The 105,621-nt window shown below is 35.4% G+C and overlaps 7 protein-coding genes across 11 annotated transcripts; 3 read left to right on the top strand and 4 right to left on the bottom strand.

Annotated features, from left to right (window-relative positions):
- The first annotated feature begins 29,891 nt into the window (after window positions 1–29,891).
- On the top strand, window positions 29,892–38,053 carry LOC108998188 (BEL1-like homeodomain protein 2). The gene is made up of 5 exons (XM_018974674.2): window positions 29,892–30,259; window positions 30,537–32,008; window positions 33,330–33,715; window positions 34,437–34,497; window positions 37,066–38,053. Exons 2-5 carry the CDS (start codon window positions 30,614–30,616, stop codon window positions 37,762–37,764), a joined length of 2,541 nt encoding a protein of 846 aa, XP_018830219.1. The 5' UTR covers window positions 29,892–30,259; window positions 30,537–30,613; the 3' UTR covers window positions 37,765–38,053.
- Window positions 38,054–39,173: 1,120 nt separating this feature from the next.
- Window positions 39,174–41,190, bottom strand: LOC108998171 (uncharacterized mitochondrial protein AtMg00820-like). Its single transcript, XM_018974646.1, has 2 exons — window positions 40,987–41,190; window positions 39,174–39,584 (listed from the first exon to the last, which is right to left on the bottom strand). The coding sequence occupies exons 1-2, from the start codon at window positions 41,188–41,190 to the stop codon at window positions 39,174–39,176; spliced, it is 615 nt and encodes a 204-aa protein (XP_018830191.1).
- An 8,085-nt stretch (window positions 41,191–49,275) lies between these two features.
- Window positions 49,276–53,954, bottom strand: LOC108998189 (BTB/POZ domain-containing protein At3g50780-like). 3 transcript variants are annotated; one of them, XM_018974679.2, is made up of 4 exons: window positions 53,784–53,954; window positions 53,588–53,657; window positions 52,239–53,203; window positions 49,276–50,615 (listed from the first exon to the last, which is right to left on the bottom strand). In XM_018974679.2, the coding sequence occupies exons 3-4, from the start codon at window positions 52,866–52,868 to the stop codon at window positions 49,626–49,628; spliced, it is 1,620 nt and encodes a 539-aa protein (XP_018830224.1). In that variant the 5' UTR covers window positions 52,869–53,203; window positions 53,588–53,657; window positions 53,784–53,954; the 3' UTR covers window positions 49,276–49,625. The 3 variants fall into 3 exon arrangements, with proteins under 3 accessions (XP_018830224.1, XP_018830221.1, XP_018830223.1); XM_018974676.2 differs by having other exon boundaries at window positions 53,588–53,954; XM_018974678.2 differs by having other exon boundaries at window positions 52,239–53,954.
- A 4,118-nt stretch (window positions 53,955–58,072) lies between these two features.
- On the top strand, window positions 58,073–59,107 carry LOC108998176. Its single transcript, XM_018974652.2, has 3 exons — window positions 58,073–58,294; window positions 58,400–58,726; window positions 58,923–59,107. Exons 1-3 carry the CDS (start codon window positions 58,204–58,206, stop codon window positions 59,000–59,002), a joined length of 498 nt encoding a protein of 165 aa, XP_018830197.1. The 5' UTR covers window positions 58,073–58,203; the 3' UTR covers window positions 59,003–59,107.
- A 418-nt stretch (window positions 59,108–59,525) lies between these two features.
- On the bottom strand, window positions 59,526–74,059 carry LOC108998182 (histone-lysine N-methyltransferase SUVR5). The gene is made up of 12 exons (XM_018974660.2): window positions 73,952–74,059; window positions 69,632–70,178; window positions 68,738–69,040; window positions 68,486–68,596; window positions 66,640–66,750; window positions 63,424–66,234; window positions 62,886–63,047; window positions 62,195–62,311; window positions 62,025–62,128; window positions 61,802–61,939; window positions 60,468–60,555; window positions 59,526–60,066 (listed from the first exon to the last, which is right to left on the bottom strand). Exons 2-12 carry the CDS (start codon window positions 70,109–70,111, stop codon window positions 59,959–59,961), a joined length of 4,533 nt encoding a protein of 1,510 aa, XP_018830205.1. The 5' UTR covers window positions 70,112–70,178; window positions 73,952–74,059; the 3' UTR covers window positions 59,526–59,958.
- A 12,510-nt stretch (window positions 74,060–86,569) lies between these two features.
- On the top strand, window positions 86,570–93,346 carry LOC108998196. 3 transcript variants are annotated; one of them, XM_018974690.2, is made up of 12 exons: window positions 86,570–87,188; window positions 87,290–87,365; window positions 88,007–88,079; window positions 88,364–88,444; window positions 88,617–88,733; window positions 89,288–89,716; window positions 90,037–90,440; window positions 90,593–90,692; window positions 90,784–90,843; window positions 90,917–91,003; window positions 91,179–91,307; window positions 92,784–93,346. In XM_018974690.2, exons 2-12 carry the CDS (start codon window positions 87,292–87,294, stop codon window positions 93,084–93,086), a joined length of 1,857 nt encoding a protein of 618 aa, XP_018830235.1. In that variant the 5' UTR covers window positions 86,570–87,188; window positions 87,290–87,291; the 3' UTR covers window positions 93,087–93,346. The 3 variants fall into 3 exon arrangements, with proteins under 3 accessions (XP_018830235.1, XP_018830234.1, XP_018830233.1); XM_018974689.2 differs by having other exon boundaries at window positions 86,570–87,194; window positions 92,784–93,345; XM_018974688.2 differs by having other exon boundaries at window positions 86,570–87,365.
- A 1,641-nt stretch (window positions 93,347–94,987) lies between these two features.
- On the bottom strand, window positions 94,988–95,838 carry LOC108998197. The gene has a single exon (XM_018974692.2). The coding sequence runs from the start codon at window positions 95,689–95,691 to the stop codon at window positions 95,200–95,202; it is 492 nt and encodes a 163-aa protein (XP_018830237.1). The 5' UTR covers window positions 95,692–95,838; the 3' UTR covers window positions 94,988–95,199.
- Between the last annotated feature and the right edge of the window lie 9,783 nt (window positions 95,839–105,621).

Genomic DNA, 105,621 nt, shown 5'->3' with positions numbered 1-105,621 from the left:
CTTTAAAATCGCTGAAAACAACTATTTCCGGCGATATATATCGCCACAAAAATATAATAAATCGCCGCAAATAACTTATTATTTTTTCAACGATTTAAAGTTATCGCCATTAGGAAGTATTTCCAGCGGGTAAGTTTCGCCGCAAAAAATTTTTTGTGGCGATTTTGTGTCGCCGCAAATAAATTTCTGCTATAAAAAAATATTTCCGGCGGTCAAAACTCGCCGCAAAAGATGTTTCACAAAATAAAAAAAAAATGCACAAAACAGTATAGAGAAAATATTATACACAGCCAAGTTTTGCAGGCTTCACAATTTTACCTTACACTATGAATTGCCCTAATATTCTTTTTACATGCTCAAAAAAAATCCAAAGTCTATAGTAACTTAAATAAAGAACCCAAGATCTATAGTAACTATACTTGTTGAAAGGGAAAAAATAGAGAAACGGACTCAATATTCCAGACGAATATACGACATTCAAATTGATTATAATGACAAAAACAAAGAAACATAATAACCCAATTTAGTGCACATTAATTGAAAAAGGAAAAAAATGACTTATTACCTGGCCTATGTTTCCATTGATGAAGATGTTACTACAATTGAGATATTTGTGAATAAAGCATGGCTCATGGGCATGCAGAAACTCCAATCCCTCAAGCACCTGCTTTGACCACTTCTTCAAGGCCTTAATGGAAACATGGCGATGCTTCTTCCTGTAATCCCTCAAGTTTCTGGATGTGCACACCTCAGTAATTGAGATCTTTTATTCGGCTGATTAAAAGACTATAACAACCATGATATGGCCTTTATCTCATTCGATTAGTAGTAAAACTTACAAAAACAAAAAACTTAAAATGGGCAATGTTCCCTTGGTGTCACTATGAAAAAAACAACACTAACTAATTGTAAGTAGTACATTACTGAATCCTCTTGCATAAACTATAAAGTGAAGGAAAACTTTGACAATCTAACCTTTTCATTAGCAGAAGCAGAAGTAGAAGATGCCCATCCATAGTCTGTTGACCAAGCCCATGCTTGTGGATCTCCATGTGCAACTCTGGTGCCTAAGAACAATAAACAATGGAATCAAATTAATAGCATGAAAAATCATGGCAAAAATCAATTGACACTTTGGTTTATGAGTTAAAGACTAGATTATTTGAAGTAGAAAGGATATTAGTAGGAGCAACGCAATCTCACACTCCACTGCACTTATGCATGGCCCAAAAACTAAAGAAGCACTAAATTATCTGCTAGATAATTAGTAGTACCGTACAAGCTCACAAAACTATATATAGTCCTTTTAATATTGCAACAATGCAATGTCATCATCTTAAAAAAAATTTGCCTTAACGAAAAAAATCATTTAAAAATGCAATGCAAGTCATTAGATTAAAATCATTTACAAGTAAGATAGCTAATTGATAATCCATTCAATCTTGAAACAGAGCAGGAACTAATATCACCCCCTCCCTTAAAAAAGGGCAACAAATACCTCAAGTTGCGCATTTTGTTTACCAGCAACAGGCCAAGGTAAACTTCTATTCAGCAACAAATACCTCATAATATTTAAAGTATGTGTTCAATGAAGTGAACCAAGTTGCTAATGAGGCAATATCTGTTCAACACTGAACTTAAAGTGAGTTGCAAAATCCATTCAGTAGCAATATTCAATCAGACAACATTAAAAAATAGACAAACAAGTAGTGCATAATAAGGGGTAGTATTAATACTACTCTGCCAAATCTTAAATTCAAAAGAAAACAAAACTAGAGATCCCTACAGCTATAGCAATGAATCCTAACCCAAAGAGAAGAAAAGATTATAATAAGGTTTATCATTATCAAAACTTGGGATATTTCTCAAAAAAAGATATTATTCTTAGAAAAATTTACATTTTAGAAACTTTATCTAATAAAGATGAAGAAAATAGAGAGAAAGAGGCAGACCCTGGAACAAATCCATAGAACTTCAACAAAAATATCCATGCAAACTATTTCCCAACACTTCATGATCAAGAAGCAAGAAAAGTTTCCCAGCTGGTGCAACATCGTTTATAGTATTTTACTTATCAAAAAAAGAAGCAAGAAACAATAACTATTTGGATAGAAATTTAAGAAATCTCTATTTACCAGATGTGAATACTAGTGAGTGAGGCATTATTCTTTAATGGAAGCACTAGGAACCAAGTGAAAAGTCATTTGGTTCTTAGTGACTATATGCAAGAGGCCTTAATCAGTATGGACTATGGAAACAAATGTCATTTTGATAAACTGGAACTTGCATCTTTAAAATCACTGAAAAGGAAAAGTGGGTGACACTATGATCATGTAAAATAAATGGGGCTCTTCTAGTAAGCAAAAGATGCTGGACAGGAAATCTTTAGAAAAGTTCTTAATTTTATAAACTAAACTTTCCACATCCAGATATCTTGTAAATAAACATCATTAAACTATTTGCATCCACCCACTGCAGAAAATTTTCCTGTCTGCCCAGTCAAAATATAAAGGACCACAAAATGGATGAAAAACTTCAGCCTGTACATAATATTGCTAGATCGACAAGAAAATATCCATCAAAGGACGAAAAAGAAGTTTCAAATCCTACTAGACTTTAAGGCTCTAGTCTAAAACTTTGACTAGAGCCTTAAAAGAACAAAGTTAATGCATTTGACTTAAAAGAACAGAGTTTCATCATTATAATCTAGAATGAGCCTTCATCTAAGAAATTGAATGGTGTATTTTTCTATGATATGAAACAAAGGGAAGCCGAATAATTACTTGATTTTATTTCTTCAATAATTATTCAGTTCATATACTAACCAAGTCTAACAAAATATTAGACGTCTTAAAATCACGATAGATGAAAACTAATTTTGATAAGAAGTTTATTATATATGTCTCGATTTTTCAGTACTCTAGCATGTCATAAAATGATAGATGTAACTAAATTGAATTTACAAAGGAAAGGGAAAGAACAGGGGCTAATTAGAGGCTAGAAATTGGAATGCTACGCTTGAAAGCAAACTTTTTCTTCACAAGTTGGACTTCTAAATATAACTAGCCTTAACCAATAAAAAATCATAAATAGCTTCTTTTTGGGAAGTTATAAAATAACTACAAAAGAAAGAGTCCCGTGGGAAGTACCTTTACTCAATTAAGGAGACTTAGATATGGTAACCATCAAATGATATTGAAAACTAGGTAACATAAGTATCCTCTGCATAAGCTCAAATAAACATATACAACTTATGACACAAAAGAAAGATATGAAAATCAATTCAACTAAAAATAGTTCACTAGTTATGCATTATGAACAAATGTTACATAAAGCAAAACGAAATCATAAGGAATAAAATAATTCACTATTAAAATAATAAACAAAAAAGACATTAATTTGAGAGCAACAAAGACAATTCTAGATTTCCATCTTCATCGAAATTACAAAGAATATTTCACCTCAGGTGAGATACTTTTCATTTATATGATACTTTTCATTTATAAGAGGTCATGTGAAGATGTTTGTTTACTCTCAGGTTTCAAACCCTCAGGTACTTTTCTCTAATTAAAGTAAGGATGACTTGTTAGCATCAAATGCTCTAATTGTAGGGCACAAGAGATTTTAGCAAATTACAAGGAAAAATAATCCCTCTATTATTACAAAAGTATAAAATGAGAATGAGGAAGACCCAATAATTGCCTTCTTTATCCAAGAGTAAATCCCACATTTGAACCTTCCATCTATCCTCACCGAGGTACAGATCCAAGTGTAGCACGGTAGACATTTTAACCACCAAAATAAATATAATTCAGAATCAAAATTAATGAAACCCCAAATAAAATGTTCACACAGGTATTTAGTGAGAAAAGGGTGTTCCCTTTGGAAACCCATGAAGATTAAGTAGATTTGGAACAACATCAACAAATTAAAACCCAGATAAAGAAGAAAACTGCATCTAACTAACGCTTGGAGAGAGAATAACCTTGGGAAGATTAATACAAAAGCACTATATTGGTACTCGGGGGTGGAAGCTATTTGGCCACATCATCGTGGGTCTAGATGCTTGAAGAGCAGCGAATGAAATAGAAGATGAAGACTTAGAAGACCATAAAATGGCAAGAAGAAGATGATTTGGAAATAAGGGTTTGGAAATCTTATCTCGGGGAAGTTCGAATATGTCGCAGTGAGTGGAAGGAGAGACGGAGAGGGCAGAAACAGGGCCTTCCCCGGCGTGGGTTGTGCTCGAGGTGAGGTGGCGGTGGCGTGGTGGGGTTGCGGGCGACGGACTGTGCTTACCGGCCTGGGTTGTGCTCGAGAAGGAAGAGTTGGGGAGAGAGAAGGGGAGGGAGAGGGGGGCAGGGGGAAAAGGCCTGGAGGGAAATGATAGGGGAACGAGCGGGATTTCAATTTTATCAGCTTTTTTCGGCGTCTCCATATCGCCGCAAATTACCACTTTCACAATCGCAACGATTTGGTAAGCGTCGCAAAATTTTTTTTAATATTCTGACGAATTTCTCGTCACAAAAATTAAAAAAGTCGCTATAAATAATTAATTTTGTATTTGCGGCGATTTTTTCCGTTGTAAAAATTATAAAAATCGCTGCAAAAGACTATTTTTCAACTTGAGGTAAAAAACACACGACGATGTGAAAAATCGCTGTAAATAGTGACTTTTTGCGGCGATTTTATTTGCAACAGACATAAAATCGCCGCAAAAAGCCTTATTTCTTGTAGTGTTTCCTATTTCATGAAAGTGAATATTTATGGTAGCAAGCAACTAAAATGGTGATTAATTATTCACTTGGTTGTTCTATTTTTCTAAAAACTCTATTAGATTAATTTAAGAATATTTCATCATCCACCACAGACTCTTCTTCATCTTTTGGTAAACGAAGTATGGGTCAACCATTATGATTCTGTGAAGTTGAAGTCCAAGTGAGATACTCATCTACTACAAGAAATCCAGGACGACCCTTTTTAGGGTGTCCTAAGTACAACACAAAGGTAACTACATTCATGTTTAATAAATTTTTAATATTATGTGCATCTAACATGTTTCCAAAATATGTTTAAAATGATTAGGGATTACCACATTGTAAGTATTTCAAGTGGGTAGAGGGGGGATCAATACAAAAAGTCCAATCTTCAAAAAATTCACAATGAACTGTTAAGAATCAAGAAAGAGCTAGAGAAGATACTCGACGATATCGAAAAGAGCAAGATTGATCTCTGTAAAAGAGCAGATGAGATTGAGATGAGAGAGATAGCGCTATCCAATAGAAATGAGGAGGTTGTGAATAAGGAGATGGCGCTTGTTATACGCAAAGCTGAATTAAGACGTTCATGCACATTACTCCGGGTGTATTGGTCTTTTGCATTTGTTGTAGCATGTTACTTGTCTTGTCTATAAGTGACTAAGGATTTGTGTTAGAAGTTAGTTGCTATGTGTATCTAAGTTGTTTATATGTTGGTGATGTTAGAACTTAGTCTGATTGTGTAGATTAGGAGACGTTTGGATTCGAAACAGATCTCAGCTCATCTCAACTCATCTCAACTCATCTCAACTCATCTCACTACTATTCATTACTATTCAGTAACTTTAACTCACAAATCTCACTACTATTCACAACTCATCTCATTACTATTCATAATCCATCTCAACTCATCTCAACTCATCTTCGAATCCAAACGTCTCCTAAGACACTCAAAATATTTTTGAAGTGATAGTCAGAACTTCATTTTTATTTTTATGTTAATGACTTGTGGAAGAAACTGGATGAATCTACCGTGTTTGACTTGTGTAGGCACATTCTTATTTTTATTTTATATTTTTATGTTAGTTACTTGTGTAGGCACGTTCTTAACCTGGGTGAATCTACTCTTGTTTGAAAAAAATCAGAAAATAAATCTTTCAAAGTGAAATAGTACTAAGACCGATGGAATTAAAAACAATTTTTTTTTTCTGCACCTGGGTGAAGTTTGTCCAGAAATGGATGCACCGGACTATAATATGCATTAATCTGTTGTAATTACATGGCTCATAAATGCACCTGGGTGAAATTTGTTCAGAAATGGATGCACCGAAATATAATCTGCATTAATCTGTTGTAATTACATGGCTCATAAATGCACCTGGGTGAAATCTGTTCAGAAATGGATGATCTGCATTAATCTGTCGTAAAACAAATCTACAAAAAGTGACATTTACAAAGTGACATTAATCTATGTAAAAATATAATCTGCATTAATCTGTCAACTTACAAAAAGTGACATTTACAACTTACAAAAAATCAACTTACAAGCTGTAATTACATGGCTTATAAACTGGAAATCCATCCAAGTCCCATTTTACAAAAAAGTGATTACAAAAAAACAACTTACATTCAGTGATTACATGGCTCAACAACCCCATATCCAATTTGATTTCAACAAAAATGTTTAAATACCCAACCACATAAACTATATATGAAAATTTTATGTAAATTAGTTCTCTGGGCCTTCCAACCACGGTTGAACCAGTTGTGATCCATCCAACCCAATTTGTACCGATTGTGATCCATCCAACTCAATTTACACCGGTTATGATCCATCCAATCCAAATTGCATCTGTAAGGATTAATATGCAAATATTATTGTCATGTCAATGTTACTATTTGAATCTAAAAAGTGCAGAAATATTACACTTTCTTGACTCCCAACCACTGTTTCTCAGAGATGGGCTCCAGCAATGACATTAACTGATCTGTCTTGAACATGCTGGTGATAAATAACAAAAATCAATATATAAATATAAGAACTCAAATATAAATATAAAAAAAAATATATATACTTGCACGTAACCAACATTGGACATATCTATCTCTAATGGGCCAAATAAATTCATGCACGTGTTCGATACTGGTGTATCTCCTCCATGTCTCTAATAAACAAGTAGCATTGGCCATTTGTAAGCTTTTGCATTAATAAAATAACCTGCCTAAACATGTATATTTAAAACTGAATAAAGTGCACCTGTTTACATTTCTGGTTTACTGGTGCTTTTTTCGTCTTTCTTTTAACTTTCCGCATGTCTTTTTCAATCCTGGATGCTCTCCTCAGAGATGGGGGTCTGCCTTTCCCTCTGACAATTATTGGACTGAGTACTTGATTTGAACTACCCATTGTGGTTGTCTCATTTGTCGAACAACCAACATAGGAACCAGTGAGGGTCATCGATGGGGGTTCTTCATTCTCACTCTAGAAGCCAATCATAACATATAACTTATGTGTGGCATCCTCAGTATGATATTTTGAACCCGCTGCATGAGTAATAATTTTATAACAAATTTTCAATAGACTTGAATATCTGCTAGCATCTGGCCACTGATCCCTGCGTCATAGCTGCTATGGATTAATGTATATTTCATTTTGATGTCTTTCCTCCATCAGTCTAAAATGTACTTCTTTGGCAGATATTTTATCCCGTTACATTTAAATACGGCCAAAATGTGCCTGCATAATATACCTCTCTTCTGAAATAAACCACATGAATACTTTGCATCTGCATCTTCCTGACTAAAGTCCACAAAAAACTTAACCAACTTAGTGAACTCTTCCACACGAACTTCATCTTCTACCATATAGGTCTTTACTGCACTATCCCTCTTAAGTGACTCTGGATCCAGATCGATAATGCCGATAAGTTGCTGCTGAACTTTCCTAAATTTAGCATTTGTGTACAACTCTTGAAATCTTTTTCCAATTGGAGATCTAGATATGCATGGAATGGTAACGCTAAATGAGTGGAAGTCGGTGCTATTTTCATTCTCAATTTTTTTTTTCAAGGCACTATCAAACTTGTCGACAAACTCTTTTAAGTTTGTCTTAGCATGAACATAACCTTAAAAAAAAGTATTCATGCTTTTGCTGCACTGCATTGTACTCATCCCTGCCCAAAAACACTCTTTCAATAAGGCTGACACCCAATGCTCACGCTCAGTGTATAAACTTTTTAGCCAGACATTCTCATGCAAGTTGTAAGTGGTGATTAATTGATCCCAAAACTTCTCAAACTCTTCAACACTTTGGACGTCATAAACACATTTTATCAATGTATTTTTCATCTCACTTTTGTAGGAAGCGTAGGAGGAAAGTTTTTCAAAGACTTTTTCCATATATGCCACAAACAAAGTCGATGTCGATTTTCTGGAAAGACAATAACAATTACATTTTTCATCGCTCTGTCCTGATCGGTGATAATAACTTTTGGAGCTATACCATCCATACACTTCAACCAGGTCTGGAATAACCACACAAACGTCTTCGTATCCTCACTGAAAATCAATCCTGCTCCCAACATAATTGACTGCCCATGGTGATTTACACCAACAAATGGTGCAAATGGAATCCCATATCTATTTATCAAGTATGTAATGTCGAATGTGACCACATCGCTGAAGTATTGGTAGGCTGCTCTACTACGGGGGTCTGCCCAGAAGATATTCTTCATCCTCCTGTCATCATCCAAATCCATCAGTGCAAAAAAATAGAGATTTTTGTACTGCATCCTACAAAAATACTCTTGAAGTGCTCTAGCACCACCTTTCCCAAGTCGTAGATGTTTTGCCTTGTCGATATAATTCTGACAATCTTTTTTCAAAAATGGAAGGTTCTCAAATCTACCAGCGCCAACGACGAGAGATCCGAAACTCTTATTTATTCAAATGCCAGCTTCATCATTGATATCTAAGACTCTTTTTATGAAGTCACTCACTTCTCTATTACATCGAAAGAAGCGAGATTTATTTGGACTGAGGCCGCGGTTATGGATATTATGAATTGTTGTCAATCGGAACTTTCCATCAACTTTTAAGGCATTAATCTTTACCTTACATTCTGTTTTTCCAGTCGAACATGGTCTAGCGACATTCAACGTCTTAGTCCGGGCCTTCCCACCACAAGCACAACCAAGAGTGACATATCGAACAGTCTCATCATCTCCCTTCTTAGTCCTTCTTGTCATCATCCCAAACCCACATTTATTAGCATATTGCTTATAATAATTCATTAATTCTTCAAAAGAATTAAACTCCATCCCCGACTTTGTCTCCTCAATCGTATCACCATTAACTACATCCTCTAACTGAGGTGTCCTGGCAATGCCATCCTCAGTTTCCCGTTAATCTGGTGTATCTTCTTTGCTTTTTTTAACTCTAGAAGAGGTACATGGAATATCACTGTGCCTACAATCAAGTGGTTCCTCTATATCAACTCTTCTGCTCGTAGTAGAGCTTGTAGTCATGAGAGGAGTTGGGTAACCAGCATTTTGCAAAAAGAACAAAACATCAATAACATTAAACTTAAAATAAAAAATAGGCCAACTTATAAAAACAAAAATACAAGAACACAATAGTAACCGTGCATGTAATTTTCAAAATTTGGACAAGTTGATGGTATGTCCTAACATGTTATTACACAAGTTATTCATGTATTTTGGAAATAAATATTAACTCAACACAGTTCTACAAATATAAATATAACATACCGCAATTGGGGGATTTGAGCTAGATGGTATTAGCGGAGATGGGTGTTCTTCCCCTTTTTCAATGTTGTATCAGGGATGAACTGCATGATTCCACAAGAGGAATTAAAACTGGCCCTACAGGTAGTCCATCCTAAATGAAAAACACTTTCCTATGCTTCCATTAAGCAACAAAATCATTTCTGGAATACCATGATTCCATGATTCCAGGACCAGATCATAGACCTACATTAAAAATATCTCCCCCTGCTTTCTTTCAAATAAATATGCTCAATATGTTATTTAATTGTTGTACAAGGGAAATAAGTTTGCTTCTGGTTTGTTGTTCTCTAGTAAATGTCAATTTGATGTGTGTTTAATAAAGAAAAATCATATTTATCTTGGAGAAATTTTATAATTTGTCATTAAGTGAAAACAATTTTAAAGGTCTTGTGTTTGTTCTGCTGGAGTGAATCGTGTGAGACACTTGGTTTTCATGTTGACTAGATGGTCATTTTGTCCTTATATATTTTCTTTTATAAATGCATATGACAATTAATTTCATTACTTGTTTCTATTTCCAAGCTAATATTTCAAATGTTATCAACACCATTCAAGCTAACAGGGTCGTTGAAGACAATTCACATGCAGTGCAGGCAAAATTGGTTAGATAGAATTCCTTTTCAATCAACTGTTTAAAGATCTTTCAGATAGGCTGATGTGGTGGTGAATCATGAGCTCATGGTTCCATTCTTTTTCCCCCAATTTTGGAACCTAGACCAAAATTTAATGAGATTTTTCATCTGAGCTTGTGGTTTCATTTAATGAAATTCAAGGTCTATTAACAAACTTACCTGCTGCGTTTGCTTTCTTCCTCTCCAAATCAACATGAAATATTTATATGCATCCCTTTACTTAGCTCAAAAGCACTAGATTGTAAGTGCAAAACATCACAAATAAAACAAAATAAAATGTGGCTCTCGCTTTTACTTTAAAATCCATAAAAGAAATTGTTTGTCCCTTCTCACTTTAATGTGAACTTTCGGATTTTTGCTTGCACCTCAGTGGGAAAAAGAACTGCAGTGGGAACAAAACCCACGACCAAAAGGGGGAAAAAGAAAATTAAAACTTCAATGCAAAGAACTACAGTGGGAACAAAACCCATCCATTTTGTTTCTATAAACAGTAATCTAGATTGAGAAACCTCGGTCAAGAATCAAAGAATGGGAAAATACAATCAAACATTGGTCTACCCTTTGTTCAAAGAATCAAAGATATAGAAAAATAGAAGCATAAAACAGAGGAAAATAGAATCAAACCTTGGTCTACCAACGACAGCATGACGACACTCTTTCTAACACAAACATTGACCATCGACGCAGATGAGGGTTTGACGGCACGATAGGGGTTCGACGGCACAGTGACGCAATTTCTTCTGGGATGGGTTCGACGCCACAATGGGGGATGGTTCGACCGAACCTGACAACGACATTAATTTCTAGGCATGAATTCAGGTCGAAGATTATCAATTAGCTTGAATATCTTAACTCATGGGCTTAAATATATATATATATATATATATATGATCTTTATATTGTTCGTGAATGTGGGAATTAATTAAGTGATACTTGATAATGATCAGTTCCTCAATGTTTCGATCGATAGCATATGTTTTGTTAGTTAATCATGGCATCAACAAATTAGGCGTGAGGTGACCTATGCATGTATATATGAAATTGGAAAAAAAGAAAGTAAGTAAAAAGTGTGTTCAAATTAAGTATGAGATTCCAACATATATTATTAATGCAAGAGACATGACCATTTCCGACGAAAACTTTTGCAACGATGGTAATTTCTTGTAAATAATAGATAAATAATTTTGCTTTAGGTAAGTTGGTTTAGAAGTTGTATTTATTAAGGGTGCAAAAAGAAGTCATGAACCTATCTAGATTTTTAATTAAGCATGTCTACTTGCCCAGCAAGTGTTTGTCTATGAAAAAGTGTACTCATCATCCCTTCACTATATACTTGTCTTTATTTTTTTATCTTTTTATTTAGCAAATATGTGGTGTAGGGATGATGAGTAGAAGAACTCAATTATTTTAGCAGAAATAAAAACAATTAAAACAAGTAAGATGTGTAGTGCAGACGCGCAGCTGGGGAGCAAATCTCGTTTGTCTATATTAACAAAATAGTAGTATAAATTCAATTAGTGATGAACAAACTCTTACATAATTCAAGCCATTATTTACTTCAATAAATTCAACGAACTTTGCCTTACTTAATTGGCTAAAGCTAGTTCATTACTATATATTTCTTTTAGACTTCTTTTTTCAATTAGGTGTAAGCTATTGCTTCGAGATTGTCGATTTGATAGAAAGCCTCTGCACTCCAAAGTTTACCAAAAACGGTCGTGGGATGATAGAGGTAATTTTTTCGTTTAGAGAGATGGGGATCAAAATGGTGATTTTCAAATAGAGGGAGCTTCGATTATATAATTAAGTTCCAACCATTAATGATACGGGGATTCATTATTGAAGGCCCTCTGATCTCTATACATTCTGACTCAGTATGGTACCAGTAGAAACTTTCAAGAGCATTTGGGTTGCCTATTAGAACTAGTTTAGTAGTTTTAGTTACAATCTAGTAGTTTTAGTTACAGTCTAGTTAGTTTATAGTTATGAGTTAGTTTTTAAACTTATTCTTTCCTGCCTCAATTGGCTTGTATATAAAGCACACATGTACTGGTTTGTAAGCAGGGTAATACAATACAGAAATCTTCCATACTTCTCAACTCAAGATTTAATATTGCCTTAGTTAGTTCGGACCTGCCACGGTATAGGTTGGCTCCGTTTGAGGCCCTCTGTCTTGTCCGACTTCAGACTTTGTATGATACAGGTAGCAACTTTTGAGAGCATCTAGGTCGTCTAAGTTAGTCTGGCCCTGCCATAGTACAAGGCGTCGTTCGAGGTCCTTGACTCCTCCGACTTCTCCAAGTTTGCACTTCGTAAGAGAGGATTAATGGCAATTAGATTTTAGTTGAGCAATGCATATTTTGCAATGAAAACTTCGTGACGTAAGAAAACAATAAGATTGTAACGAACATCTGTCAATTGGCACTAAATTCTAGCATTGTTTGAATATTATGATCCTTTGCAACAATTGGCAGATATTGGAAATGAGACTCTTGCAACGATCATAACTATTAGGATTGGGTTGCAAGGCATCACTATCCTGTCTAGCCTCCCATGGTTTATCTCGTCTGCATCTATACACACACGCAAGCACACACACACACACATTAAAAGAATAATTTTTCTTAATAAAACGACATCGTTTTAGGGTTAGGTTTTATTTAATACCTAACCCTCCCTCGTCTCTCTCTCTCTCTCTCTTTCCTCTCTTAGTCTCTCTTCCTCCCACCCCTTCCCTCCCCTCGTTGTTGTCTCTCTCTCTCCCTTAGTGGCACCCTCAGCTTCCCAGTCCCAAGTATGTCCCGCTCTCTTTGGCAGAGTTTGAAACTTTTGATGTTGGATTTCGATTTTTTTTTTTTTTCAGTTGGTTTTAGCCTTGGGGAGGTGGTTTGGGTAGGGTGGGTGGACAACCATGGGGGCCAATCCACCCCCTAGAGTCCCCAACGGGAGCATATACCCATGAGGAGCGGTGCCGAGGTTCGGGGGTCCAAATTGTCCCCTTGACCATGCGGGGTTGGAGGGCGGGACTAGCTAGGGTGGCCACCGTCAAGGAGATGTGGGTAGCACCTCTATAATTTGTAAGGAAAGCAACCATTAGTAACAACATAGAAGTTGTTGGAACTAGTTAGGATTAATACCAACGAGTCATGCCCATATTAAGACGACAATAAATTCTATTTGCGATGGATTGAAATCAGTACAAAAGATGAATTGGATTTTGCCCATGGGCTTTTTCAAAAAATCAAATTGTTGCAATTACACAATTGCATCCAGAAATAAATAGTCAGTACCAACACAAATGTTTGTTCTAAAAGTCCTACTCTGTTACAGTGTGCCTAGCTTTAATTTAATACCACATGTTAAGCTAGCGTACTTTGTACGTGGTGGCAATCTCCACCTATATCTACAAATACCGATCAATTTCAACACGTACATGATTGTACGTGGCATTAATGTACACGTACATGCCAGATAACATTGCAATTGATATCTTGTGCTCCAGACAGCATTGTAGATAGTCTCTCTCATCTTTAAGGCAGTCGTTCTCTTGCTTGGAAAAATAAGAGATCTTCCACCGCTCACAAACTTCCTCCTCCATGTGGGCCTTGTCATCCACTATCAAAGACGCCAAAGCATCCACATTCTACGCAAGCACAAAGGATTAACTAAACTCTGTAAAAGCAAAAGATATAAACAGCGCAAAGGATAACAAGTGCCACACAAGCAAAACGGTATAGGGAAAAGAGCCTTACCGAATACAACATTTTCCTCAGGCATTTGGCCATCTCCATAGCTGGCCCTGAAGGAGGCATGGAGCAGCGAGGGCCAGCATCTTCCACCCAACTGGCGTCCCCCACTACAACAGCTTCAACCCCCACTGGCTGCCCCAGGCTCAAGGTTGGGGCAATGGCGGCCCTAAGCTCGGGCACAGACACTCCCCTAAAGGGGCTACCATCATGCTAGGCGCCAACCTGCTCATCCATTGGCTCATCATGTTGGGCGCCAACCTGCTCATCCACTGGCACATCACACCGGGTGCCAACCTCCTCATCCACTCTTTCCTCAAAGGCGCCATCACCAACAACATCCTGGCTGCCCACCAAAACCTCACCTTCACGAGGGGTAGTGTCCCCATCTCCACCAAATGAAGAAAGGTTTGGTGAGGGAATTGACACCCTTTCTTGGACCGTAGGTGGGGTCTCACCACTTGAAGTAGTTGTAGGAAGAGAGTGTGGGGAAGAGTCTTGCCCCCCACGGTGGACAACGCCGACGCCTTCAGCTTCAATTGCAATGTTGCCGGTAGTAGGGGCAGAAACATCTGGCACGCCTTCCCCAGACACGCCCAAGGTGAAAGTGGCGTATATGTCGCTCAAGTCGCCTTCCCAAAAATAGTCGCATCCACATTCACTCCTTGTGCCACCTTCGTAGTAGAGTAAAAAATGCCACTAGACTTTGTGCCCTTTCAACGGGGATGTTTCACTTTTCGTCCACTGGTTTGGGGGGCACTCATTTTCGTCAAGGGTGGTACTACTTTGAGTTTGGCCCCCCTGACTTAGGCGCGACTGGGTACCACAAAAAACCTATCTATATTGGCAAGAGAAAGGAGGTCCTCCGATCACAAACCATGTGGTCATGTTCTTTGGCCCATTCATGAAAAAGGTCAATACGAGAGCGCTAACTATCAGTCAATTCCAACAACAGGCTTTAATCATCAGGGATTTGTCCCTAATTGGCTCTAACAGGGTAATTTTTTGCATGCATTTCATCAGCGGGGAATTCCCAACTGCTACCAGAGATGAAGAAAAACTTACTAGTCCATTGCTTGGTGTTGGAATAACGCCCTTCGAATTCGAAGGCAGCCAGGTGTTGCCCGCAAACGCGAAAACTGCAGATATTTCCTAGCAGAGATGCCACGCTGTAAAAGAAAAGAAATTCCTTCACCGTTTAGTCTAGATACTTCTCTCTGAGAGGCTCCAACCAGCACACACCACGCCTTACTGTGGAGCTGGGCAGCGGCAAGCTTCAAAAAGTGTAAAACTTCGCATACTGGGTGAATGAAAGGGAGGCGTAACTCATTAGTTAGGGCACAAACAGTCAGAGCTAAATCTCCGGCATAGCCCTCTTTGTCGACGCACCCCACTTCTGGAATGGTCATGTCCACCGATTCGAGGATATAGAAAGACTCCCTCCCTCAAATCAACGAGGTCCACCACGTTCAGGACCAAACACCACGAACGTCCATTGAAAGAAGCGGGGTTCCAAGCGAGGGATCATTCACCCTTCGATTGGGGAGAGGCTTTCACAAAACCACAGTTGGCCATTGCAAGAATGAGGAGTTCTTGAGGGTGACACGAAAAAAAAAATGCGAATGAGGCATGAACAGAGAAAATGCGAATGAGGTAGGGAAAGGAAGTATGAACAAGGAAAGGGAAGGAAATGCGAGAAGAGGAAGCACAAGCAGGAGTGAGTGGATTAGGGAGAATCATGGAAAGTAATCATGAGGGTTCTTGAGAATCCGAAAGGTTGGTTGCGCCGACAATTGCCATTTCTTTTGAGAACCATTTAATTAGCGGGAGCAGTTATTGTTGACGTAAGCCATGTCCTTTCAAAAAAAAACAAAAAGGTAAGGGCTCAAGCATACCAATTAGCATAGACCCCAACTAGGTAAGGGAAAAGCGCAGATGCACGCCCACATGAACCAATAGGGTAGGCAATGGGTATAAAGAATCTAAAAGTTTAATTTTTCATGTGCCAACACAAAGAAAATTAATGGGATAACTGGAGAAGATATTTGGATCTCCATGGGTAACCAAGCCCACGACTAGGAAACCGGCTCAAAGCTTTAGCTTCGGATTGAGAGGGCCACGAACGAAGAGCCGATAACCATGACCACGTGGCAGATAACTCCCAAGAAATTGGAGAGCTGATCAACAGTTGGATGCGATCATCTTAAGAGAGATAACTCTTACAAAATATGAGATATCCTCCCCGATTAATAAGGGATCATGAAGGATATGCACATGAGAATGGTGATTAGATCTAGTTGCCATCACGCTGCATCCATGTCCTTCTATAAATAACCTACGAGAGGTAATAAACATGATTTCACTTCATTTTTACATACATTTATTCTCATATTGTGTTACTGACTTAAACGTTAGAGTCTCCCCAGAACAACCAGTGTCACCTCTTTATTGTCACATGTCACTCGTATAGTTAATAGTGTGAAATACGTCCATTAGAAACTCAATTGCAAACTTGGGCCATCGACGTTACTTATTTCTTTTCTGTTTTTTTTTTTTGGTAACCCAATTGTAATAATAAATACTATAATAATATATACATGATAAAGCTCGATATATAGACTTCAGACTTTAATTAGAGACCCTAGCTAGGTCCTAAATCCAAAATATTAGAGAGAGAGAGAGAGAGAGAGAGTTCAGAGGACCGTTTACTTGTTTGATCTACATGATGTGTTTGCCCTAACGTCCGGCAATATATTCCTCGAAATATGATCTAGATAATATTGGAAAAAGAAATTGCGGCAAAATAGTTGCCACGTAGAACAAAATTAGATAGATGATGGCAACCACGTACCCTCATAAGTTAATTAATGTGATGCATAATTTGTTTCATCAATTGCTTTCGTACTGATCAATATATTGCAATCGAGAAAATGATCAGTGCACAAATTAACGATCGGAATATTAATTGTACACGCGCGTGACAATTCATGAGAGATCAGGATCAAGACATGTCACTTTGTGTTGATTAATATGATATTATAATATATATATATATATAATAGTTTACACACATATAATATTATTGATATGAGCACGATCAACTTAATTACTTGATGCTTAATTAGTCATGTTCATGCATGCATATGCATGATCATGATGAACTTGTTGAATAATAATTGAGATCAGATTGAGACAAGGCAGTCATAATATTATGTGCTCAAAATGGATCACACGTACATCAGCTTTTGGTCCGGTTTCTAAGTGGATCAAAACCTTTGATAATTAAGCCAACATCAACTTGTATGCATGGTAGCTAGCTGCAGCTTGCTATTCATGTCTGGTGGCCTGGCAATTTGATGATCATGATCAGCTAATTGATGCTGGCGTTTTTCCATACAACTTAATAACCAACTTATAATTATTAGGTGCATGGTTTTTTGCGGTGATCTTAAAATCATTGAAAATGACCTATTTTCTTGTAGTGTGATATTTTTCATGCACGTACGTAATTCTCCTAAGATAAGATTAAAAAAAACATAAAAAAAAAGGTTGAGTTTTGTTGTTGCTTGAAAAAAATAAAACGAAGCCATGCCAAAGCCAAACCTAGCTAGTTAGTTATCCTTTCACATGACCAGCACATGAAGTACTGTCATCATATTTCATATAATCATTACAATTTTTCTAAACTCTAACACAAAATATAATAAACAATTTAATTTTTTTAAATTTCAAAATAAAAATTATATAAAAATTTTATATTATAATAATAATTTTGAACAAAATATCTCATCTCATCTAAACTGCATAATCAAACGAGACCTAAACAAGCGCTTTCCCATATAAAATAAATTTGAATGTGAACTTGAACAACATTAACAACATGACGAAAACACAAAATTAATGAAAGGAAAAAGACGTTGAAGCTGAACTTTCCAAATTAAACAAAAGTAGTGCAACCATGCACAACATGCATGATGATCATAGGGCATGCATATATGGAAGTTAATCATGAATTGAAATTTGAAGGGACACGCGCAGAGAGCCAACTTTCGCACGTGAGGGAAAGATGGGATAATTAGGTTTTTATCAATGATCGATGAAGTCATGCGGCTAGCTTGGCTTATGCATACTTTGTGAAGCGTGTGAGAAGAGGGTGAGATTCATGTGACATCACCCAAAAAGACGATCGATGACAGATCATGGGGATGAGGAGTAGTAGAGACGTTGGGCTTTCAATTTTCTCAAGCCAAAAAAAAAAAAAGAACAAAGACTTTCTTTGGAAGTCAAGCACAATATTTTATATGTGATCATTTGGGTTAGGTTGATTAACTTCAATATGCATATATGCATGTATATATGATCAGTACGGCGGCTATTTACATACTATATATATATAATTACATTAAAAAAAAAAATCTCATCCTCGATTGGTACTTAATTAGCTATTTTTGTTTTTTAGAAAAAAAGCTCGTTAATCCATTTCTAAATTACTCTGTACACAAAGATATATAATTTTGCTTATAATAATTTTTCTCTTGATCATTATATATCTGTGTATCATGCGCGCGCGGGATGAAGAGAATATATGATATGGTGTCTTGAATATAAAATCATTTAGGAATACATAATGTAAAATGATCAAGATCATTAATTAAACAGCTTAATTAAATGCACTCAATTTGTTATAATTAGTAGTACTAGTACTAAAAAGTAAATAAACACGTACATAATAATATTCTTAATAGTACTACTACAAATTATATATTTTCAAAAATAGGTAAATTAATATTCTTACTTTTGAAGATTGAATTGCAAGTTGATGAATTAATTAAGATCATTTCACTACAAAAAATAAAGTTTCATCCCAAAAGACTAGAATTATATTTTGGGACGAAAAAAAAAGTGTCCCAAGGTCGTCTCAAAAGGCATTTTGGGATGAAAATCACAAATTCATCTCAAAAAATATATTTTCAGATGAAATTAAACTGGACCGTTCGATCACGATCGATCATAATTTTTTTTTCTGGGACAATTGAAATTCATCTCAAAACTTCGTCAAACGGCTGAAAAAGCATTCGAACAACATGTATGATCGAACAGGTACTTCATGGCCGGTCGATTGATATTAGTCCATTCGACCAAATACACATGAAGAAACATTCGAACAAACAAATTGATGACCGAACATAAATTAAGCTGGTCAAATGTGTTTGAGGTGGAAAGAGTGAATTGTCTATTCGAACAGGTTCAAACGGGGCGCAAATTTTTCTTTTTACCGTTCGAACTCTAACTTTTGAGGTTCGAACGGTTGTGTCTAGTGTATATATGTTCGAAAGTTTGATGAGAGTTCGAACGGTAAGTATTTTCATAGACAATACTAATTTAAAACAAAATAGATATTTATATTTCAAAAATACATTACAAATTGTTCAATATAAATAAAACTAATCTAATAAGTCATAACTAAATAAATAAAATAGTAATAATACTAATAATGTGATCAACACATATATAATTATTCAATATGCAAAACACGAAAATCAATTGCTTGGAGGCCTGAATTGTTGCATAAACATTTGCATTTGGAGTTGCATTTGTCTTTGTTGATCTTGCATTTGGAGTTGCATATCTTTTTGTTGATCTTTTTGTTGTTTTATGCACATCTCCATGTCTGATTGTTTCGTCAATTGAGCCTCTAACTCATGTTGTTTTTTAATCAATTCTTCGATCCTAGAATTTGTATTCTTTAATGCAATGACAGTAGTATTTGACGTTGATGAAGAGCCTATAGGCTTTACACAGCGACCCAAACTCCTCAAATATCTTGAACGTTGACCCAGAATTTGTGTAAAATTTTCAACATCACTTGTTGATGAATTCTGATCTGATGCAACTTCGCACGGAGGCAACCATTTTATCCTATACACAACATATACAATTAATATTGATACAATAATTAAAATATGTTTAATTAAAATAAATTATAATACTTACATAATTCTCACAAGCATCGGGATGAGTCCACACTCCATGACTTTTAGTATGTGATGCAATATATAATTTTGTCAGATCATAATTAGTGTCTGATTCTTTCTATAAGAAACATTGTTAAGATATAAAGTCAATATTAAAAACAAACTATATAAAATAAAATAAAAAGTACATTACCAACTTCTGAGAGAGGTGATAGAAAGATCTTGAACCTGTATGATGATGAATCTTCAACTTCGATCTATTTTTTTTGTTTATAAAATTCCGTTTATGCATAAAAGTTGTAAAAATTAGTAAGTGAAAATTACAAATAGGACACATAAAGAATTTATTTAATTTACCTTATATGATAGATCCTCAAACATGTTGCAAAAATTTTCCCAATTTCAGGTCCGACATCCTGAAAAGGATGCTGGCGTTCATCTTCATTGTTCTCCTACTTCTTGTAATGCTCGTGACATTTCGCCATATACTTGTAGAATGTATTACACTTAGCTCTTCGACAGTTTTACACTTATCTCTCATACCAAAATTTAGTTCGAAATCATCATTTAAAAAGTATATACACAAAAATACTATTATTTAGAATATTAAATAATATTAATATAAATTTATTATTTAAATATTACATACCAAACAACGCTTCTTTATAAGCTCTTTCACATTTTGTGGGACTTTATGTCATTAACTCGTAGCCAAGGGTACATAAGTTTCTTTAAGAGCACTCACATGCGATGCAAACCAAGCTACTTGTTGTCCCTTACCTCCGATATGTTCATCAGGATTGTTAACTTTAATCTTACCTATTTTACGATATTTCTCCAATGTCCTGCCTCTAGTAATGCCTCTTCCGTGACGAAATTGTACTGTTATCTCTATAAAATAATATTTAGTTATTAATCTTGTATCAATTATCAATTATCTTAATTGAAAAAATGAGTATTAGCTATTTACCTTATTTCGTAGAGTCAATTTCTAATGGTGAGTCAAACGAAGAGCTAGGAACAAGTAGATATGAGATGCGAACTTCCTTCCTGTTTGGTGGCATAATTGCAATATACTGTATAATATGAACACAAAACTGGCCAATCATCTGTATCAGTTTCATCTATAGATTTGCTCTCATCATCTGTAGATATTTCAGATAACTCAACACTTTAATCAACTGTCGCCTCAATTATTTCAGCCTCAATATCTTTCCTATGTAATGGAATCATCTCATACTGACTCAAATCCACAAATAAGTTAAAGACAGGTTGACTCTCTTGGTATGTTTCTTGAGTAGATTGATCATTTTCTTCTTCATTTTATCCCTCCGCCTCAGGGATAACATCATAAATATTTCTAGGAGAAAGCTTTTGTACTGTTTGCCATTGATTTTCTAACTGATGATCGTCTAAATAGAATACTTGAGATGCTTGGAAAGCCAAAATAAAATGATCATCTTCATACCATTTTTTTTATGTATTAATACTTAGAAAATATTCGTCATGGCATTTTCCCATTTGAGGATTGCTTAAATTCCACCAATCACACTTAAATATATAAACCACAAGCTCCCCCACATATCTCATTCCAATTATATCTACGATAACTCTAAAGAAATCAACGTTGTCTTCATCATGACTCCCTTCGACAAGGACACCACTTAAATATTAAGTGTATTTTAAGTATCCTAAATATTAAGTGTATTGTAAGTATCCTAGTTATTATGTTTAAATACTAAGTGTATTGTAGGTATTCTCATTATTATGTTTTTTAATATTAAGTGTATTTTAAGTATCCTTAGTATTTTGAATTTTAAGTGTATTTTAACTATCTTTGCAAAATCATATTCCAAGTATTACTCAATTTGATTAATTACACATTATAGTTATGAATATTTAATTACTTATTAGATTAATTATACATTATAGTTATTTAATATTAATTAAATTTTAATTTTATTATTTTTTAAGTTAGTCCTCATAGTTTTTAATTAATTATCTTTTAATTATTAATATGAGTTTAAGTATTAATAATTCTTATGTTTATTATTTTTAAATTATTTATAACTTAAGTATTACAACTCATGAGCACAACCGTTCAAACACTTAAATGACTGTTCGAACATGTTAATCCGTTCAAACGGAATATTATAGGGTTCGAACGGTCTCAACCCAAAATCCAAACACCAGTTAGTTCAGATGAAACATAATTTCACAAAACATTACAAACTCATATTCAGAAAACACTATAAACATACAATATATATATTTCGAATAGCAACTATATATACAAAACATATTTCGAATTTAATCTAATAAACACATTCACAATATATGTAAACTATAAAACCAATACACAACTATATTAAATTATAGATTTCTCCAATAAACACCTACACAATATATATATATATAAAATAGAATCAATAATAGATTTGGAAATAAAATGAAAAAGAAAGCCATACCTTTAAACAAAATAAGTGTGCAACCCTCTTTGTAAGATGATAGAATGAAGGATTATGTGAAGAAAATTGAAGATTTTGGAGAGAAAACGGAGAAGAGAGGAAAAGAGGATAGCAAAATGAGGGATTGATGGTGTGCGGAAATGATTTAAGTTTTCAATTACCATTCGAACGGAAATAATTAGCGGTCGAACACGAAAAATTTTCAGCGTTCTAGTTTTCCTGCCAGGAAAAATTTTCGTCGGCACGTTCGAACAGTTAAAAATACATTCGAATAGTAATCAACTTGTCATTAATTAGTAGAATATTTTCTCACCACTACAATAAACTATTGGAACGATGAAAAGTACATTCGAACGGTAATCCATGAGTTATTAATTGGCGGGATATTTTCCCACCACTACAATAAACTGTTCGAACTATAAAAATACATTCGAACGATAATCCACGAGTCATTAATTGGCGAGATATTTTCTCAACACTGCAATAAACCGTTCGAATGGTTTTTCATAAGTTCAAATGTCAATATAGCCTTCGAACGATTTATGGATACAGTTCGAACATATCACTTTAATGTTTAAATATATTTATTTTCATCATTATACATATTAAAGAAAAATATAAGATCATATGTATTAGTAATATATACTATCATATATATAGTAATATATACTATATCATATATATTATACTATACTAAAGTATAAATGAAAATATAAGATTATGTGTATTAGTAATATATACTATATATCATATATTTAGTATCATATATATTATACTATACTAATGTATAATGGAAAATGTAAGATGATATATATTAGTAATATATACTATCATATATATATTAATCTATACTATATATCATATATATAGTATCATATATATTATACTATACTAAAGTATAAAGGAAAATATAAGATTATATGTATTAGTAATATATACTCACATATATATAGCCTCAAATATACTAAGATCATATAGTAAAGTATAGAGAAATTTATAAGATCATATATAATATTAATCTATACTCTATGTTGTATAGTATCAGATATAACATATATAGTAAAGTAAAATAGAATAAATAGTATGATATATATTAGTCAAGTATAAATTCATATATATAGTACTACATACTATCATATATATATTATCATATATAATATACTATAATATTACATATATATTACATTATATATAATCTACTATAATAGTATATATATTATACTAAATTATAGTATTATAAATATATTATACTATAATATACATTTTTACAAAATTTGAAATAAATATCGTTCGAACGGTAAATACTAGAGTTCGAACAGTCATTTAAAACCGTTCGAATGGTTAAATATAACGTTTAAATGGTTCTGCACATATAAGTTATCTCAAGCAAAGCTTTCTCGAACGTTGTCGTCCCCACAATTTGAAAACGAGAGAAAACATTTGAACGCCCATCAATCGCTGCCGTCTGCCGCCGTAATCACCAACTACGTCGAACACTCTTCTTCCTAAGTGAAGGTATGTACTTTAAAAGTTATTTTACTGTTTATTTTTATGGTTTTATTCATTTTCTCTAGAAAAATTATATTTTTTTATCAATAGTCACCGTAGAACACCACAAATCCACTGTAGGATGTTTAGAAATGAAGAGTAGTATGTGTTTTGTCGAAGAAACCCATAGAATCGATGTATTTCATGTGTTTTCATGGCCGCTGAGTTGACTCAGCCATGGGCGAGCTCGATCTGTTTTCCATTCGAACGCATTCGAACGAGCTTGACCTATCCAATCGAATATTTTGTTGACGTTCGAATGGTTTGAACCATAGTTTTGAATTTCGTTCCGTATCGACCGGTACAGCCGAAATTTTTTGTACCGGCCGTCGGGCCGGTATAGGGACTATATCCATTTCGTACCGGCCAAAATACTGGCCGGTACTAGACGTACCGGCCTAAATTTCGGCTTGTACCAGCCTCAATTTCGGCTGGTACCAGCCGATATTTCGGCTAGTGTTTTTTTTTTCTCATTTTTTCAAACTACAAGTTTATTTTTCAACCCTCAATTCAGACTAGACTATTTATAATTTATATATATGTATTTATATATAATTTATTTATATATAGACTATTATTTTGAAATATAATTTTTATATATAATTTATTTATATATTGACTATTCCGAAATGTTATCCCGAAACGCTATTCCGAAACGGTACCGATACCGAAATATTTCGTTCCAGTGTCTTGACCGGTAGAGCGTCTGGTACGGTATTCAAAACATTAGTTTGAACCAAACAATATGTTTTCCGTTCAACCACTATAGATTCCGTTCAAACAAATTACTTTATATTAGCTTATTAAATTATTTTCATCATTTTATTAAATTGTTATATCAATTAATTTATTAAATTGCTATTAGTATATAATTTTGTGAATCATTTCTCATATTAGATTTTATCACTAATTCTAAATATATATTTTATTTTTTAAATTTCATGTTCATAATAATGTCTTATAAAGGTTGTAAACATGGTAGATCAGGATAACCTTTCATCCAAACAGTTCGAGAGCGGGCTGTTTTACTTGAGTGGCAGGTAAAACTATCTGATTTTGTGGTTTTTATATGGGAGGGTCATTCGCTCCCATGAGTATTCAACGATTGTGGTTGTGCACCAATTTTAGATCAGCGAGAAGAAGGAATTGAGCTCATTTACTATATTGACATTGTTGCTGAGTTCTATAAAGAGCTCAGTAGTGCCAGCCCAGACGATGGAAAGGCATATAGGATCTATGTCTGAGGAGGTCTTGTTATATTTTTAGCGGACAGACTCGCTGCATATCTCAGTATTCCTATACTGGTCAATACCTATCCGAACATGTTGCCTAGAGAGTCTGATCCTTCAGGTGATGTAGAGATCGCTTAGGACGAAGGACCAGTTTATACAGGTGAAGTCAATACACTCGCTGATCATGAGATCAGAGACCTAATTGTTGGTCCAGATGCTCCAGTGTATGATGGGACGAAGAACATTAGGTAGGTAGATTTATTTTCTTTCTTTAAGATTATGAATATGATAATCACCAATAATATTGACCCTCGGCAGCACAAGACCAAGTTTTGCATGGATCGAGCAAAATTTATGATACGGGTCACTCGTGGCATTCCGATCGACCTCGTGGGGTATATATTTGAGAGGATCTGATCAGAGACTCGATACATTACGACACAGATATACTGCCATTCGGGATCCTGATCACTCGATTTTTACTACATTTCAGGGTCATGCTAGAAGTTACCGAGTGTGCACGGGAGCCGATGGGACCGATCAAAAGCACCACCCTGTCATGAAGTACGGGACACTCGAGACTTCTTTGTCGTGAACCTGTTCCTAACAAGGCTGATATTCAGAGAGATGCACAGCCGAGAGATCTTAGAATATCGGCTGGTGAGGCATCTACACAGGCCGAGGCATCACACACATCAACTCGTGAGGAGATGGCCAGCATACTGCATGCTGAGATCGGCATACACACATCAGCAGTGCATACTGTCATGTCTGAGTTGCGTACAGAGATTACTACTAGCATCTTTGAGTTATGTACAGAGATTAATGCTAGCATCTCTGAGTTACGTACAGAAATTAATGCTAGCATCTCTGAGTTACGTACATAGATTCATACTAGTAATACAACTCAGGTCACGCTCAGTACTCGACTGACACAGGTAGAGAGACGATTAGTTGCAGTCGAGGATGTGTGCAGAGACCTCGCATCACAATAGTTTTTGTTTTTTATTTATATTTTTTTGTTATAGTTATGGACAGTATATATGGTATTTTGATAATTTGCTTTAGTAATAAATTAAATATTTTATCTTTTCTGGAGTAATTATTGATTTATATTATGTGGTGTATGACTGATAATATTTATTTAACTAAAAATCTTATTTAACATAAAAAGAAATTATTAAAATATTTTTAAATTAATTACATAAATTTAATTTATGAATTCTTATATATGATATATATATATATATGTTTTTATATTTTGAATTACGTACCGAGATTAATATTATACGTTCGAATGTATAAATGTGATGTTTGAATATGTTTAAACTAAATATGTTTCGTTCGAACGGTCTAGAAACCTTCCCGCCAGGTTTAGCCACCAAATCTTTTCCGTTCGAACAACAAAATTCCTCATTCGAACGGTTTTGAACTTTTTCCGACATAACAAATTACTTTCTCGCCAAGATTTTAATGTTTGAACGTTCTTGTCTGTTTGAATGGACAAAATTTTTTGGGATGATTTAATTCGTCACAGAAAATATTGTTCGAACTGATATTTATCCGATCGAACGGTTTTGTAAAGTCATCAAATTTTTGAGACGAAATTTAGATTTCATTTCAAAAAATTACTTTTAGAGATGAAATTTAGTTCGTCCCTAAATAATTTTGTCTCTAAATATCAAATTTGTTGTAGTGTTTATTCTTTAGCTACTTGAATTGGCTGAATTTTTTTGAGGGTACTGAAGGATCAGGAATCAGAAACTTATATGCGATTCCTAGACCTTTAATTGGATGGCACTTGAAGGGGAATTACCAGATATTAATGGATTTTATTAATTTTTAAGAAAATGAAAAGGCATGCAATTAGCAAGCAGCTGGGTGCGTGCCGACTAATAATAAGAAAAGCATGATCTCATGTTTTCTCACATGGAAAAACAGTATGCTCACCTACATGACTTGTTCCCTCATGTGTATATATATATATGACTTTCATTAATTCGTCTATTCATGATCATCAGAAAGATGAAAACATATAGAATTATTAATAACCTGCAGGGAAGGTACGTTATATGTAATTTTAGTACTTCATGTACATGCTGGAAGGAAAATAAAAGACCATCTTCATTTTATCAGTTAATCTTAATAATTCTTTAAACGGCTCTTACCAACATATGCCAAAGACATATGACCTGATGGCATAATACTCAAACTTTTAAAATGGAGGTCTTGAGTTCGACCCTCCTCCCTGAATAAATAAATAAATAAACATATCCATCATATAATACTTTATAAAATCTTGATAATCATGATGACCATTTCATGTTATAAATTGAATAATTCAGATTTCTTTTAGTTCAATATAATTTACAATCATGCACCTATAACATATATATATATATATAGGTAACGAATTAAAGGTAGAAGCTGCAAAAAATAAAATCTATCTATCACCTTTTTTTTCTAGCATCCTCTCAATTACATACATATAAATATTATATATAGCTAATTTTTAATAATTTAATATTATGTCATAAGATGATAGAAAGATGATGATAAAATAGACGGCTGTAACCAACGTCAATGTAGCGTTATCCATATATATATATATATATATATATATATATAAATACACATTATACCCTGAAAGGGGACATGGTCCCACCATTAATATATCACTTTTTTTTTATTATCTTGGGGATCGATAAGGTAATTAGTTTATATTAATCCAAAAGAATTTAATGAAATATAATAATAAAGATCTAATTTTGTGTACGAGCATTCAACAATATCCAAAATTCTAACTACTCCCATAATTGAATTTACGAAGTGCCTAATGATCAATCCCTTAAAAAGGAGACTCATGGAATTACGAATACTAGAGACCTTATTAATTATGCCTAATGCACCATTAAAACTAACTTCTTGTTTGGATGGAAGTATTCTAGGATTATCAGAAATACTTAAAACACCAATTGTTTAGATACATTTTGAAAGAAATATAAATAGATGTCCATCGATCGGGGGAAATATCCACATTCGATCCTGGCAAGCCATGATCACTATATTGAAATGGATAAAATTAATATCCTTGATTATCTTTTTTTTTTTAATTGTATGAGAAATTAGGGGTCGTTTTACATATGTTGGTTGGCTTGTGCTCGTTATTTGCACCGTATACTAAATAAATGTAGGTTTTTCTATATTTTCATTTGATCTTTTGTATTTTTAATTGTTGGAATATATTTTATGGGTGCATTAGAAAAGCATGAGAGTACCATGCATATTAATCCTAAAATCCTATCAAATATCGAGTCATTCACAAAAGTCATGCATGGTTTTAGTTCAGATTTTTTATCATCACATTTGTTTTAAAAAAAAAAAAAAAAATCGGATGTCGAATAAAATATCAGATTCTCAATCCTAACATCAATTTGAATGACCATGATTCCCCTCCAAGTTGAATGACCAACTACGTATTTTGCATACAATATTCCTTCAAACAACTCAACCTTAAACCTAGCACACAACTAGCTAGATTACGTACACAAACATGGATCATCTCGAGTGACAATATCCTACGTACATGATTTTCCAATCTCCATAGCATGCACTACCACGAGGCTCCTAGACATGAATATTCTTACATTATAAACCATACGCAGATCAGGACAAAACCACTGCACAAGCACAAACCGCGCGCAGCCTTTGTGGCCACATTACCGCGCGAGCCCTAGCTAATTTCTCACCACTTCTCTATCTAAGGGATTCCCAAGAAGCACACACGCATGACTGCTTTAAAAGCTTGCGCTCTCAATCCTCTATGCACATGTGTTTCTCTCCCTCATGACCTCAAAGATCAAACGTTTGTCTGTATGTTCAATATTGTTATATATATCTTGACATTGCCAAACCTTAAAGCGGTTATTTGTGCCTTTCATACAAACCTAAGTTGTCCAAGTCCCCCAACCCTCATCATGTCTAGCAATGTGGCTCCAGCCGCCGCTGGCCTTTCTTTAATTTGATTGTTTATACATATATATAGTTCCCTTAATACACAAGATTAACAATAAAAATGGCCAAAATGACCTAGCCAACCAACATAAAATTTGCCAATTCATGACAATTATTAGGTAGGGCATCAGGGTCATTCGAAGAAATCCGGCCAAAGGATATATGGTGATGGTTTGGATCATTGAGGGATGACTTTGTACTGACCTTATCTTTATTTTTATTCTGTAGTTTGCGTTGGTATCCAAGCTGGCCGGACGTATGGAAAATGACAATAATTGCGGACTTTTGAATGGTGTTCTCGTCATTTCACAGAAACCAAAATACATATTTACTTAAAATTGAGAAAAATATGTGAATGAGTTGTCATTGATAATAATTTTGTTGAAAAGGCCAGTTATTAATTGGTCACCTCAACTTGTAGATCAGTACTCATGTGTGGGACTTATCATATATATAATATATATATATATATATATATATATATATATAATGTGCTCATGATGATCTTTATGTACATGAAGGCCATTTTTGTCCATTAATTAGAACAAATAATAATAAATCAAAAGTCTTTTTTTTTTTTTTTTGTATTTATATGTTGTACGTTTGTCTTCTTTTACATGTTATAATATTTCCATTTAATATGAATCTTCTTTGACAAAATGAGCTCAACAAATAGAATAAATACAAGTTATAATAATTGGTGAGTAAAAAAGAGGTGAAGAAGAAGATCAAAAGCGACGGCCTCTCTTTCTCTCTCTCTCTCTCTCCGGCGTGAATTTCTTTTGAGAGAGATATGATCAGTCCCCAAAGCTTCCGTTTTCATTTTATATATAGCATATAAACTTCCATCTCTCTTTTTCCGGAAGGTGATTGCAAAAACACTTATACTGCAGAGAGCAGCTGAAGAGTGAGAAAGAAAAAGAAAAAGAAAAAGACGACAGACAAGGAGCAACATAAAGGGAGAGAGAGAGAGAGAGAGAAAAAAAAAAGAGGAGGAATTCAGGAAGCTTTCAATTACCGCAGAAGAGAGAACGATGTCTGAGAGCTTTACATCCTTTCACTCTCTGCAACTCTAAGAGGTACATACGCACACTCATATAAATACACACACACGATGAACAAAGCTGAAAATGATGATCAAGGGAAGTAAAAATAAAAATAAAAAAGCACCCCAACAAAGACACATCCTGTTCGCTCCCTTTGTTTGTTCCTTTCTTCTTTCTGTTTAGTACTAGTCTTTTTCCTTCTTATTTTTTTTCGTTATAGATGAATGACTCAAGATATATAGATGATGGGTATTGATCTTCCATTTGCTTGTCTGATCTCATGGCTGATCCGTTATCAATTAATGAACAGCAAGGGAAGACAGTACTGTGTGTTGTGCCTCAAGAGCAAAAGAAGGAGATGATGATGAAGAAGATCATGATTCTGATATGGAACTAGTAACACCACCACTTACACCAATTTTCTCGCACCTAAAGACCCACCATTCAATTTCAATCCCAGAAAAGTCCAATTCTGCCAGTTCTATGTCCCAAGACTACCACCACGGCATCTTCAGCTTCTCCAATGGATTTGAGAGATCCGCCGTGTCACACCATGAGCAACAACATCAGCAACATCATCATCATCACCATCATCAACAAGCGCAGCAACACCACATAGCCCAGCAGATCCGCAGGGACAAACTGAGAGTACAAGGCTTCGATCAGTCACCGCCACAACTGGTGGGGATTGATGAAGAAGAATCTGAGGGCCTTCCGGTGTATGAGACGGCGGGGATGTTATCAGAGATGTTCAATTTCCCTTCTGGGGGTGCTACCGCTGCAGACTTGTTAGAACAGCCGATGGCACCTAGCTTTCGGACCCCGCGGCCACAGCCGGTGGCAACAGGTGTGGCCAACGAGTGGTACGGATCAAACAGACAAGGGATGGTGGTGGGGCTCGGACCCTTGGGAGATGCAAAAAATCAGAATAGTGTGAATAGCCGTGATAATCTAGCACATCAGCCTCCTCCTCCTCATCATCATCATCATGCTCAGATTTCAAGCATTAATGCCGCGGAATCAGCCGCTGCCATGCAGCTTTTTCTAATGAATCCACAGCCCAGATCTCCATCTCCTCCACCTCCTTCAACTTCTTCTACTCTCCACATGTTGCTCCCAAACCCATCCACTTCTCTTCATCAAGGGTTTGCAGCCTCTGGGGCTGCTGGAGGAGCATTTGGACAATTCACTTGGGTACCCGATCATAGCAGTCATGATGGAGGTAACACTGGTGCCCAACTCAACAACGCCAGTGAAATTGGAGGGGTTGTGGAAAGCCAAGGCCTTTCATTGTCTCTATCGTCTTCGCTGCAACATCTGGAAGCGGCTAAAGCTGAGGAATTGAGGATGGGGGATGGTGGGTCGATATTTTATTACAATCAAGGAGCTGGAGGCTCATCGTCGAGTACTGCTCAGTATTATAAGAATTTGGGTGGCCATAACCAGACATTGCATTTACAAGGAGTGGCTCATAATAACCATCAGGTTCATGCTGGGATTGGGTCCTCATCATTAGGTATGGTGAACGTGCTAAGGAATTCAAAATATGTTAAAGCCGCCCAAGAATTGTTGGAAGAGTTCTGCAGTGTTGGTAGGGGGCAATTCAAGAAGAACAAATTTGGAAAGCACAACGCAAACCCTAACTCCATTAATCCAGGTAACAGTACTACTTCTGGTGCAGCTGGTTCTTCATCGTCCTCAAAGGATCTCCCTCCATTGTCAGCAGCTGACAGGATTGAGCATCAAAGAAGGAAGGTCAAACTTCTTTCCATGCTTGATGAGGCATGTAATCTTACTCTCCTCACCTTCGATCTCTCTCCTCAAAAGTTAGGAGTCAATTATCATTTGGCATATTTATTTAGTTCAATATTATCTTTTAAAAACCACCGGGACAAAATCAAAGTTCTACCCAGTTTTCATATAATTCATGACACTATAAAGTATCCTATATATACATATATATATATATGTATATATACACACACACATCCGTATCTACAAGCTGCCGGCTGGTGAAATATAGGATCGTTTGCGTGTGATTACACACTTCAATTCTTTTTAATTTTATATTTTATATACATTACTGAATGGATTGGGGGTGTGTGTTAATTATATAAGAAAACCGGGTGTTTTGGTTAGGTGAAAACCTACGACTACTATAATGGGAATATTAATTATTGCATCCGCCAGTTATAAGGTGGATGTTCCTAATTGTGATTGGAGATGGAGATCATGGCCAATATATCTAAGCCACAAGCCACAATATCACGTAGGAAGTTAAATTAATTTCATGAATGCAATTGCCTCTAGAATATATATATATATGTATATATAGCAGGGAAAGCCAGTACTGATGATATTCCTTATAATTAGTTGACTGGCCGGCCGGAAGTGGATGTTTTCTTTTCTTGTTCTTTTCCTTGCTCTTTTTTCCCTGCTTTGTGCACAAATTAACGGGGGCTGTGTATTGGGAAAAGAAGATATCATACATGGGGATATTCTATCTTCTTTAATTAACCATCGTGTCACTACTGTATATAGCAGGCTTTGGTGCATGCAATAAGCTGCATTTATTTCTCAGCTTTGGGTTTCCTTCATGAGCAATGAATTAGTCGTCTTATAGAGGTTATTCGAGGTCTGTATATATTTATATAAAACTAGATCATCTGCCAATGGCATGGGGATTCGTCTTTGATCTCATTCCATTTTCTACTGATCCCTAATTCTTTTTGTTTCTTCTTTGGCTCAACTACTGATCATTTTTCGCTATACGTGTGTTTTTTGTTGACTTTCTTTATTCCAAGTCGTTGATTGATTCTTAATTGAATTTACGTGTAGTACTTATCTTAATTGGTGGGTGGGCGATCGATCGAGCTAAATCAGCGCTGAAATTGATAGACTTTGTGCGGGTATCCATATTCATGTAGTCTTAAAGGGATAGGACGCCATCATAACATATGCAATTTCGCAATTTATTTATTTAAAAAAAAAAAAAAAAAGAGCACCTTAATTTCTTATAATGTTTAACAGCTAGGACTCCAAAATCTTGAGGAAATTGACTAATTTGCTTATTATTTATCCGATCGACGTCATTTATGTGCAGGTGGATCGAAGATACAACCACTACTGTGAACAAATGCAAATGGTGATGAACTCATTCGATCTGGTTATGGGTTTTGGTGCGGCAGTCCCTTATACAGCTCTTGCACAGAAGGCAATGTCACGGCATTTCAGGTGTCTAAAAGACGCAATTTCAGCACAACTGAAGCATAGTTGTGAGCTTCTCGGAGACAAAGATGGTGCGGGGACTTCAGGAATAACCAAGGGAGAGACTCCAAGGCTGAAACTGCTGGAGCAAAGCCTAAGACAGCAAAGAGCCTTTCATCAAATGGGGATGATGGAACAAGAAGCTTGGAGACCCCAACGTGGGTTGCCTGAGCGTTCGGTGAACATTTTGAGAGCCTGGCTTTTCGAGCATTTCCTTCACCCGTATGTTACCTTTACCTTATATATATCAGCATACCTAATAATTATCAAAACCATGAAAGTTGAAACATCAAGCAATCATAGATAATAAAATCATGAGTAGTGTTACAATTACTTATAATTTTACTTACACTTTTACTTACAAGATTCATTTTGTTAGTTTTCTTTTAAAATTTAAATTTTGAATTTTGAATTTCAAATTTCATGATTTTAGCATATCAATAATTGACATGTAGAGAAATAATTTTGTTTATAAATTTTTCTTAATTACATTTAACATTTTCCTAAAACCATATATACTGCATGCTTTTTCATTAATTTCTCAGTTAAAATTAAGGCTGTTTGATTAGTGTTTAGAGCACCAGTAATTAATGCTGTGCCCTTTATTAATAATGAATTTGCTCGACATCAAAAGGCTGTAAAAAGAGTTCCATTAATTAAGCTATATCAACTCTCTCTCTCTCTCTCTCTCTCTCTCTCAAAACTGATAATATAAAGACGCATCAGTAGTGCTGAGGAGAGTAGTGGTCTGCTTTACTTGAGCTGCAGCAAGCAGCTACCTGCTGCTGGATGTCTCTTTCTTTTGTCTTAGATTCTCACGCCCATGCCGGCAAACAAGGAAAGGGTTCAATCCCGTCTAGGGGAACAGAAAGCTCGGTGTTTCTTTGTACGTACGTCATGGGCAAGAACTCTAATGTCATTTTCTGGCCTCTTTAATTCTCAGGTATCCAAGCGATGCAGATAAACACCTGTTGGCACGGCAGACTGGCTTATCGAGAAATCAGGTTCGTCCTCTCTACTTCTCCTTTATCTCTATATATATATATAAAACAGTACTAAAATCTTCAGATTACATTAATGAATGAGAGAATCTTTTCTGGATGCTGCGTGGCCGTGCATTGAGAAGTCCAGTAATGCTTACAATAACCATTTTTCACAAAACTTTAGAGAATATATTGGAATATTTAAATAACTTATTTCATATTTAAATAACTTATTATGGAATGACAAAGGTTTGAACTTAATTAGGACTACCGTTTTAATAGTATCGTGGCAATTAAATCACCAACTATCCTATATATATAAAAACATAAGTTTTGGGAAATACGAGTTGTTACTCCAATTGTCTCAAAAGAAGTTAATAGAAAAATTAATCATGATGAGTTTAATAATTTAAATTATATATATATATATATTATGTAACACTTATTTCATCTACATGCATGTGAGCCAAATTCTCCTTAACAAGTGAATTGAACGTGTTAAATTTTTATTTGAAAGAAGGTAAAATGTGGACTAATTAGTTTTCGAACTCAATCAAGACCTCCACACACACACACACACATATACATATATTATCATATATCATATACTAATTATTTCAAGAGGTTAAGGCCAGCTTGTTTGTGTAATAAGCTATTTTAATATCAAAAACTCTATGTATAGTTACTTTTGCGTACTTTTTATGTACTTTTTGCATACTTCACTAATGTGATTGATTGCATCACTTTTTTTTAATATAAAATAACTATTTTGACCAATCAAATCAGTAGAGTGCGCAAACAATACGCAAAAGTGATTGTATATAACAGAACTATTTTCATATATTCTTTTATATTTCCTTCCCATACATCACTCAAACACAAAACGCTTTTCAAATTCAAATTTTTAACTTTTTTTATCTAATCATTACCTAATTATTATCTAAACACAAAACCTTATACAATTTTTTCAAATTTCCAAACAAAACACAACAAATAATACAACTTTTTCAAATTAAAAAAAAAAAGTAATATATATTCAAATTATTTTTTAACTTTATAATATTGTTATTCAACTTTTCTCTCTCCTTTCTTAAAATTCAATCAAACATATTAACTCAAATAATCTCACTAATATTCACAAACATTTCACTACTATTTACAGATATTCTAAAATATTTTAAGTTTCCAAACAAGCCTTGAATTGGTTAGAAATTAAAAAAAAAAAAAATTAATAATTTGAATTATACTCACTAACAAGAAAGAAAAGGACTGATCATTGTAATTAATTAAGGAAGGAAACGGCAGCAACTTCGGTCAGATTTGCATGGTTTGAGTTATATTTGTCTGGTTAATTAATTAGTTGTCTTTCTCTTACTGTGTTTCTTCCCCTATTAATTTATTTTTTTTCATTTACATTTGCTCTTTTCCATCACGACAGAAATTCTGAGGATAATTAGAAAGGAACGGACTAATTAAAGTACATGCAGTAGAGGGTAGACGTGAGAGTTTAATTTGCAGATGAGACGTGCATGCAGAGAGTTTGCAGCTTTGACTCTCTCTCTCTCTCACACACAGACACAGTACATGCACACACATCTCCAATGTCACCATCCAACCACACGGTGCAGAAATGGGCCAATTGCGTCCTTAACATGATCATTTAATATACAAAACAATAGAACTATTATGAATTGTTCGTGGTTTAACTGTCGTGCACAACACATCATGACTACTAAGGGTACCATATATAGTAAGAAAGAAGTTCTTTATGTTCCCAAGTCTTCTTGTAGTACTAACTCGATCGGCTTAATAATTACAAAAGTAAGTTATCCAGGCTCATTAATGGAGCGACCTTTGTATAAATAAGCTAGCTAGGTTGACTGTTGTGTTTCACCAAGCTAATTAGGGTTGTCATTTCAAGGCCTTTTCAGATCTTTGAGTATCAAATTTGGTTGCATGATTGTTCATTGTTTAATATATATATAAGCTTGCAAAGTTTTTGCAAACGAGTCATTTACATATACATATAATATATATATATATATATATATATATATATACAATTCATATTTGACCTAACCACATATGAATTTGGAATGCGTAACATATTATATGCAACCATGCAATCGTACGTATAGTTTAATTCTTCACCAATATTACAAAAGAAAATGCAAATGATTTTTTTTTTGTTTGTACTTTGTCGTGTAGTCATTATAATATGCCTAGCAATACATATTTTCAGTGGGAACGTACACATTTGAAGTGGTTGAAAGCAGCTCTAGTAATAAATTATTTATCTGCCAGGCCAGAAACAAGAACAAAAAGATATATAATTTGTCACTGATCATGCATATAGCTAGGAATGATGATTATTTAGGGTCGAAATAATTATATATATGCATAGATCGAAGTATTAATACTACTTGATCATCACTTCATGATGATGACCGGCCATTTCATCACTTACCTTCCATGCCAGTATTCTTAATTAATTGTTCTAATGAGCTAGCAGGCCAGACATGTTGATTTGGAGTGTAAATTATTTAATAATCTTGTAAATGATGATCATGATCATGTGTGTTGTTTCAGGTTTCAAACTGGTTTATTAATGCCAGGGTTCGGTTGTGGAAACCCATGGTGGAAGAGATGTACCAGCAAGAAGCGAAAGATGTGGATCAGGAGGATACAGATCAGGAGGGATCAGAAGGAGAAATTATTAGGAATCAAAACAGCAATATTATTGGCCTCAGTACTACTACTACACAAACTCCAATGCCCACAACGATAGCTACAACACCAACATCAACAACAACAGCAGCAGCATCAATATTACCAACAGCAACAACAATATTAACAACTACCACGCCAACAGGCAAAAGATCCGATGTCAATGCGTCTGAAAACGACCCTTCACTTATCGCAATCAATAGACATTGCTTCTCGGAAAACCAAGCAAAGCTGAAGGGAAACTCTATCACCATCACCACCACCGCCGAGGTGTCACCGCCTGTGTCACTCTGTTTCCCGGCGACCCAGGACTTGAGCTCGGAAGGCCTGCACCAGCACAGATCATCGAATATGGCTACCGAAGACACGTGTCGCCGTGGCAGCGTGCTTGCAGCTGACTTTGGGACCATCTCTGGGAATGCTGACAATAATATTGGGTCTGGTTCTCTCATTAGGTTTGGGACCACGGCTGGTGATGTGTCACTCACTCTAGGGCTACGCCATGCAGGAAACATGCCAGAGAAAAGTTCTTTCTCAGTTAGGGACTTTGGAGGATGCTAAAGTTCAATAGCAGCTTAAAGGAAAACCTAAAAAAAAAAAAAAAACTTTTTCTTTATGATTTTTTAATTTTCTTGTCCCAACCCATTACGAAACACGTACGTACGGGTCTATTATATATAATTGTATAGTAGATTGTTTCTCTGCATATTTTTCTTTTTGTATTTAAGGTTTAATTTTGTACCTTCGATCAGTACTATATATATATATATATATATATAGGACAGCTAGGATCATCAGTACTTAATTACTAGATTAATATCATGCATGGAACCATTTGTTGAGAGAGATAGATCAGTTATAATTAGCAATATTATATAGATCTTAATTCGTGGACATTAATTAAATAATGATATTATCTTCTCTCTCTCTGATCTTTTTTAAATAAAAAAAATAGATTTATGATATTATTTCTCATGATATATATCTTGAATGATGACAAACCATACACACGGACTATTAATTATCTCCTAGATGTCTGCATCACGACTTCTTTTTGTCTTTAACAACAACATGCTAATTCATTATATAGATAGATAGATTTAAAAAAAAAATCGCAGTGGGAACGATTCCCTTGATATACGTACGTACAAATAATAAAAAGAAAAATCCAAATGAGGTTGGATATGATACTCATCATCTCACACCACACACTTTACATGTTTTAAAATTATCTTTTATTTTATTTTATTTTATTTTTGTTAAACTAATTGAGACGTTGTTCTACTTATCATCCATACACCACATACTTGTTATAAGAAAAATGAAATAAAATAAAATAGGCATAGTGTGTGATGTGTTATATGTGAGGATGATAAGTAGAATTATTCATTAGTACTCATGTGTGATAGTAAAAAAGTTGATCGAACATTAAACCATCATCTGTGTGGATCTTCAGAAGTGTTGTCACAATGGATGCTCAGTTTTTCTGAGGTTGCCATTGGTGTTTTGACAGGTTTTGAAGCAGTCATGTTGGTCTTGTGGAGCAGCTCGGCAATATACTTTTTTTGGGTAAGTATTAAACCATCATCTGTGTGGGTTGCCTTGATGCCTAGGATGTAATGGAGCCAACCAAGGTCTATAATTGGAAACTCAGAACGTAAAGCATGAACTAATTCAGTGATGCAAGCCATACTTGAACCAGTGACAAGTAAATCATCAACATAAACTAACACAAACAGAGTTGAGCCTTGATGAATTCGAACAAACAAAGATGAATTGGTAGTGGAGATATTAAAACCAAGATCAAGTAATTTTTCACTTAACCGAGCGTGCCATGCACGAGGCGATTGTTTGAGGCCATAGATGTCCTTACGAAGCTTGCAAACATGAGTAGGGTACTGAGGGTGAGCAAAACCTGATGGCTGTGTCATGTACACTGTCTTAGAGAAGGGACCGTGTAAGAAGGCATTTTACACATCATATTGTTGGATGTGCCATCTGTTGGTCACATCAAGGGAAAGAACAAGTCGAATTATTGTGGCTTTTACCACTGGACTGAAGGTTTGATCATAATCTAGACCTTCATGTTGATGAAACCCCTTTGCAACCAACCGTGCTTTTCTCCTTTCAATTGTTCCATCTGCAAGTTTCTTTGTTCTAAAAACCCACTTACATGACACAACGTTAGTAGCCTCAGAGGCAGGGACCAAAGTCCAAGTATCATTGACTAGAAGGGCGTTAAACTCTTTTGACATGGCTTGCCTCCATTCTGGGAAATTCTGGGCAGCAGACAAGCATGATGAGATCTCAGGTATGGTTGAGGAAATGGAGATGTGGGCATGTGGTGGTGGTGGTGGTGGTGGTGGTGGTGGTGGTGGCCACTGAACGGTGCCATTAGTAAACTGACGCGGTCAAGAGGAGTGAGTTTGGGAGCGAGTAACAATGGGATGTGGTGTCTGTGTATCTGTTGGCATGCTTGACATAGGGGATGGTTTAGAGGTTGAAGACGATGGAGGTGGGCCAAGGATGGATTGGGCTTGATTTTTATGATGTTGAATTGAATTAAAGAGGGAGAGGGGTACGGTTTTAAGCTCAATTATGGGCCTAGTTACTTGTTTGTTAGTTTGTATAAAGGGAAACGTGGCCTCATCATGTCTAATGTCTTTTGAATGTAGATTCTTTTGGTGGGTATATGGTAGCATATGGAGCCTTTGTGGCTGGGCTAATGCTAAGGTAGACATATTGCAAAGCCTTATAATCAAATTTGTGGGTGTTATACGGTCTTGTGAGAGGCTAGCAGGCTGAGCCGAAGACATGGATGTTTATAAGGCCTGGTTCTTTTTTATGAAGTAGGAGAAATGAAGATGATTGATGAAGTGAGAATGAAGGGATTATGTTGATTAATCTAACAGTATGTTGGAAGGCATATGGCCAAAAATTTAAAGGTATGGATGCATGTGCAAGTAAGGCCAATCCGGAATCAACAATGTGTCAATGCTTTCTCTCTGCTATGTCATTTTGTGTATGTGCATGGGGGCATGTTATTCGATGAACAATGCCAGAGTTGGACAGTAATTCTTTGAATGATCTGAACTCCCCTCCGCAATCTGTTTGGAGTTGTTTAATTTTAGTATTGAATTGTAATTTCACAAATGGTTTGAGATATTTAATAAAAATGGATAAAGCTTGAGATTTGGTTTGCATGGAAAAGAGCCAAGTAAACCTAAAATAATCATCTACAAAGGAGATGTAAAACCGAAAACCATCGTCAGAAACATGAGGAAATGGTCCCCACAAGTCACTAAACAAAAGTTGAAAAGGTGCAACAGACTTTGTTTTTCTAGTAGGTGCTGATATGCTATGGTGTTTTGCCATTGCACATGCATTACAAAAATTCATAGATGAAAGATGATCAAAAGGTAGGCCATGATGCAGACACACATTTCGAACAAACTTGAATGATGGGTGTCCTAGACGTGAGTGCCACAAAGATATAGATAAGAGTGCACTTGAATGGGCTTGAGCTGACTCAGAGAATATGTAGAGGCCATTATTTGTTGTCCTTTTGAGTAGAAGTGTCCCCGTGGTGTAGTCCTTTACACATTAATGATTGGAAAAGAATTGAAAATAAACACTATTATCATAACATAATTATTTGATAGAAATTAGGTTCTTGGTGAAAGATGGAACACAAAGCATTTTAGAGAAGATGAACTTAGATGAAGGTAAAGGAAAACTAGTTGAACCAGTATGTGCGATTGGCATAGAGGAACCATCACCAACTCGCAATTGATCCAAGCCTTGGTATTCGTCAGACTGGAGGTTGAGGTTGGCAATGTCACTAGTTATGTGATTTGTGGCTGTCGTGTCAAGGTACCAGGCACCGTCAATGGCATAGGTTGAGGCAGTATAGTGGGCAGAGGCAGAAGCAACAGATGTATATGCTTGGTCAAAGCGATAAATGCATGTGAGCACAATATGACCCATTATGTTGCAAACTTGGCACACAGGGAGAGGTTCAGAGGAGCTAGTAGAAAAGGAACCAGTCGAGGGGTTACCTGAGAAATTGATAGGGCCACGACCACGATCGTTTTGACGTCCCCCTCGATTACGCCCAGAATTCTGCCTACCGTGCGGGGATGAACCTCATCCACGACCAAAAACTGGGCTGCGAGCAGTGTAGTTAGCTGAAGGCTCCGAGAAAATTGTAGAGTTAACAGCATGATGTTGCATCCATGCTTCGTGGGCAAGAAGATGACCCAACAAAGAGTCAGTAGAAATGGGCTCTAATCTGGTGGTGACTGAAGACACCAGAGGATCATAGTTTGGACCTAGTCCATCCAAGAGATAGGGTACGAATTCATTTGCGGGCAGTGGACGGCCAGCCATAGCCATGGTATCGACAAGAGATTTGGGACGTCGAAAGTATTACGAGATGGAGTTAGAACCTTTCTTTAGAGAGGCAGGTTTAAGTTGTGTTTGGATAAGTCTGGTTTGGGAAGAAGAAGCATAAGATGATTCAAGGGACAACCAAAAAGCTTAGGCAGAGCTACAGCTAACTACTTGGGCAATGAGAGACTCTGATAATGAGGAGATAAGTGCCGACATAACAAGTTGATCTTGCTGGAACCATTGTTCATATTTTGGGTTAAAGGAGTTGTCAGGAAGGATTTCAAGAGGAGGGGGAGAGGTTCTATCAACATTTTTGTATAGTCTTTGGCCTCGAGGTAGGGGTGATTTGTACCTTCCATAGAAGGTAGTTTTCTGGGGTGAGTTTTACAGAGAGAATGCGTGAGAAGTTAGGCAAGGGAAGGGAGGTTGGAGTATTGGCTGAAATGGCTCCTGAAGAATTAGACATGGTTGGACGACTAGTCCTTAGTATGCTCTGATACCATGTTAGAATTCTAAAACTTAGTGAAAACTATAGAGAATTCCTCTGTATATTTCTCTTATTAAACATTACAGTGAAATGAAACAAGTGTATATATACACGTTCAAGAGTGCATTGGTTGAATATTCCCTCAATACAGCTAATACAAACAAAATGAAAAATGATGTTATAACGGGTGGTTTGTTGATAGCATCTTTGTGAGTGGAATTCGTTTGGAGGATGTTGTTGTGCAGTGCAACGTGGCTTGGACAGAGCCTGCATTTTGTACGTCTGCATGTTTTGCATTAGGGACGTGATCCTTTGCATGGTCTGCTGTAGGCTCTGTTTTATCATATTGTTGCATGTCATTCCTTACATGACTTGCATGCTGTGAGTGTGGTGCTTTGACACAAGAATATAATATAAATAATTAAATTTATCTGTTTCTATTAATTTAAACTTTTAGAATAAATGTTAATTCAACATAATATCAAAACAAAGCTACTGAATTTGAATCTTAACTCTATAATTGAAGAGTCTAACCTATGTACACTTGAGGGATGTTGTTAATTAAGGATGCTATACAAACAATTCAATCTATACTTCTCTATTAGCTTAAACTTTTTGGCAGCATTTGAGAGATGGTCGATCCATGGAGAGAAGAGGAGAGGCTTATCCCCCTCAGAGTAGCATAAGGTTGAGATAGGGGGAGTTCACAGGATGAGACCAGAGACCAGACCGAAAAGAGAAGATCAAAAGTTAGATGACCTAAAAGGTGAAGGTCTCAAGTCTGATGTTAACATGATTCTACTGAAAGCTAAAAGTTAAATTATCAGTACTGTTGATTGGTCATAAAAAAAACCATAGGTTGAAAATAGAAACAGATCAGCAGGGTGCATTGGAATTTTAAGGTATGTGTCTAATATTCGTCTTTCTTTTATTAGGTATAAATATAAGGTGTTTTAAAGGTTTCAATTTTTGGGGATGATCTTTATAATTTCTTGTTCAATATGGTTAATGTACGAACCTTATATATTTAGAAACAACAGGTTTCTTGCCTAGAAAACGATCAACCATTACTACTCCCACCAATGCCTTCATTGTTGGCAAATCCTTTTGTACTTTTATTGACCATATGACAATATATAGCCCACATGAAAGATAATAAAACAATTTCATTTAAAGGGAGTTTTATCCTTCCAAAACCTAATTAGCCCACTTATGTGTATTGCAATATCAAGATAGTTGTTTCTAATTAACCATTGAGCTAGAAAATTGGCCCAATATATCATGGAGAAATGATACTTGCAGTCGTGAGCGTGTCTAAATGTCATGCATGCAATCACTTTTAAAAAAATAAATAAATATAAGACCCACATGAAAAATCAATTATTTTTTTAATAGTAGACCTTACTCTTTTTCAAAACAACTGCACGGTGCTTGCACACTTCATGACTGCATGTAGCATTACTGGATATACTTACACTTAAACTCACCAAAACTTTATTTTAATTGCAAAAATATTATTAACACACTTCATGTACTAGACTATGTGCAGATAGATCAGCACGCGGCTGAAATTTATGTTTTCAAATAATTTCATGGCGTTAAGGTTTGCTTAATAATTAGTTAGCGTAGAGATTCATGGGTGGTTTTTGGGACGCGCGTACGTTATAAGTTTTCTATAAAAAGTTCACTAATAGTTCTCAAAATCAATTGCCAAAACTTTCTGAGTCAAGTGCAAGTGGAGAACTTAAAACTCTAAGTCTTAACACATTTGTTTTGATCTCTCGCAACATTTTATATAGACATAAATATTTAACATGTTTAGAACTTTGGGACTCTGAGATCATGTATCTCGGGCGTCCTGCTAGGTGCATATATATATGGCAACGTAGGGATATATGATGTCAAATATGTTTGTTGCATATAGAAAAGATAGGTTTTATCCACAAGAACGTTATTGATTTTTCATTTTTGTGGTTGCATGATCCAAATGCGCTAGCTCGGACATGGTACGTAGTTGCTCATTGTGGTTCATGTATTTCGTAAAGCGTCGTAGAATCATATAGGATTCATGTCTCAATTAGTTTGATATATATAAAGCAACTGTTTGGTCTGATTTTTGAAGATTCTTTGGTATTTCCATGCTTGACAAGAAACAGCTTATTGATGGATGATAAACGTCTCGAGATAATAATTAGTTACTATGAAAAGTGCCAAAATAGTAAGTACTTTATATGGCCTGCAAAATGCAAATATGGAACTCAACAGCGCTATTTATATATATATATATATAAATATAAATATATATTTATATAATCCACATAAAATTTAATTAAGCACTTCTTATAACTAGTTGCCTCATATATATATATACAAATATGAAATGTACTATCCAATTGAAAATTAAAGAAAATGGAACATATTTGCTAACGTCGTGTTTCGCACACCTTTGGGCCAAGTTCCAGCAACTTGGGTCTTCGGGCTTTCACCAGCACATTTAAGCAAACACAAAGAATGGGGAGCCTTGGTCGGGGAGTCTTCGATGCCAAAGTCAATATATCTCCTTAGTAGTTTATGCGTAAGCTTAGAAGGATCAGAGCCCATTCTTCGTACTTGGGGATCGACTTTTATACTAAGTTTTGGGTGGAGACAGCCAATCCTTGACTTTGAGGAACCCATATCCTTTCCACTGTTCATTTGTCAGAATCATTTAATATAGCGTAGCTTCTAGGGCGGCATCATTAATGCGGCGTGGAGTCCGGGTACTGGTGTCATTAATGCAGCGTGGCTTCCTGACTCACTTTATCCTGCGGGCATTCGCTGTTAAGCCTCTTCATGCCTGCTGTCAGGAGATCGAGGATTCTCCATATTTCCCGCCTACCTAACTGCACATGCTCCAGAGAGTAAGGTATCATCAGGATGGTGTCAAGGCTGCGAGTCTCATCTGCCCCTACCATCAGCTTTCTCTGTGTGTGGATTACTTCAGGAGTGGGTTTTGCTCGTGGGCCGAATACTCTGTAGAGGCCCACTGATTCCTTTAGGTGAGGGTTGTTGGCTTCGATTAGGCTTGGCTGGGCTCTCTAACTTACTTTCCCAGTGGTCCCTCGTGGACTTGCTTTAAAGGCCAATAGGGGGGAAACCTCCCTTACAATATTGATCAATTTGCTTTAAACAATTATTTGATTTAATTTTGATAATAAATATGAGGAAGGACCGAATTAAATATCCCGATCAGGTGCTACCTAGCTAGACAAATTAATTGTCTAAACACAGAAAGGTTGATGTTATATATGGTACAAACACCAGCTTGTTCTAAACACCAATATTATATATATAGCTGGTCAATATTTATGTCTCTATTAATTAGTCACGTTACAGGTAGAATTAATAGTAGGTTTTCATATATATATATATATATATGTTACTTTCAAACCAATGCAGCCAGGATGCTTCTGTATAAGATCAATCCCAAACAATTTTGATCTGCAAATTAAGCAACAACTACTCTTTACCAAATACATTGCTTTTCCTTTCAGACACTCCATAACCGAAACAACTTGTCCTATATATAGGATTTACGTACAAAGTTGTTCTGCTACAAACATCACGTTCGCTAGCTTGCTTTTGTACTCGTGTTGTGATCTAGACACAACTGAGCAATTTTTCTTATAATTAATCCGCTCAAAACCACATGCATGCATAATAATATTGTAAATGAACTGACCAGCGAACTCTTCTTAATTAATTTATAAGATAGCAGTAGTACGGCCATGCATTAATGTACTGAAAGGAGAAGAAAACCTCCCTTGGAATATATATAGCTAGCAGTGCAAAATGTGCCGAAAAGAGGGAAGAAAAAACACCTCATTTTGGTGATCTGATATGAATCTGAATGCGGTTTTTTTAGTGATCATGACTTTTACATTAAATGCACGTGGGTATGAATTAATGTTTGCTTTTTGGCCTCAGTCTGAGACACTGTTCATTGTCACCTGGACGGACGGACAGGCTTTAAAGTCCTAGTTGGCTGGCTACTTAATTAATTACTACAAGTGTAAAAATTTGCTGTATCACACGTCAGAATGATTTGTTTGTCTTGTTTGGTAGCATGACTTGCAGATTCTAACGTGATCATGATACAGACTCAGATTCTCAAATTTCTCATTTAAATCATCGATCCGGCCCTGGCCCACGCCACACCCAACACAATTGCAAGACAAGAACTACTTAGGAGGGTGGACCCCACCTTATCTTGTGATTATAGAAAGGTACCCGTCGGATTGCATCCGACTCGTGTCCCTTCTTTTTTGGGTCAGGAACCCCAAAGGAAAGGACTGTCTAATGATCTGACCCTAAGAAGAGATACCTGTACGTGGGCCCTAAAACATTGGAAACATAGAGTTGGGACACATAAATGGTGCTGGTGTTTTGGGCCTGGGTCCATCTAGAGCCTGTGGAAGTATTGTGTCGACAAATAAATGGAACAGATTGATTAATGCACAGAGGGTAGTAGGAGAGTAGGACGGGGTCAGCTCAGCTGTGAATAGCTTGCTTTACTCCACCACCACGTGGGCTACTAGTCTTGTACTGTGGTTACAGTTGGCTTACATATACTTATGAATTTTAGCTTGCTTTACTCCAGTCTCCAGATACCTAAAATTCAAAGGCGCCGCTGATTCTTCTGTTTTATGAATTATGATAAAAAGGGGTGTGATATTTATCCAAAGTTATGAAGTTGGTCATGAATTGTGAAAGTGTTGGATGGTTCCAATGGTGGTGAAGGTTCTCTTCCTTTGATTCATTGGCTCTCACTATGATGCTCTTCCAGAGGGATGGATGGTGGGCGATTCAGGCACTGTGAGGATGAGTTGGGGCCAAAATGGTCACGAGATTGTTTGGTATGTGCTGCTCTAAAGATGGAGGTAGCTGGTATGTTGCTTGTTATTTCCGTGATGGAGAGATGTGAGGGGCTTTGAGGTGGTTGGGCTAAGGGGAAGAAAGAGTGCTAGAGGATTGGTGGGATAGATGAAAGGCTATGCAGGTTTAGGAAAATAGATGAAAGGATGTTTGAGACTTGGGCTTGGTTGATTGCATTAATACGTGCTTCCTGACTGTGAGCTGGGCTGTGGGAAAAGGATTTGGGTTGGGAACAAGGGTGATATATGTATGTGCAGGAGACAGAATTTTTTACTTTTGAGTGGGGACATGTTGGGGGGTTTTTTGCCTGACTTCCTAAAGAAGTGGACTAAGCCAACTGTAGTGGCGTTAATGATGGGATGTGGTCTGTCTTGAGAGAAAATATTAGGACTGGTTTAGTTACATAAAATCAAATTATTTAATCTTATTTTAAATAATTATTATAATTTTTTTAAATTCTCACACAACCTTATCCTGATGTACCAAATGTCTTGTTTGCTTTGGAGGTGTGTGCTAGCAAATTAAAAAAAAAATTAAAAATTAAAAAAAAAATTGTGCGCTAGCAAATTATTGCTGATATTAATGTGAGGAGAAAGATGACTAACTGGTAGGAGGAGAGAGAATCGAGTTGGGCAGCGGGCTCAGTCATGATTGGCTCGTCTACTTCCCTCTGGTCTTCTCCAACGGTGGCTCTTGCTTCCCTGACGTACGATTTTTGCTTTGTTCATTGATGGGGGCATCCTTTGCATCTGGCATGCTAGGACTCAGTTCCAACAGCAGATTCTCTAGGTTCAACGTTGACAAAAGGTTTATTTTCTTATCAGTCAGGCTTGTGTTGCACCGAAGGGTTGGAGGATGCAGCAAAGTGGCTATGGTGATTTGATTTTGTACCAGATCTTTCTACTCTCATCCATGGCCTAAGTTCACCTTCAGTTGTAGGGAATGATTCTTTCATGCAAGTGTTGGACGCATGCCTTAAACAGCTAGCTACAGTTTAAGCAAAAGTCAAAGAGCCTTTCATATTTAAATTCAACCCAGGTTGGGAGTTTTTCAGATCTTGGTAGCAAAAATCCTGACTTTAGCGGTTGGGCTATACTTCGACTCTAAGGTAGGGCTTGCTATACATTCCGAGGGGGTCCATGCTTCCATCTACCACCACTGTTGTGCCCATACAGCTACCAAACAGTGGGGCGTTTTCTGGAGTCATTTTTCCCGAGGGTAGTCATGGATTTGTACCCGGAGTTGTATTGTGGAAAAATCAAGCTCATTTAGCGTGGAATTAGGGGGCCATTCTCGCAAGATCAAGGGGTAGCATTTGATATTCCATGTGAAGATGGAGAGGATTTTTTCCTTGTCTTTATCTGAGGCAAAGTGGAACAGAAGTTTGTTGGCATTTATTTCTTCAATGTGCAAATTTTCCGCAAAACACCAAGATGATCTGATGGTGTTGTAAACCGTAGATTTTGGAGGTATTTTTTGTGGGATGATCTTGCCTACAAGTTTCCTGTTATAGGCGATGGTGGCTTTTTCTCTGTTGGTTTCTAATTTGAGAGGGAGGTCTACCCAGGATAGAGATTGTCTTTTTCTGTGATGATGTCTATATCCATGTTTGTATCATGAGATTAAAACCAGGAGGGGGTTGGTTAGGGGAGGAGACAAGATGGTGAGGAAGAAGGTGACAGTTGATGAGGATTTATGAGTAGAGGGAGGTGAAAGGGGTTTGGGAATTGGGATAGAGACCTGGCGTCTCGAGGAGGCTGTAGAGAGAGAGAGAGAGTGGATTTTTTTGTGGAGACACTTTCGTAGTAGTGTAGCATAATGACTTTCACGGTTATAACTACATAAATTTTATGCAGAGGTCATTCTATAGAGTCCGACAGTTTCCTAGACAAAATTCCTTTGATTACATTGATGTTTTAGTTCTATGAAGAAATTTTACCAAAACAACTTACAAACTTATGCGACTTAAAAGGGATACATCATATTATAAAAATTAAAAATTAAAAAAAAAATAAATATTATAAAATAGATCTAACGTATCCCATTAAATCACATTAATTTGTAAATTTCATTTTGTATAAGATACCTATGTAAACTAAACATTTCTCTTGATTATAATACCATCACGCAGATTAAGAAATACAATTAAATCAGCATTTGAATCAAGCATCAAGCAACCACAAACATAGCAAGGGAATGATCAGTTTCATGGGTGTGTAAGTCATCATGTGCCAGTAGTCATGACATCATCGATGATTTCCAAATAAAGTGAATATCTACACTTAAAAGAAACATGTATTGTGAGAAAAAGAAACGCATTACTGAAATCAAATCCATTCAGATAAACAAACTCACATGAAGCAACTACTTTTGATTACATATTTCCTCAATAATTCATAGATCAAGCAGTCAACCCATACCCATCAAACTGAGTAAGCAATTTCATTAATCAAACGGTTCTGCATGAAGCATGGCAAACCCACGTCATGGTGCCAGTTTTCCTAAGGGATCTGCAACATCTTCCCTTGATGAAGAGAGAGTTTCAATCGTGACTTTCAGTTCTTATAAAGTTTTAGCTGGTGTTAACAGTAGATTGCGAAAGATAATCTCAGTATAGTCAAGTATTCTCTCATTCATGCGGATGTTTTTTTAGGTCTATTACTGGTGATGTTGTTGAACTATCTTGGAAAATATTACCTTGTGCTTCAGAGTAAGGCCGAATGAATGTCCTCCGCCACCAGACCTCAAAGGCTCTCTGAAGATTTGGGCACTTATCACCAGCCTTCAAAAAACTTCCCAACCAAGAAAGCAAAATACTCTGCTGCTCCTCTAGAGGCAGGGTAAGGATTGTCCTACCAATTCCTTCTTCCACAACCTTTCTATCAAATGACCTGCAACCATTTTGCAACCAGCTGTAGTCATTCATCAATGGTTCTAACCAGGTTTGTAATAGCAATTGACGGGTGTCCTTTGATGGCAGGAGCTCGCTTCTTCCAATGCCAACAAATAGCCTTGCTGTAATGCCGCTAACATGATAACGAGACACGATAGGTAGCTTTGAATGTAGGGAAGCCAACTCTAGCTGGCCAGCCCACGATAGTGCAAATTCTTCTGCCGCCTGCCTGTCAGCTAAAATCTCAACCAACCACAAGAGGTTATCAGCCTCTAGAGGTATTTGCTTCACCACAGGTTCTTTGCTGTTCATCGGTTTATCAGCAAACCCTGGTTCAGCAGCCTGCCTAAACAAAGACAAAAGCGAATTCAAGCAGCTTTTGCATGAACTATAAAGAGCTTCATTGCAGATGTCAGTTGAACCGGCATAGCTTGGGAGATCGTTATTCTCTCTAAGGAGCTTCAGCACTGTTGATTTCATTTCTCTTCGGCCTCGTTCCTCATTGCTTTTGAGAACAAGATCAATTATTTGTGGAAGTGTGTCTTTGTGGGGTTTGGAGATATCAGAAGATACTCGTTTCAATACTGGGGGGACACCGATGCCCTCACCCTGGAGTCGCAGGACCGACGAAACCACCTTTTCTTCTTCTTCACCAACCCACGGGACTGCTTCCAAGTATTCTAAACATGACTGCATGCAAGAGTTGAAACCAAATAGTTCTGCAACCTGCAAAATAGCTCCCATCAGATGAGATTTAGCGCAAGATATATTATAAAAAAAAAAAATCATACAGTAAATGCTAAAGGCTGAACTAAAACCCAACGACTGGAAAGTATACACGAAAAGAAAGGCCACTACTCAACTAGTATATGTCAATGTTCATGAGGAAACAACAGCAACTACAAATGAAGCAGCCAATCAGCTTACAATAAACCTACTCAGAGACATGACAACTACATACTCTGCAGGAAGCTCCATTATCCTAATGATAACTACTAGCTTCATTGACATATAACAATTATCACCTTTGGCAGATAGGAAAAGGTTCTCAAGAGCTCCAAACATCAGTAACATGAAATCAAAGGAACATCCGCAGGGGGGGAGGGGATAATAACTAATATAGTTTCCCAATACTTCACAATGCTTTTCTTAGCCGATAAGAAGTTGTTAATAGAAAAAATAAACACATTGTTCACAATTTGGTTTTTCCACCGACGATGAGATAGCTCATACATCTACACATTGTGGTTCAGCATATTCGGAGCAGTAAAGTTCCAAAAATTTGAAATGCTTTTTATGTTAAACTTACAGGAGCCTATTTAGTATTCATAATTGTTTTATGTAAGAGATGAGAAAAACGATTGTTACAAGCAATATCTTGATTACAACAAGAGTTGTCAAACATTATCCCTGCTCATCAGATACTACATGTTTATCCTCATCGGCTTGCTGATCTTTTTTAGCTTGTTGATCTTTATCTAGTAGGCTTTTATCGTTAACACAGACATGTTGCGATCAAGTTTGGTGAGGACAGTATGGTACTGTGGTTGGGTGTTTTGATTTGTGATTTAGGTTAGCTAAGTTGACTGCCATCAACAGCCAAACCAAACCATACTGACCTCCTTGGGCCAGCTTTTAGGGGTGCTTGACTCAGCCATGGCAGTGGATTCTGTCTACCAACTCTATTGTTTCAGCCATCATAATCCAGCCTCATAGGCTAGAGTTGGGAAATCATAATTTGAGATCCCACAAAAAACAAACAGTTGCATACATGAGTAAAACAATAACAAGGTAATGCTAGTTCAAAACAAGGGGATTCGCTTTTCCATTACAAGGATCGCCATGCTTATATCCCGAAAGGCAGGAAACACAAAGGACATATACAAACTACATTAGAATAATCAAACAACAGTTCAGTGATGAATCATTTGGATGGAAACATTTGAAGAAAGAATTAGATTTTTGTTCTTAGTTCAAATGGCTTGAATAGAGTAAGAAGGGTACAAATGTTTTCTACTGATCAAATTTATGGATGGATGCAAACCTCAATAACATAGGGATTTGAAATGATTACCAGTAAGATTTTGTTTTAAATTCATAACACTGTTTTTTTATTGGAGTAAAACGCTCAAAACTCAAAAGTATTATGGGTTGTTAAAGTTCGTATTAAGCAATTTATACTAGCATTTATTCTTTAGATCCCTTGATCATAAATCCTCAAATACAAATGCAACCAAAGCTAATTGTCTTATATAGTCACAAAACATTTTACCCACAAGATAATATATACATCCCAATCAGTCAGCGCAGGTAACAAGGAGAGATCCATTGCATATTCATGCAAATTACCTTGAGAATGCGGAGTACGCGCGAGACATTTTGCTTGATCAATCGTTGCTTAATTTCTTTGCAATACATCAGGCCTACAATCTCAACATATATCTCAACATCCTCACAATCCTCAATTTCTAGAGAGGAAGAACCAGACTGTTGTTCAGAAAGCTTATCAGCAATATAACGGCTATTCTCCACCAGAACATTCTTATGCACACTCAATTTCACACAAAATCCCTGCCTTCCAAGTAGAATCACCTTCATATCACTGGTTCCAGGCTCACCAAACTCAATTGCCACCTTCCTCGGCAAATTTTCAATTTTGGGTCTCGGGGCTCTTTCAGCAGCAACAGGTGCACTATGGCCGGGTGTATCAGAGCCAAAATCTCTTTGGTCATCAGAAACAATTCCTGGTCTTGATTGGATGTGTGTTGGCTTTCTTTCGGTTATTGGGGCCTGTTCCTTCTGAACTGTGAACTTGGGTGGTGGTGAGGAGGGTTTTGGTTTGTTTAGAGGGTTTTGAGCTTTGAGGGTCTTTTGGAACGCGACAGGAGAAGGACAACACCAAAAACCTTCCGGGGTCACAGCAATTGGAACATTTCTGGTCTTGGTCTGGTTTACTCTAGGTGGTCTAATTTCAGCCATATTTAACAAGAATTTACAGCAATATTCACTCAAGAGATGTGAAAAACGAAAGATATACCGTAGACCCCTTAGGATTATTAGAGTCACTCAACGTGTCTAGAAGAGAGTAAAATTCCCAGAAATGATGGCCTGCTACTCCGACAACAAAACTCTACTTTTCCAACATTGCATTGGTACTCTATAAACACAAATAGGAAAACTGGAAAAGCTGGGTTTTTAGGTGAACCCTAAACTCATATATAACTTCCTTCAGGAAAAGAACTGCCTTTTATTCAAAATGGTATGAAACAGTGCGAGAAGTTTTGTGTGAAAACTGAAAACCACTCACTGCCCACCTAAAATTCAAAAAACACAAAATCAAAGTTTCTCTGAAATAAGAAAAATAAATTGTAATCTACAGCTAGCAAATATCAGAAAGGTAAGGACACGGGTAAAGAGAAAGAACAAAATGTCTTAAAAAAGTGATCTTTGCAGAGATTAAAGTAACTATCAAAGCAAACTACAAAAAGCATTATCAAGAGCAACTACAGAACCACTCCCAGTAAAAACCCATCAAATAAGTACCCTCAGAAATCAGAAACAAGCACAAACGTGCCTTTCCAATACTCGATAGAGGTGCCAAGAGAGAAAAATAAAAAAATAAAAAAACACTACTCGACAGAGGGAATCCCGGAAAACCAGAACAGCTAAGGAAAAAAAGTACAGAAAAAATTACTCACCAAGAAGTGTTTATACGAGAGCTCGCTGAAAACTCATCTCTGATCTCATATTCTTTTTAAGCCCACATGCCTAAAATGATTGAAAGGGAGTTCCAGTGTCAAGCATCAAGGGAACCACCGAACAGAGACTTGCAGCTGGGTGGGATAATAATTAGAGTAGTAGTGGTTCTTTAATTTGTAAAGTTCAGGAATTTACCGAAATGATCCCCCACAAAAAAAGTGAAAAAAAGTAAAGAGATGATGACTCCTGGTCTTCTGTTTCCTACTTTAGCAGTTTTGTCTGCCTCTGCTTCTGGTGATGGTATGTGTGGGTCTCAGAATTTGCATGCCTTTGCCCGTGCAAACTACACTCTCTTTCCTCGGGGATGCTTCTTTCTTTTATAATACTACTCTTAATCTCTGGTACTTAAAGTTAATCGTGGGGCTCGCTGAATTTTCTTGGCAAAACCAGACTATCGCTGTCATGGAGAGTGCTGACTTAAGCATGCACTCATTCAATCACTGGAATGATCTCTTACTGTATTCCTAAACCAGAGACGGAGGATTGGCGCAGAAACAAATACATGAATTTAAAGATAAACATGCTCGATATATAGACATAATTAAATTTATTAAATAGGAGCAATTCAGTTTATTAAGTATCAATATTAAGTACTAACATCTAAATTAATATTCTTTTAAGAGAAATGTTGATCTTCAAGTAAAATTTTCCATCTCCACTACCACTTTTGACTTTAGTGTCATATTTTAAGTTGTTTTTCATATAAATAGTTGACAATAAACACCATTTAAAATCTTCATATTAATCTAGTGCTGTGCATAAAAACCATAAACCATATAACAGTTCTTGTCATGAATGGCTCCAAATCTGGAAATGCATGAACAACGAAAGAAAGTGGGAAGATAGAAAATTAAGCTAGGAAGACTTTTTACAGGTATGAATACACAAATACACAAAAGAATACATAGTATGTCCTCATATTTAACAGAGGGATACTTTTTACAGGTATGATTTTGAGAGTTAAAAAAAAATCCCAAAATCATCACTCTAGCTGATCTTATAAAACTAAAATATTAAAGGTGGTTGGGATTTATTGATTTTATTCTCCTCCTTGTTGTGCACAACACACACCAATAATAATAAACAAAGTAAAAGCAAGCACATGATACACAATATACGTGGTTCGACAAATTACCTACGTCTATAGAACTATAGAAATCTTAATAATCAGAAGAGATTATAATCACTCAATCTTAATTCACACTCTTTAAGGTTTTTTGCTCTCTCACATAATATACACTTATTTAACAATTGTTCTCTCTCAAAATATGTTAAAAATCGTACAAAACAAGTCAAATATAACATATTTATAATAAATGGTGCTGAATATCTTAATATGGCAAAAAATACGTTCTCGCGCACAATTAATAAATATTGACTCAAGCAGAGTGTTGAGCGTGGTTCGAGCAAACACTAAGGTTTGTGTCTCGCTCGAGTCCACTATTGTGCGAGACTCGAGCGAACTCACAGGTTGAGTTTTACTCAAGCGATATCACGGGTTGAGCTTCGCTCGAGCGACATCGAGCAAACTCTCTGTTTCTCAAATTTCTGCTCACAAATCAACCTCCACATACAACTCAACACTCCTCTCAGTCAGTCAAGACTCAAGATAATTCTTTATTTCGTATATTGTTTGAAATTATTTGAATAAATTCACGGGATTTGTCATGGAGGATTTTCACTATATGTGATTTGTTTCGGAACGAATTTATTTGCAGCCCTCAATTAAAGTTGACCACTAATTGCCCATTAATTGTTGGTGCGAAAGCAGGTACAAAATGAGAGAGAGAGAGGTCCTCGACTGCCACAAAATGTTGAGGTATCCTATCCAGTTTTTAGTTGATACATTCACCAAGGTTTTAAAAGACTGTTCCAAGAGTCAAGGTTGGTTATCCAACAATTAACTACCACCAGTCTACCATATACCATTAATTTTAGGATAATGCTGGGAGCTCCCACTGGAGCTCTAGTGTATTTTATCATGTATATTTTTTAATTTTTTTTTTATATAGATGTTTTTAATGATTTTAAATATTTTTAAAAAATAAAAAATATTATAATATTATTAAATAATACTTGTTTAATCACGAAATAAAATATAAAATATTTTTTTATAATTTTTTATTTTATTTCGTGATTAAGGAAGTATTTTTTAATAACTTTTTTTTAACTTCTTGATTAAGAAAGTGTTTTTAATGATGTTCTAAATTTATTTTATTTTTTAAAAAATATTAAAAAAATATTAAAAAAAATTATATAAAAAACAATTTAAAAAAAAACACATATAATATATGCTACAGCCCCCAGCGGGAGCCCCCAGCGGGGGCTGTAGCACGATCCTTAATTTTATCCTATACTTAAATATTATAGTTTTTTTTGGGGCTCCATCTTTAATAAATTGTAAAGGGAGCATCGTTCAAATTTTGCTCAAAAGGAACACCACAATCTTTCTTTTTTCTTTCATCTTCTTTTTGTAAATGCAAGATTTTAGCTAGGACTAGATGACTAAATGGATAAATATTATTTGATATTTGTGTAAGTTAGATGAATGTAAAACACTTTGATTTTATCTATAAACATTTGTAGTATATCTATAAATTATTAGATAATATTTTAGATAAGTCAAGAGTGTATGTATCTGAGTGATAAGGAGTCTAAAATTATCCTGTGAAGAATTTGAATGGAAATTACAACTGACGCGTTAGCAGAATTTTTTACTGCAAAGTCCTTATGTTAGTAGAGTCCTACTGCAGATTAAATTCCTACCAGACTCATTCTGTCAACAGAGTCCTACTATAAATCAAATACTGATCAGAATATTAATGATGTGGACTCCGACTGGATGATGACTTTTGATGATTATTCTCATAACTTGGAGTGGTTGAGGAGAGATTCAAGTACTTGAGTTTGAGAAATTTTCTAGTTCATTGTTCTTCATTCTCTTACTGAATGCATGCTTACTCCATGTTGGAGATTGACTAATCGAGTTGCCACTGGAGTTTTAGTAGAGAAATCAATATTTGAAAATTGTATGAAGTTTTGGCTGCTATTGCGGTAGAGGCGAACGAGTCGTTTATCGGGTCAAGTAAGAGAGTCAATTAGCAAAGATTTTATAATTGAGAATTACTTATAACTAATCTTCAAATAATAAAACTGACTTTGATTATCCCGTAGAGTTTTATCTTTGAGGAATTTTTCAAAAGGTTTCCCTTCGTAATCAAATTTGATGTAACGCACTTTATTTACTTTATATATTTGATTGATTATCAAATTATTTCATTATTAATCACTAACCAATTTGTTGATTAAATTGGTTAAACGTGATAATACAAAACAAGGGTAGTGGGGGGTAATTTCACTTTTTCTCCCTAACATTTCTATGAACTTTCTTCCCTGATCAGTTGCTGTTTGCTTTAGAAAAAGAATGGACAACATCACCATCCAATGGCACAATCTCACAGGAAGAGAGTGACAGTTTGTTGACCAAACAGTATCTAATCTGAGAAGTTTTAGCAACCTTTTCGACTTTCTACTTTCTTTCTTATTATTTCTTTAAGGTTTTTGTGCATCATTAATTAAGAGCGCCTAGGCATGATCTCATTAATATGTCAAAACTGTGATATGTAGAATATTGCAGATGCAATAATAGAGCTTGCAAATGATGAAAGAGTGGAAAAGCAAGAGCACGTCTTCATCATCAATGGCACCAAAAAGAAAAAACAGAATGCATAGCTAATTTGTCATATGGCCGTGCTGGGCCACCATGACGTACATCTCTGCATATTCATATGGTGGTTAAGCAATGTTTAATCTTGACTCGTAAATCATCAGAGCCCTAAGGAATCATTAACATTGGAGAAGATCTTCCATGCATGGCGTTTTATTTCTCATCAGTACTTATATTTCTACACTGTGTAAGCCCGATCGATACAGATACCAGCTCAGCCTTAAACACGGCTGACATGATGATAACAGACATTTTTCTTTGGATGAACGTTCATCTCCCCCGTTTAAAAAAGGTTAATTCTCGGTAAATGTCGCTCTTCCAGATTGAAATACTCTGTGAGAATTAATGAAAGTCCATAAGCATTGCTTCTGCACGTTTAGAGGCATGCATGAGCTTATAATAATAGTCTGACCTTTGTTCACGACAAACACAATGAGTTGCATCACAATTTTAACACTGGTCATCAATGATAGCTAGTGGACAAAATTCCCCTCCGACCTTCACCAAACTCAGTATATCATATTGGTTTGAGATTTTTCTTTTTTCAGTGATTTGACCATTTGTATACTGTTCTGGCCAAATTTTAAGACCAAGATCCCTTAATATTTGTCTGAATTTTAAGGAATTTTTAAGTAGAAAAGAGTGACGCATAAAATAAATTTAAGAGTAGATAGAATGGAGTACTGGGGAATTAAAAGGAACAACTTGGAACTTCTGAAGACGTTGACTAACAAAATTTCATTTCCATCCCGATCTGTTCTTTGAATTATCATCTCCAAGTAAACATACAGCTCCAATTAATAATATGATTCTTTGAACGAGAAGAAAATGGCAAATCCCTCAAAGCTATACAGCTTATGCTCTGTGCTAATGGCTTCCCTCTTCGCTTACTCGGCCTCTGTGCAGTTGAATGACCATGGTACGTACTCCAAATCTCAAGGTCCCTTTTTCACCTCATCATCATCCATGACTGTTTCTCATTTATCTTTGCTCAAATTCTGCTTGTTTTGTTGGTTTTTTGCAGATTGGTATTTCTGGTTTCCGCTCTATGCATGTGGGTGTGTGATGAATATGGTAAACTGGGCCATCTCCTTGAGAACAACAACAATCAGGCATATTGCCAGGCTATCATTGTTGCTTGGAATATTTTTGTTCATCAAGGTTGTAACAGAAGACTTTGTGAATGGCATAGCTGGGTTTTGGTCCCTGGATTTGAGTCAGAGAGTGGTTAGAGAGAAAACTGGAAGTGGGTTGGTTGTCATTTCCTTGATTTTGCAGCTGGAAGCATCATTAGTCCCAGAGGACCCCTTGCCAAGAAAGAAAAAGGAGTTTCCAAAACTTGTCGAATATGGTGAGACAGATTAATTACTGTTAATCTACTTATTTTCTTTTGTTTAAAGTTATTTACTTTGAATTCATGATATGAACTCATATGCATGAAGATTTCTTTTAAATTATTATCCGAATTTGAAAATACAAAGCAAAAAAGAGAAGATACAGGAAGTGAGTCTTATCGCATTTATAATGATAGTAAAATCTGATGACAGGGATGGCTATATTGGTGGTTTTCGGTTATGGACTCCCGTTTGTATTCTTTGTGAGCCAAAAAGGAGAAATGAAGTTCTAAGTTGCCATCAATCTTTCACGAACAGAGTAGAGCACAGCTGTGGATTCACATAGACATGAAATGGAATGAGATGACCAGGAACAATAAATACATGTGCCCCCTTCCTTTTTTGTGCATTTTTCTAAACAAATTTATTAGGACCATACATTTAGTAATGAAAAATGCTAGTGGAATCCCTCAAACTTACCACTCATGTATTTTAATTTTTTACTTAATGGTTAAGAAAATGATTAATAATGAAATTTTATATATATATACATATATATATATATATACTGCATTCATTAATAACGGACATTACAACAGCAACTGCAACGATTATATTACTGCAAGTTCTAACCATTTTAAAGTTGTAGTCTTACTTCAACGCTATCTTATCTTAAGGGTAGATGATCTCAAATGCTGTTGGATATGCAATTAATGGTGAAGCAAGTGATTGAGGCGCAAATATAATGGTGATTACTTATATCTTGAAATGGAAATAGAAATAACAATAATTAAAACATATAAGATTTCCCACAAATAACTTAAAATTAAGAACTTTCACCATCTATGCATTCCCATGAGACAACTGTTGAATATTGAAACCACCACCTACAATTCGCTAACCCAAGCCACTTTGGCATTGGAGAAAAAGGGGAAAAACTCCACTAAAAGAATGAAAAACAAAATGAGGTTTCATACTCGTTTCTTCAAAGTAAGATATCTAGAATATAGTGCAGGACCAGTTGGACAAAAAATTAGCCTAGGTAAATATCTACAAAAGGGTAAAGTTGGACACTAAGGGTGCAGGATCAGAAGTTAAGAGGGAACCTAACAAAGATTGGTAGGGGACTGGGCCATTTGAAAACTGGCTTGATGCTTCCCATCCCAGCTTCTCCATTCTCCAGCAGTAAAATTATAAGCACGGATTGTCTAGACTGGTCAGGCAGAGAGCGGTAGGTCCGATGGAAGTTTTAACAAAGGCGTCCTCGGCAATTGGAAGCTCCACAGTTACACGGATATCCTTCTCCAGGCAGCAGTTCATACCGATAGTTAAACGTCAGTTCTTCGCCCAAAGCTATCTGCTCATAGTAAACAAAAACTTAAAAATTGGCGGGTCACTACAAGCACACTACTTTTTTTTTTATAGGTACTACAAGCACACTACTTCAATGGTACAAGAGTGGTATAAAGTTTTCATTTGAGTGCCATCATCCAAGGGAAGGCACATAGCACACATGTCCATCAAGGCTTGGGAACGTTGAAATTGCACTGCATCTTGGCGAAAGTTAGGCCAAGAGTCAGGATAGGACCACATGAAGGCTTAAAAAAACCCAAAGAAAAGAAGAGAAAACTCTTCCATATAACAGAGCCAATCATCGTGAAAACCTTACTAATCAACATGTTTGCAATGTCATCCAAATTCCGAAGTTTCACCATGAAGACAAACACACTATAGGCAAAATAGGGAGAAATTTCTTACATCTCGGCTTGCATAAAGACCAATGTGTGCATGCTGACTATCCATGCTCTCCACAAGAACTTGGTAACTCACAAGATTTGGCAAGCAGCTACAACAACAGATTTCATGAGTAAATCAAGACGTTCGGCATGCCTAATAGCTGAAAACAAGAGCAAAATCAACTAAGCCTTCCATTTCTTTTTTCCTTTCTTTCTTCTGTAATTAAGCCTCATCTCACTAGCCAGTCACACAAATCCTGTACACTGACTATTCTCAGGCCATAATTTCCCTAAAGGGTCTGATTGGTGGTGCTAAACTGGGACTGGTGCTTCAAATTGCATTCCAACCCCAGTTCTTTTACAATTGGAACCAAGTCAAATTAGAATTGGCTACTTAAGCACCGTAATTAAGGCCTAGGAAAGCACTTTGGACATATGATGATGGTGTGTAGAATACGAAAAGGGCAATGCTTCATCAATTTAAAACAAAATTTATTTGCCACTCAAAAGACTTCATGTCCTCTGGAATTGCATATATTATAAGCAGTAGTAGATAATATGGAAAACATAACCAAAAACAAGTGTGAGCTTGTAGCCCAGCAATTAAAGCCCAAGGCACTTAGGACGTAGGTATACCAATTGAAAGCTGTGAAATCTGTATCACCATTTCAAAGAGGGTTCCAACAAATCAAAATCAATTTTTCAAGGCAAAATGCTGAGATCAACCAACTGGCTCGAAGGAATATGTCTGTGTATGAGTGCTTGCATGCTTGTGTGTGTGTGTGCGCCCATGCACGAGAGAGAGAGAGAGTGAACTGCCTGGTGATGGTGTAATTATGCAACCATGTCAAAAGTTCAATGCTGACAATAATAATGGTGTGGCAAAGGTTCTTTTTACATTTAAAACAATTATGAGAAACTACTTTTCTAATCCTTTGAATATTAATTAAGAAATCGTTCAAAGACATGATTTTCATTACACTGTTATGGCATTATGTAACAGAAACTGCACAACCCAACAGTAAAAAAGATGCGAGACCATCATTAGTTTGTAGGATTTGGGCTCCATTAGTGTGTCTGGAGTACTAGAGAATCAACTACGAGACTGTTTTACAGATTGTACAAGGAAATATAAAAGGCAAAATAGCTGAAGATCTTGGCTTATTTAAGGGACACATATGAAGACTTGAGATCTTGGCTTACATTAGCTACTTCCAGAAAAACAATTTTGAGTTTAAAGCAAACTGTTAACCCACCAATTGATTTGGTTTAGAGGGATAAATATGCAAGCTGAGTTAGATCCAATCCTCCTGACCTAGAGTAAATTACAAAAATCAGTAGGAACACTTTTCTCACCTGTGATTGATAAACCGTGAAACATTTCCATAATTTGTGGCATCAATCACATATCGGACCTGTCCTTCAATTAATCTGCTCATGTCATTGCAATGAGCACCAACGTCATACAGATAGGTGCAGCCTTCTTTCCCATACCTGACAATACCACAAGGGTCCACTCATATTGCAAGGGGTAACATAATGTTAACAAAAGCTGCACCTATCAGAAGAAACGTAAAACCTGTGCCGCCTCTTGTTTGCTTCCTGCTCATCTAAGATCTCCCCAATGTACTCACATACAAATGTGCCACGCAGGATAGCTTCACCTGCCCTGAGTCCCCATCCCTGAGAACCAACATGGAGAGAATTTAATGTAGACTTATGGAAACAATATAACAATGATAATACTACCTTTTTCTCTGTTTTGAAGACCTCCAGCTTCACTCGTACTCCATTCTGCAAAACCCTATTTGGACACTTTCTACTGCAACTGCACATATGATTGCATTCATAAACCAGGTAACCCTCCTGCAAAGTTCCATAAGAAAATGCAAAACTTAGCAAACTTAACCGGGGAAGAAAAAGAGGCATAAAGAAGATTAAGAACAGGTATGCCACAATAACAGCCAGGGCTGCTTATGACATAAAAGTGCAAGATATGGATGCAGACTACCCAATAGTCACCCTGGACCAATGATATAGGTCATACATCATTCCAGCAAAAGTCTTGGATAGGAAAATTTCTCAGTGGATTCAAGATTTAATGAGTTACTTTAGCTATATTTGGAGCATTCTCCTTATGTAACTTGATAATGCCTTTCTTTCTTTTCTCCTGATCATTAGTAAAGCTATCTTACTTATCAAAAAAAGATTTTTTTTTTAATAAGTACTTATCAAATAAAGTTTATCGGGTTAATGTCTTTTATAAGGTTCCAATGGAATCATAAAACTATAAGATTTATTGCACACCAAGCAACAGTGAAGGCAAAAATGACAGCAGTCTTTGTCGAAAACAAGAACGGGCAATATCCAGCAGAAATAACAAAATAGACTACATTGCTTGCAGCTAAGAACCGTGTTATCAATGAAGAAAATACACTACCTCCAAGATAATTCGGCCTTTCTCATCATATGGGAACCTGTCACGCATGGGTTTCCCGTAAATGTCTTTTGCCTCATCATAGTCATTGTCAAAGAGATACACATGATCACATGCTTCAGGATAGCATGTGGAATGTGGGCAGGCACATCCCAATTGTAAGCTCTGCGCAGAGTAGGAGACGAAACAAAAATAAAATTGCATACCAAGACGAGGCTATAGAAATATGCATACATCCTACACATTGTGCCCCAATTAGTTTGTGGGTTTGTGTCTCAGATAGTGGCGTAGGGAAGGAGAGAGGAGGGCAAGATGAAAATGAGCACAGGGAGATTGCATATGAAGGCATAAAGCACCCGGTAAATCTGGTCGTTTAACATGTATCTCCAACTTCAGAGCATATACTAGGCCTCTTAGGTCTAATTTATGGGTCCGGAGATGTTAATGTGGATAAAAAAGTAAACAACAATTCATGAGAACATAATCTAGCAACCACTAAATAGAATTAGACCAATGATTAATATCCTCCAGATAAAGCTACCTCTGTATCAGGACCAATGGAATGATCAAGGAATGGCTTCATAACATAGGTAAATCTCTCCCAAGGCATAGACTTTTCGCCATCAGAGCTATCTCTGAGGATGTGAACAGAATCCAAGAGACCCTCATCTGCAACACAGGCCACTGAAACTGGTTCCTTCCCAAAGCTAATATCATCACACAAGACAGCTGCCTTTTGCATGGACTTCTGTCCCAAATGGCGTGAATCAATGATATAGTGGCACTCATCCACCTCCCACTCATCGTTCACTGGATCTGATTGATGCACAGCCTTGTACCCCACAGACCTAAGGGGAAAAGGCAACAGTGGAGACAGCAAATACGGGTCCTTGAACGCCTTACAACCTCTGGGACATATAAACCCCTCTTGGTGCCAGTCAACTTGAATGTTATGCTCACTGCAGAGCTTGGCTGCCTTCAGATACAAATGTTCTGGTAATACACCATACTTCCCCTCCAGGGATGCTACAAGACTGACCTTGCAGCAAGCAGAACGAGCGGTAGATAAAATATCATGGTTGTTGGGCCGAGGTTTTGCTTTCTGAGATTCAGAAAACAAAATATTCGCAACTGCAGAGCAGTGGGATTCTGTCAATCTACCAAGACTAGCTGCCTCAGTTACATGAGGCTGTAAACTTTCTCCTACTGTACTATGAGACTTTGATGCCTGGATGCGCCTCTTCATACTAGCATTGGCCCTGTTCCTGATCCTATATGATGCTGCTGCCAGACCTTTTTTCAATCTAGGACGGCTGAGTCTACCTGATTTTAACCTATAAGCATAATAACGTATTCCCTTCTTGGAGGGGTGAGAGCTAACCAAACTTGGTCCCATATGGGCAGCTTGATGGTGGCGGCCAAGATCAGGTAGCAAATCAAACTTCAACCCACAAAACCTGCAAATAAACTTGCGGAAACCACCTGAATTCTCAGAATTATTCTCCACATGAGCTGTATTGCAGAGCTCAAGTTTCTGAGGAGAATCCTCACCAGCTGATAAATTATGCGGCTGACCAGCTTTTGACAGCCTGAAATCAATAGGATGAACTGAAAGGACATGCAACCATAAATCTTCAGTGTTCCCAAAATGGTTGCCACAAGGAATACACTGGAGAAGCATGCACTGTTCCACAAATTGCACATGGTGTCTCTCTTGCACATGGGTTTCCAGGACTTTCTTGTTAGTAAAAGAATCAAGGCAGATGGCACAAGCATAACCTCTGAACAGCCATTGTGCTTCCTTTTTGTGAATGTCCATCCAGTGGCCACCAAGTGCTTCATCATCAAGAAACTCCTCCGAGCAAATTTTGCACTTAATGGTAGTTTCATCGCCGTGACTATCATCCACTGCCATTGGAAACAGTGACTCTTCTCCCATGGCAGAGGAGGAAACTTGAGCGACTTCATCAGTACTGAAGCCCCAAATCCTTCTGAGTTTCTCTTTCTCGCTGCAAACTAACTTTGTAAAGAAATTTCCAACACTAAAATCTTTGGAGGCTTCGGATATGGCCCACTGAAATTGAACCTCCTTGGGCACTGGATTTCTCAGGGATAAAATACTTTTAAAGAGCTTGTAGAATAGTTCACATGCTTGGTGTAATCGCATCCTTTGCTCCTGTGAGCAACAGTCCCTCAAAAGATCTATGAACACTTCTTTCGATATAATTCTATTCTTACCATTCCTTGCACGTTTAAGCCAGCTTGGTAGGTGTTTCTCACAGTATAATGAATGGCGCCTTGGGCTTTCCAGACATGGATTGAGATTATCATGCAGATAGTAGCTTATGCAGTGCAGCTCCTCTGTTCCATTGCAATCCTTGCCAGGATGCTCGGACTGTTCAGTTAAACTGTTCCTTCCATGGAAGGCATCAACTGCAATGACTGAGACTGGATCCACTTGGAGGGGGCTTTCAACTTCTCCCACATGTACTAATTCTTTGCATTCTGTGGTTTCTAAACTGGGAAAGTTCTCATGCTTTCTCTTATGCGTCTCTGGAAAATTTGATGTCCCTTTCATCTCATTTCGAGGCCTGTGTTTCTTACAGAACGAGGAGCCGAATAGAGACCGGTGCTTACATCTGGTACCAAGAACAGTGGTACCTTCACACATTGGTGTACCAACCGGAGGAGTTCTTTCTGCTCTAGCAGAGCTGCCTATGAACCGAGAAGACAAATGCACACAACAGTAAACATCACCATCATTGGCCCACCTCACACATTGCCTTCCCTTAGCTTCAATAAAAGCTATGCATTGCCGGTTTTTACTTCCAGGTTCTAAAGATTTTGCAGCCGCCACTTCATTTACAGGCGTCAATTCCACATCTTTGGTTTGAATCAACTCAGAATTTCCAGGTTCAACTATGATGCCATCCCATTTATCAGCCACACGACTAGGTGTATCTGTAGGAGCAGCTACCTCCTTTATATCATCCTCTTTACAGGGTTCCAATGCCGATGTAGTAGCATTTACAGTGTCTCGACTGCTAAAATATGCAGAGTCAATCTCAAGAGTTACTGCTTGATCAGATCCAAATGTTTCCACCTGGGAAGCATGTGGCTCTGCACGACGAACTTCAAGCTTTGGTCTCTTCCTGCTAAGTTGGAGACTAGTGGTCAAGAGATCATCACTTGCCTGCTGCTGCATGTCTCCAGCACTGAATACAGGATGAGATGTCGAAAACCATTTCATAACTTCATGCTTCCAGGTTTTCCACTCAGAACCCAATGTGGGCTGTACTGGTGAATCCCAGAGAGAGTTGACTTCATTCCACAAAATAGAATCAAACAAATCCTGAACCAAATAATGGACAAAAGCATCAGCCAAAGTCACAAGGATACAGTTCAATTTTATACTATTTCCAGACTGGATGGGTCCATTTATTATGAAGGATGTGAGAAGGAAGCTGGTTATAGTATCTTCTTTCAATTTCTCAATCTAGCTCGTGGAGAAGAAAAGCAATAATTCATCCCGTACAAATCATATTACAAAATCAACTGACTACAATCTTCAAAAAGAAATCTACCATTATGTTGCACTCCAAAGAGAAGTGAACCACTGCTTTCAATTCAAAAGGAAAGCACACAAAGATTTCAATCTATTGTTTTCCTCTAAAAAGCACGAGACCAAAATTCCAACTGTTCCTTGAACCATCTATGATTGCATAACATGAATGGACAAGCAAAGTATGTTACATACCTCCTTCAGCATTTCAATGGATTCAGCACTATTTGCATTCTCACAGCTTTGTGCCCAAGAGTGAAAAGAATCACGTTGCCAGTTTGACTTCATGTATTGCTGAAGTATCATCTGTGCAGGAAATAAGTGGCAACACTTCTGTCACTTCATAGTCAAAGAAAAGAGGCGAAGGGAAAGACTTCTTCTTATCAAGAACAGGATCATAAAGATTAATGGAACACATGGAAGTCTGATAGACCCTACTGATGTAAATCCCTCAGTCTAAGCAAAAATATATGGAGCATGACTCAAATTTCAGTTGTATGTCAGAGATGCTAACAACAGCAATCGACCTAAGCCAATAATAATGCATGATTCCCCTTGAAAAAAGTACACGTAAAAACAATGCTCAGTGAATTGAGACACGGCATCATTTCCTTCTCGTAACGGGAGTGAATGCACCACAGGGACTAGAGTACTTACTCCCTCGCCTCGCAACAGCAACATGTCATTTAATAAGTAATTTCCTAAGACAACTCTTATTGAGCAGCTCCACAAGTCTGCTTAGAACCAACCAATCAATTCCTGAGCCATATGTTCTCCCAGTGGGATAGACTCTGCCCCCTTTTACATCTGCACTCAAATCCTCAGACAGCTAGGAGGTTTGCCTAGACACATCTACCCTAGAAAGAGTGTAACTTTGTACAAAAAATTAGGATATTCTCTGGTGTTGTAATTTTTTTGTTCTAATCCTATAGGCCTAGCAGGAGAAAACTTTGGGTAGAATTCTATTGAATATCACCCTCCAAAATTGAACGTGAAAGATAAAGGCTCTGTTTGGTTAGTGAGATCACCTCAGACTACCTCACTACTATTCACAAACTATTCACTACGTTTTTACTACTATTCATTACTTTTTAATAAGCCAATGCATTGGTACCTTGCAGTATCGAACAACTATTCGTCTATTGTATTTTCATGGTTTTTTTTAGGTAATCAAGAAGTTTTATTCATAAGAAAAGAAGGCATAGCCCAAGTAAAAAGGATGTATATATGAGCAGTACCTAACTAGATCTATTGTATTTTTGTGTAAATGTGAGCAAGAAGACTTTTTCCATTTTTCCCATTTTTTTCTTAAAAAAAAAAATTGAAAAAAAGTGTGGTTCAATTCGATGCTGGCCAGAGACAAGTTCAAAGATTTGATAAATGAATTTTTGTGTTTGTCAAAGGGTTTGACAGTGAAAATAGATGGCCCTTCGGTAATTAAATATTGTGGGAGGTTACATTTACCTGGCGAGGGTATATTAAGGCTTATATTGGAAGGGGCCTGGAAAAAGTGTGGTTCAATTCAGTACTGGCCAGAGACAAGTTCAAAGATTTGAAAAATGATTTTTTGTGTTTGTCAAAGGTTGGACAATGAAAATAGTTGGCACTTTGGTAAGTAAATATTGGGGCAGGTTACATATACCTGTCAATGGTATTGGGGGGCCCTTTTTATATTTATACGCACTCCCATCACAGATAATTATCTTCATTGTAAATGATACAATGATGGAAAAGAATGTCTACTAATGCTTCTAAATACCCTTCAGTCAATATCAGAGGTGGGTACTTTTCAAAGCAACATGATTGAGCTTAATTCTACAGATACATGCATGAAAAATATATTTTAAAAAATGAAACATTTTTTTGATGAAATTTAATACGCCTTCCATTTGGTAATTACTAACAACCTCTTCCCAGCATTAAGCTTTACAACTAGAGGTCCATTGACTACAGCACAGATAATCGATTGAACCTATTGAATCACAGAAATGGGCATATTTGAACCCTACTTCCTAAACTATCAAACAGCACAAGAGTTTACCTTCTGCAGCTTCAGAAGCATTCTTCCAAGTTCAGAGTAACCACTACAACGGGAAGCCTCCATAGCAAACTCCTTCCAGATACTTACATCACGAGCAGTCTCTATCAAGGCCTACACAAGTTTGAGTAGATCTCTAATAAGGACAGTCATGCAAGAAAGACCGGAATCTAAGCAAATGAGAAAAATAAATGTTTCTATCAAAGAAATGAAAAATATATTAACCACAATAAAATGAGAGCAACAATCACATACCTCAGCATGAAATTGGTCGACAATATTCAGCATGCCAACAGCTAGCTTTTGCATGATAAACCGGCGAGCAACAGTTAAATCTTTAACCATTTTTAATCCTATTTTATGTGTCTTATATGCAATAGGCTGTGGAAATTCCTTAATAGAACGGACAAGAAGCATATCTGCCCAAGAATAATTCCTTGTGTGCGGAAAAAATACCACAAAATATTTCTTTCGGTCATGTGTCGGTTTTGCTTTTAAAGTTGCCAATGGCCAGTCAGCTCTCGAACATCTGATTCCTGCCTGCCACTTCCCTCTCCACTATACATGGAAAACCACAGAAGAGTTGATATGAGAGGATATTAGCATGCATTTTAATCTTACTATGGCTCATAAGAAAAAAGAAAACGACAAAGGAAGAACAAACTTTTAGAAGATAACAAGGACCTGGAACCTCATAGTGACAAAATACAGCCATATCCCCAAAGGGATAGTGCGGAGAAAAGATAAGTGTATGAAGGGCACAGAGGTAGTCACACTGGAGTGGATCGTTTTAGAAAAACCAGATGAAACTACGTAGATATCAGGGCTGCGAATGCTTTAAGTTCAAGCAGCTTGAGATGGTTTGGTCCACATTATTTCTTAGATTGGGAAAGGGAAACACAGGAGGGGGGCACATGGGAAGGGTTAAAGTATCTTTTTTTAATATTCCAATTCCATGTAATTTGTCTATGCATCATAAACTAAACCTCAAGGGAAAAAAAAGGCAAGCATACAGCAGGAAAATGCCATAAAACCAGCAAAGGATCACACCGGATAAAACTACTTGGTTTGGAACAAATTCCAGAAAAATTTGCAACCGAGGTAACTTTTCTTAATGCAAAATTTTGAAATAGAGAGATGAACAGTTACCTTGACCCACAATGCCACTGATTCATCACCCTCTAACCAAGTGGGCTCTGAAAGAGCAGACTCCTCCCTGTTGTTTGGTAATTCACCTTCAATAGTATGCACAACTATATGAGAGTTCTCAGAGACTGTGCAAGGTTCCAATCGATAATTCGATCCATTTACATCATAGTCTTCAAAATCATGGGAACCACAAGATAGATTTTGACAATCCAATTGACAATCACAATGTGAACCGTCACAACAGTGACCTTCTGAAGTAGGCAATTCATCAAATGTGCCTTGAAATTCACCTTGTTTTGATATTTGGGCCCCTTCAACATTTAGCAATAAGTCATCCTGTCTACCATCAGCCGCTTGAACATGCTTTCCATGTTCAAGGCAGTTAGATTCACCACCATAAGTAAAACCCGTTCCTGAACTCTGCTGAGAGCAATCAGATTCTCCAACATATTGGACACCAGAACAAGGAAGCACTTCCATGATTTTAGACTGAGATTTGGGATGCCATATGATGCACTGATCTCACCGATTATGGCCCAACTCACCTCTGTTCAAATAAAGCTCAGCCCAATGAAAGTGTCAGACATATGTAAAAAATAGTATGCTGACAAATAAACAAGAGCAGACAAAGCTAGACCTAACTTTAGAGCACACCTCTGTCCCACATGTGCAATTTGCATAGACACGTGTAGTTTTATATATACAAATCAATCACAAAGAGAAAAGTTCTTAGAAATTAATACTGAAAAACCAATGTGCCCAGACATATTTTTTACAAGTAAAATAACATTTTATTGAAAGTAAATAGGCATTAGCCCAAGTGCACAGGAAGTTTACAAACAGCATAAGCCTAGTAACAAAATTAGGAGCTAGAAAGTGATACAACAAAATCATATATGCAAGCATTCAAAACTTCTAAAGAATGGAAGAAGAAACTTCTAAGCTCATCCAGAGAATGCTCTTTATCTTCAAAACTTCAACCATTCCTTTCAATCCATAGGCACCTAGTGATGCATAGAGGAATCATTCTTGAAACATCCGCAATAAGTGAGTTGGCCTTACAACTTTGCTAACAAGCAAACAAACCAATGTGTCCAGACATGGACCCACAATATATGAAAGAGAAATGCTATTTGCAGTTGTGAGTGCGCAAGCGCCGTGCAATCTTTTGGAAAAGAAATGAGTAAATACGGAACCCACATGAAAAAAAAATCTAATTTTTTAATAGTAGACCCCACTCTTTTTCAAAATGATTGCGCGGTGCTTGCGCACTCGACAACTGTATCTAGCATTGCTCTATATGAAATAATCCATGGTGTAGCTCGAGACCATAGTACCAGAGACATTTGTTATGTGACCAAACAAGCATGCAAATGCTGCCGAAACATACATCCACATGTCAAGGGGGGTGAGATTTCAGGGGGTAAAGAAGAAAGTAAATGAAGGATTCCAACTAAATCAAAGCACAAGTTAGAGATCCACTCTCCATTATCCTAGTTTGATAGGCAATTCTGTGACTTTCAAAATAGATTTGAGTTATTATTGGAAAATGGCTGCCATAATAAAATCAATGCTTGCATTGACAGAGAGAGAAAGGGGGATGAAGGCACCATGACCCATCCACTCTCCCTGCCCTCCACCCACTACTGAACCTGATAAAGTTCAGTTGAAAATTATGAAATAATGTATTCTGAAGGAATGACACTGCCCCCAACAGTAGAATAGTATGGGGAAAAAACATGCAACTAAACTAACAATGTTAATATACCAACTTCTTCCCAACATTCAGGTACTTGTACCAAGATCTTCATAAGCTTTGACCTTATGAAGCATCGTACATGAAGTGGCATGGTTCTTGAGAATGCTATCTGTCCATTATAAATGCCCATTTGGATAAAGAATGTTCAATTAGGATATCCTGATTTATTTCTTTTGTCTAAATGATACGTAACTCATGCAACTGTTGTCAAGCACCAATTGCATGATCAATTCAGATCAATTCATTATTACAAAAGAATGCCAATGGATCATCCAATTATAAAACAAGATAAGGTTCACACTCAAGGTTTTTGTGTTCTTTTCTCTCCTTTGATTAAGTTAGGGAATAATGTAATAGATATAATACGCAAAGACTTAATTGTAACAAACCTAACCTCCACCTTCATTGAAACAACCCAGACCAGGCATGTTTCTCATTCATTGTCGTTGTGATGGAACACATTGGATAAAGAGAAGAACTAAGTGTTGCATGTATATAATTATAGAAGTTCAAATGCAAAGATATAATCGCTGTTCAAGAGTGCATCGCTCATCAAGCTTGGCAAACCAAGATTCTTCTGTCCAGTGGGACTGCCCTAATTATATTTTCTCAGAGGTACTAAGTGCCTGTTTGGGTTTGAGTTTGGAAGCTTAAAAAGTTCTTTAGTAGCCTTAAAGAATTTTTAAAGAAAAAATTGTATGTTTGGTAAATCTGTAAAAAGTGCTTTAAGCACCTAAAAAAGCTAGTCCACTTTCTTAAAAAGCCCCAAATTGAAGCTTTTTATTGAAAAGCTCATGCAGATAACTCTACATTTTTTTAAAACAACCATAACTAATTTTAAAAGTGCTTTAGATGCATGTTTACCAAACAGTAAACAGCCTTTTAATAGTAGAGCTTTATTCAAAAGCTCAACAATTAGAAGCACTATTCTGAAAATCTCTATTTCCTAACACAATCCCAATCAGACACTAAATACAACTCCATGAATGAGCAAAATGAACGATAAATGCTTAGAAAATATACCCCAAGTTTTGGTCTCAGCTTCCATGACTTCCTTGTAACTGTTTCTAGTTCCTAAATAGGTGTATTCACATGTATACTTCTAGTGTACCTGGGCTATGCCTGCTTTCATATCAACAAAATATCTTATTACTTATCAAAAAAAAAAATATATATATACCCAAGTTTTTATAATCGTTAATCCAAAAAATTACCCATAACCTACCCTACAATAAGACTAGTAAATGTCCATAGCATTTTCATTGGTTTGTGTATATCATCCATGTTCTTAATTTGATTATTTGAATGGAGGAGGTGTTGGGTTGGGGCGCAAGATTTTAAAAAATAAAAAATAAAATAATTATTATTCTCTCATGTTACTACTAAAAACATAAATGAAGAAAAATATTCATCAGCTTCAAATATGAAATTTATTAATTTTTTTATATTTAAACACAACAAACTAAGAATTTCATTAGTTAGTAATATAAGTTTCTTTTGATAAGTGAGATAAATTTTTTTAATTATATAAAGACACATTCCTGCGCATGCAATTATCCCCATAAATCATTTTCCATAAATGTTCATAGCATGAAGCTCGATGGTAATTTATTGTTATTAATTAGTTTCTGGAAAATATTAAAATTCACCCCTAGAATTCAATCTCTTCTTTTAAAAAATAAAATAGAAGAGTTGATTTAGCCAAATCTGTAAATTTCATTAGTGATAAAAGAAATGATAACCCACTTGATTATAAAGTATAGAGGTTGCTCCTCATAGCAGAAACCCAAATAGCCAACATGTGCATCAAAACCCTTCCGACCATGAGATCAACAGCCAAAAGGTCATAAAACGAAAACAAAGAAATTAATTAATTATGCAAATTCTTCAAAAGGATCAGAACCCCACCCAAGTGCAAAAACCGAAAGCAGCAAATTTTCTAGACTAGCACGACTTCGCTTCCTAACATTACAAAACCCAGGAACAAGATCAGCCGATGAATCTCAGAGAATATTTCTGGCTAGAATCCCAATTTCACAAAACCCAAAACGTTTTAAAACCCCACAATTTTTATTACATTTATTTGGTAACACAATTTAAAAATAAAAAATAAAAGAGCCCTAGATCATCACCATGTGTAACATGCCCGGACCTGAAATGTCCGTTCCGTTCAAATCAAAGGAAATAACCCGCGATCAAGAAAGAAACCATGTAGCAGATAAACGTCCTACAAATCCCTAATTGGGAATGTAGAATCAAAAAGGGACGATACCCCTTTCCCCCCCCTATAGTCGGTATTGTACGGTGCCATTGAAAATTGATCTCAGAGAAAATTAGGGACATGACCGCATGAGCTAGCTAGGTCACGAAAAACATAGACACTGTGAGATGTAACACAAAATAAACAAAACACACACACACACACACACACAACATGAATACATGCAATAAAAATTGACATGCCCTAAGAATTCAACCAACAGAGATAAAACTGACAAGAAAAAAAAAAAAAGACTTGGAGAAGGTAGGGATGGAGATGGGGGGGAAGTGGGTAATGTTACCTTTAATACTGTGTACGGGTTGATGTTGGGATTTTTGCACGGAGAGGCCACAGGCAATGGGGTGCGGGGGGGGTGGGCTGAAAATGTGCCTGTGTGTATGCCACTGCCCCCTTTTTTTTTTTAATAAATATACAAAAGATGTGTTTGTTTTGCTGTAACCTGGTTCGTGTAGGTCAGGTCAGGTCAGGATCAGGTCCAGGAGTTCCCGTGGCACCAAAAATTGACCCAGAAAAAAGAATAAAAAAATATATAAAAAAAAAAAAGAATTGGGTATTATTATTATTAGATAAAATTGGAGAGGGATGGAACAAAGAGAGATGTGTGTTTGGCAGTGGTAAAAAACGAAGAGAATAGTGGTTCTGAGAGATCTCTGGGTCTAATCTGGCGGAGAGGAGACGATGAAAGGAAAAGCCTAAAAATGTTTATATTAATATATGGTGAAGGGAAGGTATTGCCAACTGCCAAGCAAGCGCATTAGCCTCTAGTGTTTCCCGTAACGTTGTCTAACGTGGCCTCGTTCTTCTAACAAATGCTTTTTTAGGGTTCCTTTTCTTTCTTTATTTTTAGGGCCTCTGGTTTTGGAGTTTTGCTTCTTTTCTCTCTCTTTTTTCTAAATATATATATATATATATATATGTATTTGTTGTTTCTATTTGCGTTACTTACAAGTTTTCTAAGGGTAAATCATCCTACTAGTATAAATTAAAAATGTAAGGGGCAAATTTAGAAGTTTCAAAAATAAATTCAGAGAACGTGCATATTTCTTAGTTAAGTCAAATATAAAATCGTCAAAATTGATGGTTTACATGTGCCTACCTTATGGACTATAGAACTATAATTTGATATCACAACTTGGAGCGAGCCACTCTATACACAGCTCTTAAAATTAAAAGAAATTATATTTTACAACTATAGATTGAACAAATGTCGCGTAATTTTTTTGAATTTTTTATTTTAGAAATGATACTTGCACTCGTGAATGTGCAAGTGACGTGCAGTCGATTTAAAAAAAGTGAATAAATATGAGACTCACATAAAAAGAAATTAGTTTTTTAATAATGGACCACACTTTTTTTCAAAGCGACTGCACGGTGCTTGCACATTCCACGATTGTATATAGTATTACTCTTTTTTTTATATGGATCTCGTATTTACTCTCTTTTTTTAAAAAATAATTATACAGTGTTTATGCACTTCACGATTGTATCTAACATTATAAAAAAAAAAACCAATTAAAAAACCTTTTCAAGCATGCCATTGAGACCCACTTTGTGAGTTGGTTTTGGTGAGTTAGATAGAAATTCTAAAGAAAAAATGAAAATTTTTAAAGAAGAGAGTGAGAGAGGAAGTACCACTTTTGTACATTAGCTCATATGAATAAATATAGATAGAAGTCACTATTGAGAACATCCATTTTGTACACATGATGTGACATCATTTAAACCATACATTTTTCCAAGTGAGTGTTGGGAACAATCAACTAAAAACAGCCATATAGTGAATGTAAAGTGTGCACTGCTATAGTGGCTTCTCTTTAACATTACTCTAGCTCCTATATATGTTTATTCAAGCCATTGTTTTATTGAGTACCCATTTTGTCATTTATTTCTCTCACGAGGAGATCGTGATAAAATGCTCAAATGTATAATAAAATAATTCACTAAAATATGTGATTAGGATTTAGGAGGAGAGGAAGGGTCACATGTACAATCCACTTTTCTCCTCCCTCAAATGATCAAATTAATGCAAGCAATCTAAAATCTCGATTCATATCATGATATTCAATTGTATTAAGATCAGTTTACCATTCTGAATCATTAATTGTCAAAAAAAATATAATAATAATATCAATCTATAAAATGATTAAAATCAATCGGCTATCATGTCATATTCTTCAAAAGCTGGAAAACAAGTGATGTTTTTTAAATTAAATACAAACCTTGAAAACTCAGAAAAAAAAAGTTAAATAAATAAACATGGATTCAGATACTTAAATATGTTCGATCTTTGAAAATAGAATACTAAGGTTGCGTTTGGTTAGTAAACTACTCTCAACTCATCTCAACTCATCATTACAACTTTTTCAAATCCAAATATAAAATATAATAAACAATTCAACTTTTTCAAATCTTAAAATAATAATAATATTAAAAAATAATATTTTATCAATATTTTATCATCTCAACTCAACTCACTTCAACATAAAATATTTTATCAATATTTTATGTAACTTCAGTACTCTCAAGTGGGAAGAGAATTGGTCAGAGCTAAAGGCCATTTTGTCAAAACCGAAATTGCTAAAGAAGTTGCTAGTCAAAAGGTAGAAAGAGGTGGGCAGTTGGGCATCATGCTGATAAATTCATGATTTAACTATTGATTTCTTTTTATTTGTGAAAAAAAATATATATAATATTAATGCCTCGTAGGAAAATATTGGTATAAATTGATGTGATAACGTGCCTTACACGGCAGGTGGGTCAGTTTCGTTTGAAAAGTAAATTTATTTTAATTCATCTCAACTCATTATTATAATTTTTTTAAATTTTAATATAAAATATAATAAACAATTTAATTTTTTTAAATCTCAAAATAATAATAATAATAATAATAAATATTCTAATAATATTTTATCATCTCAACTCAACTCAGTTCAACATCTAAACGTTGTGTTTAGATATTCGATTGATTTTAAATTATCTGAGTTGATTTATAAATAATAATATTTTATTAATTCTATTAAAATGTGTTTAAATATAAATAAGTTAAGATATGTACATGTTTAAATCATGTATAAAATATGTTGAAATGGGTTTTTTTATTTTTTATTTTTATGTTGATGTGAGTTTAACATTTTATTAAAAATTAAAAAAATAGTAGATCCTATTAATAATTATTTTGAAATGAATGAATAGTGTTACGTATCCTTACACTTTTATACAATTTTACTTGTAGGTCCCATCAATGTGATCTTGACATCCAAACTGAGAAAATGAAAACAAAATAAAATAATTGATGGTCATTTTATATGGTAACATTTTCTTTTTGACAAATACCAATAAAGATATAAATCAAAAGAAAAATTATATTTATTATCTCTACATATTCCACATCACACTTTTTTTTTTACAAAATATGTGGTTTATGGATTATGAATAGGAGAATTCAATTGGTTTAAGAAGAATAAAATAAAAATAAATAAATAAAAATAAATGTAATATGTGGTGTGTGGTGTGTGAGAATGCTGAATAGTAAAACTTAACTAAAAAACGTAATGAGTAATACAATTATGCATCTTAATTCATACCACTCACTTTACCTCCTTGATGTGGCACCATAATGTGGCCATGTCATGTGACTTATTAAAAAAAAAATTTAAATATATATTCAAAACAAAATGACACCCACAAAAAAGGAAGACTAAAATCCTAGATTACATCTACCCTTTTATTTTTGTGTTTAAAACTTTTTTAATAAGCCATGGTGCCACATCAAGGGGATAAAATGAGCACTAGTATAAATTAGAAGGCATGGTAACATTACTCAAACAAATATATTTTCTAAAAACCTCACTCATTCACCAAAAAATAAAAATAAATAAATAAATCGTTTTAAAATATTTTTAAAAATAATTTCAAGAAATACTTCAATGGAAACATGAAACATGACTTTCCAGCATTTAAATTAAATAATAGTTAAAATTTAATATTTGGATCAGATCGTAAATAGTACTATTTGTTCAAATATAATTTCATATGTGCAAATCAGTGAAATACCAGCACAAGAAAATAAAAAGCAATAAATTAATTAGTGGCATAAATGTTGTAGGAATAAAGAGTAATGTCATTATGCCTCCTAACTTATACTATTCATTTTTTTCCCTGATGTGGCACCATCATGTGTTGTCATATAGCTTACTAAAAAAATTAAAAACATAAACATACAAGGCAGAGAGAATCTAAAGTTTTAATATTCATATTTTTATGTTTTTGGACGTCGTTATGTTTTGAATATATATTTTTAATTTTTTAACAAATCACGTGACACCACATCAAAGAGACAAAATGAGTGATATAAATTATGGGACATAGTAGCATTACTCATTTATAAAAGAGACCTCAGGTCAGATGATGTGCATCAACACTACGGATATTTTGAGGGCAAAAATATTATATAACTTTTCACTTATTTTTTATTATTATTTTTATATTATTTTTCACTATTATTCACAGATATTCTGAGATCATCTTACTACTCAAACGTAATTGAAGACCAATTTTGAACATTTTAACCATGTGTAGTCACTAGGGTTTTTTTTTTACGAAATGGGTTTAGTTGACCCATGATTCAACATGATCAGCTCCTTCAGCCATATGTTCCATACAAGAGGGATCGATAGTAATGCAATTGTGGTATCACCCAGGTTTGAGAGGTATTCCTACACATATTTTTGTTTTCGTAGAAAATAAAATATAGAAAAGAGAATGAGAATTAATTAATTACATCTCGAAGGCAGAAGGAGAGAGACTTTTAAAACTACAATTTCTCGTAATATTAATTCTATAATAATATTCTAACACGTAAATTAATATAGCATAGCTTACTTGAATGATTATGGGTGATGTCAGAATTTTCATTTGGATATTTCTATTGATAATGATTAGAACTTGTTTTTGGCGGCTGGGCAGATTTGGGGTGGATGAGATATAAAATTCTCATCTCATCTAATTTCATTTCATTTCATTATTATATTTTTTTTAAATCTCTATACAAAATATAATAAATAATTCAACTTTTTTAAATCTCAATTCAACTTTTTCAAATCTTAAAATAATAATAATATTAAAATATAATATTTTAAATATTAAAATAAAATATAAAATTCTCATCTCTTCCCAAACCTGCTCTCAGTGTTACTCTCAGGAGTTCAAATTGCCATGCATGACATTGGTTCGGCTGAGATACAAGAAACTGGTTTGAACAATACTGCAATTTCTAGCAAGTCTACCACTCTTCAACAAGTTGCATATCAGACTTTTTACATCAGATTGCTTTTAATGTCATGTTAATATCACTATAGTACACGATTGATAATATATAGTAGCTTGCATTCCATGAGCAAAACATCTCGTTTGCATTCAAAATCCATCTCAACTCATCTCATCTCATCATTATAATTTTTTCAAATTTTTACATAAAATATAATAAATAATTTAACGTTTATTTTACTATTCACAAACTATATCAACTCATAATCCAAACCTTATATTCTTGCCAAGTTTACCTTTTTAGTTTACCTTTTTATATTCTTGCTAAGTTTGCAGGGAATTGTTAAAGGAGGAGAAAGTAGCTATAGCTAGGTCTTTGGTCTAAATAATTGTTAAAGTTTTAAATACCAATTTGCAAGAGATGTTCTATTGGTTTAATCTTAGATTTTACAAGGGTTAGCTTATCCTGGTACGTTGTTACATGCATATAATATCATATTGGCATTTGATCTATATATCCAACTTGTCACCTGAATATAATATATAGGATTTTAGTTAAACATCATGTGGTAAACCTAATTGGGGCTTATCTGGTGGAATATTAGTAAATTAATGTTTATTTAATTGTAAAAACATTGTTAGATGCAGACAAATGGAACTTTAGAGCTGATTGGATGATGAACAGAGATGGGATCTAACATATTCTACAATCAGAGACCATGCTTCAATAAAGAGACACAAGGGAATCCTAATAGCACCATGTAATTATTCTACTAAGACTCTAAATGTTGTCTACGACTATTGAAATGTGATATGATCAATGTCTCTTTTGATATAAAAGTTGTGTATGGATAGAATGCTTGGAATATAAATGATAGTACTGGAGTTACTTATACGACTCTGATTCTTCGTTACGTCTTTACCCATGAATCGTATGCTTAAGCATTGTTCTTCGTATGGACAAATTTATTCATCAGGTTGCTAAAATATATTCATCACTAAATAGAGAATTAATTGTTAGTTCAGGAATTTATTTGTTTTCAGTTTTGTTCAAGCTCAAAATGATCTCAACCAACTTCTGACCAAATAAATTGTATCTGATATCTCTTTTGACCAACTAATGTAAGAAAAGGCTCTTTAAAGTGGATGAACAAAATTGATATTGCATATTTTCGACGAAAATTAGGTGGTTCAGGAAATCTTTTCCTGCACAGCTTTATTTGCGACGACCATATTGTTGTGTACAATAAATTTTTCTCCCACCAATTGTGACGAAGACTATTTGCAATACCACCAATTCGCCATAATTATATTCTCAATTGGTACATCACATCTAAGTATTTCCAGCAACCAAGTTTATTTGCAACCACACAATATTGTCAGAAATATTGTTCACCTATGTCGACGCTAATGCCTATTTACGACAAAATGTTTTGGTCGGAATTGCATTGGACATTTACGCTAATGTCGGCCATTAAGGCACATTTTGGATTCGCAAGTCATTTCAGCTCATCTCAACTCATCTCACTACTATTCATTACTATTCAGCAACTTTAACTCATAAATCTCACTACTATTTACAATTCATCTCATTACTATTCACAATCCATCTCAACTCATCTCAAGTCATCTTCGAATCCATACGTCTCCTAAATGTCCCAAGCCTTCTCATTCAGAACTCCCATGCTCTGTGTACATAGCTCCTCCTTGCACCCCCATGGGTCTTCGGGGCCATCCCTTAAGCCCAACCTGTTCTACTCTTCATCCCAATTCTTCTATCGAGGGTTGGTTTCGCTTGTGGGTCGGGTATTCCAAAGAGGGGCAAGGGGTTCCCTTAGAGAAAGGTCCTTGGGTCGGGTTGGGCCTCTTCTAGTCCTATCGCATGGGCACTCGGGGAGGGAAAATCTCCTTACAACTGTTTCTCAAAACCTATCTTTAATTAGGTTAATTAGTCTCCAAATATCTAATGCCTCCAATATATAACTTGAGAATTTAAGGCCTAACGTACATATATAAGCTTTGGATCCGATAGTAAATGGTATTCATTCAAATATAATTTCATATGGATATCAGTAAAATACCAACGCATGCAATACAAAGCAAGAAAGTGGCATAAATATTATAGGAACATATATAATGGCATGGTATCGTTCTTTTTTCCTGCTTGATCTGTAACCAAACCCAACTGCCTAATGACAGTAGAAAAATGATTTATACATAATATTTTTTACAATATTTTATATAATTATGTTTTAAATAAGATATATTTTTATAAAACACCTTCTAAAATTAACATCATTTTATAAAAATACTCTCATCTTATAACATTATTATAAAATATATTGTGAAAATATATTGTATATATATCATTACTCATGATAGAATATGTGTATACCTAGTACCTACTTAATTAGCTCTAGAGAGGACCCACATATGGATTACCATAAGCTGATAAAAAAATAAAGATGGAAAGTCACGTAAGAAATGGATTCATATATATATATATATATTAGTTATGAGTGTAATGGTCTACTTCGATCCAATTTTTATAGAATTATCGCTTAATTTTATCAAGAACATTTAAAATTAGCATACTCACAAGATATGATCTATATATAATTTTTTTTTTTAAATTTAAATAAATTAAATACAATTGTATGAGGTTTGAAATTCAAAATAATGTAAAAAAAATTCAAATTTTAAAATTTTTGATGAAGTGACATTGAGATCATTACTGATCATGGGATGCACCCAGTATCGGTTAGTCTTTGGACCATCTAATGAGAGGAGAGAGAGAGGTTGGGCGGGGGGAACAAAAGTGAAGGGGAAGATGCCTTTCAAGTTATGATTGGCATTGACTCACTTGTCCAAATGTCTTTGGAAAGTTCACTTTTTGCAGTCCCAATTCATGTGGGATTACCCCTTTCCAACGCAAATCTTCACCACCTTCCTCCAAACACAGTCGTCTCTCTCAACTAACGGCCATTTTTTTTTTTTTTGGTGGGTTTAGGTTTAGCCAACTCTTGATAAATGAGAAAGGATCGATTTATCACAATTCTCAAATTATATCATGAAATAATAGATTCTCTAGCTAATTCAAGTATTGGAAAACATCATATGTATATATATATATATGTTATGAACAATACTACTTACAGTTTCTATTTAGAGAAATCTAGGTAATTTTATCTTTAAAATATTTTTAAATTACAAAAATATTCCTCATAAAATTATATTTTTTCTCTTTTAATAAAGGGCCTAGACATATAGTCCCCAAGTGTATAGAGATTACAGATAGAATTTCTCATATGTGATTTGTCCAATATTTGAGTACTCAAATCTTTTCAACTTCATATATACATATATAGCAACATTTCATTTCAAATTATAGCTGTACATATATACATATATACATAAGTGATATGTAAGCTTATAATATTTAATATCATCCTTATATCATACATTATATATGATTTTTTTTATTTCTTACCAAATATATGATTAATGAAAGATAAGTAGAAAATTTTATTTAATTTAGGAAGAACAAAATAAATAAAAAATAAAAAATTAAATGTAATATGGCAGAACTTCTTGAAAATGGCATATCGCAAGTTCTGTCCTTCAAGCCACAGTAACGTTCGCACTTATTGTCACTTAGCTAGCCTGATCTTTATACCAAAACGGCAAAACCTGACTGCAGATTGTAAACATGTCACTTGTCAGGTCCTTAGCGTATCTTGCCATTATTTAATTAACTTCCAGAAAGTTTTCATTTTTTTTTAAAATACTGCATGGCTGCTCAAACAGCATTTTCAGTAGAGGTGTCACATATTATTTAAGTGTTCGTATTGTATTAAGATATATATATATATATATATTATATTATATAAATCAATTTTAATTTGACTCGTTAAATTTATCGTGTCAAAATTTTAAATTTTAACATGACTCATTTTTAACCCGTTTATGTAAATGAATTGAACAAACTGGAAATTAATCCATTTGATCTAATTAAATTTAGCATAATTTTATATAAATGTTAAAATCATAATATTTATAAAAAATATAAAACTAACTACAAATTCAAAATTACAATCTAAACAATAAAAATATCGAAATTAAAATTCTAATAATTTTATTTTTAAATATAAGGATATAATTTTAATTTTAAATTTCTTAACGAGTCATAATGGATCATAACGGATCAAAATGGTATCAATCTATTAAGCAATCGTGTCTTAATGGATCAACTTATTTTAACCCAAACCTATTAAAATTAAATCCTAATCCATTTTTATTGTATCGTGTTCATGTTGGATTAACATGTCGTGTTATATATTATCGTCCCTGATTTTCAACGACTTAAAAATACTAGATTAGAGACACATGGGTTTCTAACCTGATCTTGTCTTTATAAACTGGCAATATTTTGAGAAAATCTCATCAACATGAAACTCCGTGTATCGGATATTCAGATCCTTGTTTTTTGGATATGTTATTTTTTGTTGTCCACAAATAAAGATATAATTTCAGATGAGGAATGCTACACAACCTCTCATCCTCCACACATCACATTTTTTTTAAAATTTTAAAATTTTTTAATATATTTTGTAAATTTTTTTAAAGTTTATTCTTTTTAAACTAATTCAATTTTTCTATTCATTATTCATATATTAAATATTTGATAAAAGAAAAAAAAATTAAAAAAAGTGTGGTGTATGGAGGTTGTGTAAATAGTAAGAGGTTGTGTAGATTTTTTGATTACAGATATCTATGAAGCATGTCTGTCAAGTTCATTTGAAAATGACCTCTTCATTTACTCTTGAATTTAGAGACTAATTAAGATAAATTGAAATAGTTTATGATTAGTAAAATAAAAGTTAAATTATTTATTATATTTTATGTAAAAATTTAAAAAAATTATAATGATGAAATGAGATGAGATGATATGAGATGAATTGAATTGAATTTTAAATTCAAACGAGGCTGTCTTCTCTTTATATCTAAACTTTGTCATTAAATGCTAACCACCTGACTTGTATAAAAGCTGGATGATAAGATAAAATAGAAGTTTCATTTGTTTATTGAGAATTACTGTAAATACGATTACATAAAAGTAAATTTATAAATGAGAAAAGCTACACACCTGCCTATTTCTCCACATACGACACACGAAGTCTGACATGTTTTTTTTTTTTTTTTTAAATTCTAGTGAAACGTGCGTTTAGTAGTGAAAAAATATCCAAAATACAAAAGGTCAATTTTCGAATTCCCCCCTACGCAACGTGCGTTCTTCCTCCCCCCGCACATTCTTCCTTTGCCAGCGGTCCAACTGAAAATAATTTGCTATCCACATCACAGGTCCTATGGCTATATCTCTTCAACTACCCATGAAGGCATAAATCAAATCCGTACTGATTTAGAAGAGCAATACAAAATAGAGAAGCCTTATAATAAGTCCAAGGAAAACAGAAACAGAAAATGCAACGTGTGCATATATAGGAAAAATGGCCTGGGTGCCTAAAATGAATTTGCAAAACCAGACCTGTAAGTCAAGTCGGGAGTCGAGTTGCCGTCGTGGTAGTCTAGGTCTTGAGAGAGGGTTGATTTCTATTTAAGTTGAGAGAGGAATAATTGATTTCTGTGTGAGTTGAGAGAGGAAGAAGGTGGACCTCTGGCAGAGGAAGAACGCGCATGGGGAAATTCAAAAATGAAACTTTTGGATTTTGGGTGTTTTTTTCCTACTAAACCCACGTTTCACTAGAATTAAAAAAAAAAAAATGTCAGTCTTCGTGTGCCGTATGCAGGAAAGTGGGCAGTTGTGTAGATTTTCTCTTTATAAATTAATATAATTTTATGTGATGTATTAGATCTATTTTATATAAAAAGTAACTTTATAATTTAATATATTGCATCAAATCACGTTAGTTTATAGATTTTGTTTTTATATAATTTTTTTGTGATTAAAGTATTTCTCTTATTTATTAAGATTGGATAATTAACCCCCGGTTCCATAGAAATAGAAGAACCAGATGTGTACAAAACTTCCACTTACTGTAGCTTGTTTAACAAAATGCCCATAAGAGCATTCTTATTGGATTGATCAAATTCATCTTCAAAATTTAGTCAATATCACATTTTTTTTACATTTACCTATTCCATTTAAATTCAATCTCCACATTGGATTAGCCATCCACTCTCTATATAATAATAAAATATTATTAAATTAATAATTTTTTTATTTAATTTATTTGTATCACATTTTATAATTCTACCAATTTAATATTAATAATAATTATATTCTAATTAAATTAATATTAAAAAATTATATTTTCAAATGTCATTTAATGCTAATAAAAAAAATTGAGATTAAACTTAATTAGAGTGAGAAATTATTATTTTAATATTTGATGAATCAATTGTGGTTCTCTATATTTAACTAATCACTGTAACAGAAATTTAAATTATTTTAGAAATAGTCAATTTAATATAGAGTCTTTTTAATATAAATTATCTAAATTTTAACTAATTTTTTCATTTAGCCAAGCTAACGAGAATATTCTAATAGTTTTCCGGTTCTTAAGAAGCCCATAATTATAGTTTAAATATAAATAATTGCTTGCTAAAGTAGTGCAACAGGCTTTATACTGTCATGTCACATGTTGGATGGAGCTATGGAATCATGGTTGGATTGTTTTCCTGCAATCTCAAACATGTTTTCAGGAAAATGCAAGTTTCCTTTCAATAATCTCTGAGACTCTCTTTGCAGTGAAAAAGAAGCTTTTTTCTGATCAGTAGGAGAGCATGACGACAAGCCACTTTGGCAGGCCATCCTTTACTTTTGTATCGTTCTTGGAAAAGGTCAAGCCCTAGAAGTATATAATATTGATATATATATATATATAGTGGATTCTTTGACAAACGTTGGTCTCGTGGATACTCGACGACAATCCGGGTATCTCCTAATTTCTCAAAAAGAGATTTACAAAGAGAAAACTCACGAAACCTCATTTCTTTTCAAGCATCATCTGCCTGCAGTCTCCTTTATCCCTCGCCTGGTCACCTTTCATCCCTTTTGAGGCGTGCCTGTTTTTCTTGATGTAAACTTAGAAAATGTGTTTGTGAATCACAATGGGAGATTAGTGTTCATTTATTTTCATAATCTGTTTTGATTTGGATGAATTGGTTCGAATGTTCATCGAGTCATTCTCCATAGTAAATTATGGTTTCATAAGTGGACTCCCTAATCAACCCAAAATGATTATATTTCTTTTAGCCACATACATGTATTCGTCATGATGAAAAAATGAAAGTCGTGGATGAAATTGTTGATGGGAGAAAAAGATGAAAACATAATGATTCTCATGAATATGGACCTTAAACTGCAATACACTTAATGCTAAGATCCCCATATCAATCGAAAGGTATGTCTACAAGACTACAAACGGAAATTAGGCTATTTTATCAAAATTCCGCCATATGACAAACTAAAGTTTTTCGCTTTCTGATGAGAACACAGAAGTTTTGGCACAAATAGACAAAGTCAGAGAAATATGATTAATTTATGCCATTTTAATGCCTACTCTAGTGGTATCTATGAATAAAACCTCGTGCATACGGCAGGTAGGAAACTGTGAGCATCAGAATGGGACAAAGGTGGACCGGACGGTCACCAACTCCTCCTAACAAGATGTTAGAGAATGTGGAAATTGGATCGTTATTATGTTGTTGCATGCAGCAGGACTATGAAGTATGAACACATATTTCCACTACCAACAGTCTGACCCAGTCTCTATCTTCATCTGCTGTGTCCATTTGGAGCTCTGGTTGAGAGAAAATTGTCCACTTTTAGGGTCGACTACCAGCAGTGTTGAGTCTGCAAACTTTCATCTTCAATTGAAAAAGCGCACGAACTGGTTTACTACTTTTAACTCAAAAAGCCACCTCAATTACAAAAGCATAAAGATTTCAAGATTTATAGCGAGAGACGAAAGTCCCTTCAAAGAGAAGGCTCTCAAAAGTCAAAAGCTTCACCTCTCTTCTGTTTTTTAAAGCCAGATTTTTGTGAGTTTTATGTCACCGCTTTTAGCTCTGCTGCATGTTCAGACTATGTTAACTGCAAAACGATCACTTCGTGGTTCCTTCCTCGAAGCTTTGCGTTGCTGAAAGGCAGGAACACAAGCGGAGGCTTTGGAGTATAAACTGGGGTCTCTGCTTTCTCTTTCATACATTCCATCTGGGCGTTTACTAATGTAATGGTATCTGATCTTCGCTCTTGTCTTGCTGCTTTTGCTTTCCTGCTTCCGTGAAACGTTTCTGTTCCGCTGAAATTACTGTTTGGGATGGTTCTCAGAGATGGGGCTTGAGGGGAGTGGAGATAATAAATTGCTTGGACTGAGAATGACCTCAAAGCACAAACGTTCAAAGAGGTAGGCCGTAGCTATGTAATTGCCCTCTTTTTTCCCCTTTTTGTTTAGTTCTTTGTTGGTTAGCTATCATTTTGCTCATACGTTTTCTAGAGTTATGGTGCTTCCGGGAGTGCATTAACTAGAATGACTTCTGAGATTGGATTTATAGGCAAATTGGAAACTTGAGCTCCTAGTCACCCTTTATTTTGGTTACCGTCTTACTGTCCTAGTTTCTGTGAGTCGTTTCTTCCAAATGGGTAAATCCCGTAAGTAATATCCGTTTGATGTGGAAACCGAAGGTCCAGAGCTTCCAGAAATGGTGAAAATGGAGTGTTTTATGAATTGAAATCTTGATTTTTAGGCACGAAAATATATATCTTCATGCTTGCAATTTGTAGATATATTTCCCACTTTTTTTCCATGTCCTTTATTTTTTGACAAGGTTTGTAAGGTGTGCTAGCTATATAGAAAGAGCGCGTATTGAATGTAATTGGAAACCCGGTTGACATAAGCTTAGGAAAAATGATATCTAAGTAAAGCCCAATGGATGAGGGGTGGAGATTGACTGGTCTTATGATATCTAAGATTGGAATCCTGACTTCAAACCTTTCCTTCTCCAAGTTGTCCTATTGATTCTTTGTGTATGCTCTGTGCTCTGGCAGCTTTCCTGTTAAGAAAATAGTGGAGGACGACAGTATCAATAATTCCTTTGAGGCCTCAGATCGTAAAAAGCTGGTAAGAGATTAGTACTATCTTTATCCTTCAAGGAAAATCCACATCATCTTATTGTTTGTTTGATTATCTATCATTGTGAATCTTAAGATCCCGACACAATGCCATCCAGAACATTATTGATCCCAGTAATTTCTATAAAAGGCTTGGTCGAGCTGAGTTGATACCTTTTACTAAGGAAATGACCATTTTGTCCTGCTCTGATTTAGTTATTTCTTAGATAATTTTGTAGAAATAATTGCACAAGCTACTCGGATTTCCAATTTGTGGATTTGATTTGCTTTCAGGATATGGGGCACTTAAGGGATATTGAAACGAAGAAGAAACAATCCCCTAAGGCTGAAGTTCAAAATTCTTTAAAGCAAGAGGTAGGGAGCTAAAACTTCTTGTTAATGACCATGTTTAGAAGATTCAGAAAGCTTAATCTAATCCTTTTCCTTGGTCATGGCTTAATCCAGCAGTGCATTGTGACTAGGTTCCAACTTTATGGTTATTATTTCAACTGATTACTTATTCATTTGTTGAATATCTTACATGCAGATTCTACAGCTTGAGAAGAGATTACAAGACCAATTTGAGGTCCGCCATGCTTTAGAAAAAGCATTGGGTTATAGGTCTTCCTCTCATGACAATACAGCTGAATTCTTAATGCCCAAGGTAATCTAAATCTCACCCATAGAGATTTAGTTTTGTGAGAGAGAGGGAGAGAGAGAGTGAACTGTTTACATCGGTTAACTGCAATGTCATCATATCTATAATTTAATCGTAAAATTTAACCCAACATCTTGAGGTGTTGCATTATCTTGTTATATTGCTTAATTGTTTTAATCAATGTTTTATTTACCAAAGAAAAAGAAAACCAATAATTTGAACTGCCAATATCCGTGGATAATTCTGAATTCATTCTTTTCTTTTGGGTAATTATTTTAAGACACCATGTGCTATCTGTCTCCTGAAAGGTCCATGTAATTTATGAATTGTAAATTCTACAGCTTGCGAAGAAGGAAAGTAAAGAAAAACTTCCCTAGGCGTTAAATATTTTATGGTTTTAGGGTTTAATCCTACTAGTCATTAGTTTTTGACGATCTCAGTTGACCATAGAGTCATGTATGATTTCTGATTCGTTTAAAGAGTGGTTTTGACTTTCTTGTTGCTTCATTGCTGCATTTGCTTTTGTTATACTACATTTAAGAGTATTTTTATGACTCCAGCCAGCCACAGAGTTAATCAAGGAAATCGCAGTGTTAGAGTTGGAAGTTGTGTATTTGGAGCATTATCTTCTCTCATTATACCGGAAAGCATTTGATCAACAAGTATCCTCTGTATCTCCATCTGCCAAGGATGAAAGACTAAAATCGCCTATAAATACTCCAAGGGGGAGGATTCCTCAAGCTTCCAGTCCTGATATTACATCAAAGAGGGAAAGTTCAGCAATACAATCTGGTTGTCAATTACTTGAAGATCCTGTCAAGGAATCCAATGGAATTGGTGGAGAAGAGAAGCTATTATATTCTGGTGTTCATCGCTGTCACTCTTCATTATCCCAACATCCTGTGTTTTTTACTAGAACTTCCCCTCCAGCAGACTCTTTGGATAAGGCTTTACGTGCATGTCACTCCCAACCTTTGTCCATGACGGAGGTAACTTAAGTCCATTATCACAAAATTAGGAGACAGAATTTAGAGTAATCTATATATATAGGCTAGATTCAAGCTACCTGGTATTTTTATCAATATAAGAAAACTAAACTTTTGAAACTATTTTCTTGATGAGATGGTTTTTAATTCCTTATCATCTTGATATTTGGGGAGCAACATGTGAAGATTAGTTTCTTGATATTAAGTGATATTACTTGAACATCACACATGCACGCACGCGCGCACACACACACACTTGTATATGTGTATATTGCAATAGGAAGAGCTTTTGTGGATTTTGAATTTCAGTTTCTTCTCTATAGTATGCTCAGAATGCGCCATCAAACATAATCAGTCTGGCAGAGCATCTTGGTACACGCATCTCTGACCATATTCCAGAGACATCTAACAGGCTTTCTGAAGATATGATCAAGTGCATATCAGCATTATATTGCAAGCTAACAGACCCACCTTTAACTCATAATGGCTTGTCATCTCCCAATTCATCCATGTCCTCAATGAGTGCCTTTTCCCCGCAAGATCATGGTGATATTTGGAGTCCTGGGTTCAGAAATAATTCATCTTTTGATGTACGCTTAGATAATCCTTTCCATGTGGAAGGACTCAAAGAGTTCAGTGGACCATACAGCACAATGGTTGAAGTGCCCTGGATTTACAGAGATGGTCAGAAACTTGGTGATACTGAACACCTACTACAGAATTTCAGGTGAACCTTTGAGGATGCTTACCCCAAGAAAGTCACTTGCTCCACTGGTTTTTAATTTCATTTAGAAGGGAAAATGTAAATATGTTTCAATTGAATTCTATGCTCATTTGCAATTTTCAATATGATTATGACCATGGGGTTTTCTGTTGTAGGTCACTTATCTGTCAATTGGAAGAAGTAGATCCTAGGAAGTTGAAACATGAAGAGAAACTAGCATTCTGGATTAACATACACAATGCATTGGTGATGCATGTAATAATTCTCATCAGTTGACATATTAACTCCTTTCTATAGCTTTATTTTTATGGATGTGAGATTCAATCAGTTTTTTGTTTTCTAATAGGCATTCTTGGCTTATGGGATCGCACAGAACAATGTTAAGAGAGTTTTTCTACTCTTGAAGGTAGGATGAGCCTTATTGGTCCTGTAGGAGAATAGCCACTGTGATTAGTTTCTTACATTTTCCTACTTTCCAGGCTGCATATAACATCGGTGGTCACGTTATCAGTGCAGACACTATTCAGAGTTCTATTCTAGGGTGCAGGATGTCTCGTCCTGGACAGGTGTATACCAAAACTTCATTCCATCATCTTCTGGTTATTTGAGATGAGCTTTAATATCTTTTCTGATTTTTCTTCACTAAAAAGATTATCTAAAATAAGTTTAGTAGACACCACTATTGGAGCCTCTTTCAATTCCTGTTGTAGTGGGGCTGATAAAACTTGCTTCTGCTTGCAGTGGCTTCGCTTTTTACTTTCTCCAAGAATGAAATTCAAATCTGGAGATGAACGGCAAGCATATGCAATTGAGCATCCAGAACCCCTGTTACACTTTGCCCTCTGTTCAGGAAGCCATTCTGATCCTGCGGTACTTATTTATTCTTTATCTGTTTTTGGTTTTATGAAGCATTCTATTCTAATGGCTGCTTATAAATCTCTGTACAGATGCTGCGTTAGTGTTTAATACTGCTCGAGTAGTCTGCTGAATTGCTGAAACAATCTGAACTCCCCCCCCCCCCCCCAAAAAAAAAAAAAAAAAAAAAAAAAAAATGATGAAACTAATGAAATTTCATTTCTCTTTGAATCTAAATTAGGGGCTCACTTTTCCGCAATGCCAAATTATGAACTTGGGTCCTTATTCTTAACATGCACTGCCTGTTGAATTTTAGTTCTTCTGAATTTTTTTGAATATTCACTTTGCACATCTTGTAAGAGTCAAAACAGTCGATTGTGTTTTATGAAGTTAATCTATGGAAGCTGATTCTAAGCCATAAAGTTAATTCCTGGAAGCTAAGTTATATATTGCAGTTTTATGAAGAAGAAAGTGTTAGATATTTTAACATGAACATTAATAAACGGATCTTTGATTTTGTATGATCTACAATAATAAACAATAATAGTGAAAGACGTACATTTCTCCACCTGTTTGATGAATAAATGAATCTGGCTATGAGAAAAGGATCACCCTAGCAACTTGGCCTCACTAGTGTCTCCCGATGGCTAGAGGCACTCTAATGTTGTAGATGAGAACCCTTTAACCCCTCAGTCCTATTTATAGATTTCTGGCCATCATGAAATCTAAGTCTTTGAGTCAGACTATAATTAGAGATAAGAGTTAATCTTATCTCTTAGGAGTTTAAATCCCATTATAACTCTAACACTATTTAGAACTCTATCAGATATGGGTGAGTGGGACATAAAGTTCAAATAGAACTCTTACAGAAAGTAGATATAAAACTTGCATATTGTCTGAGAATTGGTTGTCTGGAGCTGGCATTTCTGGAGATATCAGCAATAGGTGCTATAAATAGAGTACGGAGACAGTTATGCTAATGCAGTTAGCAAGCATGAAATAATGACAGAAGAAGAAAGAAAAAAAAGAGAAGCAAATTGGAAAATATATATTAAGAACAAGGAGGGATCCGTTTGATTGGTGTAAAAGTAAAACTAGTTTATATAGGATTTATTCTTTGAAAAACCTGCTCTTTGATTTCTTGTCCTTGTATCTCTTATGCTTACCACATGTCAAAATCGGTTGGAGATTAAAGCATCCCATTCATATATATGTACTTGGATAGCAGTCCACAATGGATTGATCTGATATTAGAATTGCATGATGGGTATGGTATGTCAAGTATGTAGAAAGTATTGATCCAACAGTGGACCTGGAACAAATATGCATGGATCCTGAAAGAAGTTATTCAGTAGTATAAAACTAGCCTAGTTCCATGCTATTTTTTCTCCCTTTAAACAGGTCAAAGATGAAAGTTTAAAAACAGGATGAAAGTCGGAACTACCGTCGGACAATCTGTTGCTATAAAATTGATCTTTTGGCATTGTTCAGGTTCGTGTTTACACGCCCGAGAGAGTATTTCAAGAACTGGAATCTGCAAAAGAAGAGTACATTCGGGCTACCTATGGTGTAAGCAAAAATCACAAAATCCTTTTACCAAAGATCGTCGAGTCATTTATGAAGGACTCTGGTTTGTGTCCAGCTGGAGTGATGGAGATGATCCAACAGTCGTTGCCTGAATCTTTGAGGAAGAATGTTAAGCAATATCAGCTAGGGAAGTCCCGCAAGAGCATCGTGTGGGTTCCTCACAACTTCACCTTTCGGTATTTGATCTCTAAAGAGCTGGTTAAGTGATTGCTTGCATGGAACTCTGCATAATGCTTGAGGTAGATTGCAATGTTCGGAAGAATTTATATTTAAGAGAAAGTATACTTTTCTTTTGTACAAAGTAGAGCGTGAAGCCAGATCAAAAGCTGGGATACATGTGTGATCTATGGCTTTTTGTTACTTACATCATGTTTCTCCATCTCTCATTGTAATTTCCCCACAGAAAGTATTTAGTATTAATATATTTTTGAAAAAAAATGGAGATTCTGCATTGTGAAATGTAAAGATCATTTGCGTTTTTTCATTTATGATCTAAACTGTATAATGATTACTAATTGCTCGAGTTCTAAGATTACAATAGTAATGGATCGAGTTTTGCTTGAACTTTTATCGGAAATCTAAGATTCAAAGACACAATATATGTACTCTACAACATTATTTACTGCTGATTTAGACAGAATTAAGTGTCACAGTTCAACAGTACCTTTGAAATGATGGACCTACTGATCAAGAGAAGCTGATCAAGATCACCAACTTGCACATATAATGATGGTTGCCAACAATCCTAGCTCATAATGTTCCCTTGTTGGATCGATCCTTTTGATTCCCACTTGTTTATCACATGCCTTGAACTCTATATACAAATTCTTCAGCAACCAATTAACCTGATCTCGTGCCTATTACTCTTTATCATATAATCATTTTGGGTGGTGGGGGGAACAAAACACAAAACGTGCTAATTTGTTTTTGTAGGCAACTCCTTCAGCTTTTCAATCATCATCGGATTCAGCCAGCTGGCTTTCAACCTTCTGGATTATCCTCTCCAACTCAAAAAAGGAACATGAATGTATTAAAAGTTAAAAAGGTCGGTTTAGTTTGGCTAATGCAATATGCATACATGTGTGCTTATTCTTTGAAGCCCCCATCAAATTTAGAAAATCAAACCTCTCCAACTCTCAAAAAAATGTCTATACCCAAGACTTTCATATTCTAAAACTATAATTATCATTTTTCAATCGAATTTGTTTTTCCCATCTCATCTCATACATACATGCAAATAGAGTTGTAGTCATATCAGTAGTAATTTTTATTGTTCACTTGAGAGGTTTAGATGGATGACTTTAATAATTTAGTTTATTCCTAGATAACAACTTTATATGATTAATATTAAATGTCGATGACACACTTTGCTACTTTAAATATTAGTTACTATTCACCCTTACATACGACACACTTTACTAATCGCCTCTCACGTACCAAATTCTAGTTTTGCGCATGGTTGAAGCCATATCAATACTGTTACTGCATCGTATACATTTCATGCATTACTTTCATGATATATACTCAGGATTGTGATAAAATCAAAGGTTATATTTGGTCTGGCACCCAAAATCGGAATGATGGTTTGGAAAGAACTTTGAATGATTCATTAATTCCATAATTTGAGCCTTAATTTCCTTTCCCGATATAAAAATGAATATTTCTGGGGAATTTGTAAGAAAGTAAAACGAAAACTCCATCATCAACACTAATATTAGTAGAATGATTAATGTGCCACTGATCACACAGCTATGCTTGTCTAGCTGTTGATTTTATAAAGAATCTCTGCCTCCTCCTCATCTTTTATTAATATTTCTGCAGATCTAACCCCACCTACTGTTGCCGAGTCAACCAAAGCTTCCAACTCCAAATTCTCTCTCTCTCTCTCTCTCTCTCTCTCTCTCTCATTAACGACACATAAACACTCAAGTTGTATTTCCTCATCATGTTTGGGAGACATGTATGGCAGCATTCTCAGATTATTGTTCTCTTCCTTCTGGACATTGCAACGTGAATATTGCCGCTCTCATATTATACATATACATAACGTACATGCTCATGGATTCCTTCCAACTTTCTTACTTTCTAAGTTATCGATCGACCAATAAGTAAGGGTAAAATTGTAACATGACCCTTCAGTGGGGGACAGGCAGTAAAGTAAACAAAAACGTTCAACGGGGTACAGTGCTAGCCACTAATCACATCATCGCATCCACGGAAAACAGCTCTACGACTTGAAACGCTACAAAATTGAAACAATTTAACCCCAAAGGATTACGGTATTTACACAGCCAACCCCCTCATTTCCCAAAGTACCCCTCTATTCGGGTATTGCTCTCAACATTGACGTAAACTTTCTTTCCCGTCCACCATTCCTTCCCCTCCTCAACCCACCACGGGCATCGCCACCGGAAACTGCTCTTCTCGGAGACATCAGCTCGTCGCCGGGGAAAACCATCGGAGAAACCGGTTTCCCGCCCCACCCAAATTTCTCACCGCCACTTGCCTTCATCAACGCGGAGCTAGCTTTGACCGCCAATGCAGCCATTTCCTCGGGCTGGAGTGGTTGCTTCAGCTTACTCAACGGCAAAGCAAAATAAAGCTGACCAAGTTGAAGCTCTTCGTCTTCGTTCACCGCGGATACGAAGTCGTCGAAGTCCATCTCGTCGGAGTTTGCGATGAAGCACGTGGGGTTCTTTTGCAGAACGTAAGCAACTTTAACTGGATACGAGAATTCTTGTAGCCGACCGTCTTGTAAGATGAGCTTGGCCGTGGCGACGTCCGTCGAGCAGGACGAACTGCAAATACCCATTTGTGTTGTGCCAACTGGATCCGATTCCAACGAGTCAGAAAAAAGACCAATATAGAATAGAGGATCGAAGTGGGCGATGAATGGAGATCGAGGATTTAGTTTGGGAAAGGAGTAATTTTATTGCAGAATAAAGAGGGTGTTGGGGACCTGGGATGGTGCATACCAATATATATAGCAGCAAAGCAAATTGCAATGGCGTACTTCCTCGAAGTTTGTACATTTGTTTCCACCTCGGATTTGTCGTTTTGTTGATCCAAACCCTTGAAATGTTCTTCTAGTCCTTGCAAGCATTCTAAATTCGAGTTTCTTTCTCTATTACTTGAAATGCTTCAATTTGATCCTCTGATCACTTATTTGGATAGTAAAATTTAAATAATAAAACGATATGAAATAAGATAAGATGAGATAATTTTAGATAAATTATATAAAATATTATTAACATATTATTTTTTAATATTATTATTATTTTGAGATTTGAAAAAATTAAATTATTTATTATATTTTATATAAAAATTTAAAAAAGTTATAATGATGAGATAAGATAGGTTTAGAGTTTTTCTATATCTAAACGTAGCCTAAATCTTATCAATACGTTAAAGATGATGATTATAATGATAATAAAATTTTTTTTATTAATTATTATTTACTATCTCACATATCACACTTTATGAAAAACATCCTTACATCTTATGAAAAATATTCTCACATTATATAAAAAAATTATAAATATATAAGATAAAAATTAATAGTAATTAATGTATAGAATTCTTTTAACTATAAATTTCACTTCAAATTTTCAAACATGACTTTGAAAAATCTATCAACATTGGTTTATTTCAAGTTTTCAAAGCTACCGAGCAGCAATATACACTTGCCAAATTCTTTAATTTTCTAGTATTGAATGGTATAAGCTGTCATTGATTTAAAGGATGGAAATAAAATAGCTTAAAATTCATAAAGGCCAAAGTATAAATGAGATAAAATGATGGGACAGAAAAAAAAAATGTAGGGAAACTTTATCGATCTGTGGGCAAGGTTTGCCAGGCTGTAAGTTGGTAGTGACAGGTTGTATATATGTCCATTGGATCATTGGCCATTGGAAAATGTACTCCCATTTAGTGTGTACGTGCCTTTTAACTGTTGCCCTGCTTTCAACATTTTATTACGCATTGAGGGACTGCAGACTGCAGATGCGGTCGTTTTAGATAAAAATTAAAAATTTAATAAAATATTATTTTAAAATTTAAAAAATTTATTATATTTTATATAAAAATTTAAAAAAATTATAATGATGAGATAAGATGAGATGAGATGAAATTATTTTTATATTTAAATAAAACATAAATTATGTGTCTTTTGTATATTATTTTTAATTATAGAATTCTTGTAAAAAAGTAATTTTTAATAATATATATATTTTTTATTTAAAGAAAACGTAATGATTGCATAACTTATGATTATATTTAATTTGACAATAAAAAGGTGAGATTTAGAGGATTAGTAAATTAGGAAAAAGATTGCTTAGTGCAATTTAATTATAAAAATGCAGATTAATTAATTGTAGAAGAATATATTATATAGTGCAATGATTTATATAAATTGTTTTGGTAAATAATTAAGGTTAAAAGTCTGACGTGAATTAAGCTAGCTAGCACTGTACATGTAAGCGTGATGCTACAGTCCCGCTGGGCTGGGCTGGGGCTGTAGTATTATTTTATATTTATTTTATTTAAATAAATTTTTATATAAATTTTTTAATATTTTAAAATATTTTAAAAAATAAAATAAATTTAAAATATTATTAAGAAAATACAGAAAGTAAAAAAATATATATTAAAAAATACTTTTTTAATCATGAAGTAAAATAAAAAATTATAAAAAAAATATTTTTTATAATTTTTTATTTTACTTCATGATTAAGAAAATATTTTTTAATAATATTATGATTTTTTTTAAATATTTAAAATGGACATGCTACACCCGTTGGGCTTAGCATATATTTTCCTATGTGCATTTTTTAATTTATTTTTTATATAGATTTTTTTTACACTTTTAAATATTTTTAAAAAATAAAATAAATTTATAATATCATTAAAAACACTTCCATAATCAGAAAGTAAAAAAAAATCATTAAAAAATATTTCCTTAATCACGAAGTAGAATAAATATTTTATTCTATTTCGTGATTAAGAATGTATTTTTTAATAATATTGTAATTTTTATTTTATTTTTTAAAATATTTAAAATTATTAAAAATATCTATATAAAAATAAATTAAAAAAAATAGATAAAAAAATGCTACAGCCCAGCGGAAGCTCCCATCGGGGCATGTAGCATTTTCCATACACGTAACTCTCCATCCAGTACTGATCTCTCGAATGTTCTTGAATTAATGGTGGATCTAATTCTATTTATAAATTAAACCGGATACATATATATATATATATATATATATATATATATATAGAGTTATTCTATATAATATCTATTATAGTGGTGCACACAATGCATACACTATATAGATGCATGTGATCTATTTGTTTTTTATTTTTAGAAAATGTATATGTAGTTTAGATGATACTACATCAAATATATAAAATAATTACTCCTAAATAATGGCTGTTATTTATATTTATTCATATATATATATATATATATATAAATTAATTGTTATCTTGGTGGGCCATGGATGCATGCATGGACAAATGCTCGAGATAAGAGTATGGACATTCAACGCAATTCATTGCCAACTTTTGTACGTACGTGGCCCGTACTGCATGGGGGTGGTTTAGGCCAGCAGGTTCATTAATGGTTGAGAAATAATATCAAAAAACTTTTGTCACAATATTAATTGGTATTATTTATGATTGTTGCATGCATATTGGTCCGAACCGCCTTGTACACATGCTTGCAGTACTCTTGCAGATGATCACAGCCAAAGGCAGGCAGATGAAACGAAAGGGTGATCAAAAGTCTATCCCATAAAAGAGAAATGAAAGGGCCATCAGTATATATAGTACTAGTACTCAATATTAATGTCAAATAAAGCTAGAAAAATAAAGAGGGTCATGCATGTATATTATATGTAGAGCTACCTAGCTAGGCACTTGATATTAATGCTTGTTCTGTGCAGCCTCATGCCCGGGTTGCTATCATGCAGTACACACACACACACACATATATATACCACAAACAAAAGCTGATATGAAATGGTGAAAGGTACGTACGTAAGAGGAGTGAGATACCATTATTATGAAAAGATGTTGGCCGGCGTGGTTTTGAAAAAAAATATGGTGGAGGCCAGAGGCCAGGAGTCTATCTAGACTACGTACGTGGCATGGTGTGGATCGAGGAGTCCATGCATGTATGCACGGTGGTGCTTCGCTGCATGCAAAGCCTCTGAAAGGTCACGTGGAATGAGAGATGAGATAGAAGCTGGTAGGTTCTGGGAAAATTTACGAAGTTCTTCCCCCAACAATCCGGCAAAGCTGGCGTAATTAAGCTGGATGATCATATATACATAGATCACGATCTGATCAGAGTGTGATGGCCGGGGGGGTAGGCATGATTAATGAATGAAATATGAATACAGATGAATCCCGACGACGTCGTTACTTACAGATTGGGTGGCCAGACACCATTTATTCCGGCCCGTCGATCCCCCACTCCCCGTGCACGTAATTCTTTAATTACTTGGAACTAGCGTCCAACGTCCTGGCCGGCCGCCCTTGCTTGTGTATATGCTTTTCATTTACTCTTTCTTAATATTTAATGCCGTCAATTCTTATAATATAAAGCTTACAAATTATATAATTTTGTAACGTGGCTAGTTGCTACACGATGATATGTTAAATTATAATTTTTTTATTATAAAATAAATAGATTAATGTATCATATTAAGTTACGTCTAATTGTAAACTTCTTTTTATAAAGAATAATTTTAGATATTAATAAAATTTCATATTAGGCTGAAGTCAGAAACATATATTTCATTTCATTGATGGTTGAATTTATACATGAAAGTAAAAAATAAAATGGTTACAATAACTGAAGAGAAAGTATAACAAATTTTCTTACTGTTACAAGGCAACATTCTGTACAATTAGGCTAAGATTCTGCTGCTATATTCTTTGATGATGTGTCCATTCCCTCCTTTGATGAGGTGGCTGAATGCTTTATGTTGATACGCCCCCTCGAGTCCAAGGGAGTGTCAGTGACATTGAGACTCGACCTGAGCTTGAAGAACCTGTCAGCTACCAATGGTTTTGTAAGAGTATCTGCTAGTTGATGTTTTGAGCTTATGAAAGCAATGGTTAGGGACTTGGCTGCTATCCGATCTCTAACAAAATGAAAATCAATGTCTACATGCTTGGTCCATGATGATAAATAGGATTTGCGGCAAGATATGTGGCTCCAATATTATTACACCATAATATTGGAGCCTGTGACAAGGGTAAGCCAAGTTCTGAAATTAAGGTCTGATTCCAGATGATTTTAGCAGTCGAGGAGGCCACAACCTTATACTCAACTTTTGTGCTAGACCTAGCAACCGTTCTCTATTTTTTTGAACTCCAGGAAATTAGGTGTCTGCCCAAATAAACACAAAATCTACCAGTAGATTTCCTATCATCTAGGCAACCTGCCCAATCCGCATCAGAATAAGCTTGAAGTTTAAAGGAGGATTGTGAGGAGAAAAAGAGGCAATGATTGATGGTCCTTTTTAAGTAACGTAGAATTGTTTTGACTGTAGTCCAATGTGGCAACTTAGGTGTGTGCATGAATTGACACATCTTATTTACCGCAAATACAATGTCAGGTCTAGTGAGGGATAGGTACTATAGGCCTCCAACAATACTCCTAAACAGGGTAACATCATCAAAAAATGGGGAATCAAACTGTGATAGTCTCAAGTAAGTAGCCATGGGTGACGAGATTGGCTTAGAATGTAACATTTGACTTCTAGACAGTAGATCCTTGATATACATCCTCTGAGATAATAGAATACCAATGGACAAATAATTGATCTCCAACCCAAGAAAGTATAATAGAGGCCCTAAATATTTGATTGGAAATGCTAGACTTAAATCCCGAACAAATGTATCAATGGTAGAGGCTTTAGATGCAGTGATGATAAAATCATCAACATAGACAAGAAGATAAATGTGCAAATCGCCATAGTTAAGAACAAATAAGGACGCATTAGCTTTTGAAGCAATAAATCCATAAGAAAGCAGCCACGAGCTGAGCTGGGCAAACCTTGCCCTAAGGGCCTGCTTGAGGCCATAAATTGCTTTATGCAATTTACACACATGAGTAGGAAACATAAGGTTGATAAACCTTTGGGGCTGTTGCATGTATACCTGGTCATGAAGAGTTCTATGAAGGAACTCGTTTTGAATGTCAACTTGTTGAAGTGGCCACCTTCGAGCAGTAGCAATTGGGAGTATGAGACGAATCCTAGGAGCCTTGACCATAGGACTAAAGGTTTCTTCGAAATCTAGGCCATGTTGTTGGTGGTAGCCCTTAGCTACAAGGCGCGCTTTCCGCTATTTAATAGGCCCATTCGCATGTAATTTGGTTTTGTAGACCCATCTGCAACCAAAGACATTAAGAGAGGCATTAAAGGGAACTAAGGACCAGGTTTCATTGTGGACCAGGGCATTGTAGTCTTGCTACATGGCATGTTTCCATTCTTGATGTTTGCTAGCCATGGAGTAAGAGCTAGGGTTTTCAGGGACGGGGACAATGGTGCTAAAACAGGTGCGAGAGGAATATGGGACGGTACCGTCCATGCGAACACGAGGGCATGAAGAGGTAGTGTGTGAGCGGGTCATTATTGGAGAACGAGGAGATAAGAGAGTGGGAATGCCAGAGGAATTAGGGAGATTGATAGAGTTAGGGATTTGAGAAGTATCAGGTGATGAAGAAACTATCGAAGGGTGATGAGAGGAGGGAGAGATGGGTGGGCTTGGGCCGAGAATGGACTGAGGGAAGAGTGGAAGATGCGCTTATGAAGGAAGAGATGAGGTGAGCTGAGAACCAGACTGAGTAATGGGTGTGTTAGTGGGCCGTGAAAAAGGGTATGAAGTCTCATGAAACAGGACATCAAGGGAAATGTAAAGTCTGTGAGTTTTTAAGTCCAAACATTTATATCCCTTATGAGCACTGCTATACCCAATAAGGAGACAAGGAGTAGAACGGTAATTGAATTTATGTTCAACACCACTGTATGGTTCAGAGGATAGGTTGAGGTTTGAGAAATCATTGGTGATGTGGTGTGTTGCGCCTGAATCTGGGTACTAGGTGGAATCTGAGCCATTGTTAGAGCTGGTGAAGTTTGCTGAAAATGTGGGAGGAGCAGCATACTGGTAGCCGTGATCAAACCGGTATCGACATTGCAGGGCTTCATGTCCATATTTTTTGCAAACCTGACAGGAAAGGCGCTGATTGAAGGATCCATTGGTGATGAAGCAGGGGACCCATTATGACCGCCACAGTTTGAATACGGTGGTCTGCCATGACCATTTCTACCATTACGACCTCCTCTGTAGTTACCCCTTGTTCAGCCACTAGATTGAGTAAAATTAGCAGAGGGCTTAGTGGAGAGTATACTCCGTGAGGAATGAGAAAGACGACTTTCATGTATAAGCAACAATTGATAAAGTTCATTTGAAGAGATGGCTTATGCCCGTGTGATAATAGATGTGATAAATGTATCATATGCAGGACCAAGTCTAGTGAGAAAGTAAGTCACAAAATTTGAGTAAAGAAGAGGATTACTGGTGGTAGAAAGTATATCAGTAAGAGCTCTAACCTTACCAAAGTAATCAGTGATAGTTAGCTCACCGCGGGAGAGGTTGGCCAACTAAAATTTTACTTAGAATTGCTTCGCTTGAGATTAAGATGAGAACAAAAAGTGAAGAGCTCGCCACAATGCATAAGAAGCTTTGGAAGATAGCACATGGCCAAGGATCACTTTAGAGATGGAAGAAAAAAGTATACTAAGGATGAGCTTGTCTGTTTTCTTCCAAGAGGCAAAGGTAGGATTATGGGAAGCAGATGAATCATCAGTGGTAATGGTTTCTGGTGGAGTGGCAATGGTACCATCGACGTATTGATAAAGGTCCTTACGTTGAAGATATGTTGTAATCTAAACCTTCCAAAGAGAGAAATTATTGGTAGTGAGCTTGGTGGTGATGAGGTGGGAAAAAGATGACATGACAGAGGTATTGGAAGATGAAAGGGAAGGGGATAAGGCCATAGATCAGGGACGATGAGTCTAGAGGCTCTTGATACCATAATAGAACTTCATATATGGTTGAATTCAGAGGCATATATTTCGTTTCATTGATGGTTGAATTTATACATGAATGTAAGAAATAAAACAGTTACAATAACTAAAGAGAAAGTATAACAAATTTTCCTACTGTTACAAGACAATATTATGTACAATTAGGCTAAAGTTCTGCTGCTATATTCTTTGATGATGTGTCTATTTCCTCATTTGATGAGGTGGCTGAATTTTCTATGTTGATAGATATAGACTGAAATCTGCATACTAAAAAAAAAAAAGAAATTAGACCTAACATAAGAGAAGTTGGTATTTTTTAGTGGATCGATCTCATTTTTTCTTTTAAAATGCTTGCACAGATTACCTAATATATATATATATATATATATATATATATATGGCGCGTGCTGTCTTGCAAACCCCAAGTTTTTAGTGGGTGCGTCTCACTTTTCTTTTATCTTTTTAAAATTTTTAAGGCCGTTAACTTTGTAAGTGTAAAAGAAAATATTAAATGTCTTTGTTGTTTGGGGTACTGGTGATTATAGATCACTTAATTGGTACTTATTTAGGATGTGAGAGTAATTTGAGATCAAGAGTCTACATGATATTTCTTTTTTCTTTTTTTAAATTTTCTTTTGTTTAATTTGGTTGGTTTGTCTACAACACGTGGACGAGTGACATAGTAAGGGCTTTAGGCCTTAGCTGCAGGGAGATGATCTAAAGATTAACAAATTGAGTCGGGCTACTATGCCGCTCAGAGGAGTCCGCTCAAGTTGATTGCTTGTTTTGAGTCTGCTCAAGTTGACTGTTTTTTTTTTTTTTTTTACATTTTTTAAATATATTTAAATACTTTAAAAAAATAAAAAAAATACTCTAATACACTTAAAATCACTTCCTTAATCATTAAGTTAAAAAAAAAAATATCAAGCGGTCAAGTATAATTGGAAGACAAAGTAGTTTTTTCTTAAAAAATTTAATCTTACACACCTAGCTGTAATGTGAGTCAAAGCAAATAATTGACCCGGATTAGATAAAGGTTAGGACTCCATTATGAGCCAATTATGAAATTTTGGGTCGACGAATCTTTTATGTAATGAGAGAGGCTAGCAACCGGTCGGATGACTTTCGTTATTTTACACCTACAAATAATCACAAGACACATGGGGATTCTAGCAAAAATAAAATAGAATTGCATGCAGAATCTACTTTAATTTCATCTCCTCCCCTATTCCGATCTCTGTTCTCCTCTCTCTCCTCCTCCCTCTCTAGTTGAGCAGGCTCGAGCCTTTCTACCCCTACTCACTCTCTCACTCTCTCTCTCTCTCTCCTTTGAATGTTTGCATCGAAGCTCCCATTTGATCTCACTTAGTTGCTCTCCCGTAAAAAAAATTTATATGCATAATGATTTGTGCTTTCTCACGTTATGGCTTTGGTGAGATTTTTATGGCCATGGAGATGCACTCATTCATCTAGAGATTATTTATTTATTGTCTAGTAATTTTGGATACTTATATCAGCATAGATATTGTTGAGGCCATTTTCTTATTCTCTTGTAGGTGTTATGTCCCTTGAGGTTTGTTGGTCACGTTATAGTGTTTTACTAATTTTTATTTTTTACAAACAACTATTTCTGAGTTACAGTTTTGAGAGGAAGAGAGAGAAAAAAGGAAGATGAGAGGGGAGAACTCGAGATGAAGGAAAAGTCTTATAAGACTTTTCTCGACGTACACCGTAAGTCACATGCGTGTTAAAATTTTATTAGAGCGTGTAAAATGAGAAAGAACACCCGACTGGTTTGAATCTTTTATCTTATGTAATTGGTTGATGATCTCGTTTTGTGAAACCGCCTTTTATAGGGACTTTTTTTTTCCTATCTTCAGGTTAACTAATTAAGCTTCGACATTTTTTTTTTGAATGTACGTGTTTGTTGTGATTTATATCTCATCAGAAAATCATAAAAAGTAAAAGAAAATCCAGATAATGCATATATTATATATATATATATATATATAATACCATATAATAAAAATATATTTTAAGTAGAAGTTAAGATTATTTTATTATTAATTATATAGTACTAGTATTGTCACCTACAGTGTTGTAGTACGACTTTTGTTGTAACAGTTTTAAGTAGTAGTAATGTTGGTGTTTCTGTCATTTTTTATTTATTTTTTATTTTTTATGTTTGCCCAAATAAAAAGATTTAGCCTATTTTTAAATATTGAAATGAGTTGAATTAAATTATAAATAATAATATTTTATGAATGCTATTGAAACGACAATTAAATTGAAGAGTAGATCCCATGATCCCTAAGCCTTTCCTTGAAGCTTCTTCAGCTCACCTTTCCCATCCAACAATCCTCTTTTTTTAAACACGCATGGAGATTCATGCAATCTGCCTGCATACTACTAAAATAAATAAATGTTTTTTGGCTCCCTACCTGAAATTAAAGCATTTCTCTGATAAATGATTTTACTCTATTTTACTTTTTCTGGGTCCCAGCTTCCTGTTTGCATGCATGGGTTCCCCCTCCTCCCTTCCTTTTTTTTCCTCCCCTTTTTGTTTGAATAATACGATTTATTTCTTGAGCTTTTTGAGGCTTCATCAGTTTACATATATTATTAAAAAAAGTAAAGTT

The sequence above is a fragment of the Juglans regia genome, chromosome 12, assembly GCF_001411555.2.
Source record: "Juglans regia cultivar Chandler chromosome 12, Walnut 2.0, whole genome shotgun sequence".
NCBI lineage: Eukaryota > Viridiplantae > Streptophyta > Magnoliopsida > Fagales > Juglandaceae > Juglans > Juglans regia.
Note: the sequence above shows the minus strand (reverse complement) of the source record. Positions and strands in the feature narration are given on the sequence as shown.

Bases quoted from the DNA above. Each gene is read 5' to 3' on its own strand.
- LOC108998182 (XM_018974660.2), bottom strand. From the start codon at position 70,111: ATGGAAGTGCTTCCTTGTTCTGGTGTCCAATATGTTGGAGAATCTGAT. The intron at 62,129-62,194 runs GTAGTATTATCA...GTTGGTTCTCAG, and splicing joins TCTTCAAAACAGAGAAAAAG to GGATGGGGACTCAGGGCAGG. The intron at 60,556-61,801 runs GTGAGAAAAGTG...CTGTTGTTGTAG, and splicing joins TCACGGTTTATCAATCACAG to CTGCTTGCCAAATCTTGTGA.
- LOC108998189 (XM_018974678.2), bottom strand. From the start codon at position 52,868: ATGGCTGAAATTAGACCACCTAGAGTAAACCAGACCAAGACCAGAAAT. The intron at 50,616-52,238 runs GTAATTTGCATG...GCTATTTTGCAG, and splicing joins GCGTACTCCGCATTCTCAAG to GTTGCAGAACTATTTGGTTT.
- LOC108998188 (XM_018974674.2), top strand. From the start codon at position 30,614: ATGGAACTAGTAACACCACCACTTACACCAATTTTCTCGCACCTAAAG. The intron at 32,009-33,329 runs GCATGTAATCTT...ATTTATGTGCAG, and splicing joins TTCTTTCCATGCTTGATGAG to GTGGATCGAAGATACAACCA. The intron at 34,498-37,065 runs GTTCGTCCTCTC...GTGTTGTTTCAG, and splicing joins CTGGCTTATCGAGAAATCAG to GTTTCAAACTGGTTTATTAA.
- LOC108998171 (XM_018974646.1), bottom strand. From the start codon at position 41,190: ATGGGTCATATTGTGCTCACATGCATTTATCGCTTTGACCAAGCATAT. The intron at 39,585-40,986 runs GTTGGTGATGGT...GGCACCGTTCAG, and splicing joins AAGGCTTGGATCAATTGCGA to TGGCCACCACCACCACCACC.
- LOC108998197 (XM_018974692.2), bottom strand. From the start codon at position 95,691: ATGGGTATTTGCAGTTCGTCCTGCTCGACGGACGTCGCCACGGCCAAG.
- LOC108998196 (XM_018974690.2), top strand. From the start codon at position 87,292: ATGGGGCTTGAGGGGAGTGGAGATAATAAATTGCTTGGACTGAGAATG. The intron at 88,734-89,287 runs GTAATCTAAATC...TTATGACTCCAG, and splicing joins CTGAATTCTTAATGCCCAAG to CCAGCCACAGAGTTAATCAA. The intron at 90,844-90,916 runs GTAGGATGAGCC...CCTACTTTCCAG, and splicing joins GAGTTTTTCTACTCTTGAAG to GCTGCATATAACATCGGTGG.
- LOC108998176 (XM_018974652.2), top strand. From the start codon at position 58,204: ATGGCAAATCCCTCAAAGCTATACAGCTTATGCTCTGTGCTAATGGCT. The intron at 58,295-58,399 runs GTACGTACTCCA...GGTTTTTTGCAG, and splicing joins TGTGCAGTTGAATGACCATG to ATTGGTATTTCTGGTTTCCG. The intron at 58,727-58,922 runs GTGAGACAGATT...ATCTGATGACAG, and splicing joins TCCAAAACTTGTCGAATATG to GGATGGCTATATTGGTGGTT.